We start from the raw sequence: 144,179 nt of genomic DNA on the forward strand, positions 1-144,179 counted from the left end.
ACCAGGATGCAGCCTGGATTAGAGAGGGTGCAGAGGAGATTTACCAGAATGCTGCCTGGATTAGAGAGGGTGCAGAGGATATTCACCAGGATGCTGTCTGGATTAGAGACGGTGCAGAGGATATTCACCAGGATGCTGTCTGGATTAGAGAGGGTGCAGAGGAGATTCACCAGGATGCTGCCTGGATTAGAGAGGGTGCAGAGGAGATTCACCAGGGTACTGTATGGATTATAAAGGGTGCAGAGGAGATTCACCAGGATGCTGCCTGGATTAGAGAGGGTGCAGAGGAGATTCACCAGGATGCTGCCTGGATTAGAGAGGGTGCAGAGGAGATTCACCAGGATGCTGCCTGGATTAGAGAGGGTGCAAAGGAGATTCACCAGGATGCTGCCTGGATTAGAGAGGGTGCAGAGGAGATTCACCAGGATGCTGTCTGGATTAGAGAGGGAGCAGAGGAGATTTACCAGAATGCTGCCTGGATTAGAGAGGGTGCAGAGGAGATTCACCAGGATGCAGCCTGGATTAGAGAGGGTGCAGAGGAGATTTACCAGAATGCTGCCTGGATTAGAGAGGGTGCAGAGGATATTCACCAGGATGCTGCCTGGATTAGAGAGGGTGCAGAGGAGATTCACCAGGTTGCAGCCTGGATTAGACAGGGTGCAGAGGAGATTCACCAGAATGCTGCCTGGATTATAGAGGGTGCAGAGGAGATTCACCAGGATGCTGCCTGGATTATAGAGGGTGCAGAGGAGATTCACCAGGATGCTGCCTGGATTAGAGAGGGTGCAGAGGAGATTCACCAGGATGCTGCCTGGACTAGAGAGGGTGCAGTGGAGATTCACCAGGATGCTGCCTGGACTAGAGGGGGTGCAGAGGAGATTTACCAGGATGCTGTCTGGATTAGAGACGGTGCAGAGGATATTTACCAGGATGCTGTCTGGATTAGAGAGGGTGCAGAGGAGATTCACCAGGATGCTGTCTGGATTAGAGAGGGTGCTGAGGAGATTCACCAGGGTGCTGTATGGATTAGAGACGGTGCAGAGGATATTTACCAGGATGCTGTCTGGATTAGAGAGGGTGCAGAGGAGATTCACCAGGATGCTGCCTGGATTAGAGAGGGTGCAGAGGAGATTCACCAGGGTGCTGTATGGATTAGAAAGGGTGCAGAGGAGATTCACCAGGATGCTGCCTGGATTAGAGAGGGTGCAAAGGAGATTCACCAGGATGCTGCCTGGATTAGAGAGGGTGCAGAGGAGATTCACCAGGATGCTGTCTGGATTAGAGAGGGAGCAGAGGAGATTTACCAGAATGCTGCCTGGATTAGAGAGGGTGCAGAGGAGATTCACCAGGTTGCAGCCTGGATTAGACAGGGTGCAGAGGAGATTCACCAGAATGCTGCCTGGATTATAGAGCGTGCAGAGGATATTTACCAGGATGCTGTCTGGATTAGAGACGGTGCAGAGGATATTTACCAGGATGCTGTCTGGATTAGAGAGGGTGCAGAGGAGATTCACCAGGATGCTGCCTGGATTAGAGAGGGTGCAGAGGAGATTCACCAGGGTACTGTATGGATTATAAAGGGTGCAGAGGAGATTCACCAGGATGCTGCCTGGATTAGAGAGGGTGCAAAGGAGATTCACCAGGATGCTGCCTGGATTAGAGAGGGTGCAGAGGAGATTCACCAGGATGCTGCCTGGATTAGAGAGGGTGCAGAGGAGATTCACCAGGATGCTGCCTGGACTAGAGAGGGTGCAGAGGAGATTCACCAGAATGCTGCCTGGATTAGAGACGGTGCAGAGGAGATTCACCAGGATGCTGCCTGGATTAGAGAGGGTGCAGAGGAGATTCACCAGGATGCTGCCTGGATTAGAGAGGGTGCAGAGGAGATTCACCAGGATGCTGCCTGGATTAGAGAGGGTGCAAAGGAGATTCACCAGGATGCTGCCTGGATTAGAGAGGGTGCAGAGGAGATTCACCAGGATGCTGTCTGGATTAGAGAAGGAGCAGAGGAGATTTACCAGAATGCTGCCTGGATTAGAGAGGGTGCAGAGGAGATTCACCAGGATGCAGCCTGGATTAGAGAGGGTGCAGAGGAGATTTACCAGAATGCTGCCTGGATTAGAGAGGGTGCAGAGGATATTCACCAGGATGCAGCCTGGATTAGAGAGGGTGCAGAGGAGATTCACCAGGATGCTGCCTGGATTAGAGAGGGTGCAGAGGAGATTCACCAGGATGCAGCCTGGATTAGAGAGGGTGCAGAGGAGATTCACCAGGTTGCAGCCTGGATTAGACAGGGTGCAGAGGAGATTCACCAGAATGCTGCCTGGATTATAGAGGGTGCAGAGGAGATTCACCAGGATGCTGCCTGGATTATAGAGGGTGCAGAGGAAATTCACCAGGATGCTGCCTGGATTAGAGAGGGTGCAGAGGAGATTCACCAGGATACTGCCTGGACTAGAGAGGGTGCAGTGGAGATTCACCAGGATGCTGCCTGGACTAGAGGGGGTGCACAGGAGATTTACCAGGATGCTGTCTGGATTAGAGACGGTGCAGAGGATATTTACCAGGATGCTGTCTGGATTAGAGAGGGTGCAGAGGAGATTCACCAGGATGCTGCCTGGATTAGAGAGGGTGCTGAGGAGATTCACCAGGGTGCTGTATGGATTAGAGACGGTGCAGAGGATATTTACCAGGATGCTGTCTGGATTAGAGAGGGTGCAGAGGAGATTCACCAGGATGCTGCCTGGATTAGAGAGGGTGCAGAGGAGATTCACCAGGGTGCTGTATGGATTAGAAAGGGTGCAGAGGAGATTCACCAGGATGCTGCCTGGATTAGAGAGGGTGCAAAGGAGATTCACCAGGATGCTGCCTGGATTAGAGAGGGTGCAGAGGAGATTCACCAGGATGCTGTCTGGATTAGAGAGGGAGCAGAGGAGATTTACCAGAATGCTGCCTGGATTAGAGAGGGTGCAGAGGAGATTCACCAGGTTGCAGCCTGGATTAGACAGGGTGCAGAGGAGATTCACCAGAATGCTGCCTGGATTATAGAGCGTGCAGAGGATATTTACCAGGATGCTGTCTGGATTAGAGACGGTGCAGAGGATATTTACCAGGATGCTGTCTGGATTAGAGAGGGTGCAGAGGAGATTCACCAGGATGCTGCCTGGATTAGAGAGGGTGCTGAGGAGATTCACCAGGGTACTGTATGGATTATAAAGGGTGCAGAGGAGATTCACCAGGATGCTGCCTGGATTAGAGAGGGTGCAAAGGAGATTCACCAGGATGCTGCCTGGATTAGAGAGGGTGCAGAGGAGATTCACCAGGATGCTGCCTGGATTAGAGAGGGTGCAGAGGAGATTCACCAGGATGCTGCCTGGACTAGAGAGGGTGCAGAGGAGATTCACCAGAATGCTGCCTGGATTAGAGACGGTGCAGAGGAGATTCACCAGGATGCTGCCTGGATTAGAGAGGGTGCAGAGGAGATTCACCAGGATGCTGCCTGGATTAGAGAGGGTGCAGAGGAGATTCACCAGGATGCTGCCTGGATTAGAGAGGGTGCAAAGGAGATTCACCAGGATGCTGCCTGGATTAGAGAGGGTGCAGAGGAGATTCACCAGGATGCTGTCTGGATTAGAGAGCGAGCAGAGGAGATTTACCAGAATGCTGCCTGGATTAGAGAGGGTGCAGAGGAGATTCACCAGGATGCAGCCTGGATTAGAGAGGGTGCAGAGGAGATTTACCAGAATGCTGCCTGGATTAGAGAGGGTGCAGAGGATATTCACCAGGATGCAGCCTGGATTAGAGAGGGTGCAGAGGAGATTCACCAGGATGCTGCCTGGATTAGAGAGGGTGCAGAGGGGATTCACCAGGATGCAGCCTGGATTAGAGAGGGTGCAGAGGAGATTCACCAGGATGCTGCCTGGACTAGAGAGGGTGCAAAGGAGATTCACCAGGATGCTGCCTGGATTATAGAGGGTGCAGAGGAGATTCACCAGGATGCTGCCTGGATTAGAGAGGGTGCAGAGGAGATTCACCAGGATGCTGCCTGGACTAGAGAGGGTGCAGAGGAGATTCACCAGGATGCTGCCTGGATTAGAGAGGGTGCAGAGGAGATTCACCAGGATGCTGCCTGGATTAGAGAGGGTGCAGAGGAGATTCACCAGGATGCTGCCTGGACTAGAGAGGGTGCAGAGGAGATTCACCAGAATGCTGCCTGGATTAGAGATGGTGCCGAGGAGATTCGCCAGGATGCTGCCTGGATTAGAGAGGGTGCAGAGGAGATTCACCAGGATGCTGCCTGGATTAGAGAGGGTGCAGAGGAGATTCACCAGGATGCTGCCTGGACTAGAGAGGGTGCATAGGAGATTCACCAGGATGCTGCCTGGACTAGAGGGGGTGCAGAGGAGATTTACCAGGATGCTGTCTGGATTAGAGACGGTGCAGAGGATATTTACCAGGATGCTGTCTGGATTAGAGAGGGTGCAGAGGAGATTCACCAGGATGCTGCCTGGATTAGAGAGGGTGCAGAGGAGATTCACCAGGGTGCTGTATGGATTAGAAAGGGTGCAGAGGAGATTCACCAGGATGCTGCCTGGATTAGAGAGGGTGTAAAGGAGATTCACCAGGATGCTGCCTGGATTAGAGAGGGTGCAGAGGAGATTCACCAGGATGCTGTCTGGATTAGAGAGGGAGCAGAGGAGATTTACCAGAATGCTGCCTGGATTAGAGAGGGTGCAGAGGAGATTCACCAGGTTGCAGCCTGGATTAGACAGGGTGCAGAGGAGATTCACCAGAATGCTGCCTGGATTATAGAGCGTGCAGAGGATATTTACCAGGATGCTGTCTGGATTAGAGACGGTGCAGAGGATATTTACCAGGATGCTGTCTGGATTAGAGAGGGTGCAGAGGAGATTCACCAGGATGCTGCCTGGATTAGAGAGGGTGCAGAGGAGATTCACCAGGGTACTGTATGGATTATAAAGGGTGCAGAGGAGATTCACCAGGATGCTGCCTGGATTAGAGAGGGTGCAAAGGAGATTCACCAGGATGCTGCCTGGATTAGAGAGGGTGCAGAGGAGATTCACCAGGATGCTGCCTGGATTAGATAGGGTGCAGAGGAGATTCACCAGGATGCTGCCTGGACTAGAGAGGGTGCAGAGGAGATTCACCAGAATGCTGCCTGGATTAGAGTCGGTGCAGAGGAGATTCACCAGGATGCTGCCTGGATTAGAGAGGGTGCAGAGGAGATTCACCAGGATGCTGCCTGGATTAGAGAGGGTGCAGAGGAGATTCACCAGGATGCTGCCTGGATTAGAGAGGGTGCAGAGGAGATTCACCAGGGTGCTGTATGGATTAGAAAGGGTGCAGAGGAGATTCACCAGGATGCTGCCTGGATTAGAGAGGGTGTAAAGGAGATTCACCAGGATGCTGCCTGGATTAGAGAGGGTGCAGAGGAGATTCACCAGGATGCTGTCTGGATTAGAGAGGGAGCAGAGGAGATTTACCAGAATGCTGCCTGGATTAGAGAGGGTGCAGAGGAGATTCACCAGGTTGCAGCCTGGATTAGACAGGGTGCAGAGGAGATTCACCAGAATGCTGCCTGGATTATAGAGCGTGCAGAGGATATTTACCAGGATGCTGTCTGGATTAGAGACGGTGCAGAGGATATTTACCAGGATGCTGTCTGGATTAGAGAGGGTGCAGAGGAGATTCACCAGGATGCTGTCTGGATTATAAAGGGTGCAGAGGAGATTCACCAGGATGCTGCCTGGATTAGAGAGGGTGCAAAGGAGATTCACCAGGATGCTGCCTGGATTAGAGAGGGTGCAGAGGAGATTCACCAGGATGCTGCCTGGATTAGAGAGGGTGCAGAGGAGATTCACCAGGATGCTGCCTGGACTAGAGAGGGTGCAGAGGAGATTCACCAGAATGCTGCCTGGATTAGAGTCGGTGCAGAGGAGATTCACCAGGATGCTGCCTGGATTAGAGAGGGTGCAGAGGAGATTCACCAGGATGCTGCCTGGATTAGAGAGGGTGCAGAGGAGATTCACCAGGATGCTGCCTGTATTAGAGAGGGTGCAAAGGAGATTCACCAGGATGCTGCCTGGATTAGAGAGGGTGCAGAGGAGATTCACCAGGATGCTGTCTGGATTAGAGAGGGAGCAGAGGAGATTTACCAGAATGCTGCCTGGATTAGAGAGGGTGCAGAGGAGATTCACCAGGATGCAGCCTGGATTAGAGAGGGTGCAGAGGAGATTTACCAGAATGCTGCCTGGATTAGAGAGGGTGCAGAGGATATTCACCAGGATGCTGCCTGGATTAGAGAGGGTGCAGAGGAGATTCACCAGGTTGCAGCCTGGATTAGAGAGGGTGCAGAGGAGATTCACCAGAATGCTGCCTGGATTAGAGAGGGTGCAGAGGAGATTCACCAGGATGCTGCCTGGACTAGAGAGGGTGCAGAGGAGATTCACCAGGATGCTGCCTGGATTATAGAGGGTGCAGAGGAGATTCACCAGGATGCTGCCTGGACTAGAGAGGGTGCAGAGGAGATTCACCAGGATGCTGCCTGGATTAGAGAGGGTGCAGAGGAGATTCACCAGGATGCTGCCTGGACTAGAGAGGGTGCAGAGGAGATTCACCAGGATGCTGCCTGGATTAGAGAGGGTGCAGAGGAGATTCACCAGGATGCTGCCTGGATTAGAGAGGGTGCAGAGGAGATTCACCAGGATGCTGCCTGGACTAGAGAGGGTGCAGAGGAGATTCACCAGAATGTTGCCTGGATTAGAGACGGTGCAGATGAGATTCACCAGGATGCTGCCTGGATTGGAGAGTGTGGAGAGGAGATTTACCAGGATAATGCCTGGACTAGAGAGGGTGCAGAGGAGATTCACCAGGATAATGCTTGGATTGGAGAGGATGCAGAGGAGATTCACCAGGATAATGCCTGGATTAGATAGGGTGCAGAGGAGATTCACCAGGATGCTGCCTGGATTAGAGATGGTGCAGACGAGATTCACCAGGATAATGCCTGGATTAGAGAGGGTACAGATGAGATTCACCTTGATGCAGCCTGGATTAGAGAGGGTGCAGAGGAGATTCACCAGAATGCTGCCTTGATTAGAGAGGGTGCAGAGGTGATTCACCAGGATGCTGCCTGGACTAGAGTGGGTGCAGAGGAGATTCACCAGGATGCTGCCTGGACTAGAGAGGGTGCAGAGGAGATTCACCAGGATGCTGCCTGGTCTAGAGAGTTTGCAGAGGAGATTCACAAGGATGCTGCCTGGATTAGAGAGGGTGCAGAGGAGATTCACCAGGATGCTGCCTGGATTAGAGAGGGTGCAGAGGAGATTCACCAGGATGCTGCCTGGATTAGAGAGGGTGCAGAGGAGATTCACCAGGATCCTACCTGGATTAGAGAGGATGCAGAGGAGATTCACCAGGATAATGCCTGGATTAGAGAGGGTGCAGAGGAGATTCACCAGGATGCTGCCTGGATTAGAGAGGGTGCAGAGGAGATTCACCAGGATCCAACCTGGATTAGAGAGGGTGGAGAGGAGATTCACCAGGATCCTACCTGGATTAGAGAGGGTGCAGACGAGATTCACCAGGATAATGCCTGGATTAGAGAGGGTGCAGAGGAGATTCACCAGGATGCTGCCTGGATTAGAGAGGGTGCAGAGGAGATTCACCAGGATGCTGCCTGGATTAGAGAGGGTGCAGAGGAGATTCACCAGGATGCTGCCTGGAATAGAGAGGGTGCAGAGGAGATTCACCAGGATGCTGCCTGGTCTAGAGAGTTTGCAGAGGAGATTCACAAGGATGCTGCCTGGATTAGAGAGGGTGCAGAGGAGAATCACCAGGATGCTGCCTGGATTAGAGAGGGTGCAGAGGAGATTTACCAGGATGCTGCCTGGATTAGAGAGGGTGCAGAGTAGATTCACCAGGATCCTACCTGGATTAGAGAGGATGCAGAGGAGATTCACCAGGATAATGCCTGGATTAGAGAGGGTGCAGAGGAGATTCACCAGGATGCTCCCTGGATTAGAGAGGGTGCAGAGGAGATTCACCAGGATCCTACCTGGATTAGAGAGGGTGGAGAGGAGATTCACCAGGATAATGCCTGGATTAGAGAGGGTACAGTGGAGATTCACCAGGATGCTGCCTGGATTAGAGATGGTGCAGACGAGATTCACCAGGATGCTGCCTGGATTAGAGAGTGTGCAGAGGAGATTCACCAGGATGCTGCCTGGATTAGAGAGGGTGCAGAGGAGATTCACCAGGATCCTACCTGGATTAGAGAGGATGCAGAGGAGATTCACCAGGATAATGCCTGGATTAGAGAGGGTGCAGAGGAGATTCACCAGGATGCTGCCTGGATTAGAGAGGATGCAGAGGAGATTCACCTGGATCCTACCTGGATTAGAGAGGGTGGAGAGGAGATTCACCAGGATCCTACCTGGATTAGAGAGGGTGCAGACGAGATTCACCAGGATAATGCCTGGATTAGAGAGGGTGCAGAGGAGATTCACCTTGATGCAGCCTGGATTAGAGAGGGTGCAGAGGAGATTCACCAGAATGCTGCCTTGATTAGAGAGGGTGCAGAGGTGATTCACCAGGATGCTGCCTGGACTAGAGTGGGTGCAGAGGAGATTCACCAGGATGCTGCCTGGTCTAGAGAGTTTGCAGAGGAGATTCACAAGGATGCTGCCTGGATTAGAGCGGGTGCAGAGAAGATTCACCAGGATGCTGCCTGGATTAGAGAGGGTGCAGAGGAGATTCACCAGGATGCTGCCTGGATTAGAGAGGGTGCAGAGGAGATTCACCAGGATCCTACCTGGATTAGAGAGGATGCAGAGGAGATTCACCAGGATAATGCCTGGATTAGAGAGGGTGCAGAGGAGATTCACCAGGATGCTGCCTGGATTAGAGAGGGTGCAGAGGAGATTCACCAGGATCCTACCTGGATTAGAGAGGGTGGAGAGGAGATTCACCAGGATCCTACCTGGATTAGAGAGGGTGCAGACGAGATTCACCAGGATAATGCCTGGATTAGAGAGGGTGCAGAGGAGATTCACCAGGATGCTGCCTGGATTAGAGAGGGTGCAGAGGAGATTCACCAGGATGCTGCCTGGATTAGAGAGGGTGCAGAGGAGATTCACCAGGATAATGCCTGGATTAGAGAGGGTGCAGAGGAGATTCACCAGGATCCTACCTGGATTAGAGAGGGTGCAGACGAGATTCACCAGGATAATGCCTGGATTAGAGAGGGTACAGACGAGATTCACCGGGATAATGCCTGGATTGGAGAGGGTGCAGAGGAGATTCACCGGGATAATGCCTGGTTTGGAGAACGTGTCTCATGAGGACTGGGTGAGTGAGCTCACGCTTTTCTATTTGGACTGAAGGAGGATCCAGAGATGTTCCCAGGGCAGAAGTGGTTAACGCAAGGGGAGTGGAGGAATGTGTAGCAAAGATGTCAGAGGTAGGTTCTTTACATGAAGAGTTGATGGTACCCAGCCAGAGGGTTGGTGGAGGCAAATATATTGGGGACATTTAAAAGACTCTTAGACAGGCACATGGATGACAGGGACGGAGGGCTGTGGGAGGGAAGGGTCAGATTGATCTTGGAGTCGGTTAAAGGTTGGCACAACATTGAGGGCCCAAGGGCCTGTTCTGTGCACTATGATCTACATTTATGTGACAAATGAAGCTAATCTTTAATCATAAATACAAGGGATTCTGCAGATGCTGGAAATCCAGAGCAACACACACAAAACACAGCAGGTCAATCTGATCTGGCCTGAAATGTCATCTGTACTCTTTTCCATCGATGCTGCCTGACCTGCTGAGTTCCTCCAGCATTTGTGTGTGTTGCATGAGTTTCCAGCATCTGCAGATTTCCTCTTGTAAACCAATCTAATCCCTTGTTGTGTGGTAAGGAACCCCTCCAGGGATCCTGCAATGGTGACAGGGAGTCTGTATTGCCCCACCCCCTAACTTCACTGCCACCACGTGAGAGGCAATGTCCCACAAGGCATGGCTGGTGGATGAACACACTGGGGAGTGAGGTGGCTTCACACTGGACAAAATAGAATTGTTTTCCCAAAGCACATCACCTGACACACCCTTGCCCGATCATTTCCTGGCATCTGATCACAGGGGAAAGGAGCTGCAGTCTGCGCCAACTCGTTCCACCCTGCTGGCGGCAGGAGAGTGCCTGGGGCCAGGCAGCCTTCAAACAAGGCATGGCTTTGTTCATGGCGAGAAGCCCTGACGGCAACACAGGTCAACAAAAATAGTCCAGAATTGAACAATGTACACACGCACACAGACACAGACCTGGGCAGGCAGAGGGGCAGAGAGCCTGCAGATTGGGGAACCGTGCAGTGCCTCACCTCAGGGCTGTTTTGTTGTTTTTTTGCACTGAGCTGCTCACTAATTAGTTACTATGGTTACAGACAACGTTGGCCTCTGTTTGAGTTCCTTAAGGTGCAGTTACTTTATTAAAGGTGTTTTTTTTCCCTGTGTGCTTCGGATTGTACTAAAAACAAGTGTATTCTCATAACCTGGGAGTTACTTAACAGTAAACAAGTACAGTTTGATGATGTCTCTGCCCCCTCAGCTGCTGGGTCCTTTTGGTTCCCAGTTGCTGCAGAACAAAGCTCGCCTGATGCCAGCTGACTTGCCATGCACTCCCCTACATCCGCAGAGTGGTTGATGAACCAAACATCACCACTACGTGCTCTGGGTTCCTTTCATGAACCTACATGAGGCTCCTTGGGGCAAAGGGAACGAGGGACAACTTTATAAACACCACAGATTGTGCAGATGCTGGAAATCCAGAGCAACACACACAGATCCTGGAGGAACTCAGCAGGTCAGGCAGCGTCTATAGAAAGGAACAGTCAATATTTCAAACCCAGGCTCTTCATCAGGGCTGTAAAGGAAGGGGCAGAAGCTAGAAAAGCAATGAAGTTGGGGGGCAGGGGGTGGTGAGGAAGGAGGACAAGCTGGCAGGTGACCTTATAAAAATATTTAAAACTATGAGAGGCATAGATAAGGTGGAGAGTAACAGTTTTTTTCCCCAGGGTAGAGGGCACAGGCTTAGAGTGAGAGAGGGAGCAGAGAGGCAACTTTGTCCGCACAGAGGATGGCGAGTGTAAGGAATGAGCTGCGGCTGAGCCAGGTATTGTACATCATTTAGGAAGCACTTGCACGGGTACGTGGCGGGGAAGGGCTTGGGGAGATATGGGCCATACATAGGAAATTCTGATTAGGTGGGTGGGCCGAAGGACCTGTGAATGTACTGTATTGCTCTATGACTCTGAAATGCATTATATCCAGTCAGCGTGCAGCTAGGTTAACAGCTTAAACCCTCACCCTCTCTCTCCAGCTGAGCCTGGAAGTATTCTGTGAATATAGCAGATATTAATTCAAACTGAACCAGTCTTCAGTTCTTCATGTAAATTGTAAATTGCAAGCAATACATTGAAGTTAAAGCACACCTTTGCAAATAAACAATACTATCTGTGGATCACAGGCTGGCCCACGGCACAGGGCTAGCACACAAGATGCAGTGCTCAGGATAACGGGGTTGTGTTAACTGACCTGCATCAAACCACACCACATGGCTCAATTATCTTGCACCATTTGTGACTTGAGTTCAAGCTAGCAGACCAGATGGATGTTGTCACTTGGCACATCAAACATGGTCCCAGGTAAAGGCAATAGTTGGGATATTTGTGTCCTCAGGATATACACATATTGTAGTGAACCATGTATACCTGTCTGGACACCCCCCCCCCCCCCCCCCCCCGCTGACTGCTCCTGTGGCTCCTCCCACAGACCCCTGGATAAAGGTGATTGGTGCACTGCTCCTCCCTCAGTCTCCAGGATGGCTGTGCTCCATTTTCGCTGTTAATAAAAGCCTATTGTTATTTACTCTACTTCCAGTCTCCTAGAGTTATCGATAGAGCAGTACGTATTCAGAGAGTCGGCCAGGCAAAATTAAGTTTGGGTGTCTGACTGTCTGTCTTCAGCAGCTTCTAGACATTCTATGTCCCAGCAGGGTTGTTTGAATATTCAGAGCTTTCTCCCACTTTAGATGTACATTTCAAAGGAAGCGTTGTCAAGCTAAAGTACTGAGGCAAATGATATCATTGTAACTCCGGAAACTGTGTTGAATCACCTACTGTCGCCCTTGATTTTACAGGTTTCTCTGTCACCAACTTCAGTGCCTCCCTGGTGACCTTGGTCAGTCACGACAGGTCCCTTCCACATAGCCTGGGCTTTGTAGTATTTGGTCACTGAGCATCGTGTTGTTGTATGTTACCTCTATAACCACGGTAACCAGCCCATGCCGACTGCCAACAAGCTAGAAGCAAAGGTTGGATAAACTTGTGTTGTTCCCCCAGAGCAGGGCTTCCCAACCTGGAGTCCATGGACCTCTTGCTTATTGGTATTGGTCCATGGAATAAAAAAGGCTGGAAATCCCTGGTCTAGAGCATCAGAAGCTGAGGGGAGACCTGAACCATGAAAGGCAGAGATAGGGTAGACAGAATCTTTTCCCAGGGTAAAACACTCAACCACCTGGCTCGTGAACCAGAGGGGATAACGTCACTCACCCCAACACTGAACCGTTCCCACAACTGATGCAATCAATTTAGAGGGCCTTTCATCTCTTCTTCCTGATATTTGTTGCATTTTTTTCTATTTTTATTTGCAGTTTGTTGCCTTTTGCTCATTGACTGTCTGTCCTGTTGGGTACCGTCTTTCACTGATTCTATTGTATTTCATTCTATTTGCTGTGAATGCCCACAAAAAAACAAATCTCAGTGTAGCATATGGTGACATGTATGTAATTTGATAATAAATTTACTTTGAACATTGAGATGTCAAACACAGAGGACATGTGTTTAAGGTTGGGGGGGACCTTTAACTTTAGTTAAGCCTTGAGGGGCAAGTTATCTACACACAGAATAGACTGGGTTACTAAGGGTAGTCATGGAAACAGGCAGTGTGGTGGAGTTAAAAAAGAGGCCTTTTGACAGATCCATGAAGGTAAAGGGAAAGGTGATATGGATGATACACGGGAGGAGGATGTTTACTATCAATTGTATTTGAGGTTAACACAACATTACAGGCTGAATGGCCTCTCCAGCGTTGTACTGCTCTATATTCTGTAACACTGTTTAGCAGCTCTCTTGTACAGATGCAGACAATGCTGTGGGGCTGGAGAGCCCCTGAAATGCCCTAGGCTTGGAGATCTGCCCAGGTAGGAAATTAAAACCGGATCCAATCACATCCAAATTGAACCCAGATTTCTCCATACCTGATCAGAGCCAACACTGCCAAAAATAAAGCATCTTTAAACACACTATTACCAGCAGTAGTATTGAACAGGTCTGGATAAAGTGCAGCGACATCCCTTCAAATTCATCTGACCCAAACACGAAAGTTCAGTGAGAATAAACATCCTACCTGCTTCCTACCCATCATTAGGGCTTGGGTTGGAACAGGAAGTCCACAACAGACACCAAGTTAATTCACCTGCCACACAGTCTGCAAATAGCTTCTGAAGACACAAGGAGGAGCATTGACTTTAGTCACCATTTTCTGTGCATTTACATGTATTAGGAACCTCTGCTGCCTTGCAGTAATACCCACTCATGGGGAAGCTTCGGGAGTAAACCCCAAGGAAAAATCCAGAACTGGAGTCCCTAAGCAGCCCAAGTTGACTTCAATGCTGACTGGCAATTCCTGCGATGCCACTGGTACCTAAACGTATCAGGCTTTGCCGTTCCTTTGTATTCATGGGCAACAGCTTGCCCTTCATATTGTACTGCCCTGGCTCGCGTAGTAGACAGTATACAGCTAGGATACAGCATACATCGTCAACCCCAAACGACGGAGGGGTTTGCTGTGGTGTGCTGGTCACATCAACATTCGACATTATACCCTCAAATGGAAAATCCTACAAAAAGTATTGGATGCAGCTCAGTCCATCACGGGTAAAGCCCTCCCCACCACTGAGCACATCTACATGAAGCATTGTCGCAGGAAAGCAGCATCCGCCGTACGGGATCCCCACTACACCGGATATGTTCTTCTCGCTGCTGCTATCAGGATAAAGGTACATGAGCCTTAGGACTCACAGCATCAGGTTCGGGAGCAGTTATTACCCCTCAGCTATCAGGCGCTTGAACCAAAAGGGAAATTACACTCAAATTCACTTGTTCCATCACTGAACTGTCCCCACAACCAATGCACTCACCTTCAAGGTCTCTTCATCTCATGTTTTTGATACTAATTGCTTACTTTATTTATGAATTTTTTATTTGCACCATTTGTTGTCTTATGCACACTGATTGAACACGGTCTTTCATTGCTTCTATTATGATCATTATTCTATTATGGATTTATTGAGTATTCCAACAAGAAACTGAATCTCAGGGTTGTATAGGATGACATATATGAACCGATATTAAATTTACTTTGAACTTAAAGAATAAAATAGTTATATAAAAATAGATGTTAAAGTATGGATATGGAATAAAATGTGCATAAATGCATGAATATCAGTGTGTATTTACAATGTAAATGGCATTCTAAGTTCAAAGTAAATTCATTATCAAAGTACTTGTATGTCACCAAGCACAATCTTGAGATGTGCTTATTTGTGGGCATAGTCAATAAATCCATAATAGAATAATAGCCATAATAGAATCAACGATAAAAAGTGGTTTAAAGTGTTCACAGTGCAGTGCCAGAGGTAATAGATAGAGAGGGGTGGGGTGGGGGCTAATCAGACTGGTTAATCAGATTAACTGCCTGGGGAAAGCTACTTTTAACTGCCCGGATGAAGTTTTTATTTTAATAGCCTCTAGCGCTTTCCAGAGGGGAGCTTTTGGAAAAGGCGGATGCTGGAATCTGGGGCAACAGAACAATGTTGGAAGAGCTCAGCAGGTCAGGAAGCACCCTGCCGAGGGCTGAGGGGCAAGTCGGTGTTTCATGTACCGACGCTGAGTTTGAACCTGAGATGTCAGATTGATTTATCATGTGTACATCGAAATATAAAGTAAAATGCCTCATTTGGATTAACAATCAGCTCAGTCTAACAATGCTGGGGGCAGCCACAGATTCTGGTGCCAGCAGAGAATGTCCAACGTGTTCAGCAAAACAACACAGGACACAAGGAGCAAAACGACAACAGTAAAACAAACCCTATTCCTACACACACACCGACAGTCCTCCAACCCCTGGACAGACCTCTGAGCCCCCGTGGCCTCGCGGGCTTTCACCTTTCCCAGTGGACTTTGACTGTCAACGTGGGGCTTCAGCCACTGGCCTACCACCACAGAAGCCGCCTGACCTGCAGAGTTCTCCCAGTCTTCTGATTCTCAGGTAGCTTTTTCTTGCCCTTCAGGAATGTCAGATTAGCACCTTTTTAAAAGTATAAATCTACTTGTTTTCCATCAAATCATGAATACAAAATTATTACATTTAATATATTTAAATTTTAATTTGTTTAAAATTTCAATAAAAAATTAAAATATGAAAATAAATTCGATAAATCATGAAATATGAAAAATAAGTTCCAAAATGAAGGGTCTAGGTCCAAAACATCAGCTATTTCTTCCTCTCCATAGATGCTGTCTGACCAGCATTTTGTTTGTGTTGCCTCTTAAATGTTTTATGAGGGAAGGTTGAGCAAGTTAGGATTTTTCTCTTTGGAGTCTTTTACCTTTTCCAGCTGTCCCCTACCTCTCCTTCACCATTCCCCATTCCTGTTCCCCTCTCTCACAATTCCCCATTCCCATTCCCTTCCCTCACCATATCTACTTACCTGCCCATCACCTCCTCTGGTGCTCTTCAATGGACTTCTGTCCTCTCCTATCAGATTCCCTCTTCTCCAGCCCTGTATCTTTTTCACCAATCAACTTCCCAGCTCTTTATTTCACCCCCTCCCCCTCTCCCGGTTTCACCTATCATCTACCACCTTGAACTTCCTTCTCCTCCGCCACCATCTTACTCTAACTTCTCATCTTTCTTTTTATCCAGACTTGGTGAAGGATCTTGGCCAGAAACATCGACCGTACTTGTTTCCATAGATGTTGCCTGACCTGCTGAGTTCCTCCAGCATTTTGTATGTGTTGCTTTGGATTTCCAGCAACTGGTGTTGTCTTCTGCACCCTGGTTGATTGTTATAGTTACTGTTCTATAGGTTTGCTGAGTATGCCTGCAGGAAAATGAATCTCAGGGCTGTATGTGGTGACATGTAATAAAATTTACTTTGAACTTTGATAAAGGGTCTCAGCCTGAAACACTGACTCTTTATTCATCTCCATAGATGCTGCCTGATCTGCTGAGTTCCTCCAACATTTTGTGCTTTGCTCTAAGTTCCAAAGGTATTGGGCCAGACTTTCTGAGGAAGTGACAGCATAGAGACCGACACTTTGCCCACGAAATTCATGCCAACCGTCAAGTATTCTTTTACCTTAGTCTCCGCACATTTAAATCATCTGCCTCCCAGATTTGACCACTCACCTACAGGTACAATTTATAGTGATTAACCCAGACATCTTTGAGATGTGGGACAAACTCCGAGTCCCTGGGGGCAATGGTACGAGGTCTAACTCCTCATAGCCAGCACTGTAGCTCTGGATGGGAGCAGGTCACTCAAGTTGTGTGGCAGCAGATCAATTGCTGTACCACGCAGAAGAAAAGGCTCTCTTCCACAAAATCAGAGTGGGAATGGGAGATTCTGCAGGTCAAACTGCGTCTGTGGGGAGAGAAGAAGGGTTAACCTTTCAAGCAGTATTGTGTTGTCACGTGATGAGGAGCTGCTGCGGGCTGTTCTTGCATAAACATGGCTCCAGGACAACATCCATGTTCCATTCTTCTACAGGCCACGACATGCATTAGACTTGGACTCTATTATTACTTTTAATTTTTTTGTAACTGTGTTTTTCTAGTCATAATATGTGCAATATATGCTGTGTACTGTGTTTTGCACCTTGGTGTCGGAGGATTGCTGTTTCAATTGGCTGTGCTCGTGTTTGATTGAATGACAATTGAACTTGAACTGAGCTGTTCCAACTTAAACGTTAGTTAGTTCCTCTGACTGGAGGCCTGTGACCAGCGGAGTGCCACAGGGATCGGTGCTGGGTCTGTTGTTGTTTGTCATCTGTATCGATGATCTGAATGATAATGTGGTTAACTCGATCTGCAAATTTGCGAATGACAAAAAGATCGGGGACAGCGAGGAAGTGTCAAAGCTTGCAGCGTGATCTGGGACACCGAGACAAGTCGGCTGAAAAATGGCAGATGGAATTTTTCATTCCAGAACAAAGGGAGTAGGATAGTCCTGGGAATTATAGACCAATGAGTCTTATTTCAGTGGTCAGCAAATTATTGGAAAGGATTCTTAGAAACAGGATTTACCAGTACTTGGAAAAGCATAGTCTGATTAAGGGTAGTGTGCATGGCTTTGTGAGGTGTAGGTCATGCCTCATGAGCCTGATTGAATTGTTTGAGGACGTGACAAAGCAGATTGATGAAGGGAGATCAGTGGATGTGGTGAATATGGATTTCAGTAAGGCATTTGATAAGGTTCCCCATTTGTAGACTCTTTCAGAGAGTCTGGAGGTATGGGCTGTGTGGTTTCAGAATTAGCTTGTGTGGACAAAACATTTTAAAATACTTTAATATATCACCAAATCGCCATTGTTTCTCTGGTTAGGTGTGAATTCGATTGATCATTGACTAATACTAAACTGAGATAAATAAGCCTGGGGTTGTAGAGTCAATTAAGTTTCCAACGGTGTCCATTTTTCAATGTGAATGGGAGTTGGAAACAAGATATGGATCAGGTGGATGATGAGGAGATTGCAGTTAGTAAGGCCCAGGGGCTCCTTAAGATAGTTATAGCTGGGTTAGGTAGTGGGGATAAAATCCCTCTACCAATTCCAGCTCCTGGCCTTCAAATGAGACTTAGCTACTTAGCCCAGCATAACCATTTCTACTGACAGGAGAAGGGACAAAGGCAGGTAACTGGTGCTTTAAAACCAGGCGTTTTGGGCATATGGGGCTTGTCAGCTGTGATTGGCAGCTCATCTAGGAGAAGGAAAACTTTGATCTCAAACCTCCGCTGCCTTGTGGCTACACCCACTCATGGGGGAAGGCTGTGGGAGAAAACCCACTCATGGGGGAGGTCGTGGGAGAAAACCCACTCATGGGGGAAGGCTGTGGGAGAAAACCCACTCATGGGGGAGGCTGTGGGAGAAAACCCACTCATGGGGGAAGGCTGTGGGAGAAAACCCACTCATGGGGGAAGGCTGTGGGAGAAAACCCACTCATGGGGGAGGCTGTGGGAGAAAACCCACTCATGGGGGAGGCTGTGGGAGAAAACCCACTCATGGGGGAAGGCTGTGGGAGAAAACCCACTCATGGGGGAGGCTGTGGGAGAAAACCCACTCATGGGGGAGGCTGTGGGAGAAAACCCACTCATGGGGGAAGGCTGTGGGAGAAAACCCACTCATGGGGGAAGGCTGTGGGAGAAAACCCACTCATGGGGGAGGCTGTGGGAGAAAACCCACTCATGGGGGAGGCTGTGGGAGAAAACCCACTCATGGGGGAAGGCTGTGGGAGAAAACCCACTCATGGGGGAAGGCTGTGGGAGAAAACCCACTCATGGGGGAAGGCTGTGGGAGAAAACCCACTCATGGGGGAGGCTGTGGGAGAAAACCCACTCATGGGGGAGGCTGTGGGAGAAAACCCACTCATGGGGGAAGGCTGTGGGAGAAAACCCACTCATGGGGGAAGGCTGTGGGAGAAAACCCACTCATGGGGGAGGCTGTGGGAGAAAACCCCGAGGGAAAACCTTTGAGTTGGAGTCCTTAAGGCAGTCTTACATTGAGCTGAATGGCAACTCCTGGTGCTAAACTGTATCAGTCTCTTCTGTTCCTTTGGGTGTGTCAGCTGTGTGGAGAGGGGGAGCCTGCTACGTGGGTAACAGCTTGCTCTCCGTATCGTACTTCCCAGGTGTGAGCAGTGGCTTGGGTGTGTCAGCTGTGTGGAGAGGTGGAGCCTGCTACGTGGGTAACAGCTTGCTCTCCGTATCGTACTTCCCAGGTGTGAACACTGGCTTGGGTGTGTCAGCTGTGTGGAGAGGGGGAGCCTGCTACGTGGGTAACAGCTTGCTCTCCATATCGTACTTCCCAGGTGTGAACACTGGCTTGGGTGTGACAGCTGGGATGCAACATCCTTGCTCAATCCCAACCAATGGAGACCCTCAAGCATAGAATGTACATGAAGATGATCCCACTGCCCACCTCATGTCGGTGACCGTTGCATCCCTTTGTGTGTGCGGTACAGACATTCCAGTCAGCTCATCTTGTGGACAATGGATGCAGATCGAAGCCTCCTGGTACAGGTTATCCATAACCAACTGTTTGCATTTGTTCATAGGCCTGGAGATTTTAAATGTCAATTTGAAAATTCCTTTGTGTTCTAAATATAAGAGCAAATTCCAAAACTGTCTATGAATTCCTGAACATCAAGTGGTTTCTACAATGACATCTCCTTTGTTGGTATCTCCTCTCTGAGAGGTGAGATAGGACGTCTGTGGAGTAATTTCAGGAGATTATTAAAATCAGTTCTGAATAAACTGATATTTTTAAAATTTGTTGTTTTACAACAACAGTACAGAGCAATACATAAAAATACTATAAATTACAATAGGAATATATATAAATACTAATAAAAATAAATATTCATTGGTTTCTGGACTGGCTTTGGGATTAGACTATGTTGTAGGAATAGTTATTACTCTACAGCCATCAGGCTTCTGAACCAGTGTGAATAACTTCACTCACACATACACTCAATGGCCACTATATTGGGTACCTCCTGTAACTGAGTGTGGTATAAACAGTGTGTGTAGATATACACATAGACACACATACAGGATATAATGGAATGTGTGTGTGTGTGTGTGTGTGTGTGTGTGTGTGTGTATACCACTGCCACAAAACAACAAAGTTCAAAGTTATTATCAAAGTACATATATGTCACTATATACAACTCTGAGATTCATTTTCTTGCGGGCATTCACAGTAAATCAAGAAACGTACAGAAATCAGTGAAAGATTGGACAAACAAACTGTGCAAAAGACAACAATCCGTGCAGATATAAAATAAATAAATATATGAATAAGCAATAAATATCGAGAACATGAGATGAAGAATCCTTAAGTCAGTCTATAGCTTGAGGAATCAGTTCAGTGTGGGGTTATTCACTCTGGTTCACGAGCCTAATGGTTGAGGGGTAACAACACTATCTGAGCTTACAGGACGTGGACACTTCAGTGAATTGAAACAAGGTTTCTGGGTCAGAATACTCAGGAAGGGATCAGACTTAGAGTGACGCAACCACTCAATATACTCCCCATCATTCACCTGCAGAAATGAACATCCATACACATCTCACAACACACAGTACATCAGTGATTCATTGCCAAGGTTATGGAGATTCATATTCAGACAAGAGGAAATCTGCAGATGCTGGAAATCCGAGCAACACACACAAAATGCTGGAGGAACTCAGCAGGTCAGGCAGCGTCTGTGGAGAAGAGTACGGTCCACGTTTCCGGAGGAACCCAGCAGGTCAGGCAGCGTCTGTGGAGAAGAGTACGGTCCACGTTTCCGGAGGAACCCAGCAGGTCAGGCAGCGTCTGTGGAGAAGAGTACGGTCCACGTTTCCGGAGGAACCCAGCAGGTCAGGCAGCGTCTGTGGAGAAGAGTACGGTCAACGTTTCCAAAGGAACTCAGCAGGTCAGGCAGCGTCTGTGGAGAAGAGTACGGTCGACGTTTCCAAAGGAACTCAGCAGGTCAGGCAGCGTCTGTGGAGAAGAGTATGGTTGACGTTTCCAGAGGAACCCAGCAGGTCAGGCAGCGTCTGTGGAGAAGAGTACGGTCAACGTTTCCGGAGGAACCCAGCAGGTCAGGCAGCGTCGATGGAAAAGAGTATGGTTGACGTTTCCAAAGGAACTCAGCAGGTCAGGCAGCGTCTGTGGAGAAGAGTATAGTCGACGTTTCCGGAGGAACTCAGCAGGTCAGGCAGCGTCTGTGGAGAAGAGTATGGTTGACATTTCCGGAGGAACCCAGCAGGTCAGGCAGCGTCTGTGGAGAAGAGTACTGTCGACGTTTCCGGAGGAACCCAGCAGGTCAGGCAGCGTCTGTGGAGAAGAGTATAGTCGACGTTTCCAGAGGAACCCAGCAGGTCAGGCAGCGTCTGTGGAGAAGAGTACGGTCAACGTTTCCAAAGGAACTCAGCAGGTCAGGCAGCGTCTGTGGAGAAGAGTATGGTCGACATTTCCAAAGGAACTCAGCAGGTCAGGCAGCGTCTGTGGAGAAGAGTACGGTTGACATTTCCGGAGGAACCCAGCAGGTCAGGCAGCGTCTGTGGAGAAGAGTATGGTTGACGTTTCCGGAGGAACCCAGCAGGTCAGGCAGCGTCTGTGGAGAAGAGAATGGTTGACGTTTCCGGAGGAACCCAGCAGGTCAGGCAGCGTCTGTGGAGAAGAGTACGGTCCACGTTTCCGGAGGAACCCAGCAGGTCAGGCAGCGTCTGTGGAGAAGAGTATGGTTGACGTTTCCGGAGGAACCCAGCAGGTCAGGCAGCGTCGATGGAAAAGAGTACGGTCGACGTTTCTGGCCGAAACCTTTCAGCAGCAGATTTTGTTGTGGATCAGGATGATGAGGCCTGGCTTTCATTCGGGCAGTGACCTCGGTCTCTACATTTCACAGAGAGCGTTTCTGACACAGGATTCACGTCAACCTTGTCTAGACAGTCCACACCATGGAGGGTAACTCAAGTAAACCTTGGGGATTTCATCTGATACATGGAGCAGGAGAGGGGCAGCAGGCACTCGCTGACCCTATACCGGGCACTGCTGATTTTACAGTCTGCGGGCAGAGAGAGTCTCTGCTGTTTCACGTCTCCGGGTGTCTCCAGTCTCCTTGTGCCTTCCCCTCAGTGTCACTGGGTCACCTCCCACCTTCTAGCTCGTTTTACTTCCCCTCCCCGTCTTCCTATTCTGGCATCTCCCCTGACGAGGAGTCTCATCTAAAACATCGACTGTCGGTTCATGTCTATAGATGCTGCCTGACCTGCTGAGCTCCTCTATTTTGTGTCTGCTGCAGTTGGTGTCTATGTTTGTGTACAACCCTTAGATACCTTTTCCTGGCCTGTACTTGTTATTTAAGTCCCCCAAATCTGCCAACCTGTTGTTACGGTACATCTATAGAATATGGGTGACATTGCAAATTCCTTGTTGTCATATTGAAACCTCAAGCACGATCTGTGCAACTGTGATGGTTAAGGTGGAGCTCATGGCTGCCTGTTCAGCTGTTCAAAGCAAATTTATTATCAAAGTACATATGTCACCATTTGAATCCCGAGATTCATTTTCTTGTGGGCATTCACAGTGAATACAAGAAACACAATAGAATCAATGAAAAACTCACCCAACAGGGTGGGCAAAGAACCAATGTGCAAAACAAACTGCAAACACACAAAGAGAAAAAATAATAAGCAATAAATATTGAGAACATGAGATGAAGAGTCCTTGAAAGTGAGTCCATGGGTTGTGGAGACAGTTCAGTGTTGGGGTGAGGGAAGTTGAGTAGAATTATCCCCTCTGTTTCAGGAGCCTGATGGTTGAGGGGTAATAACTGAACCTGGAGGTGTGGGACCTCCATCCTGAAGGCAGCAGCAAGAAGAGAGCATGCTTGTGTATGGAGAGACTCAATCTTTGCCCCATATCCGGGCTCTGGACTGGGGTGGGGGCGTTCAAACCGAAGCTGGCTTGGCAGAGCCCCCATGGATGGGGAGCCTGAGAACATGCAGCACCTTTGGTCTTTGTGCTTCCTTCCCTGAACTGCAGGATGTGAGACCGATGGCTGGAGGGACAGAGGGACTGACAATCACACAACTTCTCAGTTAAAGGAGAGTTGTAAATGTGACTGTGGGAGGAAACTCGAGCACCCGGGGAAAACCCAGGCAATCCACAGGATGAGCATACAGAGACTCCTAACAGAATGGTGCCGGAATTGAACTCCAAACTCCGGAACTCCCTGAGCTTTAATAGCATTGTGCTTACCACTACGCTACCATGGTGCCCGGGATTTGGGAGGGCAGAGGTGATAATTATAACAGTGTAGGGTAAGTGGAGGAGCCAGCCAGCCCTGTGACAGTTCAACAGAGATTATTATTGAATGGTCAGCAGGTGAGGAAATGGACAGAGTTGCAATCACAGACACTTGGAAATCAGGCTAGGTCAAAGTCAGCACAGCACTGGAGTTATTAAGATAGTAGGAGATGAGGGTGTATCAGTGGATGTGGCAGTTAGACACTACACCATGCTTAAGGCAAACAAAGAGTTTTTTTAATAATGTCAGTTGTGTGTGCTTGTGTTTGAAAAGCAGTGATTTTGGTCACTGATAGTTGGTGAGAAATAAGCAGTAAAACAATTCAAAAAATTGTTTTGCTCACTGTGGTTTCAAGTATTCAGACTTGGAGATGTCAGAAATGGCCAGGAGTGAAAAAAACATTTTCACTACTTCAATAAGTTAGGATCTACAAAGAATTAATACACAGTTTTATAGAATTGTAGTAATTTTGGTAATGTTGTAATTTATTCTGTGTTTCATTTGTTCGTCAGTTTTTATATCTTTCTAACTATTCTCATGAAACCAGTAATTTCATTTAAATACATAATTTCGGAATCAAGTTTATTATCACTGGCATATATCGTGAAATTTGTTGTTTTGCGGTAGCAATACATAAAATTAAAAACTATAAATTACAAAAAGAAGTATATATTTTTGAAATTATATTAAATAAGTAGTGAAAAAAGAGGGGAAAAAATATTGAGGTCGTGTACACAGGTTCATTGTCCATTCAGAAATCTGATGGTGGAAGGGAAGAAGCTGTTCCTGAAATGTTGAGTGTGTGTCTTCAGGCTCCTGTACCTCCATTATGATATTTGCAACTTATTTAAATGGTACTTTGTTCTTTTTGTACCTTTTTAACCATTTCCATAAAAAGTTAGCTAATTGGGACAGCCGCTTAATCAGGCCAAAATGTTCTGGTCCCGATGTGTCCTAATTAACTGGAAACTACTGTAGTTTGATAGTCAGAAGCTTTTGGCAAAGTCCACATGGGAGACTAACATGCCAATGTAATGTACAGGGACCGGGAATGAGGTGCTGAAAGGATAGAGAACTGATTGGACAAAGAGCAGGAATAAATGGGTTCTTTGAGGAGCAGACAGTGAAGATTGGGATTCCACAGTGATGAGAGTTGGGACCTTCAATCAGAAACTTGTATATGAATGATTTAGATGAGGAAGCCTGTGGCTGGTGAATGGGATGGGATCAATTGCAAACACAACTAAGGATGGGTTCATGTCTATAGTGTGCACAACGGAAGTCATCTGGGGAATATTCTTGCAAATTTCTATATATACGGCACCTATAAAAAGTATACACACCCCTTGGAAATTGTCTTACAACATTGAATCATGGTGGATTTAATCAGGCATTGTTTGACACTGATCAACAGAAAAAGACACTCATTGCAAAGTGAAAACTGATCTCTACAAATTGAACTAAATTAACTGCAAATATAAAACATAAAATAATTGCTTGCGTAAGTACTCACCCCCTTTAATATGATGCAATAAATCATCACTGGTGCAGCCAATTGGTTTTAGAAGTCACATAATTAGTTAAATGGAGATCATCTGTGTGTAGTCAAGGAGTTTTGATGGATTGTAGTAAAAATATCCCTGTATCTGGAAAGTCCAACTGCTGGTGAGTCAGTATCCTGGCAAAAACTACAACATGGAGACAAAAGAACACTCCAAACAACTCCATGAAAAGGTTATTGAAAAGCACAAGTCAGAAGATGGATACAAGAAAATTTCCAAGTCACAGAATATCCCTTGGAGTCAATCATGAAGAAATGGAAAGAATATGGCAGAGCTGTAAATCTGCCTCGAGCAGGCCGTTCTCAAAAACTGAGTGACCGTGCAAGAAGGGGACTAGTGAGGGAGGCCTCCAGCAGACCTATGACAACTCTGGAGGAGTTACAAGCTTCAGTGGCTGAGATGGGAGAGACTGCACATACAACAACTGTTGCGTAGTCCAGTCGTAGCCTTATGGGAGAGTGGCAAAGAGAAAGTCACTGTGAAAAAAACTCATATGAAATCTTGGCTAGAGTTTGCCAGAAGGCATGTGGGAGACTCTGAAGTCAGCTGAAAGAAGGTTGTATGGACTGATGAAACCAAAATTGAGCTTTCCAGCCATTGGACTAAAAGCTATGTTTGCTGTAAGCCATCATCAAAAACACACCATCCCTACCATGAAGCATGGTGGTGGCTGCATTATGCTGTGAGGATGCTTCACTGCAGCAGGTCCTGGAAAGTGTGAAAGTAGAGGGTAAAATAAATGCAGCAAAATTCAAGGAAATTCTGGAGGAAAACCTGATGCAGGAGAACTACAACTTGGGAGATTTGTTTTCCCATAACATAAAGCCAAAGCTACACAGGAATGACTTAAAAACAACAAAGTTAATATCCTGGAGTGGCCAAATCAGAGTCCAGACCTCAATCCAATTGAGAATTTGTGGCTGGATGTGAAACGTGCTGTTCACTCATGATCCCCATGCAATCTGACAGTGCTTGAGCAGTTTTGTAAAGAAGTATGGGGAAAAATTGTAGTGTCCAGACGTGTAAAGCTGATAGAGACCTATCCACACAGACATTGGCTGTAATTGCTACCAAAGGTACATCTATTAAATACTGACTTGAAGGGGGGGGGGGGGGGGTGAGTAATTATGCATTTAATTATTTTGTGCTTAATAATTGTAATAAATTTAGACCAATTTGTAGAAATTTGTTTTCACTTTGACACAAAAGCATCTTTTTTGCTGATCAGTGTCAAAAATCTGTGATTCAATGTTGTAAAACAATAAAACATAAAAATTTCTGGTGGGGGGGGGAATACTTTTGATTGGCACCTGAGCACTCTACGTTTGTAACTGGTAGCATCACGTTTGGTATGGAAGGGCCACTGCACAGAATTGTAAACTCAGCCAGCTCCATCATGGGCACTAGCCGCCCCAGCATCGGAGAGACCGTCAGAAGGTGATGCCTCAGAAAGGCAGCATCCAACATTAAGGACCCCCGCCACCCAGGACCTGCCCTCTTTTCACTCCTACCGTCAAGGAGGAGGTACAAGAGCCTGAAGACACACACTCAGTGGTTCAGGAACAGCTTCTCCCTCTCTGCCATCAAACTCCTGAATGGACAATGAATCCATGTACACGACCTCACTGTTTTCACTGTTGTCTTTTTGCACTACTTACTTCATTTACATGGATTTATTTTTATTATGATGTATTACAATATACTACTACCACAAAACAACAAATTTCACGACATGCCAGTGATATTAAATCTGATTCTGATTCCGCCATTAAGGGGGACCAATGCATTCATCTCCTTTAGCCAGCTCTTCGACAGAACAACTCAGTCAGTGTCTCCATCTCCCCCCTCGCCATCTTGAACACACATAACCCAAACCGAGCCAGGTTCTGACAGCAGTAATCCCAAGATAGACATTAATCCATCACTGTGTAGCAGAGACAAATTCCCAGCCGAGCCAGTAAAGCAATGAAGCAAAATACAGCTCAGATAAAACTGTATTTGCATTTCTGATTCTCCAGCACGGCAGTTTAGTCACTCAATGAAGGAGCATCAGTCTGAATCATTGTGGGTCTGCAACGTCAGCACCAGAATGTGTGGCGGCTCTTGTGGGCTGCATTTCACTGCATGTTTTGATGTACATATGATAAATAAATCCAAATCTGAATCATTATCTGTTCTTCCCCATTCGGATGCTGAATAACTGGTTATTACTGGATTTTAAAATTCAAAATAGGCACAATTCTTTATACTTGATTACAAGAAAGGCTTTTAAGTCTTGCAGAGTAAAGTCTGGAGCTAAAGTTAATGGAGAGAGAGAGGCAAACCAGAGTCTTGAAACTTCACTCACCCCAGTGCTGAACTGTTTTCACAACCTATCGACTGAATTTCAAGCACCCTGCATCTCTTACGCTTGATATTTATTTATTTATTTATTATTTTTCTTTCTGTATTTTCAGTTTGTTGTCTTTTGCACACTGATAGTTTGTCCATCTTGTGCAGTTTTTCATTGATTCTATTGTGTTTCTTTGCATTTACTGTGAATGTTCTCAAGAAATTGAATTTCAGGGTAGTCTGTGGTGACAAATACAGTATGAACTTACTTTAAACTTTGAGGTGCAACAAAAGAGACCCAAAATAATTTTACAATGATAATGGAAGGAATATCAAAGCCCAAGTTGGATCCATAAAGGAGAAATTGGCTAAAGCATTCCAGATGACCACGTTATGGTAAATAGACCAAGTGGGTTCCACAGATTAATTTTCACCATAAACAAACCAGAAGGATGAGCTAATAAAGAGCTTATGAAACCATTAGGTAAGAAGCTGTCAGTGCAGAAACTGGGACAATGCAAACCCCATTGTTCAATTGGATTTCCTGCACAGAAACAGGCCCATGAAGTTCATGCCGAACTGCTATTCTGCCGTCCCATCAACTCGTGCTGGGACCACAGCCCTTCACACCTCTCATCCATGTACTTTTCTGAAATTTTTAATCGAATCTGTAATTACCACTTGTGTTGGCAGCTCATTCCACACTCTGACCACCCTCTAAGTGAAGAAGTTTCTGTATGAAAAGCAACCTTAAATACAGTTAGCTTATCATCTTTTTTGGTGCAGGTTAGCCTTCTGTAGGTTAATATCGTGAAGAATGGCTGCATGTCTTTACCTCTCATGATGTAAGAGGCTCACTCCCGCATGTGCTCACTGTGATAATGAAAATATTAGCAAATGATTCGTGCACAGCAAGCTCCCACAAATACCAAAGTGATACCGAAAGAGTACAGAGAAAAGTTACACAAAAGTTGCCAGGACTTGATGACCTAATATATAAGGAAAGGTTGGAATGATAAGGACTTTATTCCCTAGAGCGTAGGAGAATGAGGGGAGGTTTGATAGAGGTATTCAAAATTATGTGCGGTATAGATAGGGTAAATACAAGCAGGCTTTTTCCACTGAGCTTGGGTGGGACTGCAAATAAAAGTCATAGGTTAAGGGTGAAAGGAGAAATGTTTAAGGGAACCTGAGCGGGAACCACTTCACTGAGAGTGTGGAACGAGCTGCCAGCGGATGAGGGTTTTGGGTGTCCATGGATGGGAGGGGTGTAAAGGGCACTAGGCAGAGTAACAGTTCAGCATGGATCTGCTCTGTGCCATAGTACTCTACGACTCTAATGCTTTAGTGATCATTGATGCAGAGTACGTGCTGTTCCAAACATGGGCAATTACCCCTGCTCTTCCCAATGCCTTTCGTGGTCTCCCCCTAACAGATATGAAATCTGTGAAATATTTTATTCTTCTGGCAATGGAGCACATCCACAAGGGGGCCACCCTCAGGGGACGGGTGGCAGTGGGGTACCCTCACTCGGATATGGGTGGGGCCACCCTCAGGGGACGGGTGGCAGTGGGGTACCCTCACTCGGATATGGGTGGGGCCACCCTCAGGGGACGGGTGGCAGTGGGGTACCCTCACTCGGATATGGGTGGGGCCACCCTCAGGGGATGGGTGGCAGTGGGGTGCTGCCAACTCAGATATGGGTGGGGCCACCCTCAGGGGACGGGTGGCAGTGGGGTACCCTCACTCGGATATGGGTGGGGCCACCCTCAGGGGACGGGTGGCAGTGGGGTGCTGCCAACTCGGATATGGGTGGGGCCACCCTCAGGGGACGGGTGGCAGTGGGGTACCCTCACTCGGATATGGGTGGGGCCACCCTCAGGGGACGGGTGGCAGTGGGGTGCTGCCAACTCGAATATGGGTGGGGCCACCCTCAGGGGACGGGTGGCAGTGGGGTACCCTCACTCGGATATGGGTGGGGCCACCCTCAGGGGACGGGTGGCAGTGGGGTGCTGCCAACTCGGATATGGGTGGGGCCACCCTCAGGGGACGGGTGGCAGTGGGGTACCCTCACTCGGATATGGGTGGGGCCACCCTCAGGGGACAGGTGGCAGTGGGGAGCCCCCACTCAGATACAAGAATATTGCCCATACAGTAACAAAGAAGCACTGGGTCATGAGCCTTGTTAATTAGATAGTTACAAATCATGAGAACAAGTAGAAGTTTCAGTTAAACATCTTCGTTTATTTATAATAAAAAAATCAACTGCTTTCTTTTCAGCATTTAATGAACTGTACTTTAATTTTCACTGTTTTAGTCTCGTGGGTCAGGGACCAGCCTTGGACTGAGTGAGATGAAGGTCAGTCAAGGCAAGGACATGAAGGAGACAGGAGACTCCATATTGGCAGGGGGACAAGTGAGGGAGTGGTGATGGAAGAACCACTGGGTGGGTCTCTACAATGAAAACCTTAGAGCAGTGAAGCGCTCACTAAAATCATGTTGTCAGGCATCACAGAGAGGCCCGAGAAGCTACGCTTAAAGTAGGACAAGATGTGTGTCAAATGGAAAGAGGGTCCCAGCAGTGAGTTCCAGATATGAAGTAGGTTGGGTCAACACTCTGAACATAGACTTTATAGGTATTTTGCCCTTTGTTGGTGAGATGTCCTGTGCTCAGTGTGAGCAAGATACACTGTGCCCTGGGATGGTAAGACAGTCTGAGTCTGGTGGTGAGACATTCTGTGCCCTGTATTGGTAAGACGGTCTATGCTCAGTGTGAGTGAGACAGTCAATGCCCAGTGTGGATGAGACAGACTATGCCAAGTCTTGGTAAGATGGTCTATGCTCAGTATGGGTGAGACCGTCTATGGCCAATGTTGGCATGATGTTCTGGACCCAATGCTGGTGAGACATTCTGTGCCCTGTATTGGTAAGATGGTCTATGCTCAGTGTGAGTGAGACAGTCAATGCCCAGTGTGGATGAGACAGACTATGCCAAGTCTTGGTAAGATGGTCTATGCTCAGTATGGGTGAGACCGTCTATGGCCAATGTTGGCATGATGTTCTGGACCCAATGCTGGTGAGACATTCTGTGCCCAGTGAGTGAGATGGTCTATGCCCACCATGGATGAGACATCTGTGCCCGGTGTTGGCAAAATGTTCTATGCCCAGTGTTGGTGAGACAATCCATGCCTAGTTGGGGTGAGCCCAGTGTGAGTGAGATGCTCTGTGCCCAGGGTTGATGAGATGTTCTGTGCCCAGGGTTGATGAGATGTTCTGTGCCCACTGTTGGCAAGATGTTCTGTGTCCTGTATTGGTGAGATGTTCTGTGCTCAGTGTTGGTGAGATGTTCTGTGCCCAGTGTTGGTGAGATGTTCTGTGTCCTGTATTGGTGAGATGTTGTGTGCTCAGTGTTGGTGAGACGTTCTGTGTCCTGTATTGGTGAGATGTTCTGTGCCCAGTGTTGGTGAGATGTTCTGTGCTCAGTGTTGGTGAGATGTTCTGTGCCCAGTGTTGCTGAGATGTTCTGTGTCCTGTATTGGTGAGATGTTCTGTGCCCAGTGTTGGTGAGATGTTCTGTGCTCAGTGTTGGTGAGATGTTCTGTGTCCTGTATTGGTGAGATGTTCTGTGCCCAGGGTTGATGAGATGTTCTGTGCCCACTGTTGGCAAGATGTTCTGTGTCCTGTATTGGTGAGATGTTCTGTGCTCAGTGTTGGTGAGATGTTCTGTGCCCAGTGTTGGTGAGATGTTCTGTGTCCTGTATTGGTGAGATGTTCTGTGCTCAGTGTTGGTGAGACGTTCTGTGTCCTGTATTGGTGAGATGTTCTGTGCCCAGTGTTGGTGAGATGTTCTGTGCTCAGTGTTGGTGAGATGTTCTGTGCCCAGTGTTGCTGAGATGTTCTGTGTCCTGTATTGGTGAGATGTTCTGTGCCCAGTGTTGGTGAGATGTTCTGTGCTCAGTGTTGGTGAGATGTTCTGTGTCCTGTATTGGTGAGATGTTCTGTGTCCTGTATTGGTGAGATGTTCTGTGCTCAATGTTGGTGAGATGTTCTGTGCTCAATGTTGGTGAGATGTTCTGTGCCCAGTGTTGGTGAGATGTTCTGTGCCCAGTGTTGGTGAGATGTTTCATGCCCAGTGTTGGTGAGATGTTCTGTGCCCAGTGTTGGTGAGATGTTCTGTGCTCAATGTTGGTGAGATGTTCTGTGCCCAGTGTTGCTGAGATGTTTCATGCCCAGTGTTGGTGAGATGTTCTGTGTCCTGTATTGGTGAGATGTTCTGTGCCCAGTGTTGGTGAGATGTTCTGTGTCCTGTATTGGTGAGATGTTCTGTGCCCAGTGTTGGTGAGATGTTCTGTGCCCAGTGTTAGTGAGATGTTTCATGCCCAGTGTTGGTGAGATGTTCTGTGTCCTGTATTGGTGAGATGTTCTGTGCCCAGTGTTGGTGAGATGTTCTGTGCTCAATGTTGGTGAGATGTTCTGTGCCCAGTGTTGGTGAGATGTTCTGTGCCCAGTGTTGGTGAGATGTTCTGTGCTCAATGTTGGTGAGATGTTCTGTGCCCAGTGTTGCTGAGATGTTTCATGCCCAGTGTTGGTGAGATGTTCTGTGTCCTGTATTGGTGAGATGTTCTGTGCCCAGTGTTGGTGAGATGTTCTGTGTCCTGTATTGGTGAGATGTTCTGTGCCCAGTGTTGGTGAGATGTTCTGTGCCCAGTGTTAGTGAGATGTTTCATGCCCAGTGTTGGTGAGATGTTCTGTGTCCTGTATTGGTGAGATGTTCTGTGCCCAGTGTTGGTGAGATGTTCTGTGCTCAATGTTGGTGAGATGTTCTGTGCCCAGTGTTGGTGAGATGTTCTGTGCCCAGTGTTGGTGAGATGTTCTGTGCTCAATGTTGGTGAGATGTTCTGTGCCCAGTGTTGGTGAGATGTTCTGTGCTCAATGTTGGTGAGATGTTCTGTGCCCAGTGTTGGTGAGATGTTTCATGCCCAGTGTTGGTGAGATGTTCTGTGTCCTGTATTGGTGAGATGTTCTGTGCCCAGTGTTGGTGAGATGTTCTGTGCTCAATGTTGGTGAGATGTTCTGTGCCCAGTGTTGGTGAGATGTTTCATGCCCAGTGTTGGTGAGATGTTCTGTGCTCAATGTTGGTGAGATGTTCTGTGCCCAGTGTTGGTGAGATGTTCTGTGCCCAGTGTTGGTGAGATGTTTCATGCCCAGTGTTGGTGAGATGTTCTGTGCCCAGTGTTGGTGAGATGTTTCATGCCCAGTGTTGGTGAGATGTTCTGTGTCCTGTATTGGTGAGATGTTCTGTGCCCAGTGTTGGTGAGATGTTCTGTGCTCAATGTTGGTGAGATGTTCTGTGCCCAGTGTTGCTGAGATGTTTCATGCCCAGTGTTGGTGAGATGTTCTGTGCTCAATGTTGGTGAGATGTTCTGTGCCCAGTGTTGGAGAGATGTTCTGTGCCCAGTGTTGGTGAGATGTTTCATGCCCAGTGTTGGTGAGATGTTCTGTGCCCAGTGTTGGTGAGATGTTCTGTGTCCAGTGTTGGTGAGATGTTCTGTGCTCAGTGTTGGTGAGATGTTCTGTGCTCAGTGTTGGTGAGATGTTCTGTGTCCTGTATTGGTGAGATGTTCTGTGCTCAGTGTTGGTGAGATGTTCTGTGCTCAGTGTTGGTGAGATGTTCTGTGCCCAGTATTGGTGAGATGTTCTGTGCTCAGTGTTGGTGAGATGTTCTGTGCTCAGTGTTGGTGAGATGTTCTGTGTCCTGTGTTGATGTGACATTCTGTGCCCATTTGGGATTGGAGTAGCAGTTGTCTGGAGAATATGATGGGACAGAGAATACTTTACAAATTACAGCAGTTCGGATTATCGCTTGTTGGTTTACGGTTGGTTCCTTCCATGTTGTAACCAAAGCCCTTTCTTATCTGCCTCTCCTCCCGGCTCCTGAGCTCCTGAAATGAAGGCTGGTGGCATCAACTGTCTGTAGCAGGCAGGAGTGCAGCTGACCCATCCATTGACCAATACCATCATCAAGAAATCTTCCTTGTCGACAGATGCCTGCTCTCGAGTCCAGCAACTAAAACAAAACAGGTAGACTGTTGGGGGTGGGTGAGGGTTGTTAGAAACAAAACATAAGAAAGCCTGGAGGCCGGGCTGGAGGTCTGTGCTCACGCTAATCCAGAGGCTCCTGTTTTATTCTGAACGTTGTTGGCGTGAGCTGTAACTGCTTGTCCTGACGGTACAGCACGTATTCACTGAACTGTGAAGAATCGACACCGCCGCCGCAGGAAGCCACAACACGAAATCCCTTGTGCAACAACCGCTCCAGTACCTGTGGGAGTAAGAGTACGGAGTGAATCTGTCAGCAAGCGCCATCCTGGAACACCCTGCAGAAAACCAAAGGAAGCCCCTGAAGATGATGTTCATCAGTCCCTCTCCACTGCTCTCTCCTGCTGGCATTCATTTAATTCTTCTTAGTTTTCAGTAGAATGTGCCAGCACCTGTCCAAGTCAGGGCTCTTCTCCCCCTTTGGCTCTGTCAGTGAACTTTTGCTGGTTAAAACAAGGTTCTCCCCGTGTATGAGGCATGTACTGAAAGCTGGGGGAACTCAGCAGGGCAGGCAGCGTCAGTGAAGGGAAATGACCGTCAATGATTCAGGAAACCCTTCGCTTCCCTCCATAGATGCTGCCTGGCCTGTTGAGTTCCTCCAGCATTTTGTGTGTGTTGCTCAGGATTTCCAGCATCTGCAGGATCTCTGCGTTTGTGATTCCCCAACGTATTCCATCAGAACCTGTGTTAATTTTGAACATCTTCAACGTAGGAAGAGAGAGCCTGGAGACATTTTACATCAGAAACAGGAGCAGCAGCCAATCAACCCCTCCAGCTTCCTCTGTCAGTTAATGAGATCAGAGCTGTTCCAGTCTTTGCCTCAACTCCCAGGCTCTCACACCCCCTGAAGCTCAAATCTCCAGCGTGACCACCTCCACAGCTCCCGACTCTGCAGAATTGCAAAGATTCAAGATGATCTGAGAGAAGAAATTCCTCCTCAACTCTTTCTGAAATGGGCAAGGCCTTCTTCTGAAACTACACCCCATAGTTTGAGAAATCTCTCAGCATCAGTAAAATCACCTCCAATTTTTCTAAACTCTAATCAGTACAGGCCTGCCCTGCTTTGTGTATCTTCATTTCACCCCAGGAATCAACCTAGTGAACCTTCTCTGCCTCCACTGTACTGTAATTACATTCTTCCTTAAACAGAGACCAAAACTGATGTGATCTCCCTAATATCTGATAAAGAACACCAGGAATGAAGGAACACACACAAAGTGCTGGAGGAACTCAGCAGGCCAGGCAGCATCGAAACAGTTGATGTTTCGGGCTGAGACCCTTCGTCAGGAGTGAAGGGCTTCAGTGCTCAGCCTCCGAGTTACAGAAACAGGCCGTTTGGCTCACCCTGTTTATCTATTTATTTTAATTAGTAATATGGTGTGGAGTAGGCCCTTGATCCCTTTGAGACACGTCACCCCTGCAACCCCAGAACCCTGATTAACCATAACCTAATCATGGGACAATTTACAACGAGCCATTAACCTAGCCGGTCTGTGGGAGGAGACCAGTGCGCCTGGGGAAACCCATGCTTCTCACAGGGAGGATGTACTCCATGCTGACAGTCACGTACACATTACAGAGCCTGGTTCATGGCCTTCTACAGGCCCCATGCTGGTAAATTCAAATAGTCCTTACATGTCTTGACTCTCCACCTCTACCATCTCTCCACATTCCAGCCGGTGAAATACTCTTCCCTAGATATCCTCAGAACCCCTTGCCTCTCAGCCTAAAACTGTGCTCTTTGGATATTGCTATAGGGGAAAGAATAGTGAGTACTAATAACTAGCAAATAGGGATGTGGTTGTGTTAATGTGGGAGCAGGGAACTGCACGTAAAGCCTGGAAGTGGAAACATGGAATGGACCATAAGACGCAGGATCAGGATTAGGCCATTCGGCCCATCAACTCTCTCCACCATTCCATCATGGCTGATTTATTATCCCTCTCAACCCCATTTACCTGCCCTTTGTCACCCTTACTAATCAAGAATCTATCAACCTCCGCTTTGAATACAGGGAATTCTGATTAATTGGGCCATTGGGCAGCGGATTATTCAGAACAACTCTTAAAGAACAAAAACTAAATTGAGAAAATTACTGAAATTCCGTCTGTTTATTTGAGACATTGTGCCAATTAATTGGGCCAGGAGACTGTTGCTGAAGTTTCTCACTAGCATCGGTCTTGTGTGACCATTAGACGCTCACCGTGCTCAGAGAGAACAGTTTTTAAATGGCATCAGTTGCATGTGTTTGTGTTCAAAGAGCAGTGATTTTTGTTACTGGTAGTTGGAGAGACATAAGCAGTAAGACAATTTGACCTGCACCAGCTGTTCACATGACCAACTACCACCGCTTCCCATGGCTTCACGTGATCCTGACTGGGGGGCTAAGCTGGTGCTATACTTTGCCCAGGCTAGCCTTACATTTCCTTTGGTAGTGACATATCTCCACCCCACCTTCCAGGAGATATACAGACATCCTTTCAAAGGCTAAAATACCCAGGCAGGTCTAGTCCACATTTCCCAGCTATATCCAAAATACAAAATGGATTAAAGAGTAAACAAATCCCCAGAGGGCAAACCGGGGGACCTTACTGAGCCTGTGGAAGGTGTGATAGGCAAACTGGGCCAAGATTACTTTAATTAAGCAAAAGCCAAGGGAGAAGTTTGGGAATTATGCTGAAACAACAGCATAAATGAGCCCAAAGGGGAACAATGGCTTACAACTTCTGAAAGATGGCATGGGTCCACAGCTGACCCAGATAATAAAAACGTGGCCACACAGTTAATCAGGATTTATGCTGTAGTATTCCATGACTCTATAATTCTTAACTGGCCAAGCAGAGAATGGGAAAACGGAGACAGTGCAACTGGAATGGCAGGTGGAAGATGGGACGGAATGTTTCAAGTGCGGAAGGAGGGGGTCACATGGCCCGGAATTGTAAGCACAGAGGAAAAGGTCAAGACCTCCCACATTTAACTTCCTTACAATCCCAGACAATTGTTGGTAAAAAGGAAGTGGAAAAGTGGGACAATGTCTGTGCTCCCAGCAAAATGAGGATCAGCACTCCGCTGCAAGTGATGGTACAGCGGGAACTGCCTTCCAGATCTGCAGAGGAGTGAAAATGACTGCTGATGGAATAATTAGTATAGTCCCTCAGTGGGAAGGGTGGGGCCCCAGAATGTTCGTCAGAGTGTAATTAAGGGTCTGGCAGTGCATTATGTTGTTAGGCACTAGGGCCTCGATATCTGACTAAACCTAGATGAGCCATTACAAGTAAAACTACAGTGGTAGTGGGGATGGGCACAGGATCCATACTTATCCAATAACATGAACCCATCCTGACACAGATCAAGGACATGAGGATTTTATTTCATTTCATTTAGAGATACTGCATCGAACAGGCCCTTCCAGTCTCTCCGCCCTAGAAACGCCCGATTCCACCCGAGCCTAATCACTCACAAACAAGACTGTGACACCCGTTCAGACATCACACCCACCCCATTGACAGTACCCCATTAAACTCGAAGCAGAGGCAGTAGTGGCAAAGAACGTCACAGGACTACAGCAACAAGGAATAACCCAGCGAACCACTGCCTATACAAATTCCCAGATCTGACCTGTACTAAGCCAGGCTGGTTAACCATTGGCTATACCTTCCTGAGCAAATATGACACTTAGGAATACCCTACAGTGGCGATTCCATCTATCTTTCTGAATGGCCTGAGGGCAGAACAGGATATTTTTAATGTCTTAGCTAATGCCAATGATTTTGGTAGATTCCGGTACATCCTGATATTCAGGATAAGTTAGCTTTTATTGAGTATGGACAGCAGGACGCTTGGACAAGACAAGGCTGCCCAACAACCCTGACATTTTCCATCGATGTATGGCCAAGATAATAATCTGTGTTCCCTTGGCAGACACCAGAAGCAGTATTTTGTAATATGTGGATGGTATTTTAATTCCATTGGCAGGAGAGAAAGGAAGAACGCTATGCGCGTCTCCAAGTCTGGCTGTGAAAGGAGGAGGGTTGAGCATGGATGGGGTTAGCAATGCCATCCCATATGGGCCCAGTGCTACAGAAATGCCAAAAGCAGCACCAAGGACCTCATCCCTGGGAGAGGAAGGATCTTCATTTAGTAGACATATGAAGTCATGTGATGAAAGCTGCAAGTCCTTGGGAGCCACAGGGCCAATTATCTTTCTACCACCCAGGGCCACCAGTGCTGGACGGAGGATGCTGACAAGCTGCTGTTAGCAGTCTATGCCCCAGAAGAGATGATGGGGCTTAAGAAGGAGGAGGAGGAGAGAAAGAGCAGATCTGCGTGGTTTTGATGATTTTATAGGTTTTTAGAAGTATAGAACTGAAGGCAAACAACTCCAGGGTACTGTTTGGACAGTCTGAAGTGGTGTATTGGGGCACACGTTTAGACAGGGTGAGGAATTCCCAAGGAATGTAAAGAAGCAATGCTTAAATACTCCACCCACAGTGAAGAGAATGTGGGTGGAGGAGTTTAAGAGAATCCAGCTGACTTTAAGGTTCCTAATTTACTGCCACAATTTTCTGTCAAGCACCAGAGTAACGTAGCAATTAGTGCGACGCTATCACAGTTCAGAGTTCAGTTTTGCATCTTCTGTACGCAAGTTTGTACATTTCTTCCCATGTGCCAATTGGTTTCCCCCCCAGTCAATAGTCAATAGACAATAGGTGCAGGAGTGTCGGCTATTTGCCCCTTCGAGCCTGCACCGCCATTCACTGTGACCATGGCTGATCATCCACAATCAGTACCCCGTTCCTGCCCTCTCCCCATATCCAGTGGAAAGTTGTATCGGTTAGTAGGTTAATTGTCCTGTGGTTAGACTAGGGTTAAATCGGTGGGTTGCTGAGCTGTGCAGTCACTGGGCCGCAAGGGCTTGTTCTGCATTGTATCTCCAAATACAATAAAACTAAATAATAAATATGTTGAGCTTGCACAAGTTCTCTTAAGAAGAAGGTAGCAGGGCAGAGAGCAGGTGGAACAGGCACCAGAGGCAGGTCAGGCCATTTTCTGTTGAAAGCAAACTCTAACTACAGTGCTGACTTTGGGTTTGCCGGACATGAACAAATTGTTCCATCGTTCGGTTGATTTTCCAGCATCTGCAGATTTCCTCGTTTTAACAAATTGTTCCATCTGTTTTGTGACAAAGAGGGAGCTTTAATGCTATTGTATGTCCAGAGCATGGTGACATTTGCAGCCTGTGGCATATTATTCTGTAAAACGGGATCCAATGGCAGCAGCAGTGCACCGCTGTATGCAGGTGAGGTTGTTGCAGCATCAGGACCTACGGTCTTACCCTGATGGGCCAGATAGTCTTGCACAGACCTCCTGTGACAGCACAGTCACTCTCCTGGAGACAGGGAAACTACAGGTAGTGTCTGACAGCAGGCGAGTGAGTGTATTGTTGCCTGCTGACAAACATGTACAGATAGTGATAGATAGTTTGCTTAACCCAGCCGGTTTGATGGGACACGATGAGAGCATCAATGGATTTCAAGGGCCTTAAGAGTCAGTTCTTTGAATAGACAGGGACTGTCCTGAGGTTGTGTAAGAATAGAACGAGAGACTAACGAGGCACTAAAGTGTCAGTTCTTTGGATAGACAGGGACTGTCCCGAGGTTGTGTAGACGAGAACAAGAGGTTGGGTGAAGGGTGAAATGTTTAAGGGGACATGAGGGGGAACTTCTTCTCTCAGCGGGTGGTGAGAGTGTGGAACGAGCTGCCGGTTGGAATGGTGGATTTGGGTTTGAGTTCAACAATGAAGAGAGGCTTGGATGGGAAGGATATGGAGGGCTGTGGTCTGGGTGAAAATCCATGGAACTAGACAGGGACTAGGTGGACTGTGGGCCTTTTTCTGTGCTGTAGTGCCCTCTGATTCTGTGACATAGAATGACCTTGTAGATGGGTCTAAGAATTACCATGACAACACTCCATGAGTGGGATGGGAAAAGAAAGGAACCTAATGACACGAGGACACAGGTCAGCACAAGGGGCAGAACTAAAAGCACTAACAGAGGTCCTTAAATTAGGCCAGGGACAGAGGATGAACATTGTCACAGACAGCAGGGACATTTTTGGAGTTGTACATGATTGCATGGCAATTTGGGCAAGGAGAGGCCATGTGACCTCAACAGGAGGGGATACACATCATGAAGAAATGGAGAAAGAGCAATTCAAAGCTGCTAAACAGTCCCAGTGGCTGCCATAAAGATTAAGACACACAGAAGGGTAGACACCCCTGAGCAAATGGGAAATGATTTTGCTGATCAAGCAGCTAATATGATGGTAGAGGGATCTGGTCCAGTCCCACTAGGGTTAGCAATGGTCAGGGAGATGAAGGAGGAAGGATTAATGGTGATACAAGTGAGGCCATTACCAGAGGACAATTGGATTTTGGAATAGACAGGAGCAGTGCAAAGGGAAGATGAGATGTGCTGAGAAGGGGAACGTTTGGTAGCCCCAGAGTGTTGTTAAAAACTTACCTTGCTTTACCTGACATAGGGCAGATTAAGATGAGGACCTGGCTGGTGATGGCCAGGGATGAGGAAGATATTGTTAGATTCTGCCGACAAGTGCTTCAGGTAAAGCAATTAAAATCCGACTAGGTTCACGGGAGCAACTTCAGACGGACTTCACAGTATTGATCGCTTCATCAGGTGGGTGAAGGCATACTCGGGTTGGAAATACTCTTGCTGAGAATGTAATACCCGAGTGAGGGGTACCAGCCACTTGACAGAGAGGGTGGTGAAGAGTGCTAGCATGTTGTTAATTTTACATTCCATGCTGGCCTCAGAGTTCTGGTTTGGTTGAATGCACCCTAAAAGGGAGCCTAATGATGATCCTATTGGAGGCTGGGGAACTTAACAGCAGTGATGATGAAACTATGAGAGAGCCCTCCTCATGGGGCAGGATTTACTCCTTTCAAATTAACCCACGAACTGGAATGTCTTTGTTCGATTGGAAAACCACTCGGAGGAAACCCAGATGCTTATGAGAAGGAAGGTACAGAGTTACTTACAGAAAATACCAGGATTGAACTCTGAACTCTGACATGCTGAGTGTAATAGAGTCATAGAAACATAGAAAATCTACAGCACAACACAGGCCCTTCGGCCCACAATGCTGTACTGAACATGTACTTACTTTAGAAATTACCTAGGGTTACCCATAACCCTCTATTTTGCTAAGCTCCATGCACCTATCCAGGAGTCTCTTAAAAGACCTTATCGTATCCGCCTCCACCACCGTCACTGGCAGCCCATTTCACGTACTCACCACTCTCTGAGTAAAAAACTTACCTTTGACATCTTCTCTGTACCTACTTCCAAGCCCCTTTAAACCTGTGTCCTCTTGTGGGAGCCATTTCAGCCCTGGGAAAAAGCCTCTGACTATCCACACGATCAATGCCTCTCATCACATGCACAGTGTCACACTGACTGCTACACCATCATGGCTACCGGACAATGTGCTTACAGATGGACGAGGGAGGGACAATGATAAGGACTGCATGAGCCAGTCTGCATGGGACAGAGCCATTCATGTACGTGATCACAGACAGACAGAGAGTACGAGAATGCCCAAATGAAGGGGAACCTGCCAGCAGCGGGAGGAACAGTAAACGTGGAACAGGACAGCGATGTTCAGAGAATTGGGATAATTGGACGTGTCACCCTTTTGAGCTCTCTTTCTTGACGGCAAACAAAAGGCGGACTGAAAATGGAGGGAGTAAGGAAGGATGCCCAGCTGTGAGTGCACCACCAGTAAGCAGTTTCACATGAAATGGACATTTGAAAACCAGCGCTCGGGACATCTGGCGGGCAGTGGGCGTACGCCAAGGTGGAAAGTGGGATCCCAGGGTAATAGTTGCCATTCACAGACATGGGACTAATGAACCATTCACACTTCAGTGCAGCAATGAAGCTGTAGGGTAATGTGACAGGGCTGGCTGCTCCATTCACTGCCCACGGGGAGTTGGATAGGACTGGTTAGTATTGGAAGATGTGAGTGAAAGGTTAATGCTACAGACACATGCAGGCAGTTTTTAACCTGACAGCTTTATGACTCCCTAATTTTTGCAGGGACAGTCCTAATTGCCTTTCCCAAGATTTACTTTACAGGCAAGTTATTCACGGTGAGTTTAGGAGAGAGAGGCGGAGAGGGAAAAGGAACTTGAGAGAGTTGTTTGGAGCAGGATATTCAGCAAGTATGTCCACAGTTAATGCTTCAGATACACAAATCAGTTCCCTTTGGCTGGAATTGAAAAGCATCATAAAACAAAATTATGGTCACCCAATTAAAGTACGTCTGTCTGTCTGTCTGTCTGAGACAAGCTAGTAGAATAGGAAAGTTAGGAATTGTATTGCAGCCATTACAGGGGTTGTTAACAGAGTGAACAGTGGCACAAGACACTGTGATAAAATGCAGTCTGTACAACATATCTGACCTGGCTCTTGTCTATAGTTGGGACAAACATTCTGCAGTTAGAAGGCCTCAGAGTCCCAGACTGGATATCAGACAGGATGGGTGGGTGAAAGAGGCCCTGTGTGCCACGTCTGAGATCTCATTCTGACTAATCATGTCCCATGAGACTACGGAAATGAGACCTCTGCAGATTTTCTTTTGTTGGTGATTTTAAGGATTGGATAGAATAGGATTGTTAAGAAAGTCTTCAAAATCAATGTATTGAGTTCAGGAGATGAGATGTTCTGTTGAAGATGGATAAGATGTTGGTGAGGCCTGATTTGGAGTAACGTGTACAGTTTTGGTCACCTACTACTGGAAAAATATAAACAAAGTTGAAAGAGTGCTGAGAAAATTTACAAGAATGTTTTCCTTATAAATTATAAGGAAAGATGGAGCAGGTTAGGACTTTATTCCTCAGAATGTAGAAGACTGAGAGGAGATTTGATAAGAGTTTACAAAATTATGATGGGGATAGAGAGTAAATGCAAGCTGGCTTTTTCCTCTTTGTTTGGGTTAAGGGAGAAAGATGAAAAGTTTAAGGGGAATATGAGGGAAATCTTCTTCACTCAGAGGGTTGTAAGAGTGTGGAATGAGCTGCCAGCACAAGTGGTGTATGTGAGCTTGATTTCAAAGTTTAAGGGAAGTTTGGATAGGTAGATGAATGGTAGGGGTATGGAGGGCTATGGTCCCAGTGCAGGTTGATGGGAGTAGGCAGTTTAAAAGGTTTCATCATGGAGGGTCTGTTCCTGTGCTGTACTTTTCTATGACGCTAACAACCTTGTGAATCCTTTCTGTATCCTCACTGGTTTAATCCCATTCCTGACCACCATACCAGGGTGGCACAGTAGTGTAGTGGTTCATGCAGTGTTCTTCAGTGTGGTCAGCAGCTCACCTAGGAGAAGGAAAACTCTGATCTCAAACCTCCGCTGCCTGGCAACTTTATCCACTCATGGAGAATGCTTCAGGAGTAAACCCCGAGGTAAAATCCAGAGCTGGAGTCCCTAGGCAGTCCTCCGTTAAGTTCAATGCAGACTGGCATCTCCTGTGATGTCGCTGATGTCAAACTGTATCGGTCTCTGCTGTTCCTTTTGATCCATTGGCCATAGAGACGGGGAGCCTGTTGCATGGGCAACAGCTTGTTCTCCATATCGTACTACTCTGGCTTGCTTATGACAGCCGTGACACAACATCATGGCTGACCCAACCAACTGAGGGCCTTGAGAATCAGTTACCTGCTGGAGGCAGGATTTCTGTAGACACGCACAAAGAAGTTAGACAAGATCTCCATAGTGACGAGCATCGTGAATAAAATGGACTGTGGGGGTGGGGGGGCATGAGCATTCACATAGATATCCATGATTTAGATTAATCCCTTTCAAGAATCAGAGATAAATTTCCAGAAGGATCATAAATTATCTGAAAATTGTTCTTAAGCAAACAGAATTAGGCTAGTTGGTCCATCAAGACTGCCCTCCATTATTTACTGTGATGATAACTAATCAGTCCAAGGCCTCAACATTTCATCTATACCAGTTCCCAATAACTCTTAATTCTCTGATCTTTCAGAAATTTAAATATTTAAACGCCTGCAATGAACTAGCATCCACAACATTCAGGGGCAGACAATTCCAGGGATCCTTTGCAATGCTCTGCAGTTTGAAATGAGTTTATCATGTTGCCGTGTTCAAGGCTCTCTCCCCAACTTCTACCCTTCCATGTGCCCCAAGGAGGTTGTATCATCCACGATCATCCCTCATTCTTCAGATATAGATCCAACTTCTGCAGCCACTTGTAATGAGACAGCTGTTTCATCCCAGAAGTCTAATGAATCTCTTCTCAATTGCCTCTAATAGTAGTAATCAATTTCTAGATCAATGGACCAACACTACACACAGTACTCCAAGTGTGGCCTCTTCAGCAGGGAAAATAAAGTCCATAAGACATGGGAGCAGAATTAATCCATGTGGCCCATCGAATCTGCTCCACCATTCCATCATGGCTGATTTATTCTCTCTCTCAGTCCCATTCTTCTGCCTTCTCCCTGGAACCTTTGATGCCGACTAATCACAAACCTATCAACCTCCGTTTAAATATACACAATGACTTGGCCTCCACAGCCGTCCTTGAGAACGAATTCCACAGATTCCTCCTCATTTCTGTTCTAAATGGACGTCTCTCTATCCTGAGGCTGTGCCCTCTGATCTTAGACTCTCTCACCATGGGAAACATCCTCTCCACATCCACTCTATCTAAACAGTTTATTTCTCGAAAGAAGCAGCCTTTGGACCAATGTGTCTGTGCCAACTATTACCTCAATCAACACTAGTCGCACTTGTCGTCGTTAATTCCATATCCCTTTATGCCCTGCTTGAACTTGTCCAGATGCTTCTTAAAAGTTGCTACTGTTCCTACCTCAACTCCTTCAACTACATGTAAAATATAAAATCACATCCCTACTTTGGTAATCAACGACTCACTAAATGAAGGCAATGCCCACAGTGTAACACTACACTTATCTGAGATAAATTCCACTTCCCATTCTCTTGTCTGCTTTCTAAGTCGATATAGATCTCATCACCTTTAGTGTCCAAGATACTAGTGGCTTTGTCATCTGAGGATATAGAAAAGATTTTTCAGGACATTTCCCCTAAATTAGAGAGTATTAACAATGAGGAGATCTTGGAGACATTGGAATAGTTTTCTCTCCAGCATCGGAGGCTGTGGGGTGCCCTGATAGAAGGAATTATAAAGATGGGAGGTAGACAGCCAGGGTGGTAATATTGAGGGCATAGCTTTAGGGTGGGGCACAGTAGGGGCACATGGCATGCCAAGGGGAAGTTGTGGAAGTCGATACAATAGCAACTTTAAGAAGCATTTAGTTAGGAAGATGCAGTGACAGGGAATACAGGATATAGATCATGTGCAGGCAGATAGAATTAATTTAAATTAGCATTACATTTGGTAGGGACTTGCCAGACTGAAGGCCGATTCCAGTGCTGTACTCTTCTGGTCAATGTGCTTACCCACCAAGAGATCTGTCACCGCTGCTGATTCCAGATCCAGTAAGACCTCTCTCCCGTCAGCCTGTTCACGTACACTCAGTGATCATTCTATTAGGTACATTTGCTCGTCAATGCAAATATCTAATCAGCTAACCATGTGGCTGCGGCGCAGTGCATAAACACACAAAGACAAGGTCAAGAGGTTTTGTTGTTGCTCAAATCAAACATCATAATGGAGATGAAATGTGATCTGTGACTATGACTATTGTTGGTTCCCGATGGAGTTATTTCAGTATCTCAGAAACTGCTGATCTCATAGAAAAGTACAGTAGAGAAATAGACCCATCAGCCCATCTACTCCGTACCAAACCTTTTAACTTGCCTATTCTTATTGACCTGCACCGAGTCCACAGCCCTCCATACCCCTACCATCCATGTATCTATCCAAACTTCTCATTAAATGTTGAAATCAAGCTCACATGTACCACGTGTACTGGCAGCTCATTCCGCACTCTCACCACCCTCTGAGTGAAGAAGGTTCTGCTCATGTTCCCCTTAAACTTTCACCTTTCACCCTTAAACCATGATTTCTGGTTGTAGTCCCACCAACTTCAGTGGAAAAATCCTGCTTGCATTTACCCTATCTATATCCCTCATAATGTTGTATACCTCTATCAAATCTCCTCCCAATCTTCTACATTCTAAGGAATAAAATCCTAACCTAATCAGTCTTTTCTTATAACTCTGGTGCTCCAGATCTGGCAACATTTTAGTAAATTTTCTCTGTACTCTTTCAACCTTGTTTATATCTCCCCTGTAGGTAGGTGACCAAAACTGCACACAATATTCCAGATCAGTCCCCTCCAACATCTTATACAATTCCAACTTAAAACTGCACACAATATCCCAGATCAGTCCCCTGCAACATCTTATACAATTCCAACTTAAAACTGCACACAATATTCCAGATCAGTCCCCTCCAACATCTTATACAATTCCAACTTAAAACTGCACACAATATTCCAGATCAGTCCCCTCCAACATCTTATACAATTCCAACTTAAAACTGCACACAATATTCCAGATCAGTCCCCTCCAACATCTTATACAATTCCAACTTAAAACTGCACACAATATTCCAGATCAGTCCCCTCCAACATCTTATACAATTCCAACTTAACATCCCATCTCCTGTACTTCATACTTATATTTATGAAGGCCAGTGTGCCAAAAGTTTTCTTTATAGCCCTATATATCTGTGATACCACTTTAATGAATTGTGGACCTGTAATCCCAGATCTCTTTGTTCTCAGTGCCCTATCGTTCACGCTGCATGACCGACCCTGTTTGGCCCTACCATAGCACAACACCTCACACTTGTCTGCATTAAGTTCCATCTGCCATCTTTTAGCCCATTTCCCCAGCTGGTCCAGAATCTGATGCAAACCATGATAATCTTCTTCGCTGTTCACTTCATCCCCAATTTTGCTGTCATCCACAAATTTGCTGATCCAGATAACCACATTATCATCCATATCATTGATATAGATGACAAACAACAAAGGACCCAGCACTGATCCCCTGCAACCCTTCTCTAGTCACAGGCCTCCAACCCTCTACAACCACTTTCTGGATTCTACCAGAAAGCCAATATCTAATTTACTATCTCCTCTGGAATGCAGAGTGACTTAACCTTCTTGACCTGCCTCCCATGCAGGACCTTGTCAAATGCCTTGTCCATGTAGATTAGCTATCCTCCAGTCCTCTGGAACATTTCCTGTCACTAAGGATGATTTAAATATGAACTTCCCATGATTCAGGACACTTACAAAGACAGGTGTGAAAAAAGGGCCCGAAGGATCATTGGGGACCTGAGTCACCCCAACCACGGTCTATTCCAGCTGCTACCATCTGGGAAACGGCACCACAGCATAAAAAGCCAGGATCAACAGGCTCTGGGACAGTTTCTTCCACCAGGCCATCAGACTGATTAACTCACGCTGATTTGAGTGTATTTCTATGTTATATTGACTGTTCTATTTACTATAAATTATTATGATTGCACATTGCACATTCAGATGGAGACGTAACATAAAGATTTTTTCTCCTCAAGTATATGATAGATGTAAGAAATAAAGTCAATTTAATTCAATTTAATATCTTTACTAGAGCCCTAACAATTTCTGCACTTGTCTCCTGTAGGGTTTAAGGGGACACTTTATCAGGCACTGGAGGTTCATCCCCCCTAATTTGCTTCAGGACAGCAACCACCTCCCTGTCTGCTAGGGCAACCTCATGCCTTCTTTCAGCGTTCCTGATTTCTTTCTTCAGCATTCTCTTGCATTTTTTGTACTCCATTTTTTCCTGTCTGTCTATACCAGCTGCGCACTTCCTTTTACTCTTAACCAGGGCCTCAATATCTCTGGAAAACCAAGGTTCCTCATACCTGTTATCTTTACCTTTCATTCTGACAAGCACATACAAGCTTTGTGCTTGCTAGGATTTTATTTTAGAAGGCCTCCCACTTACCAAGTATTTCTTTGTCAGAAAACACCCTGTTCTAATCCACACTTGCCAGATCATTTCTGATAGCACCAAAATTGGCCTTTCTCCAATTTCGAATCTCAACTTGTGGACCAGACCTATCTTTTTGATTATTTATTTTGAAACACATGGCATTGGGATCAGTAGATGCAAAGTGTTCCCCTATGCAACCATCTGTCACCTGCCCTGTCTCATTCCCTAACAGCAGATCAAGTACCGCACTCTCTCTCATTGGGACTTCTACGTACCGATTAAAAAAACTTTCCTGACCACATCTGACAAACTGTCTCATCTAGTCCTTTTATAGTATGGGAGCCCAGTCTATCTGAAGTTTTCATGCACAAGAGTCTCTAGAATTTACAGAGAATGGTGTGAAAAACAAAAAATGCCTTGTTAATGAGAGACGTCAGAGGAGTTTGACTCCTCTGGTTCAAGCTGGACAGCAAGACAACTGTACCTCAAATAATCATGTGTAACAACAGGGGTGTGCAGAAGTGCATCTCTGAATGCAGAACACATCGAACCTTGAAGCAGATGGCCTTCAGCAGCAGAAGACCATGAACATACACTCAGTGGCCACTTTATTAGGTACAGGAGCTACCACTGATTTTATTGTATTAGGAATCCTTCAAATTCTGCCTCATTTAAACCCCTTGTACTGAGAACATTCTGTACTTCACTCATCTGAAACTTTATCCATTCTTTCTCTATTTCAGTCCATTTTTTTCTACTCTTTGTAGTTTTTATCAGTTCCTCATTCCCTATATGGTCTCTGTAATCTACTTCGGGTTGCTTTGGCTTCACTATACACCCCAGTGCTCCATGTTATCTCCACTGTTCGTCAATATCTCTGCCATGGAGCGATGAAGAGCACAAAGCTGCTTGGTGTGTGCATAATGTATGATCTAACCTGGACCCACAACACCTCACTCGTCAAGAAGACACAGCAGCATCGACAGATTGGAGAGTGCAAGGCTCCACGCCTATATTCTAACAACCTTCCACAGGAGCGTCCTGTCTGGCTGCATCATTGTGCGGTACAGAGCTGCAGGGCATCGGACTGCAGAACCCAATGGAGGACAGTGACCAGCACCGGGAGGATCATCAGGGGCTCCCTCCCCCCAAGGTGGGAGTGCTGCAGACAAAGGGTCTGAAGTATTGTTGAGGATCCCTACTATCCATCCCACAAACTCTTTGACTCACTACCATCAGGGAGGAGGTACAGGAGCATCAGGACAAGGGCTGCCAGACTGGGTAACAGCTTCTTCCCCCAGGCTGTGACCCTAATGAATCAGCGAGGTCTCATCACTAGGACAGCGAGCTGTTGACTGTTCACCAGAGCTACACACTTCACACGGGCACCACCACAGCGTAACACTATTACAGTTCGGGGCATCAGAGTTCAATCTCCAGCATCCTCTGTAAGAAATCTCTGTACGTTCTCCCCATGGAATGTATGGGTTTCACCAAGTGCACTGCTTTCTTCACCCAGTCCAGGCATACCGGGTAGGTTAACTGATTGGTGTAAATTATGCTGTGGTTGAGTAAGGGTTAAATAGGGGATGTGGGGGCTCACTGGGGAGCATGGTTCAAAGGACCAGAAGGAATAAAAATAACAAATTTATTTTTGATTTGTTTTATTAACTTATTTGTGGTAATATTTTGTTTTGTATGCTATGTGTGATACATGTTTGTATTGTGGGTGCGCCGTGGTACAGAGGAACATTGTTTCATTTGGTTGTGTATGTATACAGACAGCCAGGTGATAATAAACTTGAACTTGAACTCTTTCTCACACCATTAAATCACTGGAGTAAGAATGCCAAATCAGCTCAAATCAAAGGCAGTTTTAGTTGGAATTCCATCCTAGTAAAACAATAATCATAACCAAGCAAACTTCACCCAGGATTCTTAAAGTGGCCCATGTAAAAGTCCTTCATCTCATCAGCCTGACCGGGGCTCTGGTGATGAAAGGGCTGTCCTAGTTCCAAGCATGTTAACAGATGTTAAAACCTCACAGGAACTTTTCCCAACTTTTCTCTTGTTTCTTCTTAAAGAAAAGGGAGAAGACTGATGTAGGAAAAGTGCAAAAATGGGCTTTGGGATTTTATAGGCAAAGGGACTGATCAGAAAATCAAGTTATTTCTTCCTGTTGTTAATCATATGGTGATACTCAGTCTATTTTACAAGAAACGTGAAAGTACAATTAAAATCTACTGAATTTGCATCAGCGATGGGGGAGATGGAATTTTTAAAGAGGCTCTTAAGACCAGGGCTATATTCTCTAGGACAGTTTCAGAGAGTGAATATTAAAGTGATTGTTTACACCGACTAGCAAATTGGCAGTGAAGCGCCTCCTGATTTAAACTCTTTCGGATTTACACAATGGTAGGTGTACATTACACACTCACATCAAGGGATCTGGGTATACTAAAGAGCTGGAGGGCGCTATTAAGTGGTATTTAGTTTGGCAAACTCTTGCTTCCTCTCAGAGCAGCCCAACATCTGCTTAACATTTGGTGCATGGTTCAAAGAAGGAACAGATGGAATCAATAGAAATCTACCAATGGATGACATCAAGCACTGCATGAAAACAAAGCACCCATCGTGATAAATGTCTATAGATGTGCGGTTGAGAGCATATAGACTAGCTGCATCATGGCCTGCTATGGAAACACCAATGCCCTTGAATGGAAAAATCTACAAAAAGTAGTGGATACGGCCCAGTCCATCACTATTAAAGCCCTCCCTACAGTTGATCACATCTACATGGAGTATTGTGCAGGATTCCCTTAAGGTTAACCACCAGGTTGAGTCGGTGGTGAAGCGAGCGAATGCAATGTTGGCATTAATTTCTAGAGGAATAGAGTATAGACGCAGGGATGTGATGTTGAGGCTCTATAAGGCACTGGTAAGACCTCACTTGGAATACTGTATGCAGTTTTGGGCTCCTTATTTAAGAAAGGATGTGATGACATTAGAGAGGGTTCAGAGAAGATTCACTGGAATGATTCCGGGAATGAGAGGGTTAACATATGAGGAACGTTTGACCGCTCTTGGACTGTACTCCTTGGAGTTTAGAAGAATGAGGGGTGACCTCATAGAAACATTTCGAATGTTGAAAGGCATGGACAGAGTGGATGTGGCAAAGTTGTTTCCCATGGTGCGGGAGTCTAGTACGAGAGGACATGACTTGAGGATTGCAGGGCGCCCATTCAGAACAGAGATGCGAAAAAATGTTTTTTAGCCAGAGGGTGGTGAATCTATGGAATTTGTTGCCACGGGTGACAGTGGAGGCCAAGTCATCGGGTGTATTTAAGGCAGAGATTGATAGGTATCTGAGTAGTCAGGGCATCAAAGGTTATGGTGAGAAGGCGGGGGAATGGGACTAAAGGGGAGATTGGATCAGCTCATGATGAAATGGCGGAGCAGACTCAATGGGCCGAACGGCTGAATTCTGCTTCTTTGTCTTATGATCTTATGGAAAGCAGCATCCATCATCAAGGATCTCACCATCCAGGCCATGCTCCCTTCCCACTGCTGCCATCAGGAAGGAGGTACAGGAGCCTCAGGACCCACACCACCAGGTTCAGGAACAGTTAATAGCCTCAACTATCTGGCTTTTGAACCAGAGAGGATAACTTCACTCAACTTCACAGCCCAAATTCTGAGCTATTCCCACAGTCTATAGACTCACTTTCAAGGACTTTTCATCTCATGTTCTTGATATTTATTGTTTATTTATTATTTTGCCTGTTTTTTAACGTTTCTTTTATTTACCGTGAATGCCTGGAAGAAAATGAACCTCAGGGCTATATATGGTGACATACATGTAATTTAATAATAAATTTACTTAGAACTTTGAACTCACTGCAAAGTATTAAACCCTGCTTGGAGTCAGCACACTCTCACTGATGGGGCAAAGGTCAAAGATATATGGCCAGAGGGAATCTCCCAATGGATAGCCACATCCAAAAAATGGCTCAGATAGGTAACTTGGATAGCATAGCTGAGATGGGCTGAAGGGCCTGTTCCTGTGATGTATTACTCTTTATGTCTGCCCTAACATATGAAGTCAGTGGATCAACACTGCGCCCCGTGGAGAACGAAGGACGTGGTGAGGCACAGAAGAGGTAGGTTGTGGCAATCTACTGCAAGCACGAAAGACCACGTTGTCACGACTACTTGTACCACTAGCCCCTTTTCCACTTTAAAAACTCTCCCGCACAGGACTTCTGACTTTGTTGGACAACCAAAAACATTACTCTGTGATTCTGACTGGTGCAATTATAAAGGAAAATCTGAGCCCATGGAGCGTGAATGCTTCCTGTTTACAGCAGCAGTGATCAGGACTCAATTTCTGTCGCTGTCTGTACTTTCTCCCCGCGATCGCATTCCAAAGATATACAGGTTAGAGTTAATAAGCTGTGATCATGCTATGTTGGCGTTGGAAAGATGGCGACACTGCGGACTGCCCCCAGCACATCTTCAGACCCAATCGATGCATTTCACTGCGTGTTTCAATGTACATGTGACAAATAAAACTCTTCTTTTTCTTTCTCTTAATTTGTCCATTGTGTACATGTTGCAATCTCAGACACATGATCTCACAGTACTGTACCCTCTTGCCTTTAGTGTATATCTTATACCTCAGATAGTTTGTGGTGTGCTGGGCCTGTAGCCTTCATGCCATTATTCTGGGCCTGGATGCACTGCAATGAAACCTATCCATAGGTAGAGTGAATGTGGAGAGGATGTGGGGGAGTCTGGGACAGAATCAAAATAGAGGGATGCCCACTTAAAACAGAGATGAGGAAGAATTCTTTCAGCCAGAGGGTGGTGAATCTGTGGAATTCATTGCCACTGGCAGATGTGTCATTAGATATATTTGATGTGGAGAATGATAGGTTCTTGATTAGTCGGGGTGTCAAAGGTTACAGAGAGAAGGCAGGAGAGCAGGATTGCCAGCAGATTTGATGGGCTAAATAGCAGAACAAATCTGCTCATGGTCTTATGGTCCTCTGACATACTGGATGTTTAAATCTGGTGGGCGCTCATTTTCTTCCCCTGAACATTTACTTCCATCACTTCCTGAGATCCCGTGCTGTCATAATAGATCTGCCAAGGTTGCTCTTGAAACAGACATTGAGTATTGGCAGTAATCACTAAAACCTCATGCTAATACATTTTAAGCAACACTCACAAATGCTGGAGGAACTCAGCAGGCCAGACAGCATCTATGGAAAAGAGTACAGTTGATGTTTCCGGCCGAGACCCAGGTCTGTGTTTTTTGAGTTTCCAGCATCTGCAGATTTTGTCTTGTTTGTGATCGGGTTAATACATGTTGTAGACATACCAAGGAACTTACTTTCACCAGCTCAGGACCTGAAGCCTTGGACCGGTCCTTACCTGGACTGAGTTAAGCCGGCAGTATCCGTTGATTGGAAATCGGATTACATGTGTGGGATCCTGGTTCCACCCAGCGTTTACAGAGTTGCACATGACGTCCCCTGTCTCAGGGAAAATATCTTCTATTAATGACTTCTCTCCGCTCAGACTGATGCGCTCTCCCAGGTCGGGGGTCACCCTCAGCACCAGACACTCACAGGGCTGCGAGTACTTCTGATGTTCTCGTTCCTGCTTCCACCTCTCGAGTTCTCTCACCATGGGCTGGAGCTGGTAGTACTTTGCTTCTTCATACAACAGGCTGAAATCCTGCAATAAGAAAACATCCTTTGGAGATACAGCGTGGAATAGACCCTTCTGACCCTCTGAGTCAGCAGCCCACCAATTTAACCCCAGTGAAGGGACTAACTAACCTAACTCGTACGTCTTCAGACTGTGGGAGAAAACTGGAGCACTCAGAACGAAAACCACATACGCACAGGACAAATGAACAGACTTTCTTATAGAGGATGCCTGAATTGAAATCTGACTCCTCAAGTTGTAATAGCATTGCACTAACCTTTATAAATAAAAATTTCACTTTGAATTTATACCTCCATTCTGCATTTCCCGCTCATCACAGAAACAGAAGATGGTTACTCAGCCCTCGAGCCTATCCCGCCTTTTAATCATGGAACATTACACAGAAATGTACAGCTGTGTCCAACCAATTTGTGCTGGCATTTACATTCAAATCAAACTTCCTCCTAGCGATTAGCACAATCACTTAGCAGGGATCACTTTATAATGCTGAGGCTTTATAAGACACTGGTCAGATTGCACTTGGAATATATGAGCAGTTTTGGGCCCCTTATCTGAAAAAAGATGTGCTGGCATTGGAGAGGGTCCAGAGGTGGTTCACAATGAAAGGGTTAACATATGAGTTTGATGGCTCTGGGCCTGTTTTCGCTGGAGCTTAGAAGAATGAGTGGGATCATACTGAAACCTATAGAATATTGAAGGGCCTTGACAGAGTGGACGTGCAGAGGATTCCTATATTGGGGAAGTCTCTTTAGCCAGAGGCCAATGAATCTGTGGAATTAGTTGCCACAGATGGCTGAGGAGGCCAAGTTACTGGGTATATTTAAAGTGGAGGTTGATATGTTCTAGATTTGTCAGGGCATCAAAGGTTTTGGGGAGAAGGCACGGGCATGGTGTTGCTCGGTGATTAGCTTGGGGTTGATTAGGGTGGCAGGGTTGCTGGGGTAGCAAGGCTCGAAGGGCCAGAAGGGCCTCCTCCCCATGCTAAATAAAAATTTTTAAAATGTTAATTGTTTCAATAAACAATATTAGATAAATTCTTTACATAGCATCACGTTGCAGGATCATGCTAGGCTATAACTTGACTTTTGTGCTTGTTCTTTGGCTGGGGAAGGTGCTGAGATATACATGAAGATCTGTTTCATTGGAATCCTTAATCCAGGGTGAGCCAACAGCACTGGAAAGCTCAATTACTCAATATAAAATGAAATGGGTGAGGAGGTTTATCTGAAATAGTTTTGCACCCTCACCTTGAAGTCTTCTGGAAGCAGGAGCTTTGATGTCCTGAGGAAACTTAAGATGTATCGGAAAATCTCTCCATCTCGATCAATGAAATAGTGCTGCTTTAAACTGTCCAGCACGATGGGCTCTGTGCCATTGAAGAGGCGTCCTATCCTGAGAACAGAATGTGATCTTCATGTCTACCAAAATAAACTTGTAATATGTGTGAGCATCCTTTGGTACTCCAATTTCAGCAACTATATCAAACCATAAATGCAATACACCAATCAGTTCTGAGCATCTCATTATCGGAAGGATGTGGAAGCTTTAGAGATGGTGCACAGGAGATTTATCAGAATACTGCCTGATTAAAAAAGAAGAGGTCTTATGAAGAGAGGTTGAGTGAGCTCAGGACTTTCTCTTTGGAGTGGAGGAGGATAAGAGGTGACTTGATAGAGATGTACAAGATGATAAGAGGCATTGAGGACAGGCAGCGAGAGACTTACCCAGAGCAGGAAAAGCTAATACCCAGGGGACATACTTTTAAGGTGATTAGAGGAACGTATAGGAGGAATATCAGAGGTCAGTCCTTAAAGCAGAGAGTGGTGAGTGTGTGGAATGCCTGCTGCTGGTGGTAGAGGCGGATATGTTAGGAGCATTTAAGAAACCCTTAGATATGGATAACTTTAAAGTGCAGGGTTTTGGAGGAGGGAATGATTAGATTGATTTTAGAGTGAGGTAAAAGGTCGGCACAAATTTGTGGGCCTTAACTGTGCTAAAATGGTCTATGTTCCAACATGTAATAAATGGTCAGCCATTAGGAAATGATTTATAGCTGCAGAGTATCACGGGATGCACATGGAACCTAACAATATAATTCTATTGTGAGTGTCGGACGTATGTAATTAAACCAGTAAAGATTCACAAACCAAGAATCCTGCGGAATTCTGGTTCAACCCTTGCAGAAGCAGCTGAAAGGACACACATGGAGGAGTCCATAGTATTTAACAACAAGCTGTGTTTCATTCTCTGTTATTTCAGTGTTCCCCAATCGGCAATGTTCAATTAGAGATAAATTCACATCAACATGTCTACATGTCAAAAGGCTGGCACAGTCACACCCTCCTTCCAACATCCCACACTCTTTCTGGACTTCTCCTTTCAGGCCTGCTAGGATCAGCAGCAGGTCGAGCATGTCCTGCTAACTGTCCCCTGCCACCCTCTCCCAGCTGTTGATTGCATGCTTAAGCCCACCTGGAGGTAGTACTATGAGGGGAACTTCAATGCCCATTGCCAGTAGTGGTTTAATAGCACCAGTTCACACTAAAAGGGCATAAAGTCAAGAGCTTCTCCTGAAGCTGGAAACCCAGAGCAACATGCTGGAGGTACTCCAGAGATCACCGAGGAAACTTAATGAACAGTCAACATTTCAGCCAGAGGCCCTTCATCAGGACTGGAAAGGAAGGGGACGGAAGCCAGAACTGGAAGGCGGGGCGAGGGTCGAGGCAGGGCTGGAAGATGATAGGTGAGACCCAGGTGAGGGGGTGGGTGACGCTGAATGGGTGGTGCGGGGGGGGATAAATTAAGAAGCTGAGAAGTGACAGGTGGAAGTGGCAAAGGGCTGCAGAAGAAGGAATCTAGTGAGAGAGGACAGTGAGAGAATGGGAAGGAGGAGCGCAACTAGAAGGAGGTGACAAGGAGAAGAGAAGAGGTAGGAATGGAAAAAGGCAGATGGGCAAGGGGAGGGATCTCCAAAAGCTGCAGAAAGCAATGTTCATGACATCAGGTTGGAGGCTGCCCAGATAGAATACCAAGTGCTTCCCAGCCAGAAGAAGTTTGGCCTGAAAGGACATCCCCTGCAGACTCTCCCTGAAAGGACATCCCCTGCAGACTCTCCCTGAATGGACATCCCCTGCAGACTCTCCCTGAAAGGACATCCCCTGCAGACTCTCCCTGAAAGGACATCCCCTGCAGACTCTCCCTGAAAGGACATCCCCTGCAGACTCTCCCTGAATGGACATCCCCTGCAGACTCTCCCTGAAAGGACATCCCCTGCAGACTCTCCCTGAAAGGACATCCCCTGCAGACTCTCCCTGAATGGACATCCCCTGCAGACTCTCCCTGAATGGACATCCCCTGCAGACTCTCCCTGAAAGGACATCCCCTGCAGACTCTCCCTGAAAGGACATCCCCTGCAGACTCTCCCTGAAAGGACATCCCCTGCAGACTCTCCCTGAATGGACATCCCCTGCAGACTCTCCCTGAAAGGACATCCCCTGCAGACTCTCCCTGAAAGGACATCCCCTGCAGACTCTCCCTGAAAGGACATCCCCTGCAGACTCTCCCTGAAAGGACATCCCCTGCAGACTCTCCCTGAATGGACATCCCCTGCAGACTCTCCCTGAAAGGACAAACCTGGCAGAGGGGCCTTCATAGGACAAACCTGATGGACTGGTCCCGAAAGGACAGAGCAAGCAGACTGGCCCTGATAGAAACACAGAAAACATAGAAAACCCACAGCACAATACAGGTACTTTGGCCCACAAAGCTGTGCCGAAAATGTCCCTACCTTAGAAATTACTAGGCTTACCTTTAGCCTTCTTTTTTCCTAAGCTCCATGTACCTATCCAAAAGTCTCTTAAGAGGCCCTATCGTATCCACCTCCACCATCACCGCCGGCAGCCCATTCCACACACTCACCACTCTCTGCGTAAAGAACTCACCCCTGACATCTCCTCTGTACCTACTTCCAAGCACCTTAAAACTGTGCCCTCTCATGCTAGCCATTTCAGCCCTGAGAAAAAGCCTCTGACCATCAATGCCTCTCATCATCTTATACACCTCTATCAGGCCGCCTCTCATCCTCCGTCGCTCCAAGGAGAAAAGGCCAAGTTCACTCAACCTATTCTCATAAAGCATGCTCCCCAATCCAGGCAACATCCTTGTAAATCTCCTCTGCAGCCTTTCTCTGGTTTCCACATCCTTCCTGTAGTGAGACGACCAGAACTGAGCACAGTACTCCAAGTGGGGTCTGACCAGGATCCTTTATTGTTGCAACATTACTTCTCGGCTCCTGAACTCAATCTCATGATTGATGAAGGCCAATGCTCCGTATGCCTTCTTAACCACAGAGTCAATCTGCATAGCTGCTTTGAGTGTCCTATGGACACAGACCCCAAGATCCCTCTGATCCTCCACATTGCCAAGAGTCTTACCATTAGTACTATATTCCGCCATCATATTTGACCTACCAAAATGAACCACCTCACACTTATCTGGGTTGAACTCCATCTGCCACTTCTCAGCCCAGTTTTGCATCCTATCAATGTCCCACTGTAAACTCTGACAGCCCTCCACACTATACACAACACCCTCAACCTTTGCATCATAAGCAAATTTACTAACGCATCTCTCCACTTCCTCATCCAGGTCATTTATAAAAATCACGGAGTAGGGGTCCCAGTAGAGGTCCCTGATGTACACCACTGGTCACCAACCTCCATGCAGAATATGACCCATCTACAACCACCCTTTGCCTTCTGTGGATAAGCCAATTCTGGATCCACAAAACAATGTCCCCTTGGATCCCATGCCTCCTTACTTTCTCAATAAGCCTTGCCTGGGGTACCTTATCAAATGCCTTGATGAAATCCATATACACTACACCTACAGCTCTTCCTTCATCAATGTGTTTAGTCACATCCTCAAGAAATTCAATTGGGCTCGTAAGGCATGACCTGCCTTTCACGAAGCCATGCTGTCTATTCCTAATCATATTATGCCTCTCCAAATGTTCATAAATCCTGCCTCTCAGGATCATCTCCAACTTACCAACCATTGAAGTAAGGCTCTCTGGTCTATAATTTCCTGGGCTATCTTTACTCCCTTTCTTGAATAAGGGAAATAAATTCGCAACTCTCCAATCCTCCGGAACCTCTCCCGTCCCCATTGATGATGCAAAGATCATCGCCAGAGGCTCAGCAATCTCCTCCCTCGCCTCCCACAGTAGCCTGGGGTACATCTCATCCAGTCCTGGTGACTTATCCAACTTGATTCTTTCCAAAAGCTCCAGCACATCCTCTTTCTTAATATCTACATGCTCAAGATTTTCAGTCCGCTCTAAGTCACCCGTGACGAGATCTGAAGGATTATTCTAAACTAGACTGTTCCTTTAATCAGAGAGAGGGGGAGTGAACAGCATGTGTGCTATTTCAGCAACGGAGAGAGAGAAAGTCTGCCTTGGAAACGGAAAGGTGGAGCTATATGATGGACAGCTAATGTTCACACTTGTGGAATATATACCAGGTCAACTGGATTTGTAATCAGACACACGACATACGGGACACCAAGGAAGACACTGACACCAGCTGAGCTTTGTGTGCCCACGACAAAGGTGTGGACAAAGGGGTGACCGGTGGAAAGCTATCTGAGTGTTTAACCCTTGCCTGGGTTGATAGCGGTACCACGTGAAGACAGCATCCTCTTCTTGTAGTCACAAGTCGGTGACTTTGATAAGTTTTGGGAGCAGGAGGACGACATGGAGGATCGATGGCATCGGCACTAGGAAGGCAAATCAACTCTCTCTTTCTCCAACTCTACTCAAATCAAATTCCAGAACTGAACTGACTACTTACCATACCATTGTAAGGCTGTATCATCTAATCACCTGAGCTGGGAGAAGCTTGGGTACTTTATTTACTCACTTATATATGCATATACTCTGCAAACCTGTTTACCTTATCTTGTTTTATTTTACTTTATCACATAGTTATTAATAGAGTTTATAACGGAAGACTCAGACTCCAGGTGTGTCCATTTCTGCTGGTTCTTTTTAACCCAATACAGGGTAAGTAACATCCCTACAATCGCAAAGATCCTTTTCCATTGTGAATACTGAAGCTGAGTATTCATTAAGTACCCCGCTATCTCCTCTGGTTCCATACACACTTTCCCACTGTCACACTTGATTGGTTCTATTCTGTCACATCTTATCCTCTTGCTCTTCACATACCTGTAGAATGCCTTGGGGTTTTCCTTAATCCTGCCCGCTAAGGCCTTCTCACAGCCCCTTCTGGCTCTCTTAATTTCTTTCTTAACCTCCTTACTGCTAGCCTTACAATCTCCCTAGATCTCCATCATTACCTAGTTTTTTGAACCTTTCGTAAGCTCTTTACTTCTTGACTAGATTTACAACAGGCTTTGTACACCACATCCTGTATCCTACCATCCTTTCCCTGTCTCATTGGAATGTACCTATGCAGAACTCCACGCAAATGTCCCTGAACATTTGCCACATTTCTCCCATACATTTCCCTGAGAACATCTGTCCCCAATTTATGCTTCCAAGTTCCTGCCTGACAGCCTCATAATTCCCCTTACTCCAATTAAACGCTTTCCTAACTTGTCTGTTCCTATCTCTCTCCAATGCTATGGTAAAGGAGATAGAATTATGATCACTATCTCCAACGTGCTCTCCCACTGAGAGATCTGACACCTGACCAGGTTCATTTCCCAATACTAGATCAAAAAATGACAAGTCAGCATACAGAGAGGAGGTGCAGCAGCTAACAGACTGGTGCAGAGCCAACAACCTGTCTCTGAACGTGAACAAAACAGAAGAGATGGTTATTGACTTCAGGAGGGCACAGAGCGACCACTCCCCGCTAAACATCAATGGCTCCTCGGTAGAGATCGTTAAGAGCACCAAATTTCTTGGTGTTCACCTGGCGGAGAATCTCACCTGGTCCCTCAACACCAGCTCCATAGCAAAGAAAGCCCAGCAGCTTCTCTGCTTTCTGTGAAGGCTGAGGAAAGTCCATCTCCCACCCCCCCCGCCCCCATCCTCATCACATTCTATAGGGGTTGTATTGAGAGCATCCTGAGCAGCTGCATCACTGCCTGGTTCGGAAATTACACCATCTCGGATCGCAAGACCCTGCAGTGGATAGTGAGGTCAGCTGAGAAGATCATCGGGGTCTCTCTTCCCGCCATTACGGACATTTACACTACACGCTGCATCCGCAAAGCAAACAGCATTATGAAGGACCCCACGCACCCCTCATAGAAACTCTTCTCCCTCCTGCCATCTGGAAAAAGGCACTGAAACATTCGGGCTCTCACGGCCAGACTGTGTAACAGTTTCTTCCCCCAAGCTATCAGACTCCTCAATACCCAGAGCCTGGACTGACACCAATTTATTGCCCTCTACTGTGCCTATTGTCTTGTTTATTTATTTATTGTAATGCCTGCACTGTTTTGTGCACTTTTTGCAGTTCCGGGTAGGTTTGTAGTCTAGTGTAGTTTTTTTTTCTGTGTTGTTTTTACGTAGTTCAGTGTAGTTTTTGTACTGTTTTATGTAGCACCATGGTCCTGAAAAACATTGTCTTGTTTTTACTGCCTACTGTACCAGCAGTTATGGTCGAAATGACAATACAAAGTGACTTGGCTTGACTTGACTTGAAGTTCAGCCTCTCTTCTTGTAGGCTTATCTACATATCGTGTCAAGAAACCTTCCTGAACAGACCTAACAAACTCCACTCCATCTAAACCCCTCACTCTAGGGAGATGTCGATCAATATTTGGGAAATTAAAATCTCCCACCACAACAACCCTGCTAATATTACTCCTTTCTAGAATCTGTCTCCCTATCTTCTCCTCAATGTCCCTGTTACTATTGGGTTGTCTATAAAAAACACCCAGTAGAGTTATTGACCCCATCCTGTTTCTGACTTCAGCCACCGAGACTCGGTAGACAATCCCTCCATGACTTCCTCCTTTTCTGCAGCCATGACACTATCTCTGATCAACAGTCCCACGCCCCCACGTCTTTTGCCTCCCTCCCTGTCCTTTCTGAAACATCTAAAGCCTGGCACTTGAAGTAACCATTCCTGCCCCTGAGCTGTCCAAGTCCCTGTAATGGCCACCACATCATAGCTCCAAGTACTGATCCAGGCTCTAAGCTCACCTGCAGGGTAAACCTGGCAGACTATTCTAGAAAGGACAACCCCGACAGAATATCCCTGTTCGGACACACCTGACAGACTCTCCCTGAAAAGACAAAACCAGCAGACTGACCCTGAATGGAAAAACCCGACAGACTGGCCCTGGAAGGGTAAACCCGACAGACTGGCCCTGGAAGGGTAAAACCAGCAGACTGGCCCTGGAAGGGTAAACCCGACAGACTGGCCCTGAATGGGTAAAACCAGCAGACTGGCCCTGGAAGGGTAAACCCGACAGACTGGCCCTGGAAGGGTAAAACCAGCAGACTGGCCCTGGAAGGGTAAACCCGACAGACTGGCCCTGAATGGGTAAAACCAGCAGACTGGCCCTGGAAGGGTAAACCCGACAGACTGGCCCTGTATGGATAAACCCGACAGACTGGCCCTGAATGGGTAAAACCTGACAGACTGGCCCTGGAAGGGTAAACCCGACAGACTGGCCCTGGAAGGGTAAACCCGACAGACTGGCCCTGAATGGGTAAAACCTGACAGACTGGCCCTGGAAGGGTAAACCCGACAGACTGGCCCTGGAAGGGTAAACCCGACAGACTGGCCCTGTATGGATAAACCCGACAGACTGGCCCTGGAAGGGTAAACCCGACAGACTGGCCCTGGAAGGGTAAACCCGACAGACTGACCCTGGAAGGGTAAACCCGACAGACTGGCCCTGGAAGGGTAAACCCGACAGACTGGCCCTGGAAGGGTAAAACCTGCAGACTGGCCCTGGAAGGGTAAACCCGACAGACTGGCCCTGGAAGGGTAAACCCGACAGACTGGCCCTGGAAGGGTAAAACCAGCAGACTGGCCCTGGAAGGGTAAACCCGACAGACTGGCCCTGGAAGGGTAAACCCGACAGACTGGCCCTGGAAGGGTAAACCCGACAGACTGGCCCTGGAAGGGTAAACCCGACAGACTGGCCCTGGAAGGGTAAAACCGACAGACTGGCCCTGGAAGGGTAAACCCGACAGACTGGCCCTGGAAGGGTAAACCCGACAGACTGGCCCTGGAAGGGTAAACCCGACAGACTGGCCCTGGAAGGGTAAACCCGACAGACTGGCCCTGGAAGGGTAAAACCGACAGACTGGCCCTGGAACGGTAAACCCGACAGACTGGCCCTGGAAGGGTAAACCCGACAGACTGGCCCTGAAAGGGTAAACCCGACAGACTGGCCCTGGAAGGGTAAACCAGCAGACTGGCCCTGAATGGGTAAACCCGACAGACTGACCCTGGAAGGGTAAACCCGACAGACTGGCCCTGGAAGGGTAAAACCGACAGACTGGCCCTGGAAGGGTAAAACCGACAGACTGGCCCTGGAAGGGTAAAGCCGACAGACTGGCCCTGGAAGGGTAAACCCGACAGACTGGCCCTGAATGGGTAAACCCGACAGACTGGCCCTGGAAGGGTAAAGCCGACAGACTGACCCTGGAAGGGTAAACCCGACAGACTGGCCCTGAATGGATAAACCCGACAGACTGGCCCTGGAAGGGTAAACCCGACAGACTGGCCCTGGAAGGATAAACCCGACAGACTGGCCCTGAATGGATAAACCCGACAGACTGGCCCTGGAAGGGTAAACCCGACAGACTGGCCCTGGAAGGGTAAAACCGACAGACTGGCCCTGGAAGGGTAAACCCGACTGGCCCTGGAAGGGTAAACCCGACAGACTGGCCCTGGAAGGGTAAACCCGACAGACTGGCCCTGGAAGGGTAAACCCGACAGACTGGCCCTGAATGGATAAACCCGACAGACTGGCCCTGAATGGATAAACCCGACAGACTGGCCCTGGAAGGGTAAACCCGACAGACTGGCCCTGAATGGATAAACCCGACAGACTGGCCCTGAATGGGTAAACCCGACAGACTGGCCCTGGAAGGGTAAACCCGACAGACTGGCCCTGAATGGATAAACCCGACAGACTGGCCCTGGAAGGGTAAACCCGACAGACTGGCCCTGGAAGGGTAAACCCGACAGACTGGCCCTGAATGGATAAACCCGACAGACTGACCCTGGAAGGGTAAACCCGACAGACTGGCCCTGGAAGGGTAAACCCGACAGACTGGCCCTGGAAGGGTAAACCCGACAGACTGGCCCTGGAAGGGTAAACCCGACAGACTGGCCCTAGAAGGGTAAACCCGACAGACTGGCCCTGAATGGATAAACCCGACAGACTGGCCCTGAATGGATAAACCCGACAGACTGGCCCTGGAAGGGTAAACCCGACAGACTGGCCCTGAATGGATAAACCCGACAGACTGGCCCTGAATGGGTAAACCCGACAGACTGGCCCTGGAAGGGTAAACCCGACAGACTGGCCCTGAATGGATAAACCCGACAGACTGGCCCTGGAAGGGTAAACCCGACAGACTGGCCCTGGAAGGGTAAACCCGACAGACTGGCCCTGAATGGATAAACCCGACAGACTGACCCTGGAAGGGTAAACCCGACAGACTGGCCCTGGAAGGGTAAACCCGACAGACTGGCCCTGGAAGGGTAAACCCGACAGACTGGCCCTGAATGGATAAACCCGACAGACTGACCCTGGAAGGGTAAACCCGACAGACTGGCCCTGGAAGGGTAAACCCGACAGACTGGCCCTGAATGGATAAACCCGACAGACTGGCCCTGGAAGGGTAAACCCGACAGACTGGCCCTGGAAGGGTAAACCCGACAGACTGACCCTGGAAGGGTAAACCCGACAGACTGGCCCTGAATGGATAAACCCGACAGACTGGCCCTGGAAGGGTAAACCCGACAGACTGGCCCTGGAAGGGTAAACCCGACAGACTGGCCCTGAATGGATAAACCCGACAGACTGACCCTGGAAGGGTAAACCCGACAGACTGGCCCTGTAAGTGTAAACCCGACAGACTGGCCCTGGAAGGGTAAACCCGACAGATTGGCCCTGAATGGGTAAACCCGACAGACTGGCCCTGGAAGGGTAAACCCGACAGACTGGCCCTGGAAGGGTAAACCCGACAGACTGGCCCTGGAAGGGTAAACCCGACAGACTGGCCCTGGAAGGGTAAACCCGACAGACTGGCCCTGGAAGGGTAAACCCGACAGATTGGCCCTGGAAGGGTAAACCCGACAGACTGGCCCTGGAAGGGTAAACCCGACAGACTGACCCTGGAAGGGTAAACCCGACAGACTGGCCCTGGAAGGGTAAACCCGACAGACTGGCCCTGGAAGGGTAAACCCGACAGACTGGCCCTGGAAGGGTAAACCCGACAGACTGGCTCTGGAAGGGTAAACCCGACAGACTGGCCCTGGAAGGGTAAACCCGACAGACTGGCCCTGGAAGGGTAAACCCGACAGACTGGCCCTGGAAGGGTAAACCCGACAGACTGGCCCTGGAAGGATAAACCCGACAGACTGGCCCTGGAAGGGTAAACCCGACAGACTGGCCCTGGAAGGATAAACCCGACAGACTGGCCCTGGAAGGGTAAACCCGACAGACTGGCCCTGGAAGGGTAAACCCGACAGACTGGCCCTGGAAGGGTAAACCCGACAGACTGGCCCTGAATGGGTAAACCCGACAGACTGGCCCTGGAAGGGTAAACCCGACAGACTGGCCCTGGAAGGGTAAACCCGACAGACTGGCCCTGGAAGGGTAAACCTGACAGACTGGCCCTGAATGGGTAAACCCGACAGACTGGCCCTGGAAGGGTAAACCCGACAGACTGGCCCTGTATGGGTAAACCCGACAGACTGGCCCTGGAAGGGTAAACCCGACAGACTGGCCCTGGAAGTGTAAACCCGACAGACTGGCCCTGAATGGATAAACCCGACAGACTGGCCCTGGAAGGGTAAACCTGACAGACTGGCCCTGAACAGACACACACATTGAACAGGTGAGTTTCAGCTGTGAGGTTCCAGAATGACTGTTGTATCCCAACTCCAACCTGGAGATGGTTCTGACTTCACTCTCCAGTTCCGATTGCACATCTGCCTACTCTCTGAATGTTTATAATTGGAGTTTAAAACATCAAAAGCAACATTCAATTTTGGTCCTTTAGAGTTTTATATCCTTTAGCTTCCCCTGCTTAAAAAAAATGCAAGCTTATCCAACTTAACCTGAAATAAATGTTTCCAGTGTTCACAAAATCCTCGTCTCTTTTCATATTTTTTGTATGTAATGTAGTGACCATAGCTAAGGATAGGACAGTGGAACTGATTAATTAGGACAGTGGTTAATCAGGGCAGCCACTTAATTGGACAACTCTTAAATAACAGAAACTAATTATTTGTTTATTTGGAACACTACACTGCTTAATTGGGACAGGAAGTTGGGACAGACAGTTCCTAGTGTCAGTGACATGTACTTGTGTGGCCATTGAACACTACACAGTGCTCAGAGTAAGCAGTTTTTAAGTAGTGTCTGTTGGGTGCGTTTTTCAAAAAACAGTGATTTTTCTCACTGATAGCGGGTGATTTTTGTCACTGATAGCGGGTGATTTTTGTCACTGATAGCGGGTGATTTTGGTCACTGATAGCGGGTGATTTTTGTCACTGATAGCGGGTGATTTTTGTCACTGATAGCGGGTGATTTTGGTCACTGATAGCGGGTGATTTTTGTCACTGATAGCGGGTGATTTTTGTCACTGATAGCGGGTGATTTTTGTCACTGATAGCGGGTGATTTTGGTCACTGATAGCGGGTGATTTTTGTCACTGATAGCGGGTGATTTTTGTCACTGATAGCGGGTGATTTTGGTCACTGATAGCGGGTGATTTTTGTCACTGATAGCGGGTGATTTTTGTCACTGATAGCGGGTGATTTTTGTCACTGATAGCGGGTGAGAAATGAGCAGTAAGACAATCCCAAACGGCTTTGCTCACTGCGGTTTCAGCTTCAGGCTTGGAGATCCAGAAATGGCTGGGAACAAAATGATTTCACTACTTCAACAAGTTAGGAATTACAGAGAATTTTAAAGTCTCGACAATCATCCAGAATGTTACAACGAAAATGAAGATTTGGAGGAGGCAATCATTGAAAGCATGTATGAAGGCAGTCCATTATCTGCACTAGGCTCCTGCACTGATTTGGTTCATTTACAGTTAGTTACACCGAATGAATTCCTCCATTGAAGGTAGTGATTAGTATGGTGATTGTCTGTAGTAGCCAAAAATGATGCGGGAGAGTATTTTAAAAGTGAAAAAGCTATTGCAATGGGCAATTCCACTCTGGAGGTCCAGATCCAGTGGTACAAGTAGTCACCACAACTAGGATCTTTCTTGGTTGCAGTACACGACCATGACTTCTGTGCTTCGTCATGCCCTTCGCTCTCCATGTACCTCTCCGTCCTTCGCTCTCCACGGACCTTTTCATCCGCTCTCCATGGACCTCTTCACCCTTCGCTCTCCATGGACTTCTTCACCCTTCGCTCTCCACCGATATCTTCATCCTTCCCTTTCTATGTACCTCTTCACCCTTAGCTCTCCACCGATATCTTCACCCTTTGCTCTCCACCAATATCTTCATCCTTCCCTTTCCATGGACCTCTTCATCCTTCGCTCTCTACATACCTCTTCATCCACACCTCAAGCTTCTTCCCTATTGCCAACAGGTTCAAAAACCCTAACACCACCTTAGACTACACTTCCCTCTTCTTTCTCTAACTTGCACTACTGTTGTTATATTTTTACAATATAAGTTATGCATAATTTATGTTAATTTGTTTGTATGTTTGTCATGTACTGTATTGCTGCTGCTAAAAGCTAATTTTATGTCATTTATACCATGTGTATGAACACCCAACAATAAACTAACTTTTCACAACAAATTCCATTCAACATTCCTCTGTCCACTTGTCCTGTCTTTCTGTAGGCTACAACTTTCAACACACTATTGAGCAATCAGTCAATTCCTAAATCATTTCCAAATCTTTTAATAATATTGGGTACATTTAAATGTTATTCATTAAAGTACACCACTAAAAGTAAGTGAGCTCTGTAGAAATGCTTCCTGCCGCTGGATCCCATAGGCTGTTATTTTTCTGTCAGCAGGATATTGCCAAAAGCCTTGTTAAAATCCACGAAGACTGCATCAAATACGTTATCCTCAATTTCTCCTCTTGTGAAATGCATAAAGTTCAATCCAGATGAACAAACACAATCTTCACATAGCAAATGCACACAGATAATCCTCAAATAGCCATTACTTTACTAAATGTTGATCAATATTTCTCCTCAGGATTTAGACGAGACTTAGGCCACCATTATGGGGTTGGCCAGACGTGTCTGATTACTTAGTCCATCCGTGTGAACCTTGATGAACATGTAATACTCCTCCAGTCTTCCAGCACCAAAGCAGGTAGAGAATGATGGTGAATCTCCGGCATTCCCTCACGTTTCCCCTGACACCCTGAAGTAGATTTCATGTTGACCAAAGTGGTCTATCTGCACTTAGTGATCATATTTCACTAAACAGAGACTTAGTTTATATTTTGTTCTATTTGTTCTTGTAATTGTGTCCTTCTTTTAAACATTATGTATTATTTGTTTAGAATATAGAACATTACAGCTTAGTCCAGACCTTATAACCTACTCTAAGATCAAGCTAACCCTTCCCTCCCACATAGCCCTCCATTCTTCTATATTGCAAGGGCCTGTCTAAGAGTCTCTTAAATGTCCCTAATGTATCTGCCTCTACCACCACCCCGGGAAGGGCTTTCCACACACCTGTCACCCCTGTGTAGAAAACCTACCTCTGACATCCCCTGTATAATTTCCTCCATCTGCTACCAAAGCAGCAGAATTATATTCAACCATGGTCCAGCAGTTCCCTCACCCTCACCTTACCATTATGAAGATATCAGGAACAATGAGATGGAGCTAACTGATCAGATCAGAACCCTGTTGGCCACCATATCCCATCGTTAATGGTGGTGGACAGTTAAATAACTAGAGAGAACTCTTGAGTTCTGTGTGTATTCTCTTGCACTCTGAGGTCAAAATCTAGAACACAAGAGACATAACTGAGATATTTGCAATTATCCTTAGTGTTAAGTATTGTGATTGACCCATGTCAATCTCACTTACTATCCCTACCAACATTTCATACTACTTCATACAGACCTCTTCCCATTGCTACCATTGTGGAGGAGGTACAGGAGCCTGAAGACACACACTCAACGATTCAGGAACAGCATTTTCCTCTCCACCGTCAGATTTCTGATTGGACAATGAACACATGAACACTATCTCAGTATTATTTTGCTCTCTTTTTGCACTATTTATTTAATTTATTTTTATGTATACTTCTTCTTGTAATTTATAGTTTTTATTATATATTACACTGTACTACTGCCACAAAACAATAATTGCCCAGCTTTGAACCTGATTCTGGCTTCCGTTTTACTTTCATCCATGACTTCATCTTTCCTGTCTCTGCAATCTGTTCAGAACAAGACAATAAGCTGGATTTCCATTGTTGCTGCCCAGGTGGTGTGGGTATATCGAGACTGTAGTGAGTTTCAGGATGTGGAACCAGTCATGATGAAGGAATAGCGATATATTCCCACAGCATAATGATGCATCATTTGGAAGACAGGGTAAGAGGTCAACCTCCTTCACCTCTCCCAGAATTCACCTTTTTTTTTCCATGTTGGACTCAGGCAATCCTGAGATCTGGAAGCAAATGATCTGAGCAAGAGTCCAAGCTAGCTGTTCTTATTAATCCAATTATTAGTGAGTAAATATGATTTTAGTTGTATTCTTAGCAAATCCTTCCATCAGACTGCTAATGATGGAGAATAAATGAATATTGCAATAATTTGTCAGATTTGAATAGTCCATTCCTTTGCAGACAAGATGCACCAGGGTAGATTTTGTTTTTACTTTGAATAGCATTGTACCACTTGAACAGCTCGGCTTGAGGTGCAAATGGTTCCCAAGCACTTTCCCACAGATGAAATGTTGACAAGAACCGGTGTCTTGCTGTATCTAGTTTTCTTAGCATTTTTCATGTTATATCAGAACCAGGTCTAATCTCACTGGCATGTGTCGTGAAATTTGTTGCTTTTCAGTTTCAGCATATTACAATACATAAAAATAGTACAAAACCTTTAAATTGCACTAAGAAGTACATATAAAAATTTAAGTATGGAGAGAGGAAACAAAAATAGTGAGGTAGAGTTGATAGTTCATTGTCCATTCAGCATTTTGATGGTGGAGGGAAGAAGCTGTTCCTGAAAATTTGAATGTGTGCTTTGAGCTCCTGTACTTCCTCCCAATGAGACAAGGCTATATGAAGTGGATTGAACTTGCTAAAGATTGGTAGGGATATTAACTGAGGTTGACTTGGGTCAATCACAATACTAAAGATTATTACAAATACCTCAGTCATGACCTGGGTTATGAGATGCTCAATGATAGATGCCACCTTTCAAGTTAGATGAAGTTCAGTGGAGTACTGTCAAGTTTACGGGTGTTTGAATGAGGGAGGGTGATCAGGAATGAGTTGGTATAATCAAGTCTATCTAAGGTGCAGAAGGTTCAGGGGAGAAACTGGGTCCAATGTCCAACGTCGCTGTTTCAGATTCAAAGTAGGATGGTGCCAGTGGATTGGGACAGAGTTAATGATGGGAATTGAAGATGATAGCTTTCAACTTTCCAGTGTTTTGCTGTATGAAATTTGTGCTTTATCCAGTGCTGGCTAGCAGACAAAAAGCCTGCTATTTAGAGATGATGAAAGCATCAGGAAGTGGTGGTGAGATAGATCTATCATCAGCGTACATGTGGAAATGTGAAAATATCCTCTGTGGACTGCTGGTTGAAACCATGATAACTGCTACCTGCAGGGGCATTGATTAAATCCAATGCTTTACTTTGAAAGTGGTCACAAATCCATTGGAAATAAATGGCAATGCAACCTCTCCACACCAGAGGCTGGTATTTTATAGGAGCGTCTGACCAGATGATCATTTCTCCAGAGATGCGAGGACTTGGAGAAATCAATGCTACCATTTTATACAATCAATAAGCAGTCCCTTATATGCCTGGGGTTTTATTTTCCAATTTTTTCTCTTTTTCTGTCACTCCCAATACCACTGTTTTCTGAATAAAAAACAGCCATAGTGATAAAGATCAGAACAGACATTTTGTGGCCATTGTCTGTCCAAAACAGAAGGAAGTCATAGGAACATGCTATCAGTCACTATGCTCGTAACTGAACCCACATCTTGTCCAAGCTGTGGACACATCTTGTTCACCTTCTCCAGATATCCTCTGAATCCCTAATTGTCTAAAAATGTATAGATCTCTGATCTGAATATATCCACACCTTCCAAGGTATGCATTTACAGCATTCAGATAGTTCTTCTCAACTCTCTCCCAATTGTTCAACTCTTTATGCTGAGGCAACACTTTTTGGCACAAGACTCGCCAGTGACAGACGTAACCTCTCAGCTTTCAACAAGTTTATCATTTGATTCAAGCATCAAATTGTATGCTTCAATTACAAAAACTCTTAATTTTTCTGAAGTTCAACCTTAATCACTGTCCCCATAACAATCAATCTCATTCCAGGAATCTACGTGTGTCTCCAAGACAAGTGAAGAAGAGTAAGATGGTGATAGACAAGTGGCTGTTTAAGGCCTAAGATGGAGGGCTACAAAACCAAGCTCACGGCCCTTATATCATATCTCTAGACTGTCCCTTCAAATACTTTCAGGGCAGGGACAGATTACATACAGGGTAAATCTACACTAAAAGAATAATGTATTATAGAAAGCATGGATAGAGCTGATAGCCAGTACAGCTTTTCCCAAGGTTGAAATACCTTATACTAGACAGCATGTATTTAAGGGTAGAGGGGAAAAATTCAAGGGAGATGCATGGGGCATTTTTTAAAAGAGAGTGGTTAGTGACTGTTAAGTACTGCCTTGAGTGGTGGTGGAGGTGAACATAATAGAGATGTTTAAGAGGCTCTTTGGGACATAAATAACCTGAGAGTGGTGGCATGTAAATCGTGCAAACAGAAGGGATTAGGTCTCATCAGTCTGGCACAACATTGTGGGCCGAGAGGCCTGGGCCTTACTGCTGTATAAAGAGGGAGGAGATCGATTGTGGGAGAAAACCAGACAATAATATAAAAACGCACAGTAAAAAAGCAGAGATTTTCTAAACACTGGTTCCTTACACTGAGGAATTAATCATGGAAATTTTTTAAAAATAGTGCAGATTCTAAGAATTTATTTTCTATCGTCATTCCCAGCAGAAGATACCAAAAACATCTGAATAATGATGAAAACCAGGAAGTGAGCAACTTAAAGCCACCTCTGTCACTTTTTAATGTGCCTGAAGTCCACGGTACCCCCCCCCCCCGAGGAAATTGAGGCTTGTAAGTCTCCCCGCCCCCATTCTAACCACTTGCTGCAGGAACACCATCAAGAGCATCCTGTCTGGCTGCATTGTTGTTGTCTGGTACAAAATTGCAGGGCACATGTCGCAAAACCCTACACAGGACAGTGAACTCCATCAAGAGGGTCACCCCTATTTGTGACATATACCGACAGCATTGCCGATGAAGGGCCCAAAGCATTGTTGAGGATCCCTACCACCCATCTCACAATCTCGCTGACCCACTGCTGTCAAGAAGGAGGTACAGGAGCATCAGGACTGGGACTGCCAAACCAGGTAACAGCTTCATCCCTCAGGCCGTGAGCCTAATACCCTGTCACCAGCAAGGTCACGTCACCAGGACAGAGAGCTGGTTACTGTACAATTTACTGTACAATAGACACAAGACAAAGGAGCAGAAGTAGGCCATTCGGCCCATTGAGTCTGCTCCGCCACTCCACCATGAGCTAATCTATTCTCCCATCTAGTTCCAATTTCCGGCTTTTTCCCCATATCCCTTGATACCCTGACTAATTAGATACCTATCAATCTCCTCCTTAAACACCCTCAATGATTGGGCCTCCACAGCTGTATGTGGCAATGAATTCCATAAATCCACGACCCTCTGGCTAAATAAAACTTCTCCTCATCTCTGTTTTAAATGGGTACCCTCTAATTCTAAGACTGTGGCCTCTTGTCCTGGACTCACTCACCAAGGGAAACAGCCTTTCCACATCTACTCTGTCCAACCCTTTCAACGTTCAAAATGTTTCTATGAGATCCCCTCTCATTCTTCTATACTCTAATGAATACAGTCCAAGAGTCGACAAACGCTCCTCATATGTTAGTCCCTGCATTCCAGGAATCATCCTCGTGAATCTTCTCTGAACTTTCTCCAACATCAGCACATCCCTTCTAAGATAGGGGGCCCAAAACTGCACACAGTATTCCAAATGAGGTCTCACCAGTGCCCCATAGAGCCTCATCAACACCTCCTTACTCTTATACACTATTCCTCTTGAAATGAATGACAATATAGCATTCGCTTTCCTTGCTGCTGATCCAACCTGGTGGTTAACCTTTAGGGTATCCTGCACTAGGACCCCCAAGTCCCTTTGCACTTCCAATTTTTGAATTTTCTCCCTAAATAATAATCTGCCCGATTACTTCTTCTTCCAAAATGTACAACCGTACATTTCTCAACATTGTACCTTACCTGCCATTTCTTTGCCCACTCTCCGAAACTGACCAAGTCCCTCTGCAACCTTTCCGTTTCCTCAACACTTCCTGCAACTCCACCCATCTTGGTGCCATCCGCAAACTTAGCCACAAAACCATTTCATCCATAATCTAAATCATCGATATACAGTGTAAAAAGAAGCGACCCCAACACTGACCCCGTAGAACACCACTAGTAACCGGCAACCAACCAGAATAGGATCCCTTTATTCCCACTCTTTGCTTTCTGCCTATCAGCCAAAGCTCCACCCATTCCAATATCTTTCCTGTAATTCCATAGGCTCTCATCTTATTAAACAGCCTCTTATGCGGCACCTTATCGAAGGCCTTTTGAAAATCCAAATACACAACATCCACAGCCTCTCCCTTGTCAATCTTATTTGAGATTACCTCAAAAAATTCCAATAGGTTGGTGAGGCAGGATCATCCCTTCATGAAACCATGCTGGCTTTGGCCTATCTTGTCATGCACCTCGAGGTATTTCATAACCTCATCCTTGAGGATCGACTCCAATAACTTTCCAACTACCAATGTCAGACTAATAGGTCTGTAATTTTCTTTTTGCTGCCTCCCTCCTTTCTTAAACAGTGGAACTACATTTGCAACCTTCCAGTTCTCCGGGACCATGCCAGAGTCTATTGATTCCTGGAAGATCATTTCCAATGCCTCAACAATCTCCAAAGCCACCTCCTTCAGAACCCGTGGGTGCACTTCATCTGGTCCGGGAGACTTATCTATCCTTAGTCCATTTAGCTTCCCAAGCACTTTCTCTCTAGTAATCTTGACTGTACCTAATTCTATTCCCTGAGACCTCTGGCTATCAGGTATGTTGTTAATGTCTTCCACTGTGAAGACTGATGCAAAATACTCATTTAATTCCTCTGCCATCACTTTGTAACCCATTATAATCTCTCCAGCATCATTTTCAACCCGTGTCACTCTTTTACTCTGCATATATTTTAAAAAACTTGGTATCCTTTTTTATGTTAATTGCCAACTTCCTTTCATAATTCATCTTTTCTTTCCTAATGACTTTCTTAGTTTCCTTCTGTAAGTTTTTAAAAGTCGTCCAGTCCTGTTTTCCCACTAATTTTTGCTTCCTTGTACACCGTCTCTTTTGCTTTTATTTTAACCTTAACCTCTCTCGTTAGCTACATTTGTGCCATTTTTCCATTCATGATTTTCTTTTTTTCTTGGAATATATTTTTCCTGCACTTTCCTTATTTCTTGTAGGAATTTCATCCAATTCTGCTCTACCGTCCCTCCATCCAGTTTTCTTTTCCAATCAACTTGGGCCGGTTCCTCTCTCATACAACTGTAATTTCCTTTGTTCCACTGAAATATCGACACACCTGATACCAGCTCCTCCTTTTCAAATTTGAAACTGAACTCAATCATATTATGATCGCTACTTCCAAGGGTTTCCATTACCTCTAGCTCCCTAATCGCCTCAGGTTCATTACACAGCACCCAGTCCAAAACAGCCAATCCCCGGTGGATTATGGACAAGCTGCTCCAAAAAGCTATCGTAGGCATTCTACAAGCTCCCTCTCCTGAGATCCAGAACCTTCCTGACTCCACTTCCGAATTAAAATCAACCTTAATTATCTTGACATTTTCCTTCTGACACGCTTTTTCTATTTCCAGTTGTAGTCCACATCTCGGCTGCTGTTTGGACACCTGTATTTAACTGCTACTAGTGTCTTTTTACCCTTGCCATTTCTTAATGCCATTCTACCTCTTCTGATCCTTTGTCCCTTCTTTCTAGTGATTTGATATCGTTGCTTACCATCAGGGCCACTCCTCCCTCTTTACCTACCTTCCTATCTCTCCAATACACTGTGTATCCTTGGACATTCAGCCCCCAGTCACATCCATCATTTAGCCATGACTCAGTGATGGCCATAATGTCATATCTTTTAACCTGTAGCTGTACAACAAGGTCATCCACTTTATTTCTAACGCTACATGCATTTAAGTACAGTACACTTAGATCAGTATCTGTTATGGATTTTGCTATATTTCTAATGCACAGCAAATTATCCTGTCTATTCACCTGCCTGTCCTTCTTGACATCTTTGCTGCACAGTATCTTTGACCTATTTCTATTTTCCTCTTCCTCGACCCAAACTCCCTGCTTTCCTTCCCCCTGTCAACTTAGTTTAAAGCCTCTCTAACAGCTATATTGAACAACCTCGCCAGGATATTAGTACCCTTTCAGTTCAGGACAGTAGACACGTACAGTTCTGGTCACCTCATTACAGCAAGGATGTGGAGGCTTTGGAGACGGAGCAGAAGTTTACCAGACTGTTGTCTGGATTAGAGGGTATGTGCAGTGAGGATGGCCAAATTTAGATTGCTTTCTCTGAAGCAGTGGAGGCTGAGGGGAGATCTGATTAAAGATTATAAAATTCTGAGAGGCAGAAATAGGGTGAAACAGTCAGAATCGCTTCCAGCGTAGAAACAGCAAATAGTAGAGGATTTGTATTTAAGGACAGAGGGGACAAATTTAATGGAGACATAGAAGGCAAGTTGTCTTTCACAAGAGCAGTGGGTACGTGGAATGGACTGCTGGGGCGAGCAGTGGAAGCAGACACAACAATGGTGCTTATGAGGCTGTCAGACACGTGAATACGTTCAGTGACTGGAGGAATATGAATTAAGTACAGGCAGAAGAGAATCAGTTGAATTAAGCATCGCGTTCGGTGACATTGTGGGTCAAAGGGCCTCATCCTCTTCCGAATTTGTTGTTTTGTGGCAGCTGTTCAGTGGAATAATTAAAAACAAAAAACTAAAAATTACAAAAGAAAATATGTATTATTTTTAAAAATCAAATTAAGTAAGTAATGCAAAAAGGGTGATTTTGATCAGTCCTAACTAGTGGCCAACCTACCTGATTTGCAAGTTATGACTGATCAAAATCATTTTCAGTCTTGAACCAGGGGTCTCTTCCCCTTCAGATATGTGTTGACTTTCTGAGTTCCCCCAGCATTTTGGGTGCTTTGCCCAGAATCCACTGGCAAGTGTCTGCGTTTTAACTATTAACCCCTCTGCCGATGATTTCAGATTCAAACCCTTACCTGGAGTCTGTGTATTTGGTTAAGGTGGCGAGGCTGCTGGTATACATGTGCCCACCAACGTCAATGTGGACTGGAGCGTTGGACTTGGTGAGTTGAGCTGGCAGTGGAATGCCCTGAGATGCCACAGGTGAGACAGGGGAGCGGGTCAGAGATAGCCGTGACATTGTTCTTCCCTCCTGAAAACACAACACAGTCAGAATCAAAGTAACGGCGAGGCACATTTACAGATTTACAGCGTCAGCAATCAGTGATCAGGGTTCGATTCCCAGCACTGTCTGTAAGGAGTTTCTCCCTATAACCATGTGGTGCTTCCAAAGATGAAAGGGTCAGGGGTTGGGAAACTGTGGGCATGCTATGCTGCGGCTGGAGCTTGGTGACAATTGTGGGCTGCCCCCACCATGTCGCAGGTACTGTCCTGTCGTTGACATAAATGAAGCACTTCACCAAACTGTATGCTTCAATCTGTCAATATACATGTAATAAATAAAGCTAATCCAATCTAAAGCTATTTTAGTGCTCGGAGAAACTCGGCGCTCGATTCTCCAGGCCGCTAAACGATGTCTTGCGTAGACAGTGTTCACCGGCCGCAGGTACTGTCTTTTGAGGGCGTCCAGTGCCCCTTCGTAGGTTGGCAGGTCCCTGATAAACGAATATCAGACCCTCGAGAGGAGAATTCTGTGCATAACGGTGGGTTCAGTTGCACGAACCTCCTCCAAGTATGAGTGGAAGCATGCAAGCCAGAGTTCAAAAGCAAGAGCTGCTTCTGGGTCTTGAGTGTCCAAATCCAACCTTTCCGGACGTAAAACGGTTTCCATGTTTTAAAACTTCCAGTCAATAAAATTGACGTACCATCAATAACTCACTCTGAGACGTAAGGCGAGATATCGGCTTTTATTGACTGGAAGCAGTGAGTGACCACCATACTACATCCTGGAGACTGAGAGGCCGGGCTCAGGCCTTGATCGCGTGTCTGAGGGTCATGTCTCTACACGCTCTGTCTCTGGAAGGCTCCTACAATGGCACCAAGATTCAAGACTGCTTAATGTCATTTCCACTACACAAGTGTAAAGGAGAATAAAAAAAAGTGACACTTGGCACGGGAGTGTCTGTACAAAGTGACTTTGACAGGAAATGATAAAGTAGTAGTGGTGGGGGGTGTGGAGGGGAGTGTTAGTGGGTGGAGGTGTTGATCAGCCTTACTGCTTGGGGAAAGTAACTGTTTTTGAGCCTGGTGGTCCTGGTGTGGGTGCTACGTAGCCTCCTCCCTAAGGGGAGTGGGATAAGCAGTCCACGAGCAGGGTGGGTGGCACCTTTCTGTATAGGTGTCCTTGACGGTGGGTAGGCTGACACCAGTAACTGTCTCTTTATTCTTGCCCCAATCACAAGCAGGAAACTTCCAATCCATTTACAATGATTTTACATTTTCCACATGGGCAGAATTCCAGAATATTCTCTGTCAAACTAAAAGGTTCTATGTGGAAATCACTACTAAGTGAGTCAAAATTTTAAAAAAAACATGCCTCAGACTGCATCTCGTACCTCGCGACCAATAGCACAGACCTGAGTCGAGGCCTGAAACCTGGACCTCAGAGCCCGGAGGTCACATTCCAACCCTTACTATCAAGCTGTAGCTGTCACACCAGGAGTAGGACACGTTCAGATTCACATGTACAGTGCATGGAAACATATAGTGAAATGTCTGGTTTGCGTTAAGACATAGGAGCAAATTAGGCCATTCAGCCCATTGAGTCCACTCTGCCATCCATCATGGTTGATTTATTATTCCACTCAACCCCATTCTCCTGCCTTCTCTCCATAACTTTCGACATCCTGACCAAACAAAAATCTATCAACCTTTGCTGCAAATATGCTCAATGACTTGGCCTCCACAGCTGTCTGTGACAATGAATTCCATAGATTCACCACCCTCTGGCTAAAGAAATTCTTCTTCATCTGTTCTAAATGGAGCTCACTCTATTCTGAGCCTGTGTCCTCTGGTCTTAGACTCCCTACTATATGAAACATCCTCTCCACATCCACTCGATATCAGACATTTAATATCCAATAGGTTTCAATGAGATTTCCTCTTATTCTTCTAAACTCCAGTGAGTACAGGCCCAGAGCCATCAAATGCTCCCCATTTTTTAACCCTTTCATTCCCAGAATCCTCAGGGGCTTCTCCAATGCTAGCAATCCTGAGTTCAGCATGTAAGTGCCATTACAAAGAAAGAACAGCACCTCTACTTTCCCAAAAGTCAATGAAGATTCAGAGTGTCATCTAACCTTTTTTAGATGAGCATTGGTGAAAATATTTACTGGTAATAGAGCTTTGACCAATGGCCAAACCAGACATGGGAGGTTTGGAGAGGAGGATAAAAGGCAGGCATGATTCGTGGCAGTGTAATAGAGCTTTGACCAGTGGTCAATCAGCGTTTGGGATTGATAAGTGAGAGCAAATTAGAGAAAGGCATGGCAAGCACAGTGGAAAGAGGCAGAGTGGTGATCTTAATGCTTTAGCTCTTCGAGGCTTCAGAGAAGAGAGGCTTCACTCCGAGAAAGCAAAGCAAAGAAAAGCTCGTTCTTTCCTTCTCCTCTTTATATCGGCTCAATTAGGACAGTGGAGGTGATAGGTAGGTAGTGCAATGCTCCTCTTGCAGGATGTGGGAAGGCAGGGCGACCTCCAGTGTCCCTGACGACAACAACTGTGAGAAGTGCTTCCAGCTGTAGCTTCTAACAATCCACTTTGAAGAGCTGGAGATGGAACTGGACGAACTCTGGATCATTCGGAGGCTGTAAGGCTGATAGATAGGACATACAGAGAGGTAATTACACCCAGGATGCAGAACTCAGGAAACTGGGTGACAGTCAGGAAAGGGAAAGGGGTTAATACCCCTGTGACCATCCCCCTCAACCACAGGGAAATCACTTTGGATACTGTCGGGGGTGATGACCTAACAGACAAAAGTCACAGTGTGACTCGGAAGGGAAGGAAGAGGCACACTGGGGTGATATGGGATTTGTTAGTTAGGGGAACGGACAGGAGGTTCTGTGGGCAAGAAGGAGATTCCCGGATGGCAAGTTGCCTCCTGAGTGCCCGAGTCTGGCTATCTCAGACTGAGACCTCAGAGGAAGAGTAAACAGTCCATGTAGGTACCAATGACCTGGGCAGGACGAGTGACGAGGTTCTCCATAGGGAGTTAGGTGCTAAGTTAAAGGGCAAGGCCTCCAGGGCTGTGATCTCAGGATTGCTACCCGTACCACGTTAGTGAGACCAGAACTAAGAAGATTAGAATCAGAATCAAAATCAGGTTTATTACAACTGGCATGTGACATGAAATTTGTGAACTTAGCAGCAGCAGTTCAATGCAATACATAATCTAGCAGAGAAAAAAAATGAATAAAACTAAAAAATAATAATAAATAAACAAGTAAATCAATTATGTATATTGAATAGATTTTCAAAAATGTGCAAAAACAGAAATACTGTATATTGAAACAAAAGTGAGGTAGTATTCGTAGGTTCAATGTCCATTTAGGAATCAGATGGCAGAGGGGAAGTAGCTGTTCCTGAATCACTGAGTGTGTGCCTTCAGGCTTCTGTACCTCCTACCTGATGGTAACAGTGAGAAAGGGGCATGCCTTGGGTTCTGGAGGTCCTTAATAATGGAAACTGTCTTTCTGAGACACCGCTCCCTAAAGATGTCCTGGGTACTTTGTAGGCTAGTGCTCAAGATGGAACTGACTAGATTTACAACCTTCTGTAGCTTATTTCGGTCCTGTGCAGTAGCCCCTCCATACCAGACAGTGATGCAGCCTGTCAGAATGCTCTCCATGGTACAACTACAGAAGTAGTGGCATGCATTTGTTGACATGCCAAATCTCTTCAAACTCCTAATAAAGTATAGCCGCTGTCTTGCCTTCTTTATAACTACATTGATATGTTGGGACCAGGTTAGATCCTCAGAGATCTTGACACCCAGGAACTTGAGGCTGCTCAGTCTCTCCACTTCTGAACCCTTCTGGTTGTATCATCAGCAAATTTGTAGATGGTGTTTGAGCTATGCCTAGCCACACAGTCATGTGTATATAGAGAGTAGAGCAGTGGGCTAAGCACACACCCCTGAGGTGCACCAGTGTTGATCATCAGAGGAGGAGATGTTATCACCAATCCGCACAGACTGTGGTCTTCTGGTTAGGAAGCTGAGGATCCAATTACAGAGGGAGGTACAGAGGCCCAGGTTCTGCAACTCAATCAGGGCTGTGTGAATGATGGTATTAAATGCTGAGCTATAGTCGATGGGTATTTGTATTGTCCAGGTGGTCTAAAGCCGTGTGGAGAGTTATTGAGATTGCTTCTGTCGTTGACCTATTGTGGCAATAAGCAAATTGCAAGGGGTCTGGGTCCTTGCTGAGGCAAAAGTTCAGTCTTGTCTTGACCAACCTTTCAAACCATTTCATCACTGTAGACGTGAGTGCTACTGGGCGATAGTCACTAAGGCAGCTCACATTATTCTTCTTAGGCTCTGGTATAATTGTTGCTTTTTTGAAGCAAGTGGGAACTTCCACCCGTAGCATTGAGAGGTTGAAAATGTCCTTGAGTACTCCTGCTAGTTGGTTGGCACAGGTTTTCAGAACCTTACCAGGTACTTCATCGGGACCTTCTGCCTTGTGAGGGTTCACTCTCTTTAAAGACAGCCCAACATCTGAGACAGAGATCACAGGGTCATCAGGTGATCTTCACAGCTGTAGTTGTGTTCTCCCTTTCAAAGTGGGCATAGGAGGTGTTGAGTTCATCTGGTAGTGAAGCATCGCTGCCATTCATGCTATTGGGTTTCGCTTTGTAGGAAATAATGTCTTGCAGACCCTGCCAGAGTTGTCGTGCATCTGATGTCACCTCCAGTTTAAAACATGGGTAAGGAGTTGGTGCAGGAGAACATAAGATTTTTGAATTATTTGCCACTCTTCCAAGGAAGGTAGGACATGTACGGAAGGGACAATTTGCACCTGAACTGGAGGGGGACTATTACCCTAGCAGGAAGGTTTGTTAATCCTGCACGATGAGTTTTCAACTAGATTTGTGGGGGGATGGGAGCCAGAGTGGGAACAGTTAGTGGAGAGGTTGTGGAGGGTTAGGGTTAGGGTTAATGTAGACAGACATGACAGATGGAGAAGAGGGTGGGAACCAGTGGGAACAGTTAGTGGAGAGGTTGTGCAGGCAGATGTTGGACAGACCTCAGACAAAGTTAGGAATTGAAAGGTTGAGCAAGGTGTGACAAAATCGATAAGGGTGAATACAGGACTGAAGGTGTTGTATCTGAATGCGTGCAGTATATAGAATAACATAGATGAACTTGTAGCACAGCTGCAAATTGGCAGATATGATGTTCTGGACATCACAGAGTCATGGCTGAAAGATTATAGTTGGGAGCTTAATACCCAAGGATACACATTGAATTGAAAGGGTAGGCTGGAAGGCAGAGAAGGTGGTGTGGCTCTGTTGGTAAAAAATGAAATCAAATCATTCGAAAGAGCTGACATAGGGTCTGAAGGTGTTAAATCATTGTGGATGGAGCTAAGGGACTGCAAGGGTAAAAAGACCCTGATGGGAATTGTATACAGTACCCCAAATAGTAGTAAGGTTGTGGCCTATAAATTACAATGGGAGATAGAAATTGCATGCCACAAGGGCAATGTTACAATAGTCATGGGGGATTTCAATATGCAGATAGATGGGGAATATCAGTTTGGTGCTGGATTCTGGGAGGGGGATTTTCTAGAGTACCTACGAGATGGTTTTTCAGAGCTGCTTGTGCTGGAGCCCACTAGAAGATCAGCTATTCTGGCTTGGATGTTGTGCAATGAACTAGAATTGATTAGAGAGCTTAATAATGTAAAAGAACTCTTAGGGACAAGTGATCACAATATGATGAAATTCACACTGAAATTTGAGAAGGAGAAGCTAAAGTCAGATGTATCAGTGTTACAGTGGAGTAAAGGGGATTACAGAGGCTTGAGAGAGGAGTTGGTCAGAATTGGTTGGAAAAGAACACTGGCAGGGATGATGGGAGAGCAGCAAAGTCTGGAATTTCTGGAAGCAATTCAGAAGACACAGGATATATACATCCCAAAGCGGAGAAAAGATTCTAAAGGAATGGTAACAGAACCATGGCTAACAAGAGAAGTCAAAACCAATATAAAGACCAAAGAGAAAGCATATAATAGAGCAAAAATTAGTGTGAGGTTAGAGGATTAAGACGCTTATAAAAACCAACAGAAGGCAACTAAAAAGTCATTAAAAAGGTAAAGGTGGAATACAAAAATAAGCTAGCCAATAATATTAAAGAGGACACCAAAAGTTTCTTCAGATACAGTATGTGTAAAAAAGAGGTAAGAGTGGACATCGATGCTGGAGAAGTAGTAATGGGGGACAATGAAATAATGGATAAACTGAGTAAGTATTTTGCATCAATCTTCACTGTAGAAGACACTGACAGCATGGTTGAAGTTCCAGGTGTCAGGGGTCATGAAGTGTGTGAAGTTACCATGACTAAAGAGATTGTTCTTGGGAAACTGAAAGGTCTGAAAAGTAAGTTACCTGGACCAGATGATGTACACCCCAGAGTTTCGAAAGAGGCGGCTGAAGAGATCATGGAGGCATTAGTAATGATCTTTTAAGAATCACTAGATTCTGGAGTGGTTTTGGAAGACTGGAAAATTGCAAATGTCACTCCACTCTTCAAGAAGGTAGAGAGGCAGAAGAAAGTAAACTATAGGCCAATTAGTCTGACCTAAATCTTTGGGAAGATGTTGGAAGTGAATATTAAGGATGAGGTCTCAGGCTACTTGGAGGCTCATGATAAAATAGGCTGTCGTCGGCATGGTTTCCTCAAGGGAAAATCTTACCTGATGAATCTATGGAATGCTTTGAAGAAGTAACAAGCAGGATAGACAAAGGAGAATCAATTGATGTTTCTTACTTGGATTTTCAGAAGGTCTTTGACAAGGTGCCCCACATGAAGCTGCTGAACAAGCTACAACCCCACGATATTGCAGGAAAGATTCCAGCACGGGTTCTAATGCCTGACTGTCAGGAGGCAAAGAGCAGGACGAATGGGAACCTTTTCAAACTGCTGCCGGTGACTAGTGGTGTTCCACAGGGGTCTGTGTTAGAACTGATACTTTTTATGTTATATGTCAATGATTTGGATGATGGAATTGATGGCTTTGTTGCAAAATTTGCATACGATACGAAGATTGGTGGAGGGGCAGGTAGTTTTGAGGAAGTAGAGAGACTAAAGGACTTAGATTTAGGGGATTAGGCAAAGAAATGGCAGATGGAATACAGTGTCAGGAAATGTATGGTCATGCACTTTGGTGTAAGAAGTGAAAAGGTTGACTATTTTATCAATAGAGAGAAATTACAAAAAAACTGAGGTGCAAAGGGACTTGGGAGTCCTTGTGCAAGATTCCCTAGAGGTTAATTTGCAGGTTGAGTCAGTGGTGAGGATGGCAAATGCAATGTTAGCATTCATTTCAGGAGGACAAGAATATAAAAGCAAGGAAGTAATGTGAGACTTTATAAAGCAGTGTATGAGGCTTCAATTAGAGTAGTTTTGGGCCCCTAATCTAAGAAAGGATGTGCTGGAACTGGAGAGGTTCGAAGAAGGTTCATGAATATGATTCCAGGATTGAATGGCTTGTCATATGAAGAGCATTTGATGGCTCTGGGCCTGTGTTCACTGGAATTCAGAAGAATGAGAGGTGACCTCACTGAAACCTATCGAATGGTGAAAGGCCTCGATAGAGTAGATGTGGAAAGGATGTTTCCTATGGTGGAAGAGTCTAAGATCAGAGGACACAGTCTCAGAATACAGGGGCATACCTTTAGAACGGACATGTAGAGGAATTTCTTTAGCCTAAAATGGTGAATTTATGGAATTTTGTGCCACATGCAGCTGTGGAAGCCAAGTCTTTATGTATACTTAAGGTAGAAGTTGATCGATTCTTGATTGGTCAAGGCACGAGGAGAAACAGGGAGAAGACAGGATATTGGGACTGAAAGGAAAATTGGATCAGCCATGGTGAAATGGCGGAGAAGGTGCAATAAGTCAAATGGCCTAATTCTGCTCCTATATCTCATTGTCTTATGGTTGCATCAAGGCCTGATATCGTAACACCAATGCCCCGAACGAAAAGCCTACAAAATGTAGTGGATATGGCCCAGTCCATCACGGATTAAGCCCTCTGCACCATTGATCACATCTACATGGAGCACTGTAGCAGGAAAGAAGCATTCATCATTAAAGACCCACCATCCAGGCCATGCTCTCTTCTCACTGAGGTAGAGGAGCCTCAGGACACTCACCACCAAGTTCAGGTACAGTTATTACCCCTCAACCATCAGGCTTTTGAACCAGAGGGGGTAACTTCACTCACCTCATCACTGAACAATTACAATGTATGAACTCACTTTCAACGGCTCTTCATTTCATGTTTTTGTTACTTATTGCTTATTTATTTATTATAATCTCAGTTGATTTTACTTTAATAATAAATTCACTTTGAATTTTGAAGTGTAATCCTGCTATTAAACAAATGAGAAAGAATATAGGAAACTACAAATTGGTCATCCCAATATCAGTAATAGGGAATTTAATATGATTTATTATAAAGAATATGATAACAGGGCACAAAGAAAAAATCTCTTGGAAAAGGGAATCACCTAGATTTAGAAAACTGTTTGAAAAACCAGCCGGTCGAATTGATCAGACAGAACTAGTGGAAATGGTGCATTTACATTTTTAGAAAGGTCTTTGAAGAAGTGCCACATAAGAGCAAATCTAAACCCCAATGGATTGAAAATTGGTTAACAGACAGGAAACTGAGTTGGAATAAATGAGATATCCCTGGGAATCAGGCAGTAACGAGATATCACTGATTGATACGTTGATGGGTTTGATGAGGGAACCATATTTAACATTCCTAAACTTGCTATTGAGAGAAAGACAGTTAGAATGATATGTTCTCAAGAGGACACAAAGAAGCTCTAAGCAACTTAGACAAGTTAAGTGACAGAGCAAATTCATTGGGTTTACGAGGGGTGATTGTTAAGTTCATGGCCTAGGATAGAAGGAGTCAATTTTAGAAAACCTAGCACATTTATTTTTCAACATAGTCCCCTCCTACATTTACACACTTAGTCCAGTGCTCATGGAGCATACGGATCTTCAACCTCCAAAAAGTGTCCACAGCAGGGGTGATTCATAAGTTCGTGGCCTAAGGTAGAAGGAGATGAGTTATACAGATCTCGTTAAATGCACATGCAGTTCAACTCTTTGAGTGATTATACAGAAAGTTTGAAGTTATTAACTCATCAGGGTGATTGATAAGGTTGTAGCCTAAGGTAGAAGAAGATGATCATCTGTAAGCGCACACTCTTCGTCATTTCATCCATCAACACACACTCTTCCTCAGATCATCTCTAAACACACACTCTTACTCACATCATCCATAAACACAAACTCTTCCTCAGATCATCCATCAACACACACTCTTCCTCAGATCATCTCTAAACACACACTCTTACTCACATCATCCATAAACACAAACTCTTCCTCAGATCATCCATAAACACACGCTCTTCGTTGACCATCCACAGAGACACGCTCTTCATCACATCATCCATAAACACACACTGTTACTCAGGTCACCCATAAACACAAACTTTTCATCAGATCATCCATAAACACACACTCTTCTTCAGATCATTTCAAAACACACACTCTCCCTCATTTCATCCATTAACACACAGTCTTCCTCGGATCATCTCTAAACACACACTCTTCCTCAGATCATCCATTAACACACCCTCTTCCTCATTTCATCACTAAACACACCCTCTTCCTCATTTCATCTCTAAACACACACTCTTCCTCATTTCATCTCTAAACACACGCTCTTCCTCATTTCATCTCTAAACACACGCTCTTCCTCATTTCATCTCTAAACACACACTCTTCCTCATTTCATCTCTAAACACACACTCTTCCTCAGATCATCACTAAACACACGCTCTTCCTCATTTCATCTCTAAACACACACTCTTCCTCAGATCATCACTAAACACACGCTCTTCCTCATTTCATCTCTAAACACACGCTCTTCCTCATTTCATCTCTAAACACACGCTCTTCCTCATTTCATCTCTAAACACATGCTCTTCCTCATTTCATCTCTAAACACACGCTCTTCCACAGATCATCCATAAACACATGCTCTTCCTCATTTCATCACTAAGCACACGCTCTTCCTCATTTCATCTCTAAACACACGCTCTTCCACAGATCATCCATAAACACATGCTCTTCCTCAGATCATCCAGAGCCACTCGTTCTTCCTCAGATCATCTCTAAGCACACACTCTTACTCAGATCATCCATAAACACACACTCTTCCTAATTTCATCAATAAACATGTGCTCTTCCTCAGATCATCCACAGCCACTCGTTGTTCCTCACATCATCCATAAACACACGGACTTCCTCAGATCATCTCTAAACACATGCTCTTCCTCATTTCATCACTAAGCACACGCTCTTCCTCAGATCATCCATAAACACAGGCTTTTCCTTGATCATCCATTAGCACACCCTCTTCCTCATTTCATCACTAAACACACGCTCTTCCTCAGGTAACCTCTAAACACAGTTGCATAGCAGTTGTGAGAAGTATCGGAGCAGTTCAATTCTGGTGCCGTCTGTACAGATCCTGTACATCCTCTCCATGACCTCACCGGTTTCCTCTCACAGTGCAAAGTCATACCAGTTAGTAAATAATTGTAAATTGTCTTGTGATTTGGCTATAGTGAAATACGGGATTGCCGGCCAGCATGGTTTGTTGTGCCAGAGACCCTGTTCCCTGGGTACCTACACATCTAAGTAAATGAATAAGCACCACTGCTGACCCTAAAACTATGCTGTTTTGTTTTAGACACCTAGATTAGTCAAGTTATCAAGATGTATATCCACGTACATATGCCCCTGATAATTATAGACAGCTCTGTCAGGTTCCCCTCAGCCTCTACTTCTCCAAGGAAAGAAAACAAGGCTTACCTATCCAGCCTTCCAACATCAAGTCGAATTTACAGCTACCTTTGCTCCAGCTGCTGCTAAAGCCAGGATCTTCCAGTGGCCAGTCATTTTAGTTCTGCTTCCCATGTCTATCTGTAGCTAAACTGAGGTTAGATGCATGTTGTCCAGGGTCTCCCAGTGGCCAGCCATTTCAATTTCACTTCCCATGTCTATCTGTAACCAAGCTGGGGTTATATGCAGATGGTCCAGGATCTCATGTGCAAGTTGTGTGGCTGTTAGACACTACATCATGTTTAGAGCAAACAGTTTTTAAATAGCATCAGTTGTGTGTTTGTGTTTAAAAGGCAGCAAATTTGTCACTGATAATTGGCAAATAATAAACAGTAAACAATTCAGAATTGCTTTGTTCACTGAAGTTTTAAGCATTCAGGCTTAGAGTTACCAGAAACTGCCAGGAATGAAAATGAAATTATTTCCCTGCTTTAACAAGTTAGGAACTATGAAGAATTTGAAGGTATCGACAATCATCTTGAATGTTACAATGAAAATGAAGATTTGGAGAATGCAATTGTCAGAAGCATTGTAAGATAGCAGTCCATTATCTGCACACAGTATCTGCACAGATTTTGTTCATTTACAGTCAATCAAAAGAACACGGCAGCGTAAAATGAATGAATTGCTCCGTCAATAACTATTAGGAACCTGAATAAATATAAATACATGAGAAAGCTTATATACATTGATTGTATATCCATAAGATGACAGAGTCTGTACATAAGGTGACTGACAGGAAATGATAATGTAGTAGTGGTTGGGGGTTTGGGGATGGGTTAGTGGGTGGAGGTGTTGATCAGCCTTACTGCTTAGGAAAAGTAACTGTGTTTGAGTCTGGTGGTCCTGGTGTGTAGCCTCTTCCCTGATGGGAGAGGGACAAACAGTCCATGAGCAGGGTGGCTGGGATTCTTCCTGATGGTACTGGTTACTGTTCGAGTCTGGTGGTCCAGGCGTGGACGCTATGTAGCCTCTTCCCTGATGGGAGAGGGACAAACAGTCCATGAGCAGGGTAGGTGGGATCCTTCATGATGTCACAGGCTCTTTTCTGGCACCTTTCTGTGCATATGATCACTGACTCCCCACCAGCTCTCCCCCCAAATTTTGTCTATTAAGTAAAAGTGAAAATGTATGAGAAGTATTCACTTAACCTTTGCCCTCTGGTTCCACGTATAGTGTCATTTTGATCACTAATAGACCCTATTCTTACCCTAGTTACTTTGCCCTTACTATTCATATAAAACGCTTTGGGGCCTTTCTTAATCTTGTCTGCCAGTGATATTTTCTGTCCTCTCTTTGCTCTATTAATTTATTTCTATACTTAACCCCTATGTTTTTTCCTTTCTTTATGCAACCTTCAATATCACTCCATATCAAATGAAACAATCACATCAAAACCCCAGTGGAAAAGGTGAAAATACGTTGAAAAAAGAGAAGAAACAGAAAGGATGTCACCCTGAATGGATGCAGGGTAATTTACTGAGAGGTGCAGACCACAGAAAGGATCGCCAAAGTTCCCACTCCTTGTAAGATACAGGAGAGCTCCCGAAGGAACAGAACATGGCAAATGTGACATTCTTCTTCATTACGGAGTGTAAGGAAATTCCAGGAAACTACAGGACAGCCTGCTTAACCTTGTAGAAATAATGATTTGGGGAAAGATTAATAAGCACTTGGTCAAGTGTGATTTGATAGAGTCAGTGCGGATTTGTTAAAGAACAATTGCCTTTATTTAAAGATTAGGAATTTTTTGAGTAATTAACAGAAAAGGTTTTCGATGATATTGTAGATGATGTCTGCACAGATATTCATGTGCTGAGTAAGGTCTGACACAAAAGGCTAGATGGTAAAACTGAGATTCGTGGAATGAAAGGGTGGCACCATGGATGGGAAATTAGCTTCAGGGTAGAAAACAGAGCAAAGCGAAGGCTTTTCTTCTCATCTAAGGATAATGGACAATGATATCCCCAGGGATCAATGCTGGCACTGCAGATTCCTTGGTATTTTGTAAAGATATGGATGCACTGGCTAAAATTTCCAGATGTGCAGATGAGTGTTGTCAGTGAGGACAGTAAGAGTATAAGATGCCACAGAGCAAAATCAGAGTAAAATAATTATCAGAGTAGTTATATATCACCATATAAGATTGAATCACCATATGAGATTCATTTCCATGCAGACATTTACCGAAAAATAAAGAAATAAAATTGACAAATAACAAAGAATACTGTGAAATGTGTGGAAACAACAGACCTAATGGCAAAGGAACAGAGGAACCTGTGTGTTCATGGGTCATATGCTCCTTGCTCCAACTCACCCACACTGACAGCTTGCCTACCTGTCTACCTGCACTTGGCTCATCTCCCCCTCAGCCTGTCCTAGCCATGTACCTGTCAGAATATGTTTAAACCTTGCTCCTGTAGCTCGCTGAACATACTCACCTCCCTTTGTGCGGAAAAGGTGGGTCTTCAAGCTCCTTTTCAGCTTTCTCCCCTCACTGTAAACCTACGCCCTGTAGTTTTAGATCCTCTATTCTGAAAAAAATTCACCATTTCTATTCTCCCTCCCCCATGATTTTATAAATCTCCATAACATCACCCCTTAGCCTCCTGTATTCTGGGCAAAGTAGCAACAACCTAGGCAGTCTCTCCTTTGAACTCAAGCCCTCCAGGCCTGGTGACATTCACGTGAATCGTTTCTGAAATGTAATGACATCCTTCCTTTTGCTGAGAGAACAGAACTGCATACGTACCCCAAGTGTGGTCTCACCAACATCTCGTATACTTCCAACAAGATGCACCAACGCCTGCACCTAGTCCCTTCTCTGCCCCTCTGTCCACCCGTGTTGCCACTTCCAACAAGATGCACCAGCTCCTGCACCTAGTCCCTTCTCTGCCCCTCTGTCCACCCGTGTTGCCACTTCCAACAAGATGCACCAGCTCCTGCACCTAGTCCCTTTTCTGCCCCCATCTACCCGTGTTGCCACTTCCAACAAGATGCACCAACTCCTGCACCTAGTCCCTTCTCTGCCCCCATCTACCCGTGTTGCCACTTCCAACAAGATGCACCAACTCCTGCACCTAGTCCCTTCTCTGTCCCCATCTACCCGTGTTGCCACTTCCAACAAGATGCACCAACTCCTGCACCTAGTCCCTTCTCTGCCCCCATCTACCCGTGTTGCCACTTCCAACAAGATGCACCAACTCCTGCACCTAGTCCCTTCTCTGCCCCCATCTACCCGTGTTGCCACTTCCAACAAGATGCACCAACTCCTGCACCTAGTCCCTTCTCTGCCCCCATCTACCCGTGTTGCCACTTCCAACAAGATGCACCAACTCCTGCACCTAGTCCCTTCTCTGCCCCCATCTACCCGTGTTGCCACTTCCAACAAGATGCACCAACTCCTGCACCTAGTCCCTTCTCTGCCCCCATCTACCCGTGTTGCCACTTCCAACAAGATGCACCAACTCCTGCACCTAGTCCCTTCTCTGCCCCCATCTACCCGTGTTGCCACTTCCAACAAGATGCACCAGCTCCTGCACCTAGTCCCTTCTCTGCCCCTCTGTCTACCCGTGTTGCCACTTCCAACAAGATGCACCAACTCCTGCACCCAGTCCCTTCTCTGCCCCTCTGTCTACCCGTGTTGCCACTTCCAACAAGATGCACCAACTCCTGCACCTAGTCCCTTCTCTGCCCCCATCTACCCGTGTTGCCACTTCCAACAAGATGCAACAACTCCTGCACCTAGTCCCTTCTCTGCCCCCATCTACCCGTGTTGCCACTTCCAACAAGATGCACCAACTCCTGCACCTAGTCCCTTCTCTGCCCCTCTGTCTACCCGTGTTGCCACTTCCAACAAGATGCACCAACTCCTGCACCTAGTCCCTTCTCTGCCCCCATCTACCCGTGTTGCCACTTCCAACAAGATGCACCAACTCCTGCACCTAGTCCCTTCTCTGCCCCTCTGTCTACCCGTGTTGCCACTTCCAACAAGATGCACCAACTCCTGCACCTAGTCCCTTCTCTGCCCCCATCTACCCGTGTTGCCACTTTCAAGGAACTAGTTCTCTCTGTTTTACTGCACTCTGCAAAGCCCTGCTATTTCCTATATAAGACTTACACTGCTTTAACTTCCCAAAATCCAACACTGCACATCCATTTCCTCGCCCACTTTTTCAGTTGATCTAGATCCTGCTGTAATCTTAGATAAATTTCTTCACTGTCCATAATATTTATTAACCATGCAGCTATAATCTCATCCAAACTGTTAATATAGCTGGCCCAGTACCAATCCTGACAAAGCCCTATCAGTCTGACTCACTCAAATAAGCCAGTTCTGTAAATATTGGCTAGCTCACCCTGAATGTATAAAAATCTCTGAAAATTGTAAGTGTGCAATGAAGCATAGGGGATCTTGAGATTCACAATAGGATGATAGAAAGGTCGAGAGGTGAGTTGACAGTGTATAAGATCAGGGTGTACGGCCATTCCCATCTGCATCTAGGGGACAGTGATCTGCATTTTCTGTGCAGAAGATGTAAAGATAATGTCAGGAGAAGCACTTGAGCAGGGTGGTTATTATGGAATTTACTGCTGGTGAGGAGATGTGGGAGAGAACAATCTGAAAGGGGCAGGAGAATGGAACCGTTAGTTTAAGCGGAAGCTAGGCCCAAAGTACTCATGCGTAACATTCCATCCTTCTATAATCCTAATGAAAGATGGTGCTTGTCTGTCGCATCTGAGTGATAACAGGAAACATTTTAGAGTGGAAAAGCCATTGCACTGCTCTTGAATTCAGATGCCTGAATCCAGTGGAACGAGGAGTCACAACTGGGGTCTTCCTTAGTTGGCAGTGGATGACTATGATGTCCTCCGTGCCTTGTCATGCCCTTCGCTCTCCACGGTTGCAGGCAACCTTCCTGGCCATTGTCTCCACTGAAGGTCTCGGGAGCTGGATTCACACGATAGGACAGGCATCTCCCTTTCTCACTCTGGCTCTCCTCACCTACCTGTACTAGTGTAATGAGAGCTGCACACCCCAGGTAGCTGAAAAGCACCCATATCATCGCCTGATATGGAAACAGCAATACCCTTGAATGGAAAATGTGAAACCCTCCCCATTATTAAACATATCCACATGGAGTGGTGTCAAACAAGACCAATATCCATCATCAGGGACCCCAGCACCCAGGCCGAGCTCCCTTCTCACTGCTGTCATCAGGGACCCCAGCAACCAGGCCGAGCTCCCTTCTCACTGCTGTCATCAGGGACCCCAGCACCCAGGCCGAGCTCCCTTCTCACTGCTGTCATCAGGGACCCCAGCACCCAGGCCGAGCTCCCTTCTCACTGCTGTCATCAGGGACCCCAGCACCCAGGCCGAGCTCCCTTCTCACTGCTGTCATCAGGGACCCCAGCACCCAGGCCGAGCTCCCTTCTCACTGCTGTCATCAGGGACCCCAGCACCCAGGCCGAGCTCCCTTCTCACTGCTGTCATCAGGGACCCCAGCACCCAGGCCCAGCTCCCTTCTCACTGCTGTCATCAGGGACCCCAGCACCCAGGACCAGCTCCCTTCTCACTGCTGTCATCAGGGACCCCAGCACCCAGGCCCAGCTCCCTTCTCACTGCTGTCATCAGGGACCCCAGCATCCAGGCCCAGCTCCCTTCTCACTGCTGTCATCAGGGACCCCAGCACCCAGGCCGAGCTCCCTTCTCACTGCTGTCATCAGGGACCCCAGCAACCAGGCCGAGCTCCCTTCTCACTGCTGTCATCAGGGACCCCAGCACCCAGGCCCAGCTCCCTTCTCACTGCTGTCATCAGGGACCCCAGCACCCAGGCCGAGCTCCCTTCTCACTGCTGTCATCAGGGACCCCAGCACCCAGGCCCAGCTCCCTTCTCACTGCTGTCATCAGGGACCCCAGCACCCAGGCCACACTCCCTTCTCACTGCTGCCATCTGCAGAAGCCTCAGGACCCAGGCCGAGCTCTCTGCTCACTGCTGTCATCAGGGTCCCCAGCACCCAGGCCGAGCTCCCTTCTCACTGCTGTCATCAGGGACCCCAGCACCCAGGCCGAGCTCCCTTCTCACTGCTGTCATCAGGGACCCCAGCACCCAGGCCCAGCTCTCTGCTCACTGCTGTCATCAGGGACCCCAGCACCCAGGCCGAGCTCTCTTCTCACTGCTGTCCTCAGGGACCCCAGCACCCAGGCCGAGCTCCCTTCTCACTGCTGTCATCAGGGACCCCAGCACCCAGGCCGAGCTCCCTTCTTACTGCTGTCATCAGGGACCCCAGCACCCAGGCCCAGCTCTCTGCTCACTGCTGTCATCAGGGACCCCAGCACCCAGGCCGAGCTCTCTTCTCACTGCTGTCCTCAGGGACCCCAGCACCCAGGCCGAGCTCCCTTCTTACTGCTGTCATCAGGGACCCCAGCACCCAGGCCACACTCCCTTCTCACTGCTGTCATCAGGGACCCCCAGCACCCAGGCCACACTCCCTTCTCACTGCTGTCATCAGGGACCCCAGCACCCAGGCCACACTCCCTTCTCACTGCTGTCATCAGGGACCCCAGCACCCAGGCCGAGCTCCCTTCTTACTGCTGTCATCAGGGACCCCAGCACCCAGGCCACACTCCCTTCTCACTGCTGTCATCAGGGACCCCAGCACCCAGGCCCAGCTCCCTTCTCACTGCTGTCATCAGGGACCCCAGCACCCAGGCCACACTCCCTTCTCACTGCTGCCATCTGCAGAAGCCTCAGGACCCAGGCCGAGCTCTCTGCTCACTGCTGTCATCAGGGACCCCAGCACCCAGGCCCAGCTCCCTTCTCACTGCTGTCATCAGGGACCCCAGCACCCAGGCCACACTCCCTTCTCACTGCTGCCATCTGCAGAAGCCTCAGGACCCAGGCCGAGCTCCCTTCTTACTGCTGTCATCAGGGACCCCAGCACCCAGGCCACACTCCCTTCTCACTGCTGTCATCAGGGACCCCAGCACCCAGGCCGAGCTCCCTTCTTACTGCTGTCATCAGGGACCCCAGCACCCAGGCCACACTCCCTTCTCACTGCTGTCATCAGGGACCCCAGCACCCAGGCCCAGCTCCCTTCTCACTGCTGTCATCAGGGACCCCAGCACCCAGGCCGAGCTCCCTTCTCACTGCTGTCATCAGGGACCCCAGCACCCAGGCCCAGCTCCCTTCTCACTGCTGTCATCAGGGACCCCAGCACCCAGGCCACACTCCCTTCTCACTGCTGCCATCTGCAGAAGCCTCAGGACCCACTCCACCAGGTTCAGGAATAGTTCTTACACCTCTTCCATTAGGCTCTTGAACTTTGCTCGTCCCATCAGTGAACTATTCCCACAAGCTGTAGAATCACTTTCAAGCACTCTTCATCTTATGTTTTCAATATTTATTGCTTATCTATTTATTATTGTTTTTCTCTTTGTATTTGCATAGTTTGTTGCACTTTGGTTGTTTGTCCGGTTGGATGAGGTCTTCCATTGATTTTATTGAGTTTCTTGTATTTTCTGTGTATGCCTGCAAAAAAACGAATCTCATGGTTCTATTTGGTGACATATATGTGCTTTGATAATAAATTTACTTTGAAATTTGAGAAAATGCAAGCTGAAATGAAAGAAACAATAGAAAGGCAAAGAGGGTGGAATGAAGGAAGAGGGACCCTAATGAGATACTGCTTAATGAATGCAAAAGGAATATTTGGAGTAATTACATGCCAGTCGGTGTAGCAGCAGTGCTGTATGAAATGGAAGTGATGATGGAGTTGTGAAAGGAAGGTCATGCCTATCCAAAAACTGATATTTTTGAGTTGATAACAAGAAGTGTCAATGGGCCTAGTACACTTGATATGGTATGGAACAGAGAAGATTACAGCACAACAGGCCATTTAACCCATCATTTTACCTTCTCTCTCACATTTCCCCCCTTACTTCTTTCAACCATCGCCCTATCTCAGAACCTCTTAAATGTCCCTAATGTACCTGCCTGTACCACTGCCCCAGCAAGATGTTCCAGGCACCCCCCCCCCCCACCACTCTTTGTGCAAAAAACTCTACCTCTGACATCCCTCCAGTCACCCCCATATAAAATCAAGAGATTCTACAGATGCTGGAAATCCAGAGCAGCTCACACCGAAGGAACTCAGCAGGTCAGGCAGCATCAATGGAAATGAATAAACAGTCAACATTTCAGACTGAGACCTTCCATTAGGACTGGAAAGGAAGGGGCAAGTTGCCAGAATAACAAGGTGGAAAGGGGAAGCAGGGCTACCGAAAGGTGACAGGTGAAGCCAGGTGGGAAAGGTAAAGGGCTGAAGAAGAAGACGCACTTCCCCTCCCCTTCTCTCTTCTTCTGTTCCCCATTCTGGCCTCATCTCTTCCCCTCACCACCTATCACCTCCCCCTAGTGCCCCCCCCCCCCCACCGCCCGGCTCTCTAGGCCTCACCTATCACCTTCTAACCTGTCCTTTTCCCTCTTCCTTTTCAGTCCCAATGCAGGGTCCCAGCCCAAAATGTCAACTGTTTATTCCTCTCCATAGATGCTGCCTGACCTGCTGAATTCCTCCAGCACTACCTTAGAATTATCAGCCATTTCTGCCCTGGGAAAAAGGCACTGGCTGTCCACTCTATCCATGCCTCTTATCAGCTAAACACCTCTAACAATTTGCTCCTAACAGAGAAAAAACCATAACTTGTTCAACCTACACTCATAGGTCATGCTCTCTAATCCAGGCATTATCCTGGTGAATCTCCTTTGCACCCTCTCTAATCCAGGCAGCATCCTGGTGAATCTCCTCTGCACCCTCTCTAATCCAGGCAGCATCCTGGTGAATCTCCTCTGCACCCTCTCTAATCCAGACAGCATCCCGGTGAATCTCCTCTGCACCCTCTCTAATCCAGGCATTATCCTGGTGAATCTCCTCTGCACCCTCTCTAATCCAGGCATTATTCTGGTGAATCTCCTCTGCACCCTCTCTAATCCAGACAGCATCCTGGTGAATCTCCTCTGCACCCTCTCTAATCCAGGCAGCATCCCGGTAAATCTCCTCTGCACCCTCTCTAATCCAGGCAGCATCCTGGTAAATCTCCTCTGCACCCTCTCTAATCCAGGCAGCATCCTGGTGAATCTCCTCTGCACCCTCTCTAATCCAGGCAGCATCCTGGTGAATCTGCTCTGCACCCTCTCTAATCCAGGCAGCATCCTGGTGAATCTCCTCTGCACCCTCTCTAATCCAGACAGCATCCTGGTGAATCTCCTCTGCACCCTCTCTAATCCAGGCAGCATCCTGGTAAATCTCCCCTACTCCCTCTCTAATCCAGGCAGCATCCTGGTGTATCTGCTCTGCACGCTCTCTAATCCAGACAGCATCCTGGTGAATCTCCTCTGTACCCTCTCTAATCCAGGCAGCATCCTGGTGAATCTCCTCTGCACCCTCTCTAATCCAGGCAGCATCCTGGTGAATCTCCTCTGCACCGTCTCTAATCCAGGCAGCATCCTGGTGAATCTCCTCTGCACCCTCTCTAGTGCAGGCAGCATCCTGGTGAATCTCCTCTGCACCCTCTCTAATCCGGGCAGCATCCTGGTAAATCTCCTCTGTGCCCTCCCTGAAGCTTCCACATCCTTCCTATAACGAGAGCTGAGCACAATGTGTGGATTGTAGTAAAGCCTTTGAGCTATTACCACAATGGTTGGTTGAGAAAGTAAAATCCAATGGATCCAGGGAAAAGTGTCAAGATTAAAAATTAGCTCAGTGGAAGAAAACAAAGGGTGTGTCTAATGTGAGTTTCAGTGGCTTGAAGTTGAATGCGGTGGGATTGAAGTTGAATGCGGTGGGATTGAAGTTGAATGCGGTGGGATTGAAGTTGAATGCGGTGGGATTGAAGTTGAATGCAGTGGGATTGAAGTTGAATGCGGTGGGATTGAAGCTGAATGCGGTGGGATTGAAGTTGAATGCGGTGGGGTTGAAGTTGAATGCGGTGGGATTGAAGTTGAATGCAGTGGGATTGAAGTTGAATGCGGTGGGATTGAAGTTGAATGCGGTGGGATTGAAGCTGAATGCGGTGGGATTGAAGTTGAATGCGGTGGGATTGAAGTTGAATGCGGTGGGGTTGAAGTTGAATGCGGTGGGATTCTACAGGACTCTAAAAAGCAGTGACATTCAGTGAGCGAAGACTTTTCTCTTTGGAGTGAAGGTGGACGAGAGGTGACGATAGAGGTGTGCAAGATGATAAAAAGCATAGATAGAGTGGACAGCCAGAAACTTTTTCCCAGTGTTGAAATGTCTAATATGATGGGACATCATTTTAAGGTGTTTGGCGGAATGTATAGACGAGGGGGTGTTGTCAGAATTATAGAGAGTGGTGGTGATGGTGGCATTAAAGAGATTCTTGGATGATAGAAGATGGAGGGCTAGGTGGGAGGGAAGGGTTAGACTGATCTTGGGGTAGGTTAAAAGATTGGCACAACATCATGGTCCGAATGGCCTGTATTGTATTGTTCTATGTTCTATTCTTTAAGGTACAGACAAATGATGAAGAACTTTCCTACGATTTCAAAGTTGGTAGTGTGTTTGAGCATGTGGAAGAAGATTATCGCTGTACAGAAATATGAATGGTTTAGTTAGTGGTTAGCTTGTTAGACTAGTTTCTTTTTTTTCTAGTTTTGTTTGGGGTATAATTTTTTTTCTTCTTTTTCTGTTTTTTTTTCCATATTGTTATACCTAGTTTTCTTGTCTTGTATATATTATGTTTGTATCATGTATGATTTCAGGAGACTTAATATTTTTATACCTATTGTTTATATATCCTTTTATGTTAACTTTTAATTTTGTAATCCCAATAATAATGTATTAATTATGTATCAATTTCTGTTATCTTAATATGTTGATATTAATAAAAAGATTGAAAATGAAAAAAAAGAAATATGAATAGAGTAGTTAAGATGGATATGAAAGTAGCAAAAGAAATTCAATCCAGAGAAATAAGAAGCATATTTGCAGATGACAATAAAGGCAGGGAGTATGTGATGATTGGTAGTGAAGATGAAGAGCAGCTTGGAGTACATCTCCATGAATCCCTGGAGATAGCTGGGCAGATTGATAAGAAGATATACAGAATATTGCCCTTACTGGCCAAGGCACAGTACGCCAACACCGGGAAACCATTCCAGAACAATAATATATTCTAGTTAGATTAGTTAGAAGATAATCTAAATAATTATCACTGGACCTTGCTAAGGAGGTGATAGCATTAGCCTGGCTATGGGTGAAAGAGAGAAAGAGGGCCTTGCTTGTGTTGTTCAGCTGAGCATTGTGAACATGCTACATTGGTCCCAGAATGTGGGGTGACAGCTTGCGGGCTGCCCTCAGCACAGTCTTACATGTGTTGGTTGTTAACGTAAATGACACATTTCACAGTGTGTTTTGATGCAAGTGGTAAATAAAAAGAACCTGAATCTAAGGATATTGTCAGTTATCAGGAGAAAGTTTGAAACAAAGGGGTGTAAAAGATAAATTAGTCCAGACGTGTGAAATTGTGAGAGGTCTAGACACAGTGATCAGGAAGTATCATTTTTTCTCAGCATAAAAGGCAACTACTGGAGAATATCGATTTAAATTAATTGCTAGAAGAGTTAAAGGAGCAATGAGAAAGATGGTTTCTGATCAACAAGTGATTGGATGTGGAAATCAGGCTACAAACATATAAATAAAGTACATTAGTGACTAGCTGAAGAGCCATGAATAAACCTAATGCCCACTTTGGCTGGCACGGGCATCAAAGCACAAATGCAACGGAAATTTTTTACTGAAGTTCATATATGTCACATATACATCCTTGAGATTCATTTTCTCATGGGCATTCACAGTAAATATTCAAATAAACTCAATGGGATCAATGAAAATCCACGCCCAACAGGACAGACAACAACCAATGTGCAAACTGCACAAATACAAAAGAAAAAATAAAAATAAATAAATAACCTCTAAATATCCAGACTGTGAGGTGACGAGTCCTTGAAAACGAGTCCATAATTTGTGGTGACAGTTGTCGTGTTTTTCTGCGCCTCCAAGTGTCAAAAGGCACTGTCAGGCAGAGCACTTTGTGAGCATGGGTATGCAGCTGACTGGGGACAGATCGGGTAATGCAGCCTCTGGGAATACCAAACTGGAAAGTTTGAATCATTTGGTGAGTTCACGGTGAGAGGAAAAAGATGTTAGCCAAATCGGAGAAATTAAGATGATGGGAATAACAATGTATGCATGTATCTTGGAAAACTGTAAGAATAGTTGTGATCAACACACACACAAGATGCTGGAGGAACCCAGCAGGCCAGGCAGCATCAATGGAAATGAATAAATGGTCAACGTTTCAGGCCAAGACACCTCATCAGGACTGGAAAGGAAGGGGAGGGATGCAGAATAAGAAGGTGCGGGGTGGGGGGGGGGAAGGAGGAGAGGCTAGAAGGTGATACGTGGGTGGAAAAGGAGGAGTTGAAGGAGGAACTGTGAAGTGATAGGTGGAAAAGGCAAAGGGCTGAAGAAGGGATCTGATCTGATGGGAGAGGAGAGGGGACCATGGGAGGAAGGGAAAGAGGAGGAAGGGAAAGAGGAGGCAGGGCGGCCCTTGAGGTGACAGGCAGGTGAGGAGAAGAGGTAAGAGGCCAGAATGGGAACAGAAGAGGGAAGGGGTGGTAAGATCACTGGAGGGAGAAATCGCTGTTTTGGCAGAATAGTTGTGATTTTGTTTGTTGGCAGCTGCTGAGCTGTTTCATTCTCATCAACAGCTGCAATCGGCGGCTGTAAGTGTCCACCTGAATGTTCAGAAAGCAGACTGAGTCTGACAGCCACAACTGCTCACTTGAACCCAGCTGTTACATTATATAACACCCCAGTGAGAGAAAAGAACTCTTTGGAATCTTGAAGTTTAAAAAGGATGACGGGTGTGAAACAAATAACGTAAGTGTTCTAATGAATAAAGACTGGCATTAAATTCCTTTCAGTGTGACCTATCTAGAATCCCCAAATCTAAACCATAAGATATAGCAGTAGAATTAGGCCATTTGGCCCATCAAGTCTGTTCTGCCATTCCAACATGGCTGACTTATTATCCCTCTCAATCCCATTCTCTTACCTTCTTCCTGTAACATTTGACACCCTGACTAATCAAGCACCTATCAACCTCTACCTTAAAATATATTAATATAAATTCACCAATTCAAGGTTTTTTTTAAATTGGTCCAAAGTGATCAGCATTAGACTCTCAACTTGTCTGAATGGGTGTAAAATCTCTCAATGAGCTCCATGCTTATGAAGACAAAGCAGACTCCCTAATTGATTTCTCATCCACATACTAAATATTAAGTTCTCCTATCCCAGCACAGCACAAATGCAGTGAGGCATCATCTGCAATATGCCCCACAGCTTCTTCAACTATATATTCCAACTCTGAGACCTCCACTATCTGGGGTATCTGCAAAAGCATGAGGACACTGTTTACTTCCAATTCATGCTCCTTTCAGAGTGAAAATATCTCAACATCTCCTTCAACATCTCTGCATTGGGTGGTAAATTGGCTTTGTGGGAGAAGCCAGAGAGTGATTATAAATGGCTGCCTCTCTGACTGGAGGGCTGTGACTAGTGTTGTGTTGCAGGAATCGGTGCTGGGTCCATTGTCGTTTGTTATCTACAGTATATCAATGATCTAGATGATAATGTGGTTAACCGGATCAGCAGATTTGGAGATGACACTAAGATCGGGGGCAAAGCAGACAGTGATGAAGACCATCACAGTAGGATCTAGAACAACTGGAAGAATAGACTGCAAAATAATAGATGGAATTTAATACAGACAAGTGTGAGGTGTTGCAATTTGGGAGGATAAACCAGATTGGATTTACACGGTGAGTAGTAGGTCACAGAGATGTGCGGTTGAACCAAGTGATCTGGCAACATGGATCCATCATTTCTTGAAAGTGGAATCACAGGTATATAGGGTTGTAAAGAGAGCTTTTGGCACACTGGCCTTCATAAATTTAAGTATTGAGTACTGGAGTTGAGATGCTATGTTGAAGTTGTATAAGAGACCTAATTTGAAGTACTGTGTCCAGTTTTCATTACCTACCTACAGGAAGGATATCAATAAGATCGAAACAGTGCCGTGAAGAGTTACAAGGACATTGCCAGTACTTGAGAACCTGAGTTATAGGAAAAGGTTGAATAGGTTGCATTTAATCCCTAAAGCAGGAGCTCCCAACCTTTCCTATGCCATGGACGCCTACCATTAACCGAAGGGTCCATTGGGAACTCCTGCTCTAAAGCATTGGAGAATGAACTTTGAATGAGGGGAGATTTGATAGAGGTATACAAAATTATGAGGGCATATATAGGGTAAATGCAAGCAGGCTATTCCTACTGAGGTTAGATGACTAGAACTAGAGGTCATTGGTTAAGGGGAACATGAGCAGACAGTTCTCTCAGAGAGTGGTGAGAGTGTGGGACGAGTTGCCAGCAGAAATGGTGGATGAGGGTTTGATTACAACATTTACGAGAAATTTGGATAGGTGCCTGGATGCCAGGGAAATGGAGGGCTATGGTCCAGGCGTAGATCAATGGGATGAGGCAGATTAATAGTTTGGCACAGAATAGATGGGCTGAAGGATCGGTTTCTGTGATGTAATAGTCTATTACTCTAAAATCTTGGAACTTTCTGTGCATCAACACTCTGAAAGCCCACTGTAGTGTCACTGGAATTGCCCTGCTAACAAGTACAGTCTTGCTGGGACACTATGCTGCTGTGCCCATGAGCCAAGCAAGAGTATATCCCTACACTTGTTATTCGAAACATAATGCAATGTGTAAGATGCTGTGGTACTCACTGCCCATGCAGCATTTCTGCCATGATGCAGCTCATTGTAATTCAGAAACTATTGACCAATTTCCTCAGCCAGTGAATGAACTTCAAAATGAAATGATATTTCTCTGGGATGCCCGTCTCTCGTCTCAGCACATTGGGGAAAAGCACAATACAAACCAAAAGTTAATTGTACTCAGGTCTGAAACAGAGAAGTCACCAGGTGGGTGATGAAGGGGCTGAAATATACTGTCCTCATTGTCCCAGCAAAACTGCATCTCTTCACACTACAGAATTATAGGCACTTACAGTGCTTCCAACCTCAGTGCCCTTGCATGCGAAGATCGAGGGGGTTCTGCCATGCTCCACGGAGAGAGAAGGGCATAACAAAGCACAGTCATCCACTGTCACCAAGTCCTTAGCTGTGACAACTATTCATACCACTGGAGATGGACGTGAGGTCGAGAGAGTGGAATGTCCCAGTGCAATGGCTTTCCCACTTTAAAAACTCTCCCTCACAGGTTTCCTGTCATCGTCAGATACGATGGACAACCAACAACGTGGCACAGGAACAGACCCTCCATGTCTACATCAACCACATTATTATTATTATTAATAATAACACTGGATCGAGATCGAGAGTGGAATGTCCCAGTGCAATGGCTTTTCCACTTTAAAAACTCTCCCTCACATCGTCAGATGCAGCTCCTGAAGATGTTGATTCTCCCCGTGAACCAGGTGCTCTGATAACGTCCAACATCATATAGGGCGGCATTGTGATTCCACAGATCGAGCCAGGTTCAACCCTGAGCTCTGGAGCTGTCCGTACACAGTTTGCACTTTTCCCCAGCTGTACTGCTTTCCTCCCACATACGAAGGTCATGTGGGTTGGTAGGTTAACTGCCCTTAGTGTGTGGGGGAGTGGCAAAATCCACAAGGAGTTGATGAGAGTGTCATTAGAATGGGATTAAAATAGGATAATGCCAATGGCTGGTTGATGGATCAGCATAGACTTGGTGGGCTGAAGGGCCTGATTTCCTTTTGTATAACACTAGGACTCTAAAAGCAAATCCTGACTCATGGCAAAAACAACACTTCAAAAGTATTATAACATTAATCTCAGCTTCTCAAAGAAAGCACAGCCCAATGGGTTCCTGTGTCCAGTTGGCTGGTTTAGTATCAAAGTTCACAGTAAATTTTATTATCAAAGTACATATATGTCGCTATATACATTCTTGAGATTAATTTTTTTGCAGGAATTTACTGTAAATACAAAGAAACACAATAGAATCAATGAAAGACCACTCACAACAAAACAGACAAACAACCGATGTTCAAACAACAAACTATGTAAAGACAAAAAGCAATAAGTATTGAGACAGGAGTTATAGAGTCCTTGAAAGTGAGTCCATAGCTTCAGTATTTTAAACACAAAATACTCTGCAGATGCTGTGGTCAAAGCAACATGCACAACACGCTGTAGGAACTCAGCAGGTCAGGCAGCATCCGTGGAAACGCTGACTGTTTGTTCGCACGGATGATGCCCGACCTGCTGAGTTCCTCTAGTGTGTTAAGCATTTTGGTTCAGTACGGGGTTGAGTGAAGTGGTTCCTGATTGGTGAGGGAGGGTAACTTTCCAGACCTGGTAGTGTGGGTCCTGATGCTCCTGTCCCTCCTTCCTGGTGGCAACAGCAAGAAGAGAGCATGGCCTGGATGGTGGCCATACAATGTAACACGCTCTTTCCAAACACAGAACGCCTTTCATTGCTTCACACCACCATTCGCACCACACCCAATGACTTCTTTCCAAATTGTCTGGAACTTACAACAGAGAAAAAAGCCCTTTGGCCTAGAAGGTTTCTTATTGAAGTTTATGCTCTTCATAAGCCTCATGCTTCATCTCTTCCCACTAGAATAATCTTCTATTCCATTACCCTCAGGTGTTTAGCCAGATTCCTTGAGTTGGGATTTGCTTTAACCACTCTCCATGGGAGTGAGTTCCACAATATCACCGTTGTCTGGGGAAGAGATTTCTCTGTCTTAATTTGTTAATATTACCTTATAACATTGGAGGACAAGGTGCAGAGAAACCAATCCGCCACACCCACCGGAACGTTAAGCTGTACAGGGGCATGGAGATATGGTCCTGGGTCCTGGTTGACACTGTGAGTACCAGCTGGTGCATCACCTGCTATTATGGACCTAGGCTAAGGAGGTGTTAAGTTGGCTAGGTCACTGACTCAAAGAGTAGGTGGGCAGATGTTAGTTGAAGACAGTCAGGAGTTCAGAAAGCCTCAGAGATAGAATGGGACAATGGTTCTATGGTATCCTTTTCGATGGATCTTTTCTGTAGAGAATTTTCACTTATACGAAGCTTAAGCTAACATCTAAACATCAGCAAAATAGACACTGATTTCTGGGGTGAGGTTACTAATTGATATTATGAGGGAAATTACTAAAATTTGTAGAGAAATAGTCTGTAAGACAGGGAGCTATTCCACCTCAGTGGGTTCTGAAGTGGCCAATGAGACCAATGTGGGAACATAGAATCTTAAAGACATAGTTCGAAGTTCATACAACCCTGGGATTTATTTTCTTGTGACTATTCACAGTAAATTTTTTAAAAAGTAATGCAAAATAAACAGTTAAGCAATAAATATCAAGAACATAGATGAAGTGTCCTTGAAAGTGAGTCCATAGGTTGTGGAAACAGTTCAGTGTTGCAGGTGAATGACCCCTTAGTTCAAGAGACTGATGGTTGAGGGCTAATAATGTTCCTGAACCAGGTGGTGTGAGTCCTGAGGCTCCTGTATCTCATTCCTGATGACAGCAGTGAGTAGAAAGCATGGCCTGGATGGTGTGGGCCCTTAACCATGGGTGCTGCTTTCCTGTGACAGCGCTCCAAGTAGATGTGGCCAGCGGAGAGAAGGATTTTACCCGTGATGGGTCAAAGTAACTTCTACAGAAGGAGTGGGTACTGCCTGACAGGATGGGTAGGTTGATTCCTCTCTTTCTGGGGGCTTCTAATAAATACATGGCTCTCAATAATATTCCCAAATCCCCTACTACACTTTGAGCAATCATAAGCCAGAGGTTCCCAGGGGTCAGTGTGGATATTGTACTTTCAAGAAAGGGGTTGAAGACATCCTTGAATCTTTTTCTCTGTCTGAATGGATATCTTTTCCAAAAGCGGAACTCTGAACAGAATAACACACACAAAGTGCTGGAGGAACTCAGCAGCTCAGGCAGCATCTATGGAGAGGAATAAATGTTGACGCTTTGGGCCAAGAACCTTCATCAGGACTGGCAAGGAAAAGGGAAGATGGGGGAGGGGAAGGAATACAAGCTAGAAGGTGATAGGTGAAGCTGGGTGGGAGGCTGGCAGGTGATACGTGGAAAAGGTGAAGGGCTGGAGAAGGAGGAACCTGATAGGAGACGAGAATGGTTAATAGAAGGAGGGGACCGGGGATAGGTGAGGAGAAGAGGAAAGAGGTCAGACTGGGGAAATGAAGAGGAGGAAACACGCAGAAATTCTGCTTCAGAACTCTTCTGTTAAGGATGTGAAAAGCTGACTGAGTGTAACTAGCATATCAGAATGAAGGTACAAGAGGTCCAGGAACAAATAAGTGAATGCAGCGGCAGTGGCATATAACAAACACCTGGCCACATTTGGGCTGAAAGAGGCAGCTTTTTTATAAACCATTGCTGGCTTACAGAATTGGAAAGATTAATGGGCAACAGATATAACACAAACAAGAGATGGATGGGGAAAGTGAGATGCAGACATGGAGATGAGCAGTCATAAAAATATCTAAGGAATTAAACTGAAGATAGTAATGATAGGTAGGTAGGCGTACCAGTCTGTAAGCGTAATCTTAAAGGTAATCTTAACAGACCATCTAATAAACAGATTTAACAAATAATCTTGGAACTAATAAGATTATCTAGCAATTCAGATATCATAATTTGGTGAATAATATAACAAATAATAGCCATGGAATGTTAATGCACAGGAAGAGGCCATTTGCCCCAACATGCCCATCCTAACCAAGGTGCCTTCATGAGCTGGCATCATTTGCCCCAACGTGCCCATCCTGACCAAGGTGCCTTCATGAGCTGGCATCATTTGTCCCAACTTGCCCATCCTGATCAAGGTGCCTTCCTGAGCTGGCATCATTTGCCCCAATGTGCCCATCCTGATCAAGGTGCCTTCATGAGCTGGCATCATTTGCCCCAATGTGCCCATCCTGATCAAGGTGCCTTCATGAGCTGGCATCATTTGTCCCAACTTGCCCATCCTGACCAAGGTGCCTTCCTGAGCTGGCATCATTTGTCCCAACTTGCCCATCCTGACCAAGGTGCCTTCCTGAGCTGGCATCATTTGCCCCAACGTGCCCATCCTGACCAAGGTGCCTTCATGAGCTGGCATCATTTGCCCCAACGTGCCCATCCTGACCAAGGTGCCTTCCTGAGCTGGCATCATTTGCCCCAACATGCCCATCCTGATCAAGGTGCCTTCCTGAGCTGGCATCATTTGCCTCAATGTGCCTATCCTGATCAAGGTGCCTTCCTGAGCTGGCATCATTTGCCCCAACATGCCCATCCTGACCAAGGTGCCTTCCTGAGCTGGCATCATTTGCACCAACGTGCCCATCCTGATCAAGGTGCCTTCCTGAGCTGGCATCATTTGCCCCAACATGCCCATCCTGATCAAGGTGCCTTCCTGAGCTGGCATTATTTGCCCCAACGTGCCCATCCTGATCAAGGTGCCTTCCTGAGCTGGCATCATTTGCCCCAACGTGCCCATCCTGATCAAGGTGCCTTCCTGAGCTGGCATCATTTGCCCCAACTTGCCCATCCTGACCAAGGTGCCTTCCTGAGCTGGCATCATTTGCCCCAACGTGCCCATCCTGACCAAGGTGCCTTCCTGAGCTGGCATCATTTGCCCCAAAGTGCCCATGCATTCTACAACCTCCCAATCCATGAGCCTGTTCAAAAGTTGTAAGAATCCCCATGTCTCTAACTTCCTTCAGCAGTTCCATCCACAGATCCACCAGCCTATGTGAAAAACTTGCCTCTCAGGTCTCCTATTGTACCCCTTTCTCTGAAACCTGTGGCCTCCAGTTTCAGACTCCCTTACCCTGGGAAAAAGACTGTGACCATCATTTTATAAACATCTATCAAGTCACCTCCTCCTCCTCCTCCTCCTTCCAAAGCCCACCACCCCTCCGAGGGCCAGAGTCCTCGGTCCTGGGCCGAAGGTGGATTGGCCCTGTGGCTTCTGATTTCACTGCACGACTTTGTAAATCCTCTCAGAATTCTTCCTCTCCCAGGAATAAGGTCTTTGGAGCTTCTGTTGGTGTTTCTGTAGCTCTGGGATTCTACGGGATGGTGTTGCTACCCCATGCCCAGCCCACTTCACTTTGCAGCCAGGCTTGAGTTCAGCCTCCGTCGCTCCAGCCTGACTGCCCCCTCCTTGTAAATCAAGCCCCCTAGTTTCAGCAACATCCTTGTGAACCTTTTCTGTATTTCTTTAGCTTAATCATACCCTTCCTGTACTACAAATACAGAATTATATTGATGTATGATATTCACTCAGTGGCCACTTAATCAGGTACACCTCGTTAATGCAAATATCTAATCAGCCAATAACGAGGCAGCAACTCAATGCATCAAAGTGTGCAGACATGGTCAAAGGTTCAGTTGTTCAGACCAAGCATCAGAAGGGCTGAGAGACTTTGACTGTGGAATGGTTGTTGGTGCCAGACAGGGTGGTTTGAGTATCCCTGAAACTGCTGATCTCCTGGGATTTTCACAAACAACAGTCTCTAAGAGTTTACAGAGAATTGTGCGAAAAACAAACAGCATCCAGTGAGCAGCTGTTCTGTGGGCGAATACACCTCGTTAGTGAGAGAGGTCAGAGGAGAACGGCCGGACGGTTCAAGCTGTAACTCAAATGACCACACGTAACAACAGTGGTGTGCAGAAGAGAATCGCTGAATGAACACATCGAACCTTGAAGTAGATGGGCCACAGCAGAAGCAGACCATGAACATACACTCAGCGGCAACTTCATTAGGTACAGGCAGTACCTAATAAAGTAACTATTGTGTGTAGATCTCAAAACTTTGAAACCAAACTATCACTTTTAAAGTGTGAGCTGTCCTGTGCAATGCAACAGACAATTGACTGAAAGTAAGCTCTTACCAACAGGAATACAATGTTTACTGTGATAATGACTGATCGATAAATACTGCATACAAGCATTTGGTAGCCAACCTTCAAGCTACTTATTCACTGAGATGGACAACATAATGGGCCTAACTCTTAACACCTGCAAAATAATAAACACAGGAGATCCTGCAGATGCAGAGCAACACACACAAGATGCTGCAGGAACTCAGCAGGTCAGGTAGCATCTATGGAAATGAATAAACAGTTGATGTTTCTGACCGAGACCCTTCATCAGGACTGGAAAGGAAAGGGGAGATGTCAGCATAAGAAGATGGGGATGGGCGGGGTGGGTGGTAAAGGGCTACCTAAAAGGTGATAGGTGAAACCAGATGGGTGGAAAAGGTAAAGAGCTGGAGAAGGAGGAATCTGATCAGAGAAAAGAGTGGACCATAGGAGAAAGGGAAGGAGGGGCACCTGGGAGGTGATAGGCAGGTGAGGAGAGGTAATAGGCTGGAGAGGGGAATAGAAGAGAGAAGCGGGAGTGAGAAAATATTTCACCGTAAGGAGAAATCAATATCCATGCCAGCAGGTAGAAGGCCAGTGAATATGAGGCAAGGACTCATCACAGCGCAAGGGGAGGCCACGGACCAATGCGGTGGATCGGGAATGGGAACAGGAAGTAAAATGATTGGCCACTGAGAAATTCTACTTCGGGCGGATGGAGCAGAGGTGCTTGACAAAGCAGTTCCCCAATTTACAATGGCTTCACCAATGTAGAGGGAGCACCGGATACAATAGACAAACCCAGCAGATTCACAGGTGATGTGTTGCCTCACCTGGAAGGTCTGTTTGGGGCCCTGACTGGAAGTGAGGGAGGTGGTGAATGGGCAGGTGTAGCACTTTGACCTCTTGCAGGGATAAGTGCCAGGAGGAAGATTAGAAGGGAGGGATGAATCATGGAGGAAGCAATTCTTGCAGAAAGCAAAGAGTTGGGGGAGTTAAAGATGTGTTTGCTGGTAGGAGAATAATGGGTTGGGTGTGAAGACTCATGAGGTGGTAGGTTTGGACAAGGGGAACTCTATCACTGTTAAGGCAGTGGGAAGATGAGGAGATTGCAGATGTCCTAGAAATGGAGATGTGGGTGATGGCAGTATCAATGGTGGAGGAATTTGAAGAAGGAGGACATCTCTGATGTCCTGGAAAGGAAAGCCTCATCCTGGGAACAGACGCAGTGGAGACGAAGGACAGTATTGTATAGGTCAGTGATTAGACCTTTGAAAACATGGCTCATCCTCCATTTCTCTGGGACTGCTTCTCAGTGTTGGCAAGCACCAATGATGAAATTCATCATAACCTTTAATGCAGCAGCCTTAGGCTACCTGGGCAAAACAAAGTTGAAAGATGCATGAAGCTCACCATCCACCAACAGCGGCAAATTGCATCCTCTTGTATACTTCTCAGGTGTAGATTACCTGTGCCAGGTATCTCAAAATACTGGCAGGATATCACTAAGATTTATCTGATTATTCTTCCAAATTCAGGTTTTTATTCCAGCTAAGATAGTCAGCAATGAGGTTCTCAATTTGTTCAATTGGCTCTACTGCACAGGCCATGTTGTTCATATGTCCAATATCAACCTTTCTACTCTGACCTGTCACTGAGAGAAACCAGCAGGTGACCAGAGGATGTCCTCAAACCTCCCCTGCCACCCCCCCCCCAGAAGTGGAGAATCTTCCCCACTAACACATAGGAATCCCTAACCAATGGTCACTCAATAAGGGAAGAAAGCACTCAGGAAGGGGTTGAGAATGTCAATGCAGAAGCACAATGAATCCCATTCCATCAACAATTCACTCCCGCTCTTTTTGTGGATTCTGCATCCATCTTATCAAGTCATCCATGAAACCAACGGACAGGCGAGAACATCCTAGCACATCGGAATAACTCTCTGACTCATCTTTGAAACACACACCTGAGAGAGCAGAAGTCTAATGACGCATTTAAATGATACCTTCAAGAGCACAACACTCCCTCAACAGAACTCTGTATAATTAGCTTTGTGATCTCATCTCTAATGTGGGGCTCAGACACAGAGTCTTTCATCCACTGGAGATACAGAGTTATACAGCACAGACACAGCCTCTTCAGGGCCTGTGCACTGACTGAACTAAGGACAACACATCACAAGTAAGAGAAAATCTGCAAATACTGGAAATCTGAACAAGACACACAAAATGTCGGAAGAACTCAGCAGGCCAGGCAGCATATATGGAAAAAAGTTTCAGGCCAAGACTCTCATTAGGTTACCATCATGTTATTGAGTAGATGATGAGGGTAAACATGATGGATAATTATCTACCTGGAGCTGTTGAAACAGACCATTCGGCCTAGTTGGGTACATGTTTGAAAGGTGGTCCACCTGAGACTCCGAACACTTTTCTTTATCTAACCCTCAAACACATCTTTCTTTTTGCAACACACACAAAATGCTGGAGGAACTCAGCAGGCCAGGCAGCATCTATGGAGAGGAACACGAAGTTAACGCTTCTGGCCAAGATCCATCATCAGGACTGGAAAGGAGGGGGAAGATAACCATATAACAATCACAGCACGGAAACAGGCCATCTCGGCCCTCCTAGTCCGTGCCGAACTCTTAATCTCACCTAGTCCCACCTACTCGCACTCAGCCCATAACCCTCCACTCCTTTCCTGTCCATATACCTATCCAATTTTACCTTCAATGACACAACTGAACTGGCCTCTACTACTTCTACAGGAAGCTCATTCCACACAGCTATCACTCTCTGAGTAAAGAAATAACCCCTCGTGTTTCCCTTAAACTTCTGCCCCCTAACTCTCAAATCATGTCCTCTAGTTTGAATCTCCCCTACTCTCAATGGAAACAGCCTATTCACGTCAACTCTATCTATTCCTCTCAAAATTTTAAATACCTCGATCAAATCCCCCCTCAACCTTCTACGCTCCAATGAATAGAGACCTAACTTGTTCAACCTTTCTCTGTAACTTAATTGCTGAAACCCAGGTAACATCCTAGTAAATCGTCTCTAATTTATTGATATCTTTCCTATAATTCGGTGACCAGAACTGCACACAATATTCCAAATTTGGCCTTACCAATGCCTTGTACAACTTTAGCATTACATCCCAACTTCTGTACTCAATGCTTTGATTTATAAAGGCCAGCGTTCCAAAAGCCTTCTTCACCACCCTATCTACATGAGACTCCACCTTCAGGGAACTATGCACTGTTATTCCTAGATCTCTCTGTTCCTCTGCATTCCTCAATGCCCTACCATTTACCCTGTGTGTTCTATTTGGATTATTCCTGCCAAAATGTAGAACCTCACACTTCTCAGCATTAAACTCCATCTGCCAACGTTCAGCCCATTCTTCTAACCGGCATAAATCTCCCTGCAAGCTTTTAAAACCCACCTCATTATCCACAACACCTCCTACCTTAGTATCATCGGCATACTTACTAATCCAATTTACCACCCCATCATCCAGATCATTTATGTATATTACAAACAACATTGGGCCCAAAACAGATCCCTGAGGCACCCCGCTAGTCACCGGCCTCCATCCCAATAAACAATTATCCACCACTACTCTCTGGCATCTCCCATCTAGATGTCAGAATAAAGTGAGGGGAGGGAAAGGAGGACAAGCTGGAAGGTGAAGCCAGGTGGGTGGGGAAGAGGGGGATGAAGTAAAAAGCTGGGAGGTGTTGTGGAAAAGGCAAAGGGCTGGAGAAGGAACCTGATAAGAGAGAAGAGTGAGCCACAGGAGAAAGGGAGGGAGGAGGGGCACAGGGGGAGGTGATAGGCAGGTCAGGAGAAGAGTAGGGAACAGAAAGGGGAAAATACCACATTTTGGAGAAATTGATGTTCATGCCATCAGGTTGGAAGCTACCCGGACAGAATATGAGGAGCTGATCCTCCAACCTGAGAGTGGCCTCATCGTGGGGGAAGAGGACCAACCTGTCTGAATGGGAATGGGGATTAGAATTGAAATGGTTGGCCACTGGGAAATTCCACTTTTTCAATCTCTTTCTCCTTAGTTTCCCATACCTACAGTCCTGTGCATTTCAGGCTTTCACATCTTTCCTGGTCTTGCTCACTCGTGTGTGCGCCCAGCTTTCCCACCTCCACTCTTTAACTCCCCCACTCATTGTGGGACAACTTTTACATTCCCACTCCCCACCCCATGAAGAACTTTTCTTGACTTCCCCATTGAATTTATGAAGATTTTCTTTTCGTGTGTGGTCTCCGGTTTTGGTCGTGTGCATGTGGAAGCCGCTCTATTTCTCATTTATCACATAGATGCATTTCAGACAAAAGAACACTGGCCTGTTCAGCCTTCTGATAATACCTCCAGTTCTGGAACGAATCCAGTAAATGTTTTTGCTGCTTTTCCATAACTCTGCGTCCTTTTTTATAAGGAGAATGCCAGAAATACTCCCAGCGCTCTGGGTGTGAGTAACCAATATTCCATGCAAGTTACTCAGGAGTCCTATTTCTCCCTGATAGGAACTAAACTGAGCAATGCTTGTTCCATTTCGCCGTCTATTAACCCGCCTCTACTTTCAGTGACAGTCCGATAAACAACGGGAAATCTGACGCGCAGCTATGCCGTCTCTTTCTCGGTGGTTTGGGTCTGAGACGGTGGGCTCCCGCTCAGAGACAGGCGGCAGTGGAGCGGAGCCACTCGGGTGACCTGCGGGGAACTGCGTGCGCTCAGCCTACAGGCCGTCTGTGGCTTTTATTCCAGCCGCAGAAGCTCCGGGATTTAACTTGGATTTAACTTCGCCAGATTCCCGTTCATTCATTCAAACTTTAAACAAATCAACATCCCCGAAATCCCATGCTAAACTTGTGTTTTACCCCTGCACATTGTCATTAAAACTCAGCCGATGCCTTCACAAAACCCAGCGACAACATTAATAAATTCAGCCAGGAGGAGACTAAAGTACTGGGAGTTTCCCAGGAAGAGATCCGTGAGCGGTGACCTCGGCGCCTGAGCCGCCGAGACCTCTGCTATCAAAAAATGACGAATAAACGGGACCTGGGGCCGAGGGGGAGCCGCACACCGGGAGGGCGGAGGCTGAACGCCGGGTAACGAAAGTCGTCGGACACCGGGAGAGGGTGTGGGCGAGGAGACACCGGCTCCGGGAGAGAGAAAGCGCGGGCACCGGACCGACAGCGGAATCGGGACAGGGAAACGGGAACCGGAGCAACACAACAACACGACCAAAGTATTAACAACCGAGACGCAGCAAGTTGCGTTTTAGCTGACAATGAATTAACAAAAGACACCGGGATTGCTCTGAAACTAGGTTACACGCCGGCGAATCTTACCGTGAACATCAATCTCTTCTCTTCCCTTTTCCCCAAACAACATTCGATAAAAATTCGGGGGGATTTCTCTCTCTTCTCCCTTCTCTCTCCCTCTCTCTCTGGCCAGCTTGTTTCTGCGTTAAAAGCAGATCGGGATCTGTTGCAGAATAAGAGAGAGAGAGAGAGAGCGAGAGCGAGAGAGAGAGCAAAAACCAATAATCAGTCTCTAAATAACACAGGGAGGCGAAGGAGGAAAAAGCTGAATTGTGCCCCTGGGCTGTTACACAGCCTCCGGCCAGGGACTATGCTCCGATTAAATCGCTCTCTGGCTCATTTCGAAATATTTTTCTCTCCTACCGAACTGATGCGAAACAGTCTCGTCAGAGCCCTCGGTGATAGGATTATTCTTTTTTTTTAGCTCCTTTCTGTTGCTAACGGTTCAATTTCTCAGTCCCCGATTCGGTGCCCTCCTCTACCCGGGATAACGGTTTTAATCAGATGTTCTGTCACATCTCAAAATACATTTGGCAACCCCCTCCCACCCCCCCCCCCCGTCCCCAAAAAATAGAGCTGATTTTAATCATTGTCATTGCTTCTGATGTAATCTTCCCGCAGGCATTCTCAACCAGGCATAAATTTTCAGTTCTGAGGAAAATAAGTAACACAGAACACGTTTGCCGCGATCTTCACCCAGCCTGATTAACAGAAATAGTGGGGGGACTTGTTGATGAAAAGGTGCTTGGTAAAATTCTATCTGCATTTTTAAACAGACTCGTGTGTGTGTGTTTTTCTGCATTTTCCTAATGTCTCCCAATGCCAAATTTCCTGCCGGCCATTAAATCCCAATGACGTGCATCCCCATGCATTCTTCTATTGTAAAAAGCGCCCTCGCAACTTGCCTCTGGCGTAAAGCGCCATTTCAATTATAGCTCCGTGTCTGGCGCTAACATTTCTCAGGGAGCACCGCCGGCCATTGGCCTCAATTGCTTTTGTTTCTTTAAAAAAAACTACATATAGATATTTTCCTGTACCCACTCTATTTTTTTCATAGATTGTTATAAAAAATGTTTCATAATTGGTTCGTTTTCGATTTTATTTGACAAATAAACTTTCCCTCCCACTCTGCAGTTCATTCTAATAACTTTGCATCCGAGGTAATGACATTGCAATTTGTTTTTTTACACACAATAAGCCTACTATTCTCTCAATGAAGCTGTTATTGTCGTGCTGTTTGAAGGAGTAATTTCGCTCCCACCTCTTTCTGGCGCGGATTGTGAAGTGGAACGAGTAGTTCTGGAGTTATGCTCCACGGTTACCTGCAGCTCAAATTCCTGGACTTTCTTTTATCCTTTCACTAGGATTTGAAAATTGATCTCTGGCGCCAACTAGCGACACTCTTAAGTAAGTGTGGCTTTTAGCTGGAATTGCTAAATCGGTTCAACAATATTAAAACGCCACAGAATACACTTGCAGGTGGAATCACTTTAGAAAATTCCTAAAATTAACATAATATCCGCAGTTTTCTTGAGATTCATTCAATATAATAATTAAAAGAGAGATAAACAGCGAAGTCATCAGATTTCTGAATGAAAAGTGAATCCATGAATGCTACTCCACTATTTTCCCTGTTTTTACTTATTTTTTATATATACATTGTAATTTATAGACTTTTGATTATGTTTCACAATGTACTGCTGCCACAAAAACAACAAATTTCACAACATATGCCGGTGATATTAGATCTGATTCTGATGGTGATTCTGAAGTCTGGAACACCACACGCAAAATGCTGGAGGAACTCAGCAGGTCAGGCAGCATCGATGGAAATAAATAAATAGTTCACATTTCAGACCGAGACCCTTCATCACTCCTTCCCCAATCTCCACCATCTTATTCTGGCATCTTCCCCCTCCTTCCCAGTCCTGATGAACGGTCTCGGCCCAAAACGTCAACTCCATTCCTCTCCATAGATGCTGTCTGACCTGCTGAGTTCCTCCAGCATCTTGTGTGTTGCCGTGGATTTCCAAATTTGGCTGAATTCTCTGTGTTATTATAGTCTGGACAGAGATTTGCAGAAACAAGAGAAAATCTGCAGATGCTGGAAATCTGAGCAACACACACAAACTGCTGGAGGGACGCAGCAGGCCAGGCAGCATCTATGGAAAAAGGTCCAGTTGACTTTTAGGCCCAAAACCCATTTCCATAGATGTTGCCTGGCCTGCTGAGTTCAGGGATCAGCAGTGGAAAGGGTGAGCAGTTTCAAGCTCTTGGGTGTCAACATCTCTGAGGGTCTACCCTGGGACAAACATATTGATGCAATTACAAAAAAGGCATGTCAGCAGCAACATTTCATTAGGAGCTTGAGGAGGTTTGGTATGTCACCAAAGACTCCAGCAAATTTCTACAGATGCACCATGGAGCATTATGAATGGATTCATCACCATGTGGTCTGGAGGAAAAGGATCAGAAAAGCTACAGAAAGTTGTAAACTCAGCCAGCTTCATCATGGGCATAGGCCCCTAGCATCAAGATTTATCATTAAAAGGCAATTCCTCAAAAAGGTGGCATCCATCGTTAAAGACCGCCATCACCCAGGATGTGCCCTCTTCTCATTGCTATCATCAGGAAGGAGGTTCTGGAGCCTGAGGACCCACTCAGCTTCAGCTTCCTCCCCTCTGCCTTCTAAATGGACTATGAGCCCATAAACACTACCTCATTTTTATTCACTCTGTTTTGCTCTACCTAACTTAATTTTATATACATTTTTATTGTAATTTATAGTTTTTATTGTTATGTATTGCAATGTACTGCTGAGGCAAAACAACAGATTTCACATCAAATGCCAGTGACATTAAACCTGTTCTGATTCAATTGCCAGTTATCATTAAAAGATGATGATTCACTGGGATCATTTGGAAATAGCTGAGTGCCCTACCTACCATCTACACAAAGTGCTGGAGGAACTCAGCAGGCCAGACAGCATCTATGGAAACGAATACAGTTGATGTTACGGTCCGAGGCCCTTCATGGAGATGAGAAGTTAGGACAAGAAGGTGAGGAGGCGAGGGAGAGCCACAAGGTGACAGGTGACTCCGGGAAGGGGTTAATCGGTGAAAGAGATACAGGGCTGGAAAAGAGGGAGTCTGAGAGGAGAGGACGGAACGCCAGGGAGGAGCACCAGAGGGAAGTGATGGGCAGGTTTGGAGAATAAAGAGAGGGAAATTTTGAAGGGGAGGGCATTACTGGAAGTTGGAGAAATTGTCATCAGGTTGGAGGTTTTCCAGATGGAATATCAGGTAAACACAAAGTTCACTGCAGATGCTGTGGTCAGATCAAGACGTACAAACAAGCTGGATAAACTCAGCAGGTCGGGCAGCATCCGTTGAAAGGAGCAGTCAACGTTTCAGGTCGAGACCCTTCGTCAGGGCTGAAGAAGGAGGGGGCAGGGGCCCTATAAAGAAGGTGGGGGGAGGGTGGAAAACCACTCAGAGGAAAGATCAAGGGGAGGGGAAGGGGAAGCAGAGAGGGGACAGGCAGGAGAGGTGAAGAAGGAATCTAAGGGGAAAGTACTATGGGTAGTAGAAGAAGGCAGAATCATGAGAGAGGTGATAGGCAGCTGGAGGAGGAAGCAGAGTGAAACTGGGATGGGGGAAGGGAGGGAGAGGGAATTACCGGAAGTTGGAGAATTCAATGTTCATACCAAGGGGCTAGAGACTACCCAGACGGTAGATGAGGTGTTGCTCCTCCAACCTGAGTTTGGCCTCACCATGGCAGTAGAGGAGGCCATGTTTGGACATATCCGAGTGGGAATGTGAAGCAGATTTGAAGTGGGTGGCAACCGGGAGATCCTGTCTGTTGTGACGGATGGAGCAGAGGTGCTGGACGAAGCGGTCCCCCAATCTGCGTTGGGTCTTGCCGATGTAGAGGAGGCCACACCGGGAGCACCGGATGCAATAGATTACCCCAACAGACTCTCAAGTGAAGTGTTGCCTCACCTGGAAGGACTGTTTGGGGCCCTGAATGGTGGTAAGAGAGGAGGTGTAGGGACAGGTGTAGCACTTGCGTTTGTAGGGATAAGTACCAGGTGGGAGTTCTGTGGGGTGGGACGTGTGGACCAGGCAGTCGCAGAGGAAACAATCCCTGCGGAAAGCAGAGAGGAAAAGGTGTCCTTAGTGGTGGGGTCCTGTTGAAGGTGGCAGAAGTTGCGGAGGATAATATGCTGGATCTGGAGGCTGGTGGGGTGGTAGGTGAGGACAAGGGGGTCACAGTCCCTTAGATTCCTTCTTCACCTCTCCTGCCTATCCCCTCCCTGCTTCCCCTCTCCCACCCCTTGATCTTTCCTCTGATTGGTTTTCCACCCTCCCCCCACCTTCTTTATAGGGCCCCTGCCCCCTCCTTCTTTAGTCCTGACGAAGGGTCTCGGCCCGAAACGTTGACTGCTCCTTTCAACGGATGCTGCCCGACCTGCTGAGTTCATCCAGCTTGTTTGTACATCTGGAATATAAGGTGTTGCTCCTCCAACCTGATTGTGACATTAGAGGAGGCCATGGATAAACATATTGGAGACTTCCAGTGTTGCCTGTATATTAGTGAGACCCGACGTAGACTGGGAGACTGCTTTGCCAAGCTCCATCTGTCAGAAAAAGCAGGATCTCCCAGTGGCCAGCCATTTCAATTGTACTTCCCATTCCAACATGACGGTCCATGGCCTCCTCCACTGTCGCAATGAGGCCACACTCAGGATGGAGTCTTTCCTCACTGTTACCATCAGGTCGGAGGTACAGAAGCCTGAAGGCACACACTCAGCGATTCAGGAACAGCTTCTTCCCCTCTGCCATCCGATCTATTAATGGGTGTTGAACCTGTGAACTCCACCTCACTTTTTTTAATATATGTTATTTCTGTTCTGCAAAATGTTTAATCTATACATATACTGTAATGGATTGATTGATTTATTTCTTCTATATTACATATTGCATTGAACTGTTGCTAAGTTAACAATTTTCACGATACGGGACGGTGATAATAAACCTGATTCTGATTCTTATATTCCATTTGGGTGGCCTCCAACCTGATGGCATGAACATCGATTTCTCAAACTTCTGGTAATGCTACCCCCACCCTCTCCTTTAACATTCCCCATTCTCATTTCGCCTCCTCACCTTATCTCCTTACCAGCCCATCACCTCTCTGGTGCTCCTCCCACTTTTCTTGGCCTTCTGCCTTATCCTATCAGATTCCTCCTTCTCCAGTCCTGTATCTCTTTCACCAATCAACTTCCCAGCTCTCCCCCAGTTTCACCTGTCACCTTGTGTTTCTTCCTCCCCTCCCCCCCCCCCTCGCCTTCTTACTCTGACTCCTCATCTTTCTTTCTCCAGTCTTGAGGAAAGGCCTCGGCTCGAAATGTTGACTGTACTCTTCTGCTGAGTTCCTCCAGCAACTTGTGGTATCTTGTTTGGATTTGCATCTGCAGATTTTCTCTTGTTTGTGAGTGTCTTCCCACATTGTGTGTTTCCTCTTCCTTCCTGGGCAACCCTTGATGTCAAGAATAACTAGTTTCCAGTCCAATTCTACATTGTTAAGTTTAATAACTGTTCCTGAACCTATGGCTCTTGTACCTCCTGCCTGATGGTAGTAGCGAGGAGACAGCATGGCCTGGATAGTGGAGGAAATTGTTTAGATCACAGCTGGAAGCTCTGGTTATCACACTGTAGAAGGTTGTGAGAGTAGTGGAGAAGGTGAAGATGAGATTCCACAGCAGGATGCCTGGGATGGAATGCTTCAATTTGTTTTTCTTTGACCAGGAGAAGCTGAGGAGTTATGGCAGGAAGTTGGTGGGGGGAGGGGAGGTGGAAACTGACAGAAGTATAATGGATTCCAGTTAATTGGGACACACTGGGACCAGGACACTTTGACCCACATAAGCAGCTACCTCGACTCAACTTAGCCAAAGTTTCATGGAAATAGTTAAAATGTAGATCACATTAGAACACTACCAATACCTCTACTATGAATCTGTGTATTAGTTCACAGTTATAATAACAGTTATTGATGGAGGAATTCCTTTGCCATGTTCTTTTGATTAACTGTAAATGAACAAGCTCAACGCAGACAACTAGTGCCTTCATATGGACTGCCTTCATACATTGCTAGATGGTGGCACCCTCCAAATCTTAATGTTCATTGTAACATTCAAGAAGATTGTCAATACCTTTGTAATTCCTAACTTGTAAAGTAGTGAAATTGGTTCATTTTCACTCCTGGCCATTTCTGGCATCTCCAAGGCTGAATGCTTGAAACCACAGTGAGCAAAACAATTCCAAATTGTTTTACTGGTTATTTCTCATCAGCTATCAGTGACAAAAATCACTGTTTTTGAAAACAAACAAACAATTGGCCCTGTATAGTGTTTAACAGCCATACGAGTGCATGCAGGTAACACTAGTTAAAAGCAGTTCAGCAAGTCTCCTGTCCCAAATAAGTAGCATAGTGTCCCAAATAAACAAAGGAAATTTTAGCTATTTTCTTGATTTAGTTTTTGTTCTTTAAGAGTTGGCCCAAATAAGCAGCTGCTCCTATTAACAGATGGCCCAATTAACAGGAATCCCCTGTATACAAAGTTCTGAGTGGAATGAATTCAAGATCCAAGACTGTTCAGTGTCACTCCCAGTACACAAGTGTAAAGGAGAATGAAATAATTGTTACTCCAGACCTGCTGCAGCACAAACAGAAACACAACAAGATAAGGAAGACAGTAATAAAGACAATAAATATAAATACATAAGAATAGCTTGTATACATTGACTGTATGTCCGTAAAGCTCAGGATTGTCTGTACATAAGGTGACTGACAGAAAATTATAAGTGACCAGTGGTGGATGGGGGTGTGGAGGGGGGGGTTAGTGGTGGTTGGGGGTGTGGAGAGATGGGTTAGTGGTAGTTGGGGGGTGTGGAGGGATGGGTTAGTGGTGGTTGGGGGTGTGGAGGGATGGGTTAGTGGTGGTTGGGGGGTGTGGAGGGATGGGTTAGTGGTGGTTGGGGGGTGTGGAGGGATGGGTTAATGGTGGTTGGGGTTGTGAAGGGATGGGTTAGTGGTAGTTGGGGGGTGTGGAGGGATGGGTTAGTGGTAGTTGGGGGGTGTGGAGGGATGGGTTAGTGGTGGTTGGGGGGTGTGGAGGGATGGGTTAATGGTGGTTGGGGTTGTGGAGGGATGGGTTAGTGGTGGTTGGGGGTGTGGAGGGATGGGTTAGTGGTGGTTGGGGGGTGTGGAGGGATGTGTTAGTGGTGGTTGGGGGAGTGGAGGGATGGGTTAGTGGTGGTTGGGGGTGTGGAGGGATGGGTTATTGGTGGTTGGGGGGTGTAGAGGGATGGGTTAGTGGTGGTTGGGGGGTGTGAAGGGATGGGTTAGTGGTGGTTGGGGGGTGTGGAGGGATGGGTTAGTGGTGGTTGGGGGTGTGGAGGGATGGGTTAGTGGTGGTTGGGGGGTGTGGAGGGGTGGGTTAGTGGTGGTTGGGGGTGTGGAGGGATGGGTTAGTGGTGGTTGGGGCTGTGGAGGGATGGGTTAGTGGTGGTTGGGGGGTGTGGAGGGATGGGTTAATGGTGGTTGGGGGTGTGGAGGGATGTGTTAGTGGTGGTTGGGGGTGTGGAGGGATGGGTTAGTGGTGGTTGGGGGTGTGGAGGGATGGGTTATTGGTGGTTGGGGGGTGTAGAGGGATGGGTTAGTGGTGGTTGGGGGGTGTGGAGGGATGGGTTAGTGGTGGTTGGGGGGTGTGGAGGGATGGGTTAGTGGTGGTTGGGGGTGTGGAGGGATGGGTTTGTGGTGGTTGGGGGTGTGGAGGGATGGGTTAGTGATGGTTGGGGGGTGTGGAGGGATGGGTTAGTGGTGGTTGGGGGTGTGGAGGGATGGGTTAGTGGTGGTTGGGGGGTATGGAGGGATGGGTTAGTGGTGGTTGGGGGTGTGGAGGGATGGGTTAGTGGTAGTTTGGGGGTGTGGAGGGATGGGTTAGTGGTAGTTTGGGGGTGTGGAGGGATGGGTTAGTGGTGGTTGGGGGGTATGGAGGGATGGGTTAGTGGTGGTTGGGGGTGTGGAGGGATGGGTTAGTGGTGGTTGGGGTTGTGGAGGGATGGGTTAATGGTGGTTGGGGGGTGTGGAGGGATGGGTTAGTGGTGGTTGGGGGGTGTGGAGGGATGGGTTAGTGGTGGTTGGGGTTGTGGAGGGGTGGGTTAGTGGTGGTTGAGGGTGTGGACGGATGGGTTAGTGGTAGTTGGGGGGTGTGGAGGGATGGGTTAGTGGTGGTTGGGGGTGTGGAGAGATGGGTTAGTTGTAGTTGGGGGGTGTGGAGGGATGGGTTAGTGGTGGTTGGGGGTGTGGAGGGATGGGTTAGTGGTGGTTGGGGGTGTGGAGGGATGGGTTAGTGGTGGTTGGGGGTGTGGAGGGATGGGTTAGTTGTAGTTGGGGGGTGTGGAGGGATGGGTTAGTGGTGGTTGGGGGTGTGGAGGGATGGGTTAGTGGTGGTTGGGGGGTGTGGAGGGATGGGTTAGTGGTGGTTGGGGGTGTGGAGGGATGGGTTAGTGGTAGTTGGGGGTTGTGGAGGGATGGGTTAGTGGTGGTTGGGGGGTGTGGAGGGATGGGTTAGTGGTGGTTGGGGGGTGTGGAGGGATGGGTTAGTGGTGGTTGTGGGGTGTGGAGGGATGGGTTAATGGTGGTTGGGGGGTGTGGAGGGATGGGTTAGTGGTGGTTGGGGGTGTGGAGGGATGGGTTAGTGGTAGTTGGGGGGTGTGGAGGGATGGGTTAGTGGTGGTTGGGGGGGTGTGGAGGGATGGGTTAGTGGTAGTTGAGGGGTGTGGAGGGATGGGTTAGTGGTGGTTGGGGGGTGTGGAGGGATGGGTTAGTGGTGGTTGGGGGGTGTGGAGGGATGGGTTAGTGGTGGTTGGGGGGTGTGGAGGGATGGGTTAGTGGTGGTTGGGGGGTGTGGAGGGATGGGTTAGTGGTAGTTGGGGGTGTGGAGGGATGGGTTAGTGGTGGTTGGGGGGTGTGGAGGGATGGGTTAGTGGTGGTTGGGGGTGTGGAGGGATGGGTTAATGGTGGTTGGGGGGTGTGGAGGGATGGGTTAGTGGTGGTTGAGGGGTGTGGAGGGATGAGTTAGTGGTAGTTGAGGGGTGTGGAGGGATGGGTTAGTGGTAGTTGGGGGTGTGGAGGGATGGGTTAGTGGTGGTTGGGGGTGTGGAGGGATGGGTTAATGGTGGTTGGGGGGTGTGGAGGGATGGGTTAGTGGTGGTTGGGGGGTGTGGAGGGATGGGTTAGTGGTGGTTGGGGGGTGTGGAGGGATGGGTTAGTGGTGGTTGGGGGGTGTGGAGGGATGGGTTAGTGGTAGTTGGGGGTGTGGAGGGATGGGTTAGTGGTGGTTGGGGGTGTGGAGGGATGGGTTAATGGTGGTTGGGGGGTGTGGAGGGATGGGTTAGTGGTGGTTGGGGGGTGTGGAGGGATGGGTTAGTGGTGGTTGGGGGGTGTGGAGGGATGGGTTAGTGGTGGTTGGGGGGTGTGGAGGGATGGGTTAGTGGTGGTTGGGGGGGTGTGGAGGGATGGGTTAGTGGTGGTTGGGGGGTGTGGAGGGATGGGTTAGTGGTGGTTGGGGGGTGTGGAGGGATGGGTTAGTGGTGGTTGGGGGTGTGGAGGGATGGGTTAGTGGTGGTTGGGGGGGTGTGGAGGGATGGGTTAGTGGTGGTTGGGGGGTGTGGAGGGATGGGTTAGTGGTGGTTGGGGGAGTGGAGGGATGGGTTAGTGGTGGTTGGGGGTGTGGAGGGATGGGTTAGTGATGGTTGGGGGGTGTGGAGGGATGGGTTAGTGGTGGTTGGAGGTGTGGAGGGATGGGTTAGTGGTGGTTGGGGGTGTGGAGGGATGGGTTAGTGGTGGTTGGAGGTGTGGAGGGATGGGTTAGTGGTGGTTGGGGGGTGTGGAGGGATGGGTTAGTGGTAGTTGAGGGGTGTGGAGGGATGGGTTAGTGGTAGTTGAGGGGTGTGGAGGGATGGGTTAGTGGTGGTTAGGGGGTGTGGAGGGATGGGTTAGTGGTAGTTGGGGGGTGTGGAGGGATGAGTTAGTGGTGTTTGGGGGGTGTGGAGGGATGGGTTAGTGGTGGTTGGGGGGTGTGGAGGGATGGGTTAGTGGTGGTTGGGGGGTGTGGAGGGACGGGTTAGTGGTGCTTGGGGGTGTGGAGCGATGGGTTAGTGGTGGTTGGGGGTGTGGAGGGATGGGTTAGTGGTGGTTGGGGGGTGTGGAGGGATGGGTTAGTGGTAGTTGAGGGGTGTGGAGGGATGGGTTAGTGGTGGTTGGGGGGTGTGGAGGGATGGGTTAGTGGTAGTTGGGGGGGTGTGGAGGGATGGGTTAGTGGTGGTTGGGGGGTGTGGAGGGACGGGTTAGTCGTGGTTGGGGGTGTGGAGGGATGGGTTAGTGGTGGTTGGGGGGTGTGGAGGGACGGGTTAGTCGTGGTTGGGGGGTGTGAAGGGATGGGTTAGTGGTGTTTGGGGGGTGTGGAGGGATGGGTTAGTGGTGGTTGGGGGTGTGGAGGGATGGGTTAGTGGTGGTTGGGGGGGTGTGGAGGGATGGGTTAGTGGTAGTTGAGGGGTGTGGAGGGATGGGTTAGTGGTGGTTGGGGGGTGTGGAGGGATGGGTTAGTGGTAGTTGGGGGTGTGGAGGGATGGGTTAGTGGTGATTGGGGGTGTGGAGGGATGGGTTAGTGGTGATTGGGGGTGTGGAGGGATGGGTTAGTGGTGGTTGGGGGGTGTGGAGGGATGGGTTAATGGTGGTTGGAGGTGTGGAGGGATGGGTTAGTGGTGGTTGGGGGGTGTGGAGGGATGGGTTAGTGGTGGTTGGGGGTGTGGAGGGATGGGTTAGTGGTGGTGGGGGGTGTGGAGGGATGGGTTAGTGGTGGTTGGGGGGTGTGGAGGGATGGGTTAGTGGTGGTTGAGGGGTGTGGAGGGATGGGTTAGTGGTAGTTGAGGGGTGTGGAGGGATGGGTTAGTGGTTGTTGGGGGGTGTGGAGGAATGAGTTAGTGGTGGTTGGGGGTGTGGAGGGATGGGTTAGTGGTAGTTGAGGGGTGTGGAGGGATGGGTTAGTGGTGGTTGGGGGTGTGGAGGGATGGGTTAGTGGTGGTTGGGGGGTGTGGAGGGATGGGTTAGTGGTGGTTGGGGGGGTGTGGTGGGATGGGTTAGTGGTAGTTGAGGGGTGTGGAGGGATGGGTTAGTGGTGGTTGGGGGGTGTGGAGGGATGGGTTAGTGGTGGTTGGGGGGTGTGGAGGGATGGGTTAGTGGTGGTGGGGGGTGTGGAGGGATGGGTTAGTGGTGGTTGGGGGGTGTGGAGGGATGGATTAGTGGTGGTTGAGGGGTGCGGAGGGATGGGTTAGTGGTAGTTGAGGGGTGTGGAGGGATGGGTTAGTGGTGGTTGGGGGGTGTGGAGGGATGGGTTAGTGGTAGTTGAGGGGTGTGGAGGGATGGGTTAATGGTGGTTGGAGGTGTGGAGGGATGGGTTAGTGGTGGTTGGGGGGTGTGGAGGGATGGGTTAGTGGTGGTTGGGGGGTGTGGAGGGATGGGTTAGTGGTGGTGGGGGGTGTGGAGGGATGGGTTAGTGGTGGTTGGGGGGTGTGGAGGGATGGGTTAGTGGTGGTTGAGGGGTGTGGAGGGTTGGGTTAGTGGTAGTTGAGGGGTGTGGAGGGATGGGTTAGTGGTTGTTGGGGGGTGTGGAGGGATGAGTTAGTGGTGGTTGGGGGTGTGGAGGGATGGGTTAGTGGTAGTTGAGGGGTGTGGAGGGATGGGTTAGTGGTGGTTGGGGGTGTGGAGGGATGGGTTAGTGGTGGTTGGGGGGTGTGGAGGGATGAGTTAGTGGTGGTTGGGGGTGTGGAGGGATGGGTTAGTGGTAGTTGAGGGGTGTGGAGGGATGGGTTAGTGGTGGTTGGGGGTGTGGAGGGATGGGTTAGTGGTGGTTGGGGGGTGTGGAGGGATGGGTTAGTGGTGGTTGGGGGGGTGTGGAGGGATGGGTTAGTGGTAGTTGAGGGGTGTGGAGGGATGGGTTAGTGGTGGTTGGGGGGTGTGGAGGGATGGGTTAGTGGTGGTTGGGGGGTGTGGAGGGATGGGTTAGTGGTGGTTGGGGGGTGTGGAGGGATGGGTTAGTGGTGGTGGGTGTTGTGGAGGGATGGGTTAGTGGTGGTTGGGGGGTGTGGAGGGATGGATTAGTGGTGGTTGAGGGGTGCGGAGGGATGGGTTAGTGGTAGTTGAGGGGTGTGGAGGGATGGGTTAGTGGTGGTTGGGGGGTGTGGAGGGATGGGTTAGTGGTAGTTGAGGGGTGTGGAGGGATGGGTTAGTGGTGGTTGGGGGTGTGGAGGGATGGGTTAGTGGTGGTTGGGGGGTGTGGAGGGATGGGTTAGTGGTGGTTGGGGGTTGTGGAGGGATGGGTTAGTGGTGGTTGGGGGTTGTGGAGGGATGGGTTAGTGGTGGTTGAGGGGTGTGGAGGGATGGGTTAGTGGTGGTTCAGGGGTGTGGAGGGATGGGTTAGTGGTGGTTGGGGGTGTGGAGGGATGGTTTAGTGGTGGTTGGGGGTGTGGAGGGATGGGTTAGTGGTGGTTGGGGGTGTGGAGGGATGGGTTATTTGTAGTTGAGGGGTGTGGAGGGATGGGTTAGTGGTGGTTGAGGGGTGTGGAGGGATGGGTTAGTGGTGGTTGAGGGGTGTGGAGGGATGGGTTAGTGGTGGTTGGGGGTGCGGAGGGATGGGTTATTTGTAGTTGAGGGGTGTGGAGGGATGGGTTAGTGGTGGTTGGGGGTGTGGAGGGATGGTTTAGTGGTGGTTGGGGGTGTGGAGGGATGGGTTAGTGGTGGTTGGGGGTGTGGAGGGATGGGTTATTTGTAGTTGAGGGGTGTGGAGGGATGGGTTAGTGGTGGTTGGGGGGTGTGGAGGGATGGGTTAGTGGTGGTTGGGGGGTGTGGAGGGATGGGTTATTGGTAGTTGGGGGGTGTGGAGGGATGGGTTTGTGGTGGTTGGGGGTGTGGAGGGACGGGTTAGTGGTGCTTGGGGGTGTGGAGGGATGGGTTATTGGTAGTTGAGGGGTGTGGAGGGATGGGTTAGTGGTGGTTGGGGGGTTTGGAGGGATGGGTTAGTGGTGGTTGGGGGGTGTGGAGGGATGGGTTAGTGGTAGTTGGGGGTGTGGAGGGATGGGTTAGTGGTGGTTGGGGGTGTGGAGGGATGGGTTATTGGTAGTTGAGGGGTGTGGAGGGATGAGTTAGTGGTGTTTGGGGAGTGTGGAGGGATGGGTTAGTGGTGGTTGGGGGGTGTGTAGGGATGGGTTTGTGGTGTTTGGGGGGTGTGGAGGGATGGGTTAGTGGTAGTTGGGGGTGTGGAGGGATGGGTTAGTGGTAGTTGGGGGTGTGGAGGGATGGGTTAGTGGTGGTTGGGGGGTGTGGAGGGATGTGTTAGTGGTAGTTGGCGTGTGGAGGGATGGGTTAGTGGTGGTTGGGGGTGTGGAGGGATGGGTTAGTGGTAGTTGAGGGTGTGGAGGGATGGGTTAGTGGTGTTTGGGGGGTGTGGAGGGATGGGTTAGTGGTGGTTGGGGGTGTGGAGGGATGGGTTAATGGTGGTTGGGGGGTGTGGAGGGATGGGTTAGTGGTGGTTGGGGGCGTGGAGGGATGGGTTAGTGGTAGTTGAGGGGTGTGGAGGGATGGGTTAGTGGTAGTTGAGGGGTGTGGAGGGATGGGTTAGTGGTGGTTGGGGGGTGTGGAGGGCTGGGTTAGTGGTGTTTGGGGGGTGTGGAGGGATGGGTTAGTGGTAGTTGGGGGTGTGGAGGGATGGGTTAGTGGTGGTTGGGGGTGTGGAGTGATGGGTTAGTGGTAGTTGGGGGGTGTGGAGGGATGAGTTAGTGGTGTTTGGGGGGTGTGGAGGGATGGGTTAGTGGTGGTTGGGGTTGTGGAGGGATGGGTTAGTGGTAGTTGGGGGTGTGGAGGGATGGGTTAGTGGTGATTGGGGGTGTGGAGGGATGGGTTAGTGGTGGTTGGGGGGTGTGGAGCGATGGGTTAGTGGTGGTTGGGGGTGTGGAGGGATGGGTTAGTGGTGGTTGGGGGGTGTGGAGGGATGGGTTAGTGGTGGTGGGGGGGTGTGGAGGATGGGTTTGTGGTGGTTGGGGGTGTGGGGGGGGGGTTAGTGGGTGCAGGTGTTGATCAGCCTTATTTCTTAGAGAATGTAATTATTTTGTGACTGGTGGTTCTGTTGTGGATGCTACGTAGCCTGCTTCCTGATGTGAATGGACGTAGAGACCATGAACAGGAAGGGTGGCATCCTTCACTGTTCCATATATACTGTTTGCCCCCGATAGCGGGTAGGAAGGTTCTGTTGATCTGCTGGGCTCTTTTCACTACCTGTTGTAGCCTTTCTAAGAGAATTTTGCCCCATACTGGGATGTCTAAGTCCAGAGGTGCGGAGTAAAACATTTGGGGGAGAGAGGTAGTTAGAATGCCTGAAAGGTGCTGGAGGTAGTTGCTCTCACAATTAATAAGCACAGAATCACAGAACGTTACAGGACAGAAACATGCCCTTTGACCTGTCTGTGCCATGCCAAACCGTTAATCCGCCTAGTCTCATCAACCTGGACCCAAACCCTTCCTATCCATCCAAATTTCTGTTAAATGTTGAAATCAATAACACATTAACCACCTGAGCTGACAGTTTATCCACAACCTCATGACCCTCTGAGTGAAGAAATTTCACCTTTTACCCTCAACCCATGGTCCCTGGTTGTAGTCCCACCCAACCTCAGTGGAAAAAGCCTGCTTGCATTTACCCTATCCATCTCCTCATAATTTTGTATACCTCTATCAAATCTCCCATCTTCTGCATTCTAAGGAATAAAGTCTTAATCTATTCAGCCTTTCCTTATAACTCAGATCCTCAAGTCCCAGCAACATCCTTATAAATTTTCTCTGTACTCTTTTAATCTTGTTTACATCTTTCCCATAGGTAGGTAACCAAAAATGTACACAATACTCCAAATCAGGCCTCACCAATATCTTATGCAATTCCATTATGACATCCCAAATCCGATACTCATTGATTTATGAATGCCAATTTGCCAAAAGCTTTCTTAACAATCCTATCTACCTTGAAAGTCACTTTTTAGGAATTATGGATTTGTATTCGGAGATCTCTCTGTTCTACCATACTCCTCAATGCCCCACTGCTATCCCAGTTGGCCCTCCCAAAATACAACACTGTACACTTGTCTGCATTAAATTCCATTTCCAATTCTTCAGCCACTTTTCCACTTCAGGCTTTGATAGTCTTCCTCGCTGTCCACTGCACCCAAAATCTTGGTGTCATCCGCAAGTTTGCTGATCCGGTTAACTACGTTATCATCCAGATCATTGATAATAGATGACAAACACAACAGACCCACTGGTCACAAGCAAAGCATCTTCAAGGCAAAGTGGTCATTGACAAGGGAAGTAGTCAGTGGTACACGGGATTAATACTAATAGAAGTTGATAGTCAGCATAGACTGTGCAGCTCTATAGAAAGTCAGAAGCCAAACTGAGAAGGATCCTTCACTGCTGATGAGTCGAAAGGTTTTGTAATCTATACACTACTAAAACTCTCATGCTCTGTTTGTGACCTCCAATTAGTGCAAACTGTGCATTACAGCAGCACTATTTTTGGCTAAATTGACGAAATGCGCGAACTTACAGAATAAAGGCACAGTTTAGGGTTATATATTTGTATAAAATTGCTCACTCGCCAAAATCAACAGCCCCGCTTTCACCCGAGAGCCAACGTCAGCCATGATGGAAACCGCGATGTGACACCACGACGCATGCGCACGGCCAGCCTCAGCAGTGACACCAAGTGGAGTGGCAGGGCAGGGCAGCTCTATTTCCAGCGGTCACATACTGCTGATCACCATCAGCATGTGCAGGATTGGGACAGATCTAACTGCCACCCATCAATAAATCTTATTGTAATGACGCACTTCGAGACATTTGCCGCAGTCAAAGGACAGCAGTGACTATATCACGTCCATTTAGGAGAGCGCCAACCGCATCATCAAGGATAATCAGCATCCTGGAGGCTTTGGTGTTACTGCTTTGTATCCAGCATCAGGGTAAAAAAATATGGTCAGCCTAATTATGCCGCGTGGAAAGAGAAGGCGGACATTATGGTCAAGAGATGATGCCAAACATCGTCGGGATGTGGCAAGGAGAGGGAGAGAACAAGAATCGGATGAGGCCAGGGCCGCACAACTCCAGGATCAAAGAGTCTGGACAAAAAAGATGAGAGAAGAAGAGACAGAGGGGGAGAGGAATGCTCTCCTGAATGCTCTCATGAATAACCTCTGAGGCCGAGCTTCGGGCCCTGCTCAAAGGGGCAAGTCAGTTAAAACTGTAACTATATGGATTTGATCAAAGATACTCCATATCAGAGAGAAACATCATTACTTTAGTACACTTCACGTCTCAGGTCAGCCTGTAGCAGATTATTATGAGGTACTCTCACTGGAGTCTTATTCTCTGTATTTGTCAATCCCTCAGGACAAAGGATGACTTGTATTCTGTTTTATAGGTTCAAATTGCGTTGTTATCTCATTTGTTTTGTTATGTAAATTGATACTATAAGTCAAAGCTAACTTTGTCATTTTTGTATCGTGCTGTCCTGCTGATCTGAAGTTTATAACATGGGCGTGTGCATATGACAATAAACCTGAACTTGTAATTTATTATCTAAATGGGAGAAAGATTGCGGATGAACAAGGGATTTAAGTGTGCTTGTGCAAGATCTGCAGAAGTTAGCAAGCAAGTGCCAGCGACTGGTTAGGAAGATGAATGGCGTGTTGTTCTTCATTTCCGAGGTGTTGGGGTTCAGATATATGCAAGTATTGCTACACCTATACGGTGTGGGGCCACACTTGAGTACAGTGCACAGTTTTGCTCCCCTTATTCATAAAAAGATACATTGGCTTTGGAGTCAGTCCAAAAGAGATTCACTAGACTAAACTAATTGTTGGGATGAAAAATTTGGATATCACCAATGGCTAAAGAAATTAAATCTATATTCCTCTGAGTTTAGAAGAATGGAGAGTGATCTTACTGAAACATGTTAAGATCCTTGAGGGGGCATATCAAAGATGTTTCCATTAGTGGGAAAATCTAAACGAGAGGACACAGATAGAAGATTAAGGGATGGTTATTTAAAATTGAGGTGCTTTGGAACAACAGAAGACGGTTAATCTCTGGAATTCTCTACCCTGAGGGTGTAGAAGTGTAGAAGGAGAGGTAATAAGTATTGATTGATTAGGACCCTGGGGAACAGACTCAAAGGAGGCGAAGAGGCTGAGTGGCCAAGCACCTCCTCCTCATCCTGTCATTGAATATTACAGTCACCAAGTACCCAACCATCCGCTTACTGGGGTTCGCCAAAGTTAACCGAATCAGCCAAATAAACACTGTGATTAGAAGATTAGAAGAGGAGAAAAGGGTTTCCGCCACCCACAAGGCACAAACCAGGATTTTAATGGAACATCCTCCTTGTTCCAATACCAAACAGTTGAGGACCAAGCACAACAAGTTCACCTACTGACTGACCACCCCTCCAAACCACACATTCTCACCACATCCTCATAATGGAGAGGGTTGGTCATTCGGCAAATTTCCACACACGAACCATGGAGCGAATTCGAACTGACTGCACCACCATGTGGCTGGAGGGCAGGGATCAGAAAGAAATGCAGGAAGTTGAAAATTTAGCCAGCACCATCGTGGGCACCAACCTTCCCAGTATTGAGTTCACCTTCAAACGGCAATGTCTCAAAAAGGCGGAATCCATCATGAAGGATCTCCTTCCCCCAGGACATGCCCCTTCACATTGCTACCATCAAGCAGGAGATAGAGGAGCCTGAAGACACACACTCAATGTTTCAGGAACAGCTTCTTCCCCTCTGTCTCAGATTTCTGAATGGACAATGTACACTACCTCACTATTTCTTTTTCCATTACATAAATTCATTTTAATATATATTTCTTACTATAATTTATAGTTTTTTATTATTTTGTGTAACAATGAACTGCTGCCATAAAACATCAAATTTCATGACGAATGCCAGTGATATTAAACCTGATTTGTTTTCACCCGACAACTCTGGTGGGGTTTGCAAGACATTACTTCCTACAAAGCGAAACCCAATAGTATGAATGGCAGGGGCAACACGAGTGAATCTGCAGATGCTGGAAATAAATAAAAACACAAAATGCTGACAGAACTCAGCAGGCCAGACAGCATCATTCCTGATGAAGGGTTTCGGCCTGAAACGTCATCACCACCTCCTCCCATAGATGCTGTCTGGCCTGCTGAGTTCTGCCAGCATTTTGTGTTTTTATATGAATGACAGCGATGCTTCACTACCAGGTAAATTCAACACCTCCTATGCACGCTTTGAAAGGGAGGACACAACTACAGCTGTGAAGATCACCTGACGACCCTGTAATCTCCGTCTCAGATGTTGGGCTGTCTTTAAAGAGAGTGAACCCTCGCAAGGCAGAAGGTCCCGATGGAATACCTGGTAAGGCTCTGAAAGCCTGTGCCAACCAACTAGCAGGAGTATTCAAGGACATTTTCAACCTCTCACTGCTATGGGCAGAAGTTCCCACTTGCTTCAAAAAAGCAACAATTATACCAGTGTCTAAGAATAAGAATGTGAGCTGCCTTAATGACAATCGCCCGGTAGCACTCACATTTCCTCACTGACGATCAACACTGGCGCACCTCAGGGGTGTGTGCTTAGCCCACTGCTCTACTCTCTATATACACGTGACTGTGTGGCTAGGCATAGCTCAAATACCATCTATAAATTTACTGATGATAAAACCATTGTTGGTAGAATCTCAGGTAGTGACAAGAGGGCGTACAGGAGTGAGATATGCCAACTAGTGGAGTGGTGCCGCAGCAACAACCTGGTACTCAACATCAGTAAGATGAAAGAGCTGATTGTGGACTTCAGGAAGGGTAGGACAAAGGAACACATACCAATCCTCATAGAGGGATCAGAAGTGGAGAGAGTGAGCAGCTTCAAGTTCCTGGATGTCAAGATCTCTGAGGATCTATCCTGGTCACAACATATTGATGCAGTTATAAAGAAGGCAAGACAGCAGCTATACTTCATTGGGAGTTTGAAGAGATTTGTTATGTCAACAAATACATTCAAAAACTCCTATAGTTGTACCACGGAGAGCATTCTGACAGGCTGCATCACTGTCTGGTATGGAGGGGGCTACTGCATTCTGACAGGCTGCACCACTGTCTGGTATGGAGGGGGCTACTGCATTCTGACAGGCTGCACCACTGTCTGGTATGGAGGGGGCTACTGCATTCTGACAGGCTGCACCACTGTCTGGTATGGAGGGGGCTACTGCATTCTGACAGGCTGCACCACTGTCTGGTATGGAGGGGGCTACTGCATTCTGACAGGCTGCACCACTGTCTGGTATGGAGGGGGCTACTGCATTCTGACAGGCTGCACCACTGTCTGGTATGGAGGGGGCTACTGCATTCTGACAGGCTGCATCACTGTCTAGTATGGAGGGATGGGTTGGGGTTACTGCACAAGTCCGAAAGAAGCTGCAGAGGGTTGTAAATCTAGTCGGCTCCATCTTGGGTACTAGCCTACAAAGTACCCAGGACATCTTCAGGAAGCGGTGTCTCAGAAAGACAGCATCCATTATTAGGACCTCCAGAACCCAGGACATTCCCTTTTCTCACTGTTACCATCAGGTAAGAGGTACAGAAGCCTGAAGGCACACACTCAGCGATTCAGGATCAGCTTCTTCCCCTCTGCCATCCGATTCCTAAATAGACATTGAACCCTTGGACACTACTTCACTTATTTTAAAAAATATATAGTCTTTATGTTTTGCACAATTTTTAATCTATTCAATATACATATGCTGTAATTGATTCTTCTAGATTATGTGTTGCATTGAACTGCTGCTTCTAAATTAACAAATTTCATGTCACTTGCCGGCGATAATAAACCAGATTCTGAGTCTGAAATGCTTTGAGAGGTTGGTCATGACTAGACTGCACTCTGGCCTCAGCAAGGACCTGGACCCATTGCCACAATAGGTCAATGGCAGATGCAGTTTCAATGGCTCTTCACATGGCTTTAGACCACCTGAACAACAGAAACGCCAATGTCAGGATGCTGTTCATCGATTATACAGTAGCTCAGCATTCCCACAATCCTGATTAAGAAGTCACAGAACCTGGGCCTCTGTGCCTCCCTCTGCAATTGGATCCTCGACTTCCTAACTGGAAGACATCAATCTGTGCAGATTGGTGATAACACCTCCTCCTCACTGACGATCAACACTGGCGCACCTCAGGTGTGTGTGCTTAGCCCACTGCTCTACTCTCTCGATACACATGACTGTGTGGCTAGGCATAGCTCAAATACCATCTACAAATTTGCTGACGATACAACCATTGTTGGTAGAATCTTAGATGGTGACGAGAAGTGAGATATGCCAACTAGTGGAGAGGTGCCGCAGCAACAACATCAGTAAGATGAAAGATCTGATTGTGGACTTCAGGAAGGGTAAGATGAAGGAACACATACCAATCCTCACAGAGGATCAGAAGTGGAGAGAGTGAGCAGCTTCAAGTTCCTGGCTGTCAAGATCTCTGAAGAATTAACCTGGTCTCAACATATCGATGTAGTTATAAAGAAGGCAATACAGTGGCTATACTTCATTAGGAGTTTGAAGAGATTTGGTATGTCAACAAATACACTCAAAAACTTCTATAAATGTACTGTGGAGAGCATTCTGACAGGCTGCATCACTGTCTGGTATGGAGGGGAACTACTGCACAGGACCGAAAGAAGCTGCAGAGGGTTATAAATCTAGTCAGCTCCATCTTGGCTACTAGTCTACAAAGTACCCAGGACATCTTCAGGGAGCGGTGCGTCCATTATTAAGGGTCTCCAGCACCCAGGACATGCCCTTTTCTCACTGTTACCATCAGGAAGGAGGTACAGAAGCCTGAAGGCACCCACTCAGAGATTCAGGAACAGCTTCTTCCCCTCTGCCATCCAATTCCTAAATGGACATTGAACCTGTGAATACTACCTCACTTTAAAAAAAATATATAGTATTTCTGTTTTTGCGTGATTTAATCTATTCAATATACATAAACTGTAACTGATTTACTTATTTATTTTTTATTACTTTTTTTTCTCTTCTATATTATGTATTGCATTGAATTGCTGCTGCTAAGTTAACAAATTTCATGACACGACCCGATGATAATAGCTGATTCTGATTCTGATGTGAAACTGGCCCAAGTGTGAAATATCTGGTCAATTGTGTGAGTAATATGCTCACGTGTACTATCGCAGAGGAAGATAGTTACTTCTTCATATGCAGCATCTCTTTGTCCCTGTAGAATTGCCAGTTGCTCATGGGTGAACCCCTGTCTACTGTCAGATATGTACCAAGGGCATTTCACTGTGGTATGTTTTCATTCATCTCTTTGCTCCATGAGAGCACTAAGCTGTTCTGGTGGCATATCTGTGTTCTCCCTTGTGGCAGAACTCCAGCTGGAGAGGAAAGATATTGTGTGTGCACCCATGGCACACATCACCTGATCTTGAGGGTGCTTCGTGTGGATTATATGTAAAGATTGTGGTTTGCTGGCTTCATGCCACCATCAGGAAAGTGGACACCATCTTGCTTCTTATCATCTCCTACATTTGGAGATGCATCTTGATTCTGTGGACCCTTCTGAAAGCGTGAGACTGGAATTTAATAGGGCACATTAATTATTAACTCTTGGTCTTCTATGTAACAGAATAAAGTTGATTAGGTACAGAAAAGTATCTTGATATCAAATCAAGCCGTAATGAGATCTCAAGTGAGGGTAGAAGGGAGGAGATAAACTGGAAAAAAAACAATATATGACATCCCTCTGAAGAACTCGTCGCCTGATTTCCTATATCTTGTGTCAGACTGCAGCCAGCAAATGCCTGCTTCTTCTTCCCTTTTCCACTTGAATTATTGAACATATTTCTGTGTTAATTCCTTAACTTACTTTACCCTCAATCATTCTTTGCTCAAATGCTCCATTATCTGTGGATTTTCATAACTGGATAAAACTATTTGATCTACAGACTTTCAACCTCTTCTTATATTGGTCATAGAGAATTGCCCAGCACCTTCCTCATCCCTCCCACACACATATGCAAAAAACTTTCCACTTGATATTCAACTTCCTGATAAGAATGCTCGTCAATGCATTTAAGACCTCTTTTTCAGCTGCAGCCTTTCTCTGTGACAGTGTTTATCATTGTTGCTGTCATACAGTACTAAAACAGGCCTTTTGACCCACCATAACCTCTCCTGTTTGTCCTCCTTCCCCTCCCCCCCACCTTCTTATTCTGGCATCTTCCCTCCTTCATTTCCATTCCTGATGAAGAGTTTTGGCCTGACACATTGACTATTTATTCCCCTCCATAGATGCTGCCTGACCTGCTGAGTTCCTCCAGCATTTGGACCTGTCTTCACTAGGGAAGACACAACAATCTCCCAGATGTAATAGTGGCCAGAGGACCTAGGGTAATGGAGGAACTGAAGGAAATTCACATTAGGCAGAAAATGGTGTTGAGTAGACTGATGGGTCTGAAGGCTAATAAATCCCCAGGGCCTGATGGTCTGCATCCCAGGGTACTTAAGGAGGTGGCTCTAGAAATCGTAGACAAATTGGTAATCATTTTTCAATGTTCTATAGATTCAGGATCAGTTCCTGAGGATTGTAGCTAATGTTATCCCCCTTATTAAGAAAGGAGGGAGAGAGAAAACAGGGAATTATAGACCAGTTAGCCTGACATCAGTGGTGGGGAAGATGTTGGAGTCAATTATAAAAGATGAGACAGCTGCACATTTGGATAGCCGTAACAGGATCGGTCTGAGTCAGCATGGATTTATGAAGGGGAAATCATGCTTGACTAATGTTCTGGAATTTTTTGAGGATATAACATGAAAATGGACAAGGATGTAGTGGATGTAGTGTACCTGGACTTTCAGAAAGCCTTTGATAAGGTCCCACATAGGAGATTAGTGGGCAAAATTAGAGCACATGGAATTCGGGGTAGGGTACTGACATGGATAGAAAATCGGTTGGCAGACAAGAAACAAAGAGTAGGGATTAACGGGTCCTTTTCAGAATGGCAGGCAGTGACTAGTGGGGTACCGCAAGGCTCGGTGCTGGGACCACAGCTATTTACAATATACTTTAATGATTTAGATGAAGGGATTAAAAGTAACATTAGCAAATTTGCTGATGACGCAAAGCTGGGTGGCAGTTTGAAATATGAGGAGGATGTTAGGAGAATGCAGGGGTGGACAGGTTGGGTGAGTGGGCAAATGCAGTTTAATGTGGATAAATGTGAGGTTATCCACTTTGGTGGCAAGAACAGGAAGGCAGATTACTACCTGAATGGTGTCAAGTTAGGAAAAGGGAAAGTACAACGAGATCTAAGTGTCCTTGTTCATCAGTCACTGAAAGTAAGCATAGAGGTACAGCAGGCAGTGACGAAAGCTAATGGCATGTTGGCCTTCATAACAAGGGCAGTTGAGTAAAGGAGCAAAGAGGTCCTTCTGCAGCTGTACAGGGCCCTGATGAGACCCCACCTGTATTATGTTCAGTTTTGGTCTCCAAATTTGAGGAAGGTCATTCTTGCTATTGAGGGAGTGCAGCGTAGGTTCACGAGGTTAATTCCCGGGATGGCGGGACTGTCATCTGTTGAAAGCTTGGAGCAACTGGGCTTGTGTTGAAACATATAATATTATTAAGAGATTGGACATGCTAGAGGCAGGAAACATGTTCCCGATGTTGGTGGAGTCCAGAACCAGAGGCCACAGTTTAAGAATAAGGGGTAGGCCATTTAGAACAGAGTTCAGAAAAAAACTTTTTCACCCAGAGAGTGGTGGATATGTGGAATGCTCTGCCTCAGAAGGCAGTGGAGGCCAATTCTCTGGATGCTTTCAAGAAAGAGTTAGATAGAGCTCTTAAAGATAGTGGAGTCAAGGGATATGGGGAGAAAACAGGAACGGGGTATTGATTGTGGATGATCAGCCATGATCACAGTGAATGACGGTGCTGGCTCGAAGGGCCGAATGGCCTACTCCTGAACCTATTGTCTATTGTGAGTGTGTTGCTCGAGATTTCCAGTATCCACAGAATCTCTTGGCTTATACCCATGCCAGCCTTTCTGCTCATGTGCCCACAATTGAAGCCAATTGAATTGCTCCATGCTTTTTGAATATCCTGATTAAATTTGACTCACCAAGTCCTCTTGCAGCACCAGCCAACATAAAAGACAAAGATAGAGCAAAAATTAGTGGGAAGTTAGAGGATTGGGAAATTTTTGAAAACTAACAGAAGGCAACTAAAAGGTCATTAAGAAGGTAAAGATGCAATACGAAAGTAAGCTAGCCAATAATATTAAAGAGGATACCATAAGTTTCTTCAGATACATAAAGTGTAAAAGAGAGGCAGGAGTGGATATTGAACTGCTGGAGAGGTAGTAATGGGGGACAAGGAAATGGCAGACGAACTGCAACAGTTTTCACTGTGGAGGACACTAGGAGGATGGTTGAAGTTCCAGGCGTCAGGGCTCATGAGTGAGTGAAGTAGAGAGCAGGATCTTGGGAAACTGAACGGCCTGAAGGTACATAAGTCACCCGGACCAGTTGGTGTACATCCCAGTGTTCTGAAAGAGGAGGCTGAAGAAATCATGGAGACATTAGTAATAATCTTTCAAGGATCATCTTGCCTGACTAATCTGTTGGAATACATTGAAGTAACAAACAGGATAGACAAAAAATAATTGGTTGATGTTGTGTGGTTGGATTTTCAGAAGGATGAGGCTGCTTAACAAGCTACGAGCCCATGGGATTACAGGAAAGATTCCAGCATGGATGAAGTAGTGGCTGATTGGCAGGAGGTAAAGAGTGGGAATAAAGGGAACCTTTTCCAGCTGGCTGCAGGTGACTAGTGGTGTTCCACAGTGGTCTGTGTTGAGTCAAATTTCTTTTAAGTTACATTTCAATGATTTGATGATGGAATTGATGGCTTTGTTGCAATGTTTGTATATGAGGTGAAGAGAGGTGGAGGGGCAGGTAGTTTTGAGGAAGTAGAGAGGCTACAGAAAGACTTGGATAGATAAGGAGAATGTGAAAAGAAATGGCAGATGGAATACAATGTCGGGAAGTGTATGGTCATGCACTTTGGTAGAAGAAATAAAAGGATTGTCTACATTCTAAATGGAGGAAAATACAAAAATCTGAGGTGCAGGGGGATTTGGGAGTCCTTGTGCAGGATTCCTTAGAGGTTAATTTGCAGGTTGAGTCAGTGGTGAGGATGGCAAATGCAATGTTAGCATTCATTTCAAGAGAACTAGAACATAAAAGCAAAGATAAATACAAGAGATTCTGTAGATGCCGGAAATCTTGAGTAACACACTCAATGCTGGAGGAACTCAGCAGGTCAGGCAGCATCTATGGAGGGGAACAAATAGTCAATGTGTCAGGCCAAAACTCTTCATCAGGACTGGAAAGGAAGGAGGGAAAAAAAACCCGAATAAGAAGGTTGGGGGAAGGGAAGGAGGACAAACCAGGAGGTGTGGATATGGTGAGTCAAAGGGCCATGTGTGACTATAAAGCACTGGTGAGGCCTCACGTGGAGCATTGTGAGCAGGTTTGGGCTCCTTCTCTTAGAAGGGATGTGCTGAACTGGAGAGGGTTCAAAGGGCATTCACAAAAATGATTCTAGGGTTGAATGGCTTGTCATATGATGAGCGTTTCATGGCTCTGGGCTGTATTCACTGGAATTCAAAAGTATGAGGGGTGACTTCACATATTTATCGAATGGTGAAAAGCCTTGATGGAGTGGAGGTGGAGAGGGTGTTTTGTTATGGTGGGAAAGTCTAAGGCCAGAGGACACAGCCTCAGAACAGAGGGGGGTCCTTTTAGAATGGAGATGAGGAGGGATTTCTTTAGTCAGACAGTGGTGATTCTGTGGAGTCCAAGTCTTCACGTAAGTTTTTAAGGCAGTGGTTGACAGATTCTTGATTGGTCAGGGCATGAAGGGATATGGGGAGAAGTCAGGAGATTGGGGCTGAGAGGAAAATTGGATCAGCCATGATGAAATTGTGGAGCAGACTTAATAGGCTATATGGCCTAATTCTTCTCCTATGTCTTAGGGTCTTACATTAACCACTCTGCGCAAAAAAAATCTAATAGCCTGGATGCCCTTTAAATCTCTTTCCTCTCACCTTCAAGATATGCCCTCTTGTTTTCGATAGCATTGTTATGGGAAAAGGTTTGTTTCCCCATCAATGCCTCTCATAGTCTGGATTGATTTGTCCCATTAACGCAGGGCAAGCATGGTCCGATGAAGGAACCATGGTTGACAAGAGATATGAAACATCTGGTCAACAGGAAGAACGAAACATACAGGAAGCAAGAATCAAATAGGGCTCCAGATTGCCAGGAAGGATCTTAAGAATAGAGTTAGGAGAGCTAGAAGAGTGCATGAGAAGTCCTTGAAGAATTCTACATGTATGTAAAGAACAGGAGGATGACCAGAGGGAGGGAGGACTGATGAGAGGTAGAAGAGGATACCTGCCTGGAGTTGGAGAAGATAGGGGAGTTTCTCAATGAATGCTTTGCTTCAATATTCACCCGAGAGGAACCCTGATAAATGTGAAAACAGTGTAAAACTGGCTGATATGCTTCAACATGTCAATGCTAAGAAAGAGGATATGCTGGAACTTTTGAAAAACATTAGGACAGGTAAGTGCCTGGGAACAGATGGGATGTGCCCCACGTTACCATGAGAAACAAGGGAAGAGGTTGCTGCTCCTTTAGTGATAATCTGAATGTATCAGAAGATTGGAGGATGGCAAATGTTATTCCTTTGTTTAAGAAGGATAATAGGGTAATCCTGGGAATTGTAGACCAGTGAGTCATACTTTAATTGGTGGGCAAATTATTGGAGAAAATTCTTAAAGAGAGGATTTGTGAGCATTTGAAGAAGCATAGTCTAATTAGGGACAGTCAGCATGGCTTTGTGAGGGGCAAGTCGCACCTCATGAGCCTGAATAAATTCTTTGAGGGAGTGGCAAAACAAATTGGTGAAGGTAGAGTGGTGGCTATGGTTTATATGAATTTTAGTGAGGTGATTGACTAGGTTTCCCATGATAGGCTCATTCAGGAGGTCGGGAGGCATGGGGTGCAGGGAAACCTGACTGTGTGGATTTAGAATTGCTTCACAAAGAGAGGGTGGTAGTAGATGGACCATATTCTATCTGGACGAACATGACTGGTGGTGTCCCACAGGAATCTGTTCTGGTACCCCTGCTCTTCGACCTTTATAAATTACTTGGATGAGGAAGTAGAGGAGTGTGTTAGTAAGTTTGCAGATGAAATAAAAGTTGGTGGTGTTGTGGATAGTGCAGGTTACCACAGGACTTTGATAAAATGTGGAGCTAGGCAGATGGAGTTCAATCTGACATAGCCATAACCTTTCACTGGAAAGGAAAGATGCTTCAAAGGGATCGAAACAAGTAAACAGAATGTTTATCCCAGTCTCCATCTCCAGTCACCAAGTCAGCCCACTTTGGATTCCATATGCCTTAATCTCTGGGCCAGCCTACTATGTAGGACCCCCTCAAAAAATCTGAAGCTAGTGAGACAGGATTTCACTCAGACAAAGCTATAGAACCAGGCCATTCGGCCCACTGAGTCTACTCCATCATTCCATCATGGCTGATCTATTATCCCTCTAACCCCCTTTTGCCCATAATTTTTGATGGCCTGACTAATCAAGAACCAACCAACCACTTTTTAAAATATACCCACAGACTTGGCCTCCATTCCTCTGTGGCAAGGGATACCACCCTCTGGGTAAAGAAATTCCTTCTCGCCTCTGATCTAAATGAATGTCCTTCTATTCTGAGGCTGTGGTCCTAAATTCCCTAACTATAGGACACATCTTCTGCATGTCCATTCTATCTAGGCCTTTCAATATTTGATGGATTTCAATAAGAGCCCCCCCCCCATTCTTCTAAACTCCAGCAAGTACAGGCCCAGAGCCTTCAAACGCTCCTCATTCATTAACTAGGAATGCCCACGACAACCATTCCTAACAAACATTGCCTTTCCAAAAGCACATAAATCCTGTCCCTTAAGAATTTCTCCAGTATTTCCCTACACTGGTCTATAGTTACCTGGCTTATTCCCATTGTGCTTCTTAAATAAGGGAATAACATTTGCAATCCTCCAATCTGTTCGTACCTCGCCAGATCTCATAAAGATGTGTCAGAGACCCAGTTATCTCCTCGTTTCCTGCAGCCACCTGGGAAAGATCTTGTCTGGCCCCAGGGATTTCTCTAGGCCTCCACTGGCAAAGCGAAAACATCTATGTGTGAATTCCAAGTTCATCTTTTAGATGTTAACCAGCCAAATCCTGTTTCAACTTTCTTTTAAACCTGTTTTTTTAAGGAGTCCAATTTAGCACTGTCTGAATTGGTGTAATCTTATTTCTAGGGTGTGTCTGGGAATCATGGTAACACTGCTGATGACAAAATGAAGGAAATGCATAAAAGGTTATGGTCAGAGAAACAGCGGTTACTTAATTGTTAAGAAGAAATGCTTTGAAGGGATTGAAACAGTTAAATAACATGATCCAGCCTGGTCTCTGCCCATATAAACTGGGACGGTAGTGAGAGGTGAACAAAAAAGTACTGGCTGTGGTTCAAGACATGAAGAGTGAACACCACAGATACCTTCTGCAGTGTAACTGCTGATCTCCAGGGATCTCTGCTGTCTTCTCCAGGTAAGGGGACCATACGGTAACAACTGCATGTTTTGATTTCAAGTGAGGACAGGATCAGGATCTGCATCAAATGCACCAGCCTGTGCAATTGATTGGTCTAAAGAAATCAGGCTTCATAATAAAGCAATTGATTGAATGCCCTCAGGGTAACTAGGGAAGGGCAGAAATTCCTTCCTTAGTAATCTATCCACATGCTAAAAACAAACCTTGTAAAAATTTGAAGGCCCATTCAAAGTGAGCAGGGCAGACTAGTTATTAGCTCTTTCAAAGCACAAGTCCTAGCTTTCTTTGTAATAAAATAAAAGTTGATTAGATATGGAAAAGCATCCCAGTATCATAGAACCAGACAACTGTGAGATGTTGTTACATTAAAGGATAGAAGGGAGGGTACAAATTGGTGTAAAAACTATGCGCTACATCCTGCCTTGAAGAAATCAGGGTGTAGGCTGATTGCTGGAGGCATGTTTAACATCTCCAATTCCAACGAAGGCCTCACATTTTGCCTCGGAGGCTCTGGCTCACCTGGCAGGCTGGGGCCGCGCCCCTTCAGACAAGCTGCAGTTTCCCTTAAGGCCGTAAGTGATCTGTTCCAGCTTTCCAGCCTGTGGCTGTTATAATTAAGTAGCTGAGAGTGCCTTGCAAAACCAGAGACAAATACCTATTAGAAATATATCTGCAACTGAAGTACAGTGTTTCTCTTGCTGCCTTAGTATTTCAGAGCCCAGATAATCTGAATTCAAATCCTACCAAAACACATCATCAACTTGATTCACTCTTACAAGTCTGCAAATAAAACTCTGGAGTTTCCCTAAAAATAACCTTGAAGCTTTTAGATAATCAAAAAGCCTAATAGTTCACCAATATATTTGAGGGACAGACAGCAGTGTCCCCGCTCTTATTGGACCCATAAGTGACTTTACTCCCAACATGACGATTAATCTTTACGTCTTCTTACTGCAGAGCAAGGTAATTTGGTAAAAATTAGCTTCTGAAATACTCGGAGCCGCAGCAGTTTAAGAGACTGTGTTCTTTTACTATAGTTCAACAACCTCATGATTACTTGCATTGAAGTTAGCTCTTCAGTTTCCAAATTCTTAAATTAGTTCAAATTCTAGAATCCCAAGTTGTGACTGGGGCATGTTATCCTTCTTATGAATTCTCCTAAGGCCTTCTATCCATTTAATTTTCTCCACAGCCCATGTACTCACTAATTTGAATCTTTTAATAGCAAAACTCAGGAAAGTGGAGTGATTATCTGAGAGGCAGGGAGGGGTCTCTAACTGCTATTATATTGAGATTCAGATCAGAACTTTCTAGGCTTGATCCCAATTAGTGTTAATGAAATCGATTTCAGAGTAATAATGCTGCAGTTTTCTTGATATATCTGGCTGAGTGAAAGGAAATTAAGTGGAAACCGTGCTCTGTTCAATGTCAAACGATCCATCTGGCATATCGGTGCATGAACATGATGGATACAAACAAACTCTATGAACACTCAGCCGGTCAGACAGCAAAGTTCAAAGTCCATAGATGTCACCATATACGAACCCCGAGATCCATTTTCCCATGGGTGTTCACAGTAAGTACAAAGAAACACCAGAGAATCAGTGAAAGACCGCACACAAACAGTGTGTAAAAGACAACAATCTGTAAAAATACAAAAGAGAGAAAATAATAACAATAAGCGATAAATATCCAAAAAATCAGCAAAAATATATTACTGAAAAAATACATTTTACAATACAAAAGATAGATACATTTTCCCAGTTTGAATTCTTTTTAAGACCATAAGATATAGGAGCAGAATTAGGCCATTTGGCTCATTGAGTCGGCTCCACCATTTCACCATGGCTGATCCATTTTTCCTCTCAGCCCCAGTCATCTGCCTTCTGCCCGTATT

The 144,179-nt window shown here is 46.5% G+C and overlaps 1 protein-coding gene across 2 annotated transcripts; it reads right to left on the reverse strand.

Annotated features, from left to right (window-relative positions):
* Positions 1-32,750: 32,750 nt before the first annotated feature.
* LOC132406612 (BTB/POZ domain-containing protein kctd15) lies at positions 32,751-113,838 on the reverse strand. Of its 2 annotated transcripts, none has more exons than XM_059992422.1 (5): positions 113,725-113,838; positions 75,836-76,011; positions 54,208-54,352; positions 52,661-52,966; positions 32,751-33,426 (listed from the first exon to the last, which is right to left on the reverse strand). In XM_059992422.1, the coding sequence occupies exons 2-5, from the start codon at positions 75,997-75,999 to the stop codon at positions 33,268-33,270; spliced, it is 774 nt and encodes a 257-aa protein (XP_059848405.1). In that variant the 5' UTR covers positions 76,000-76,011; positions 113,725-113,838; the 3' UTR covers positions 32,751-33,267. The 2 variants fall into 2 exon arrangements, with proteins under 2 accessions (XP_059848405.1, XP_059848404.1); XM_059992421.1 differs by lacking the exon at positions 113,725-113,838 and adding an exon at positions 113,389-113,582.
* Positions 113,839-144,179: the final 30,341 nt, after the last annotated feature.

The sequence above is a fragment of the Hypanus sabinus genome, chromosome 17 (assembly GCF_030144855.1).
Source record: "Hypanus sabinus isolate sHypSab1 chromosome 17, sHypSab1.hap1, whole genome shotgun sequence".
Taxonomy (NCBI): domain Eukaryota; kingdom Metazoa; phylum Chordata; class Chondrichthyes; order Myliobatiformes; family Dasyatidae; genus Hypanus; species Hypanus sabinus.

Excerpts from the sequence above, each read along its gene's own strand:
- LOC132406612 (XM_059992421.1), bottom strand. Across the intron at positions 54,353-75,835 it reads ACCAAATACACAGACTCCAG|GATAGGACGCCTCTTCAATG; the intron begins GTAAGGGTTTGA and ends TTCTGTTCTCAG. Across the intron at positions 52,967-54,207 it reads TGCTTCCAGAAGACTTCAAG|GATTTCAGCCTGTTGTATGA; the intron begins GTGAGGGTGCAA and ends TTCTTATTGCAG.